General features: G+C 45.5%; 2 protein-coding genes and 1 pseudogene across 2 annotated transcripts; 1 reads left to right on the top strand and 2 right to left on the bottom strand.

Annotated features, from left to right (window-relative positions):
• The first annotated feature begins 40,127 nt into the window (after nucleotides 1-40,127).
• Nucleotides 40,128-40,981, top strand: LOC146201574 (uncharacterized; annotated as a pseudogene).
• Nucleotides 40,982-48,359: 7,378 nt separating this feature from the next.
• LOC146201573 (protein FRA10AC1 homolog) lies at nucleotides 48,360-49,292 on the bottom strand. The gene has a single exon (XM_084587658.1). It carries the CDS (start codon nucleotides 49,290-49,292, stop codon nucleotides 48,360-48,362), a length of 933 nt encoding a protein of 310 aa, XP_084443784.1.
• Nucleotides 49,293-77,786: 28,494 nt separating this feature from the next.
• On the bottom strand, nucleotides 77,787-101,979 carry LOC146201572 (acyl-CoA desaturase-like). Its single transcript, XM_084587656.1, has 4 exons — nucleotides 101,755-101,979; nucleotides 99,319-99,449; nucleotides 80,367-80,572; nucleotides 77,787-78,371 (listed from the first exon to the last, which is right to left on the bottom strand). The coding sequence occupies exons 1-4, from the start codon at nucleotides 101,966-101,968 to the stop codon at nucleotides 77,858-77,860; spliced, it is 1,065 nt and encodes a 354-aa protein (XP_084443782.1). The 5' UTR covers nucleotides 101,969-101,979; the 3' UTR covers nucleotides 77,787-77,857.
• Between the last annotated feature and the right edge of the window lie 42,200 nt (nucleotides 101,980-144,179).

Raw genomic sequence — 144,179 nt, 5'->3', positions numbered from 1 at the left:
CAGTTCCACCTAGCCCCAGTCGCCTAAGAAGCGAGCGCCCCGTAGGAGTCTGCTGGAGCCTGGCTATCTGAGTGTCCAGTTGGGCTCCTTTGATCTCTGCGAAGGTGTTGGGAACGCCAAGAGCTAGCAGTTTTGCGTTGGAGGTGTAGGTGCAGGGCTGTCTTGTAAGGTTTGCGGATGATATCCGCACTTTCCACTTCTCCTTTGTTGAAGCTGAAATACGGGAGGGCGTAGCCCACGCGACTAAGCACCAGGCTCTGAACCAGGCGCAGGGTATCCCCCTCTCGCATGACGCTCCGATTCTGCGACACGCGCGTGATCATTCTGGCGACCTGAGTGGTCGATTGCTTGAGAGGCCGAGCGTATGGCCACATCGCTGGTCCACAGAACGCGTCCGCAAAATCGTGTCCGCAGGAGTTGTGAGTAATTGAGAAGTGGTAAAGGTTAATGAGTGGTGTCACTAGATAGAGAAAGACGTAATGTTGTGTTCGGAAAAGTAATTAGGCCAATATTTTAATTAGGTAATTAAGTAGAAGTAGAAAATATAAACGTAAAGGCAAAAATGGTCTCATATTAGCCAATGGCTTGGCGTCACATTGGAATGTATCAAATACTAAAATAGTTAATTATTTCGAAAGGAGTTAGTCTCGGACGTGCTCCTGCTCGTTCACGTATGCGAATGCCTGAGCGAACGCACGTGCTATTGGATGGCATTTAAAGGCAATCAGGTTTCGTACAGCGCTCTGACAAACATGATACACTGGATAGATCGGGAGTTACTGAACGAATATAAATATTCCATGTATTTGGCACAAAACTAACGCAGTAGCGGCCAAAGAGGAGAAACGAAAGTAACAGCTTCACAAGGCCAGTAGCTAAATCTTTTCACAGCATGTAGATCTCCTCAGGTAATTTCTTATGGCTATGAGATCAATAAGAGATGGAACTAATTTAAATATACATATGTAACTGTTCCCTTCACTGCTTTGCAGCATAATTTTGATGAGCCTGAGTGAAGGAGAGTCCCCGCACCAGTGAAGTATCGCGGGTAGAAGGAAAAGGAAAAAAAAAGACCTCGAAATAAATTATTAGAGCTAATGTCAAAAATGAAATGATCAATAAAAACTCTACAAAAAAAAATGGAATTAGGAAGAGGAAGGCTACCGCCTAGCGTCTCCACATCCATTAAACAGAATTTGAAACGTAAAAAGTAACGGGGAGCGGGGATATATTTCACCTGGCACAAAAAACAAAGGGGCACAGACCGCAGGGCAACATTACATGATCTCCCCCTCCCTCACTTCATACTCTCTTTACATACATACTACTAAAAGAGCGTTCTCTTTTAGCTCTGTGCTTTAATGCGAAAGCATTATTTCGCTATGTTCACAGATTTCTGTCCGCAGACCGCGTCCGCAGACCGCGTCCGCAGAACGCGTCCGCAAAATCGTGTCCGCAGCAGTTGTGAGTAATTGAGAAGTGGTAGAGGTTAATAAGTAGTGTCAATGGATAGAGAGTGACGTAATGTTGTGTTCGAAAAAGTAATTAGGCCAATAAGGTAATTAGGTAAAAGTAAAGGCGAAAATGGCCTCATATTAGCCAATGGCTTGTCGTTACATTCAATTCAATTTTCTTATATCCGTTTAGTACATTCCAGCTTATACATACAGAAGGAGGTCCCAGAGTCAGTGACTGTATCGGGACCTCCGATAAATGACAGATAAAGATTAATATACAAGACAGCAATAATTTACAGTAAGATAAATTAAACGTAGACAATAAATAAGTTCATAATAAAAATAACATTATTTTACATCAAAAAACACACTGAGCAAGCAAGTTAAACACCAAATCAAACAGTAATAAAATATATGCTTAAAAAGCATGACAGTACAGACTTTAAACATGTTAAACCACATAAAAATACATACCACGCAAAGCTGATAACATAGTCATTATTCAGTATCAGTTTTCTGTTGTTAAAAACTGTTTAACTTCGGATGCAAATCTGTTTTTGTTAAGAGATTTGACGATGGATGGTAACGCGTTCCAGACCATGATAGCAGAAAAGTGAAAAGTTTGTTTCCCATAATTTGTCCGTACTCTAGGTAGTAATAAATGTTTGTTTCTTGCGAATCGCGTTTTGTTATCATTTATTAGTGAAATTTGTGGTATAAGTGATACTGGAAGTTCGTCGTTTAGTAACTTGTAGAAGAATGCGCATAGGTTGTATTTAACGAGTTCAGCGACTGCCAGGATTCCATGATTACGAAGTAAATGCTTAGCGCTAGAGTCATTGAAGGTGTAAGTAATTATTCTAAGTGCCCGGTTTTGAATCGTTTGTAGAGAAATTAAATGCGTGTTATAATTGTTTCCCCAGGCTACAATGGCGTAGGTGATGTGGGAATGTATGTATGCATAATACAAAGACATCAGTGTAGAATGTGAAAAGAAAGCTCGTGCTCTGATTAGTATGCGTATGCCATATGCTAGTTTAGTTTTGACGTGGGCAATATGCAGATGAAATTTTAAATGTGAATCTAACTTCACGCCCAAGTAGATGCAGTAATCGCTTGGTGTAATTATATGCTGGCCAATTCGAATACACGGTGATGATGCAATAGTTATCTGGCTTGAGGTGAATAAAAGGAAAGAAGTTTTTGAAGGATTAATCTAAAGCATATTAAGTTCACACCAGTTTGAAATACGAGCAAGGTCCTTGCTAAGGTTACTACTAACTACAGGCGATACGAATTTGTCTGAAGTGAAGATTGTAGTATCATCGGCATATAAGACGCATCTTGAAGAAGTCAGGCGGTTAGGCAGGTGATTGATATAGACAAGCAAAAGAAGTGGGCCTAGTATTGAGCCTTGTGGTACGCCTATATTAGTAGTTTTTTCATCGGAATAAATGCCTGAAATACTTACTAGCTGGCTGCGGTCTTTTAAGAAATTTTTAATCAGTTGCAATGGTGGGCCTGTTATTCCTACCGCTTCTAGTTTCATGAAGAGAATTGAGTGGTTAATAGAATCGAATGCTTTAGTGAGGTCTATAAATACTGCACCAGCGCAGTTTCCTGGGTCTATTTCCTTTTTAAGTTTATCTGTTAAATATAAAATTGCTAGGTCAGTAGAGTAGCCTAGGCGAAATCCATACTGAAAAGAAGAACATTAAATTTATCGATATATTTGGTCAAGCGTTTTTCAATTAACTTTTCAATTACTTTGCTGAAAAAGGGGAGTACACAGATTGGTCTGTAATTTGTTATCAAGGAGCGGTCACCTTTCTTAAACACCGGAGTGATTCTGCCGTGCTTTAGTTCGTGAGAAAATATTCCGGTCTTAAACATGCTATTGATGATATTAGAAAGAACAAGAGATATGGGTTGAGCGATTAGTTTTATACAGCTAGGGTGAACACCATCGAGACCTGCGCTGGTTATTTTTAGAGATGAAATGATGGAAACAACCTCGTCAGGACATGTTGAGAATAAGAAAAATGAATAAGGTGGGTGTTTTGTGCCGAACTCGTAATGGGGTGCTGGAACTCGTAATGGGGTGCTGGCACTGCCAGTGCTGGCACTGGCACTGGCCTAAATATGATGCGAGAAGTAATTACAGAAAGCATCGGCAATTTCTCGAGGGCTAGAATAAACAACATTGTCGTGGATTACAGTCGTTATGAGCACCTGTTGTGCATCTTTATTTAGGAATCAGTTAATTACTTCCCACTTTTTTTTAGTGTTGCTACCACATTCGATAATTCGCTGTTCAATAAAACGTCTTTTAGCATTCTTTAATTGCATGGATAGGCAATTGCAGAATCTTTTGTAGCGAGCGCGAAGCTTGATATTAAACGGTTTTTTCTTTGTCTTTTGTAAAGGTTGTCGCGCGTGCGCATTGCCTTTAGGAGTTTGTCGGTTAGCCATGGGTTTTGGGGTGACGCAATAACTTTCTTGCATTTACGTCTCTGGGAGTTAGCATGAATGAAATATATCAGGAGCGTTAAGAAACACGGAAAGGCTTATTGTGAGTCGTTCGCCGAGATAAGTAAAGACCAATCTGCGTTAGTAACTGCAGCGACGAACTTTTCTTTATCAAGTACAACTTTGGTATACGAGATGGCGCTGTGTCCAGGATGGGAATTGAAGCGCATGAAAACTGGGTAGTGATCAGTAATGTCAATGTTCAGAATGCCGGTGTCTGGTGGAAATGCTAGGTTAGATAGCACGTGGTCAGTTAATCAACCTCCACCACCAATGACACAACGCGTGGGCAGCGTAATTAGGGATTCAAAACCAAAACTTTGAAAACATGTAGCATAATTCACGGTATCAGAGGATCTGGTATCAAGAAGATTATTATTAATATCATCTGTAATTATGATGTTCTTAGTTTCGGAAGTTAAAGTCGTCATGACACGTTCAAGAGCAGTACAGAAGTCTGGAACAGATGAAGATGGGGAGCGATAGATGCAACCAACAATAAAGTTTTTTTTGGTCTGTATTTAGAAAATTGTTGGCAAGTTCCACCCAAACAGATTCACAGTTAGTGACACTGATTTCTAGGTCGTGCCTGCGTTTATATGAGATGTTGGACCCTATATATATAGCTCAACCGTCATGGTTAGTCGACTGCCAATGTGAGTATTCCGATGCATAGGAAGGGAAACAAAACAAATCTTTATCATCGACGTTTAGCCAAGTCTCCGAAACAGCAATTATTGAAAACCGGGTATCCAATGATGAAAAAAGACTGTCAAAGTCATCAAAATGCTTGCGAATGCTACGCGCGGTAAAATGGATTACAGAAGGGGAATGATTTTGAAGAAATCTGTTCAACTCACTTGTCGTAAGATAGGACGCCATTGTTCTTTAGTCGGCAATGCAAACGCTCCAAAAGTGTATCTATATGACTAGCAGGTTAGCGCCAGGTCAGACTCGTCAGAGATGCGATACACATGGCTTCTGGTTGTTTTTCTTGCTTTTATCTGACAGTTGTCCGTCCACAGAAATTTCCAGCTCTTCGCTTTCTTGAGCCACAGTGCTTTTGAGAACAGATCTCTGTTCCGCATGGTTAGGTGGTCAGTCACGAAAAAGGGGCTGTTTTCAGAAGTTGACAAGCCAATATCATGCAAACCAAGCCTAGCTTTTATCGCACCGCTGACGAACTCTGATTTTTTTGAGCGTGAGCAAAACCTAGCGATTATATATTTTTTTGTCACTATCTCTCGTCGCGACTCGGTGGACAATGTCCAGATCAGATGATGCAAGAGGGCATCCAACTTTGTCTGCAATGTTGAGCACGACGGCCACACAGTCTTCGTCCTGTGTGACCGGAATTCCTTTAATTTCAACATTGTTCATCTGAGAATATTGGTCCAACTCAGAAACTTTTCTGGACAACTCACAGTTTTGCGCTTTTAGCTCTTGGTATGAAAATATTGGTACACGTTACTTTGTAGGTGGCTGTTTGCTGATTATAGGGCTATTAACTGCACCAGCGACAAGGATGCACTTATTACAAACCCTAATGGTGTTTGTCTTCATAGCACGATCACACAGATCACATTGAATTCTAATGCTAGATCCAGCTTTAGTTATCCTGCTCTGATTGGAGTAACCATGTCCCAATAGGAGAATGGCAGCTCGGGTCGCCATGTTTCAACGGTTGATTTCGTTCAGGCGTCAATCTCGGATCGCTCCATGGATCAGCGATATTGGTTGAGCTGAAATGGGCAGATTTGACCGCAACCGCGTGTTCCCTTCCCTCTGCGTCGGCTTCTTGTCACGACCGAGCTCCTTCCGGTCGTAACTACGGTGAACCGGGCAATTTGCTTTTATTGCGAAAGCAATACTACGCCAGGTCTAACCGCTCGTCGCTGTGTGCCGTGTCCGTGTCCGTGGTCCCCGAGCCGACGCTGCAACTCGGGTCGCTCCTTTCATATGGGAGGGTGATATCAGAATCAGCCTGCCACAACCGTTTGCATTCTCGTTGCCCCTACGACACGAAGGCACGTCCATATACGGCTTGGTTGAAGTGTGACTTTATATGTGGGCTGGTAGCTTACGCTCTCGCGTCATACTCGTAAAGGTTGAGCTTAAGTGTCCACAATAACGTAGCACCTTCATACTGATAGGGCGTGATAGGAGAATAACGTAGCAGGCAAAAGAAGCTTCCGCCATTGCTTTCACAATTCAGCTAGGGTTAACCAGAGCTAAACAACAATTATTTTTTTTTTGTGCTGCATCTCGAAAATTATTAGGCTCTTAGGCTCAGAATCAACTTAGAGTGCGATGAGGATTCTTGTGACATGGAAAATGAATGCAATGTTCCGGTGTGCGGACGGTGGTTCGGTGCGATGTTCTGACTGCTTGCCAAGAGGCCTAAAATGGTTCACTTCGCCGAGGATGTCGTCAGGCAGTGTTCGGGTGACAAGTTGCATGTCTCAAGTTGGTACTGGTGTGCGGTAAATGCAGTGTTGTTGAACTTTGTGTTAACCTTTTGCTCCGCAGACACTTTCAGTTGTCGCAGCAGGTATAAAGGAGTAATTCAATATTAAATTTTCGGCATATTTAACGTGAGCACCAAATACCCACGGTGGAGTGCTCGCGGAATCTGCGGAAACTAACGCGCTCATTCATTTGGTGAGGCGGCGCCCCATGTTCACGTAACTTTTTTTTTGTGCTTATTTCTTGCGCTCTTTCCTCGCGCTGTTTCTTGTTTAAATGACAGAGTCTTTATCGCCTAAGCACGGAGTTTAAAACTACAGATCTGAGACTCTACGTCTCGTATAGAATGCACTCGCTCTCTGTGCTGTGCGGTGGCCACAAGTGCGCGAACTTTTTTACCAAGACAGTATTCGGATTAGGCGGCTTCTCAGCCGCGCTCTATGTTAAAAACTTTATCCTCTTCTTGTCTGGCGTCCCGCATGCATTTCTCTTGCCGGCTATTGCTGTTATTCCGTTCTTCGATTTCGGAACTTTACTCTCACTCGAATCCCTTCCTTCCTCTTCCTGTGGTAAATTTTTGTCCCTCCATTCTTTATGAAAAAAAAAAAAAAAAAAAACCTGAAGGACAGATTGTCTCGCGGTATCCGCCGCAACGCTTGTGGGTTGAAACAAAAAGTAAACATGCTTCTTGTAAAGAGTGTACCATTCTTGTCATGCCTCCCCTCTTCACGAAAAACTGTTTATATTATGCTTTCAGTTCAGTTCAGTCGTTCAGTCGTGTCCGACTCTTCGTGACCCTATGGACCATGTCACGCCACGCTTTCCGGTCTCTCACTATCTTCCTAACATCACATAACTTCATCTGCAGTGCCTCGAGGATGCCATCTAACCATCACGTTCGCTGCCTACCCCTTCTCCGGCGACCCTCAACCTTTCCCAACATCAAATCTTTCTCCAGCGACTCCTCTCTTCTCATCAGATGACCAAAATAGCTGAGCTTTAACTTCAGAATTTGACCCTCCAATGAGCAGTCAGGGTTTATGGTCGACAATATCGACTGATTTGATCTTCTGGCAGTCCATGGAACTCTCAAGAGTCTTTGCCAGCACCACAATTCAAACGCGTCAATTCTTCGGCGGTCAGCCTTTTTCACAGTCCAACTCTCGCATCCATACATCACAACTGGAAAGACCATAGCACGAGTTATACGGATCTTGGTTGGCAGACTAATGTCTCTGCTCTTTACTAGGCGGTCAAGGCTAACCATTGCTCTCTTTCCCAGAAGCAGGCGTCTCCTAATTTCATGGCTGCAGTCTCCTTCCGAGGTAATCTTGGAGCCCAAGAAGAGGAAATCTGTGACAGCTTCCACTTCTTGTCCATTGATGCTCCAGGACTTGATAGGGCAAGACGCCATGATCTTTGTCTTCTTAATGTTCAGTTTAAGCCCAAACTTCTCACTCTCTTCTTGTACGCGCATCAGAAGTCTCTTGAGTTCCAGTTCACTTTCTGCCATTAAAGTGGTATCATCCGGATATCTAAGGCTGTTGATACGTTTTCCAGCAATCTTCATTCCAGCTGAAGACTCGTCCAGACCGGCCTTCCTCATGATGCATTCTGCATATAGGTTAAATAGGCAGGGCGACAGTATGCAGCCTTGCCTCACTGCTGTCTCAATCGGAAACCAATCAGTAAGACCATGCCCAGTTCTGACTGTGGCCTCTTGTCCTTCATACAGGTTCCTGAGGAGACAGATGAGGTGAATTGAAACTCCCATCTCTTGGAGAGCTTGCCACAATCTGCTGGGATCTACGCAGTCAAACGCTTTCCGCATAATCAATAAAGCAGAAGTAGATGGGTTTCTGGAACTCTCTTGCTTTTTCCACGATCCAGCGAAGGTTGGCAATTTGGTCTCTAGTTCCTCTACCCTTGCGAAACCCAGCTTGCATGTCCGGAAGCTCCCGATCCACATACTGCTGCAGCCTCCTTGGAGGATTTTCAACATCACCTTGCTAGCATGCGAAATAAGCGCGATCGTGCGGTAGTTGGAACAATCTTTGGCACTGCCTTTCTTTGGAATGGGGATGTAAACTGAACTCCTCCAATCCTGTGGCCACTTCAGGGTTGTCCAAATCGTCTGACATAATGTATGCGGAATGTTAACAGCGTCATGGTTGAGGTTTTGAAGCACTCAGCTGGAATGCCATCAATTCCGCTAGCTTTGTTCTTAGCAAGACTGGCTAAGGCCCATTCAACTTCACTCTTCAGGATGCCCGGCTCGAGATCAGTAATCACAACCGTCCTATGTTGGGTTTGCACATTCGGGTCCTTCTTGTACAGTTCTTCTGTGTATTCCTGCCACCTCTTCTTTATCTCTGAGGCTTCAGTGAGGTCCTTGCCTCGTTTGTCCTATATCACGCCCAGCTTAGCACAGAAGCTTCCTTTGATATCTTTGATTGTCTTATACAGAGCTCTTGTGTTCCTTAATTGGCTGTTGTCCTCAACTGCTTGGCACTGTATGTACAGGAAAGCATTCTTATCTCTCCTTGCTATTTTCTGAAAATCCGCATTGAGAACCTTGTATCTTTCTCTTACCCCCATAACGTTTGCCATCCTCCTTTCCTCAGCTATTTGCAAAGCCTCTTCAGATAACCAGTTTGCTTTCTTGCATTTCTTTTGCTTTGGAACTACCTTAGTAGCAACTTGTATTATGTCACGAACATCAGTCCACATCTCTTCGGGCTCTCTGTCTTCTAGATCTAATTCTTGAAATCGATTCCTCACTTCCACAGCATATTCTAATGGAATTTGATCCGGATCATACCTGAAAGGCCTTCTAGTTTTCTGCGTTTTCCTCAATCGAAGCTTAATTTTGGCAACAAGAAGCTGATGATCGGTGCCACAATCGGCCCCAGGCCTTGTTTTTACTGCTTGTATAGCGCTTCTGCATCTCTGCCGGCAAAAAATATAATCGATCTGATTCCTGTACAGACCGTCCGGTGAAGTCCATGTGTACATGCGCCTCTTGTGCTGTTGAAAATGAGTATTCGCTATGGTCAGGTTGTTTTCTTGACAAAACTCTACTAGCCTCTGCCCAGCTTCATTTGGCTCGCCAAGACCGAACTTGCCTATAATTCCGGATATTTCTTCACTCCCGACCTTAGCATTCCAGTCTCCTATGAGAAAAACGACGTCTGATGATGGTGTGCGGTCTAAAAGGCATTGTAGGTCCTTATAAAATCTCTCAACGTCAGCTTCTTCAGCAGTAGTGGTCGGTGCATAGACTCGGATAACTATTTTGAAAGGGTGACCTTGGATCCGAAGTGAAATCATTCGGTCGTTTTTGGGGTTGTACCCTAGCACTGCTTTGCCTATTCTTCTGTTTACTATGAGAGCGACCCCATTCCTTCTCTTGGATTCGTGTCCACAATAAAAGACATAATGGTCGCCGGAGTTAAATTCTCCCATTCTGGTCCACTTGAGCTCGCTGATACCCAAGATATCAATGTTTAATCTGTCCATTTCTCGCTTGACGACATCCAGTTTACCTTGCGTCATAGATCTTACATTCCATGTTGCTATGTGATATATCTCCTTGCAACATCGGACTTTCCGGTCGCTTCCCGACACATCCACAACTGAGCGTCCTTTTGGCTTTAGCCCAGCCGCTTCATTCGTCCTGGAGCTACTAGGAATCGCCCTTTGTTCATCCCCAGTAATATGTGGGACGCCTTCCAACCTGGGGGGCTCATCTTCCGGCGCCATATCTTTTATGGTATTGTGACTGGCCATAGGGTTTTCTTGGCAGGAAATACTGGAGTGGGTTGCCATTACCTTCTCCAGTGAATCACATTTTGTCAGAACTCTCTGCCGTGACCTGTCTATCTTGGGTGGCCCTACACAGCAGAGTTCACGACTTCATCGAGTTTCGCAAGCCCCTCCGCCACGACAAGGCAGTGAGTGATCCATGAAGGGGATATTATGCTTACAAGAATTTTTTTTTATATTATGCTTACAAGGATCGATAAAAAATTGTGTTTAGCCTGGTATAGAAGCACACGAAGAAGGGCTTAGCTTGATTCTATATTAAATGTATAATGGCAAAGACACCGTACATCACGCTAGTGTCTCTTCCTTTCCTGTAAGTTTATCTGTATTTCCTCATTACTTGCTGGTACGTGGGCATTAAAACAAGCAGGAGGAAGGCGGCAAAAGCAGCTTCGACCTAACGGAAAGCTCCGTGCACAGAATTTTGTTAAGAGCAGCTGTCTAGCTCCTCACGGTAGTTCTATACCTATTGCGAGATTTCCTTCCGACATGAAAAACCTGTACAGTGAATTGCGATGTACTTGGTCGCCAGTGTTATAACGTGGTCTTCTTGGGGGCGTGAGCAACACCTTAGCAGAGGTAGTATTTGCATCTGATTCAGGGAGGTGCCGAAACCACGCAGTACAATAGCGCTGCTGGTATCAGTTGAAAGCCGGCCTGAGCGGTCAGCGTTTTGAAAGAGCGGCTATACCCTTACAAAAATGGATATTGAATTTCAGTTACCCACGTAATGTGTTTTTGATGAGTCTTCAACCACTCAAAGGAGATTAAAGATTAGATGTGTTTTAACATCATATCCGCGGCAGACTTTCCTTTGAGATCACACATGAAGTTTTGTGCTTGGAAAACGCAACAGTATTTTTGGGTAGGATCTAATGTGGAAATACATTGACTTTCTCAAATGAGGAAATGTATACATCACTAAGTGAATATATATTATTTCTTTGTTAACTACACACTTTCAGAGCCCTATGCTTTCATTTCTGATTAGCATATGTAGGATGTTGCCTAAGAAACAATTTTTATGTGTTTTAACATGAGATCCGCAACAGACTTTCATTTGAGATTGCGCAAGAAGTTTTGTACTTGGAAAACACAACAGTATTTTTGTATAGGAGCTAATGTGGAAATGCATTGACTTTCTCAAATGAGGGAAATTATACATCACTAAGCGAATGTATATTCTTTACTATGTTTTCATTTCTGTTTAGCATGCACTGTAAAAACAAAAACAACTTTTTGGACATTTGTTTCATTCAAAACACGCTTACACCCGGCGTCTTGGGTGTTTGTGCCATTGCAAATCACTTCTTGCCAAGCGAATGGGTGCTGTGGTTGGACAATATGCTTGAGGGTGTTACGGGCAAGGATATTGTTGTGTACGCGAACCGACGCACTGCCACACCGCCTCCAAGCAAACGGACGCAAGGCCGCTCCATTTCCAATGCCTCCTCGCACCTGCGAGCAGGCCGTTTTGGAGAGGCCTGCGCCGACGACGACGCGCGGACGTAACCCGAGCCGTTCGTTGACTCGGAACTGGACCGTCCTGGGAGCATGTGCGCGACCAGGGCACGAGAAGCAATGCCTTCTTTATAATGCATTATATTTTGCGTGTTTCTTAAGCTTTCGAGCTCCTTCTTGCTCTGCGTATAGATTAGCCGAGCCCTCAGTCATCGCATCGCTTCCCGAAATGTTTAGATACAAATAAGATTTAGTTACCAGTAAAATAGTGTTGGCGCTGCTGTGCTTGCCGGTATTGAAGCTTGGTCGCACTTTTTTTCCTTAAAGGTTCGTGCTACAGCTCCGTGTTCAGCGAAAATTACGCCCAAGGTAGCAACCACCGAAGAGCCAGCGCTGATAAATTTGCCAGCGATGCCAAACTCGACATGTTAAAATGACTCCAGTGGACAAAATAGTGCGCATAGGTATCCAGAACATTAGATGCAAGTTCTAATGGTCAAGAAGTTGTAATTGTTAGAGCAGCCGCAATGGCCTGTACACTTCGAAACATGCTTCGAAACATTAAGTCGCAATCTTATGAATGCAGTCCAGACATAAGAAGCAAATACGGTACCAACGTCACCAGTTCCCGAGTGGCCTAGTGGAAATTCTTTCTTTATCGTACGTTGCAAAACATCCCAGAAATAAACCCCTTCCCAACAATGCAAAAAAACATGGTCTATTGTTTCCGGCTGCTTGCAGATTAAACAGTGCGCCCCCCACGGTAAAAAAAAATCCCTTTCCTCCAAAAACTTCTTTACTGATAATGTTCCGGTGTGTAATTTAAAGAAAAATGTCTTAGCTCCTGGCGACACCTGCATTTTCTTTACTCTCTTCAAGACATCTCTGCCCAGACCTCCACTGTATAAGGTTCTGTACAAGGGTTGTGGCAAAACAATGTCACATAAATCGCGATACAGCTTTTTTCGTTTTACAGTGGACAAATATTCATTAGAAAAACGCACTGAAAGAAATCTTACACTAGCGACGACCTCCCTGTAATAACCAAAAATCCCACCCGTAGCTTCTTCGGTGGAGACAACAAACTCCGGCAGTAGGCGCCGTAGCCTAACTTGGCAGACGGTGCGTAAGAAAGGGTCCGAAGCATCCCGAAAAAACAAAAACCGGTTGACCACCTGCCGTAAAAACAGATGGCCGAGTCCCAAACCGCCGTCTTTTACCCGACGTAACAAATTCGTCCTGCTGCAGCGTTCCCATTTACCTGCCCAAACAAAAACGGCGAAAATCCTGTGTAACTTCTGTACGTTTACGCGCGAACAACTCAAAACTTGCATTGCGAACCAAAGTTTGCTGATAAAAAAAAGATTGCATACAGTAGCTCTGGCAAAAATCGACATGTTGGCGCCTTTCCACTTCTCGGCTCTCTCCCGTAGTTCGGTCATTTGCCCTTTCCAATAATGCTCGCTTTCGCGGTAGGCATCCAGCTCGACGTCCAAGTACTTGGTCGGTGTGTCTGTCCACGTAACATTGGCAAAGCGATCTGGTTTCGACGGCCACTGTCCATGCCGGCATCCGGTATTTAAGCATTGATAATGAAGATGGCGTTCCGTATGATTTAATCATGCTCATGGGCCTCCACTCTATATGGCGCTCCAGAATGGCGGGCTATCACTGCGACAGGGACGCTCGACCCGCTAGAATATACTTTCGAGAAAGTGTGAATTGGTTTATTGCCATACAGAAAGTGGCTGCTGAACCTCCCGAATGGCTCTCAAGGGTAGAGCCTTTGCTGTCGTTGCGGGAGTTTTAATGTACTGAGACGAAGCCAGCCTGACATTGGCTGATGATGACCTTCCAATATGTACTTTGTTTTGTGTTATTCGTGTTGTGTTCTTGTGAAATGGTATGAACCAAAGCCAGGAAATAAATAAAAAAAAAAGTTCCCGAGTGGCCGAGTGGTTAGCGTAGAAAGCTACGGAGTAAGAGGTACCAAGTTCGAATCGCCCCAGAGGTGCAGTTTTTTTTTCACTTCGTTTTCATTTTTTTTATTTTTTAGCTTTTTTTAATGTAGTTGAGGTGCTTCGCTACGTTTTAGCTTTTACTTTTTATCCAAAAGTGAAAGCCATCAGGCGCTCAAAGGTCAACACTCATGAACAACACACATTAGGTACCAACCAGAAACACGGTGGCCAACTTTCTTGTGAAACTTATTAAATATGCATCAAGAAAATGTATAGAAATGTTAATGTGCATGATGAGAAATGTAATTAACATTTAATCAGAAACTCATTAAGCTTTTTTGTAAGGGTACGCTTGCCGTGGCTATGGGGACGCTGAAACGCGTTAATTCGTCTTCGGCTCGCTTTGCGTTTCCCCGTTCACGTGCATATAGTTTATGCTCACTTGATTACTAATCCCTTAATCTCTGCCTAATATTTCACACATCCCTATTAGCACGCGGCACTAGGCCATCACAATATCCAGCTACCAAACGTAAGCGACGACCCGACATAGATATAACACCCCGCATAAAACAAAGCCGTACGAAGGCGCCTGCATGACCGAGGAGTAGCGTGTGCGTAAGTCGGCATCCATGAGTCCTGGAAGGTTAATTTCTATCTCCCCTTCTCCGCCTCGAATGAACAACCTGAATTGGCGCTTCCTCCCAACATTTTGATAGTATGAGGTCTCGCTTTGTCCCACAACCCCCCTCGACGAATCAGCGCTGTCACAGTCATACTCATGATTTTTCGCTGACAACGCCGAAAACGCCGGATTTTCTGCAGAACGCTGCCTTTAACCCTATTGCGATAAAGGCGTACAGAGAATTCTGGGAACACAAAAATCTGGTCCCTCTCAAGAGCATTTTCTGGGCTGCACCGTAAACAAGAAACAACCCAAATTTTAATTTAGCTGGTTGACGTCGTCCCTTAAGGAAAATTATTGGTCTAGCGAAATGCTCCCCAAATGGTATAAAAAAAGAGAACATTTTTTTTTATTTCGCAAACGACGGAGGAGGGTGCAAAATAACATTTCGCACCGTCCACACCGCCACTATAGCGCCTCGTCTCTTATTGTCCTGTCCTGTCCTGTCCTGTCCTGTCCTGTCATGTCCTGCCATGTCCTGTCTTCTCGCTGTAGTTGCAAGGCGTGTTGTCACCATGGTCATGTGTGCGATATTTGGTTGCTCTAACCGCAATGATACCCGTGAGCGGAAACAACCAACGAATAAACCCTTCTTTTCAGTACTTAAGGTCGTGGAGCATCACTGCGAGCGCACGAAGGAGCTGAGCACGAAGCGACGCGCGTTGTGGCTGGCGCGCAATATAACTTCGACAGTGAGAACCGCAACCTGCGAGTTAGATGCGCGCACTTCATTAGGATTAAATAATAAGTTTCGAGTGTTGACAACGCAATAATTGCGAAACAGTGAAATGCCTGCTTTGTAACTCAATTTAGTTTTTTGCATTCTGAGGGAAACCGGCCAAGTTGTTCGGTGAGACTGACCCCGACTGCGGCATCGTCGCTTCTCCTGGGGTACAGTGCCAAACATACAGATTCGGCGCAACATCAGCTCAACGAGAAACGACGCGCCGAGAAGCGGCAAGCCGACGCCGAAAAACGGCGTGCAGAAGCCGACGCGGCGGTGACAGCGATCGAGCCGTATGCCGATGAGCCCTTGTCGCCGCACCCGGTTGAAGAGAAGGAACCTGACGAAAGCCATACAACTGCGAGTCTTAAAATGAGTATGCACTCGAAAATGCGGGCATTTCGAAGCAGGAGACGAAAAGGAGCCAGCCACAACGCGGAGAAAACGACTGCTTCGTGAATTCAGGCCGCGCGCGCGTCGGACAACCGGCAAGCGGTTCGCAAGCATGGCGGCAGCAGTAGATGACCCGCGAAGGTGACGTCACGTGCAAGCTATCTATAGGGAAACCGTGCGACGTCTTCAGCCTGCCGCCGGAAGAACAGATGTCGCGTCAATTGATTTGCAACCTCTAAATAAAACAATAACAGACAGAAATTTTTCTGAGAAATTTCATAAGCGAAAAGAATGTTTTTTAATAAGGGAGTAATTACTCGTTGACATTCACCCAAGTGCAGCCATACTTCAGTGAGCAATTATGAGTGGATGCCAATGAGTAATTACTCCCTTATTAAAAATCTACTCCTCCTTGGGGGTCTTCCCTAAATATTTAATAAGAATGTTTTATATTGCACACTAAGTATTATTGGACAGGTGGCACTATTCTCTGCTTTAAGACTTTCAGCATTTTCCTGCCAGAATAGTAAGAATAATCTAGGATTAGGGTGTTCCGTACTTGTTTCATTCCCTACCAATGACGCCGAAAAAGAATGCATGAAAAGAACAACAGAGTTTTCACTGCTTAATACCACAAAGAATCGTAATGAGAGATCTGATCTGGAATTTCTTGCTATTTTAATGAAAGAATATATTCGTCTAGGAAAGTAACTTAAAGCAGCTGATGACTAATGGCATAAGAAAGCCTCGTATGTCATCACGAAAAACTTTCGCTGAGGTTACATTCCGAAAAAGACAAAGACATGAAGAGCGGCTCTCGCGGTGACGTTTCACGATGTCACAAAGTCTGTATGAGCAGGACACGACAAATATTCCAATTTTTACGAGGAAAGGTCGTTTTGTCTCTCTCGTGTTGCGTGCGCAGCACTATCCAGTTTTCCTTCTTCGCCTCAGCTCCTGATAAACGGATCGAATAGCGGTCTTGTATTCAGAGAGTTTTGTGAACGGTTTAGCCGCTCTCCTACCAATAATTACGCTAACACCAGCAAAAAGCGACGGAAGTGTAGAGGCGCCGAATCGATGTCTGAATGCTCATCTACATGAAGGTGGCACACAGACTGTCAGAAACACACGTCAGACCCCCCCCCCCCCCCCCCCCCCCCATTCCAACATTCCACTGCACTCCCCTTTAAAAAGCCATCAACGTGACGTCAAAGAGGAGAGCTGTGTTTATGCACCTGGAGTGTCGATTGTGGCAATTGTGACGGTTCATTCCGTGTCGTAATCAAGCAGGCGGAAACATTTTCAAAAATATGTAGTTGGCCTAATTGGTGATGCAAGAACAGGAAACAACGTATAGAAACAGTACAAGGAAGTGCGTGGCATCTAACCTTCCCTCTCATGTCTCTACGCGCTCTTCTTCGTAACATTTTCCGATTTCCTTCAGATCTAGAGGAGTAGAAATCAAAGTGATTTTGGTTTTCGGCAACTAACTTTCTTTGCTTTTTGCTGTTATGCAGTATGATATTTATTATCGCGTCCTCTATACCTACCAACCACTGTATCGAGCCTGCCCTCTGGAATGCTTATGACTAAATCGTGATGCTAGTTGGTACGCGACACCTGGGCTGTAGAGACGCCTTAGTGAAGGGCTCCAGATAAATTGCGACCACCTGGGGTGCTTCATGAGGTAGGTACCTAGTGAATTTGGTGCATATTCTTAACTAAAGATAGTGTTTTCACGGTATAGGTATAATTCTATTTTTTCTTCGTGTGTGCTGGTTCGCTTACATGCAGTGAATCTTCGAAGGCATGAAATCGTGAAGCGATCTGACGGGCTTCTGATCTAGAAGCCCGTCAGGAACAGTCCACGTTCGAGTAAGTCCAGAGCACGCACCGATAGCGATGTCACTGGCGACAGCGCACAGAAGCTTCTTCTTCGTCTTCGAATGAACATCTTCCTCTTTACAAGGGTCCCCGGGGAGAAGAGGAGCCACCCTGGCGACATAGGGAGCAGGCAAAATGGCAGGGTCGTAATATTGTTTAAGGCGCTGGACGTGGACAGTTTCGCGACCGCGTCGACGGAGATCAGGTGAGGGCTTCAGCGGTTCCACAATGTAATTGACAGGAAAAATGCGCGCCAGGACATGCGCCGTGATAATTCAAAATAAATTTCGAAAATAGTCCGGGAGTCCCTGATGTAATCCAGAGTCATATATGACTGCCAGAAGAGAATTGCGGTGTCGTCTGATGGTTGTCGCAGCGGGATTTTTGGTGGAACTGGGTTTCAGTTGTGAGAGGCCAGGCAATTTGGTGGCACTCCTCTGAATGTCGGGCAGCTTCAGAAGAAGCGGTATACTCAGATGCGTCTGGTTGGTACGGAAGAATGGAATCTAGTCGAGCAGAGAGGTGACGGCCGTAAAGAAGATAGAATGGAGACAAATCGGTAGTTGACTGTGTAGCAGTATTGTATGCGTACGTCATATATGGGAGGAGGAGACCCAGTCAGAGTGGTCGGAGGAGACGTACACAGAAAGCCTGTCACCAAGGGTACGATTGAAGCGTTCGATCAGTCCGTTAGTCTGCGGATGATAGGCGGTAGAGGTTCGATGAGGTATGTGGCACTTGTTCAGTGGATCTTTAACAACGTCAGATAAAAAGACGCGTCCTCTGTCACTGAGTAGTTCACGAGGTGCGCCGTGGCGTAGGACGAATCGCCGCAAAATTAATTATGCTCCGTCTGACGCTGTGGAAGATGGAAGGGCATCGATTTCTGGATATCTCGTCAGGTGGTCAACCGCGACGATGGCCCAACGGTTTCCAGCGGCAGTGAACGGGAGCGGGCCGTATAAATCAATACCGACGCGATCAAAGGGGCGTGATGGGCAAGGTAACGGCTGCAACTCGCCAGCAGAAATATGACTAGGGGACTTGCGACGTTGACAGACTAGGCATGAGCGAACGTATTTGAGGACAAAGTTGTTCATGCCCCTCCAATAGTATTGCAAGCGTAGGCGATGGTATGTATTGAACACTCCCGCATGGCCGCATTGTGGGTCAGCGTGAAAGCAGTCGCAGACTTGCGAGCTTAGGTGGCGGGGAATGACTAGCAAACATTTGCGGCCATCAGGACTGTAGTTGCGGCGATGAAAAAGGTTGTCGCGAATGACGAAGTGCGATGCTTGGCGGCGAAGCGCACGCGATGGAGAAGCAGCCGATGGATCGGAGAGGAGCTCGATAAGAGAAGCGACACAGGGGTCTCTCCGCTGCTAGAAGGCATGTCACTGATATGAAGTGACGTTGCCGAGGCATCCAAGGTGGAAAGGCTGGCGACGTCAGTTGGAAGGGGCAGCGAGAAAGGGCATCGGCGTCTTGATGCTTGCGGCCAGAGCGGTAGACTACGTTTACATCAAATTCCTGTAAACGAAGAGCCCATCTAGTATGACGGCCGGATGGGTCTTTCATGGAGGAAAGCCGGCACAGCGCATGGTGATCGATCACAACTTCAAAGGGGCGACCATAAAGGTAAGGGGGGAATTTGGTCAGAGCCCAAACTATTGCCAAACACTCTCTTTCAGTGACCGAGTAATTTGACTCCACCTTCGTGAGCGTTCGAATTGCATAGGCGACGACATATTCAAAAAATCCAGACTTCCGCTGAGCGAGTACAGCGCTGAGACCGACACCACTGGCGTCGGTGTGTACCTCAGTAGGGGCCGTCGGGTCGAAGTGACGCAGGACGGGTGGTGTCGTGAGGATGCCGCGTAACGTATTGAAGGCATCATCGCATGACGGTGACCAGAGCGAAAAGTCGGAACTGCCTGACAGAAGCTGCGTCAAAGGGGCAGTAAAAGAGGCGAAGTTTCGAATGAACCGACGAAAGTAGGAGCACAAGCCTAGGAAGCTGCGAATGTCTTTGATAGATCTCGGCTTGGGAAAGGCAGCGCGACAGCACGAAGTTTGACCGGGTCAGGAGACACCCCTTCCTTGGTGACAACGTGGCCTAAAATGTTCAGTTGACGAGTGGCAAAACGACCCATCTTTAAGTTGGGCTGCAATCCGGAATCAGAAAGGCAGGTCAAAACGTGCTTCAGGCGGTAGAGATGAGGGTCGAAGTCAAGAGAAAAGACGACGATGTCGTCGAGATTGCAGAGGCAGGTCTTCCATTTCAGTCCACGCAAAATGGTGTCCATCATTCTCTCAAATATCGCAGGAGCATTGCAAAGACCGGAAGGCATAACAGTAAATTCATACAGGCCGTCTGGAGTAACAAAAGCGGTTTTAGAGTGGTCGGTCGCTTTCATCGGGACCTGCCAGTATCCGGAACGCAAATCTAGGGAGGAAAAGAATTCAGCCCCTTGCAAGCAGTCCAGTGCGTCGTCTATGCGCAGAAGAGGATAGACGTCTTTCTTTGTAATCTTATTAAGTCGGCGGTAATCTACACAGAAGCGGATGGAACCATCCTTCTTTTTAACGAGCACAATAGGCGAGGCCCAAGGGCTGTTTGAGGGCTGAATGACGCCGTTCTGGAGCATCTGGTCTACTTGTTCTTCAATAGCCTGGCTGTTGCAGAGACATGGTAGGGCCGCTGTCGCAGTGGTGCGTGGTCTCCAGTGTCGATTCGATGAGTGGCAGTTGAACTTTGGCCCAAGGAATTTTGATGAGAGTCGAAGGAGGAGCCGAACTGTTGAGGGAGGGCAAGAAGTTGTGCTCGCTGAAGCTCAGGAAGACTGGCGTCGACGCCGTGGCGGAACAGGTCTGTGGAAGAGGGAGGTGATACAGAAAGTGGAGGGCTGAGTGCAGCCATGGCGAGGCGCGGCGCGCCGTCAGTCTCTTCATGGAGAAGAGATGCGATTGGTTGTAGGCTTCCGAGAGATTCACCGTGGCGCAAAGCAGTGGGGTAGATAAACGGGTTAGAGAGCCAGAGCGTAGAGGAGCCAGCGAAAATAGTGAGTAAAGCATAGGTTAACGGAAGGCACTTTCGGCGCAGAAATGTATGTGATGGCGTGAAGAGGACAGTTTCATCGCACACAGAGTTACAAGTGATATTTACGAGCAGTGACGAAGAAGGGGGAAAGTCGATGTCTTCGGCGACGAGGGCTTTAGCGAATAGACTAGAAGAGCGTTGTCTGACACGGGCTCGCGCAGCGCAGAAAACCCGAATTCAGCGCTTGCACAATCGATTACAGCGGCATGATGCGACAATAAATCCCATTCTAAAATTACAGCTTGTAAGAAACTTGGCAGCACGACGAACTCTATTATATAAAGGCGATTCTTCATCACTACTCGAGCGGTGCACGCTGCTAAAGGCTTGATTTGCTGAGCGCTGGCCGTTCGCAATGAAAGTCCTGCATTTGGCGTCTTCACTTTCTTTAAAGAGCTACAAAGGTTTGCGTTCATTACCAAAACCGCAGCATCAGTGTCAATTAGGGCCATGACAGAACATCTTCGACGAAAACTTCACTGAGATTGGCTGGCGATAGATGAGGACTTGGAAAGTTCGACGGGGTCGCAGTTCTCGCCTCAGGAACTGCGGCCTCTAGTTTTCCTCACTTGAAGCAATCGGTCGACGTCGCATCGGAGAGATAGGGCTGCGTCGCGGCGACGGTGAACGACGGTCGGAGTTGGCTGAGCGGTCTGGTTAGAAATGACGGCTTGCTGGAGGCTAAGTAGGCGCGGAATACTGAGGCGTCGAAGACCAGTACCCAGAACCTTGGGTAGGTGGTGGTGATACCGGGAGACGGTTTCGACAATAGCGGGGAATATGCCCAGCCAGCCCGAAAATGTAGCAAATTGGCCGATTGTCTTTCGTGCGCCAGGGATTGCGTGGTCTTGGAGCCGGTCGAAAATAGGGTGCTGGCGCTTGCACAGGCACTGACGGTAGAGTGTAAGTTGGCGGCCGAGGTCGTGCAACCATTACGGCGTGCAACCATTCTGACTTACGGCGTCGCCGTAAGTCAGAGGAGCAGCAGCGACAACTGATGGCGGATGTGAAGTAGAAGCGCCTCAGCAACCTGCTCCTGGATATAGCCTGCCGCAATGCCGGGACCAAATGGCGTTGCTGTTCTTGAGTGCTAGGAAGCAGGGAAAGTTGACGCGCCACCTCTTCACGAATAAATGCTTTAATTTGCTGCAATCAAGGATGGGTTGTCGGCTGCAGGCGTCAGTCCGGCAAGCGATTCAACCTATGCTTGGAGCTGACGCGTCAACACCCTCTGTTTGCGCGCCTCCTTGAAGCTCTGGCAGAGCATGAAGACTTCATTGACGGTACGCAAGTCGCACGCTGATAACATCTGGAAGGTGTCATCGTCAATGCCTATCAAGACGTGTTTGATTTTTGTAGCCTCTGACATATTCCCGTCCAATGGCATGTACAGGTCGACGATTTCTTCGATATAGCTTGTAAAGCTTTCGCCGACCTGCTGCATCCGTTCACGCAAGCGCTGCTCGGCGCGCAATTTCCTGACAGCCGGACGACCAAAAACTTCGGCGAGCGTTGTTTTAAATGAAGCCCACGTGCGGATGTCGCTTTCATGATTACGGTACCACAAGTTTGCCATGCCCGTGAGATAAAATATGACGTTGTTCGATTTAGTTTTGTCGTCCCATTTATTGTAGAGGCTCACCCGTTCGTAAGAAATGAGCCAGTCTTCGAAATCATGCTCATCGGTACCGCTGAAGATAGACGGGTCCCGCTGGCGAAGGGAGCCGGCGCCTGCATGCCTTGATGTTGGACGTCGTCTGGCATGGCAGGTGCAGGAACATTGCGGCTGCGGAGCTCCGGGACCGGTGTTTCTAACCCGCGACTCCACCAAATGTAGGATGGGGGTTTATTAGAGAAACATGGTGATCTATAGAAGCCCATTAGAAACAGTCCACGTACGAGTAGGTCCAGAGCACACACCGATAGCGATGTCACTGTCACATACATACATACATACATACATACATACATACATACATACATACATACATACATACATACATACATACATACATACATACATACATACATACATACATACATACATATATATATATATATATATATATATATATATATATATATATATATATATATATATATATATATATATTGTGAGCCTTCTGTGGACCTTCTTTCATTTGTACATGCCATCATCATCTTCTTTCATTTGTACATACCATCATCATCGTCCCGCGGCGCCGGCTCTGGCGCGTGCCTGGGTTGGTGACCGGATTAAAACGCTGGACAAGGCTTCGCTGTCCTTGCCGCCACGACCTCGCCGTCTTGACCTAGCCTTCTTCCACAAGTGGTGGAGGTGAGAATTGATCCCCTTGCTGTTTTGTGCCCTGCCTCTCGCTGGAGCTACGTTCCGGTCGCTGTTTACCGCCTGCCACCATCGTTATGTCTACCGAGAGCACCCAAGAATCGGCAGGACCCTCTACCTCGGCTGCACCACCCCCTCCGACTATGCCCGCACGACAACGCGACCCGCCGCTGTTCGCTGGTCGTCGCGACGAAGACGTCGATGACTGGCTGGACACCTATGAACGCTGCAGTAACTACAACCGGTGGGACGACGCTCTAAAATTTCTGAACGTTTCTTTCTACCTCACTGAGGTCGCCAGAACCTGGTTTATTAACCGCGAACCCCACACCACTAACTGGACAACATTCAAGCAGCAGTTCCGCCAATATTTCGCCGACCCAGCAGTTCGCACTGAGGTCGCGAAGAACAAGCTCGCCTCTCGCCTCCAAGGTCCCGATGAGTCGTACGCGTCTTACATAGAGGCCATACTTGCACTCTGCCGGCGTGTTACTCCCACCATGCCGGAACCTGAACGCGTACACCACATCTTAAAAGGAATTAATTCTGTGGCTTATAATACCCTGATTGCCCAGAATCCTTCTACTGTTGACGCCATTATTGCGACCTGCCAACGCATCGACCAGCTGCAGTCCTCCCGATTGCAGCCCAGCATTGCTACAGGCCCGACCTATGCTGACCTGGATCTACGGGCACTGATTCGAGCCATCATCCGGGAGGAGCTCCAAGCCCTCAAGCCTGTCTGTCGACACGGGTGCGATCATTCTTCCGTACCTTCTAATGACGCCGGTCTACGCAACATCATTAAAGATGAGCTGGCAACAATCACGCGACCTATGCCGTCCGACCCTCCTGCACCCCGCCAAGCATCGACTTACGCGCACGTCGCAGCATCACCCCCTCCTTTTGTTCCGCCGCCCCAACTGGCATCGCCCTACAACCACATCAACGCCGTGACGACGGCTCAGCCTACGCCACACTATTACGCACCCTGGCGCCCCTCTCGCCCAGTGTGCTACTACTGTGGAATACGAGGACATATATCCCGCTTCTGCCGTCGCCGTATTCAGAACGAGCGGCGTGGTTATGACGCATTCGAAAGTGACGTACCCTCATATTATCAGCGACGACCTCCTATGTCCAGCCCACCTCGAAGATCATCTCCACCTCCAGAATCCTCGTCTGAGCCTCGTGGAACCCATGCGTCCCGACGTCGGTCCCTATCCCCATACCGCCGCTCAGTTTCCCCTCTCCGACCCGCAACAACTCTCCCTGTCCGCCATCCGGAAAACTAAGCGTTGCAGTTTCCGGAGGTCAAACTGCAGTCTGCGAACTTACCAAAAGTCCTCCAGATCGCCCGTATAATGTGATTTCTGTTTTCTCTGAAGGATTACCGGTAGAAGCATTAATTGATACAGGGGCTGCAATTTCTGTCATTCACGCTGATTTGTGCTACCGTTTGCGAAAAGTTACGACACCATATGATGGGCCTGAACTCCGTGGAGCCAATGACGTCCCTTTGCGCCCTTTAGCAAAGTGCACCGTACGAGTTGTTATTGACGGCGTCCGCCATCATGTGCAGTTTGCTGTGCTCTCTCCATGTGCGCATCTGATAATTTTTGGATGGGATTTTTTGTCAACCGCTTCGGCATTAATTTCTTGTGGCGACCGTGTTATCCATATGACAGAAAGCGATTTTTCATCTGAAGTTTCTGAACATCATCCCCTCGTTGCCGTCACTGATACTGTTCTGCCTCCTCAGTGCGAAAAACTGCTTACCGTTGTTTCTGACCACATCGCTGACGGGGACGTACTCATCGCACCATCTTATCGTCATCTTGAACGCGGTATCGCCTTCCCGTCTAGTCTTGTGAGGTTCTGCAACGGCTCAGCGACAGTAGCGGCCACTAACACTTCACGTGAATCCCTCGTGCTCCGAAAAGGAACTTCTCTCCCCTGCAAGGTGGATGTTCAACCTTTGTCCTTGATGGTGCTCACCGCCCCTCAGCCTCAGCACCGTGTTTCGACAGACGTCTCTTTTTCTGTTCTCACAAAGACTATTAATCCTAACCTCACGCCGAACCAACGCCAAGAACTGCTGACATTGCTTCGACAACACCAAGCCATTTTTGATGCCACTTCCCCACCACTGGGACGGACTAGTGTTGCGCACCATCGCATCATTACTGAAGGTAACTCTATCGTTCGCCGGCGGCCTTATCGGGTTTCCCTCTCTGAACGAAAGGTAATTGAAGAAAATGTAAATGACATGCTCCATCGCAATATTATTCGTCCCTCGACAAGTCCATGGTCCTCCCCAGTAGTGTTAGTTAAAAAAAAGGACGGCTCGGTACGCTTTTGTGTTGATTACCGCGCACTCAACAAAATTACCCGCAAAGATGTATACCCAATGCCAAGAATTGATGACGCCCTTGACTCTCTCCAAGGCGCCCAATATTTCTCGACTTTGGACCTCCGCTCGGGTTATTGGCAAATACCTATGCACGAGGGCGATAAAGAAAAAACCGCTTTCGCAACTCCCGATGGCCTTTACGAATTTAATGTTATGCCTTTCGGACTTTGTAACGCACCAGCGACATTTGAAAGGATGATCGATACTGTGCTTCGTGGCCTAAAATGGAGAACCTGTTTATGCTACTTGGATGACATTGTCATCTTTTCGTCAACTTTTAACGACCATCTCACGCGCCTGAATGAGGTCCTCACGTGTCTCGCTTCAGCGGGCCTTCAGCTCAACACCAAGAAGTGCCACTTTGCACAGAAGGAAATTAAAATATTGGGACATCTAGTCAGCCATGACGGCATTCGTCCAGACCCTGAAAAAATTATCGCGGTCTTGAAATTTGCTCGTCCACAACGGACTACAGAATTGCGCAGTTTTCTCGGCCTGGCGTCTTATTTCCGGCGTTTTATAAAGCATTTTGCAAGTATTGCTGCTCCCCTCCATCAACTACTTAAAGCACGCAGCCCTTTCGTGTGGACTGAACAGTGCGAAGCTGCTTTTAATAACCTGAAGCACGCCCTCACATCAGACCCTGTTCTTGGCCACTTCAGTGACAGCGCTCCAACCATCCTGCACACTGATGCCAGTGGTATCGGTCTTGGCGCTGTACTTCTGCAGCGCGATGCAACTTCGCGTGAGAAAGTGATTGCCTTCGCCAGTCGGACTATGACTCCAGCTGAGAAAAACTACACTATTACAGAACAGGAGTGCCTTGCCGTCGTCTGGGCTGTCCAAAAGTTTCGCCCTTACCTATACGGTCGGCACTTCACAGTTGTGACCGATCACCATGCTCTTTGCTGGTTGTCTTCGCTCAAAAATTTGACAGGCCGACTTGGCCGTTGGATTCTACGCCTGCAAGAATACGATTTTGACGTCATTTATAAATCGGGTCGCCAACACCAAGACGCCGACGCTCTTTCTCGCTGTCCACTTTCGGAATCGGCTTGCTGTTTTTCTTCCCAATGCATTTCCACCTATGACCACAGCCGACCATCTCTTTCCCCGACGTATATCACAACAGTTTCATTTGACGACGCAGAGAACAAACACACTCTCCGCTCACAGCAATTAGTCGATGCCTACTGCCGTCCCATCATCGATCGCCTTATTGGCGCTTCGGACCCACCCAATGCTCGGCTTCGCCGACAACTTCGCAATTTCAAGCTCGAAGATGGCATCCTACTCCGCTTCGTGTATTGCACTGATGGAACTCGCTGGATACCAGTCGTGCCGCATGTGCTTCGTCAACGAATACTGGCGGCTCTCCACGATGACGCTACTGCAGGTCACCTTGGTATTGACAAAACCTACGACCGCGTGAAAAAACGATTCTTTTGGCCTGGCCTATCTTCCAGCGTTGCCAAATACGTCGCATCCTGCCCTCTATGCCAACGTCGCAAACGGCCGACTTCTTCACCCGCTGGCCTTCTACAACCCGTTCCCTGTCCCGCCACGCCATTCGACGTAGTCGGCATCGATTTATATGGTCCCCTACCTCTCTCCGATGGGGGTAACCATTGGATTATAACAGCTGTCGACCACCTTACACGCTATGCTGAGACAGCACCTGTACCGACAGGTTCCGCTCAAGAAGTAGCAAATTTCTTTTTGCAATCAATTGTATTGCGTCATGGCGCTCCTCGGGTGCTCCTAAGTGACCGCGGGACGGCATTCTTATCGACAGTCGTTGCCGAAGTTCTTTACGCGTCATCCACCCTTCACAAGACAACCTCGAGCTACCATCCCCAGACTAACGGGCTGACTGAGCGATTTCACCGCACCTTATCGGATATGATCTCCATGTATATCACACCGGATCATCGAAATTGGGACACTATTCTACCATTCGTCACTTTCGCCTATAACACAGCAGTACAACGGACTACCGGTTATTCTCCATTTTTCCTCGTTTATGGCCGTCCTCCCACTACAATTCTCGACGCTTCCTTCTTCTCTACGCCCGACTACTCCACATCGGTACCTACCCAGTTCTTATCTCGTGTGGCCAGATGCCGTCATCTTGCCCGCCTCAACACAGCAGCGTGCCAGGAAGACCGCAAGAGCCGCTACGATTCTACGCATCGCGTGGTCTCTTATCGTCCCGGTGACGAAGTACTGCTTTATACTCCACTGCGCACCCCTGGCCTTAGTGACAAATTCCACCACCGCTACCTTGGTCCCTACAAGATCATCAGCCAAACTTCTCCAGTTAACTACAAAGTCGCGCCTGTTGATCCCCCAGCCGATCGACGCCACCGTGGAACTGAAATTGTCCATGTCTCTCGCTTGAAACCGTTTGTGCGCCGCGGTACATCGGTTAGTTAGGAGCGGCCAGGCATGCCGCTTCCGACCCCCCGGGCAGATTGTGTGAGCCTTCTGTGGACCTTCTTTCATTTGTACATGCCATCATCATCTTCTTTCATTTGTACATACCATCATCATCGTCCCGCGGCGCCGGCTCTGGCGCGTGCCTGGGTTGGTGACCGGATTAAAACGCTGGACAAGGCTTCGCTGTCCTTGCCGCCACGACCTCGCCGTCTTGACCTAGCCTTCTTCCACAATATATATATATATATATATATATATATATATATGGTTATAGGTAAAACAAGATGGCTACGTCGAAAGGTACTTAATTACTAGCGTTTCGGGTGGGGGCTCGGCCTTCGTCAGATTAAAATAATACGTTTTTGGAAGAAGGCCTTTAAGCCAGTTTCTATCATTTAATGTCATGACTCGAAAAAGAACACATACACTTGGCTGTGTGGATACAATCAGAAATGATAGCGAAGATACCTAAGGAAAACATCGAAAGGTAGTAAATCCGAACACTCATGACAAAAGCCGAATAGTTTGCGTGGCAAAAAAGGCAGCGCACCTGGGCTTTCGTTTAGCCTTGCCAAAATTGTATCAAATTTGTAAATAAGATATGACTCGCGGGTTTCGCTATCATTACGCGTCCTAAAACCTCACTGTAAAATGATAACTCATTTTGTCGAATGAGTGGCCGGGATTGCTGCCGTGTTTGGAAAGCGGAAGGTAGGGGAGAGAAGTGGGCTGGAGCCTTATGGTTGTTGAAGCGCAATCGGAAGAAAGTTTTAGTTTGTCCTATGTATTGATTATTGCACACGGAGCACTTCATTTGATAGATTGCGTTTGAAGTGTATCAGCAGAAAGTACCATTAGTCTTTATCTGATACTTAGGAGCGGTGCGAGTAGCTTTTACTGAGGTGGTCACATGTGTACAGATTTTGCATCCTGGATTATTACGCGGGCGACACCCTTCCGAGATGTGTGAAATTTAGAAGTTAGCATATGTCACGTAAATATTTTGATTGCCTATGGACTACCCTCGGCGGGTCTGAGAATATCAGTTTAAGGTATTCGCTTTGTCCGAGGATGTTATGATGCTTACGAATAATGCCAGTCACGTTAGGAATAGAAGCTGAATGTGTCTGTTTCAGGTTTGTTTGCCGGGAAGGGATGTGTCCAAGATTGCTCTTCGGTCAAGCTGATCCGCACGTTCAAACGCGTCGTCGATTAGGGAAGCGGGCCCTTTTGTTCCATTAATGCCTCTTTGAGGGCCCATGCAGTTACGGTTAACATCATACTGCTCGGAGCAGAGAAGTTTGTAGCGGAGTGTTTGGCCGTGGGGAATTCTCGTCTTGCAGTGCTTTACGTGGCTGCTATGGAAGTGAAGGTACCGGTGTCTGTCTGTGGGTTTCATGGAAAGTGTCGTAACTAGCTTACCATCTTGTAACAGAACAGTCACGTCCAGAAAGGTAATACGAAGAGCTGAGTAAGCGTGATCAGTTGATATTGAATGGCGTACTTTATTAAAAGCATCAATGAAATAAAGTAGTTAAGCCTCACCATGATCTCGTATTAAGAATATGTTGTCTATATAGCGCGCATAATAAAAAGGCTTGAGTGAGCGACCGGACAAGAAAATGGTTTCTGATACGGCAGAGCTACCATTAATATGCTAGAAGCGGTGTTAGGGTTCCCGTTGCGTTTCCTATCGCACCCTAACATATCTCACAGGGGCTACCTGAGTCGCGGAAGTCGAAGGTTTGACGGAATCCCGTTTGGTCGGGGACAAGCTGGAAGAATACATGAAGGCGGCAGAACACCAATTAAAAAAAAAAAAAAAGAAAACGAATATGTACTGACGTTTCGGCTCCTGCACGGCAGCCTTGTTCACTTAACAGGACTGACGGCACTCTTCTTAACGCGTACGCCCATTGCCTAAGGCACATTTTCCAGCTTAAATAGCATGTTTTTTTCCCCTGTCTGTGTTTCTTAGTGAAAAAAAAACAAAAAAAAAAACACTCGTGTGGAAGCCGAAATGTCAGTAAATTAATTTTTTAGGGGTCGGCGTTCTGCCTCTCCATCAGCTACCTGAGTCGCAGCGACAGCTCCTGCCATGTAGTCTCGTAAGGTCATACATCCTATCGACCAATCAGCGCCAGACCATCTCATATGCCAACTACCACCCGGCCAACTTGTCTTCCCAAACGTGGACATATATGCTTGCTGCACTGCTGTCATGTACCTTTCCACCCATGAAGCCACCACCGGCTGGCTCGATCATGGCACGGCCAGCACCGGTTAACTCGCCTCCTTTACCCGCTTAGTCTACCCGAAAGCGCGCCAAGCTCGTTCGACCGCACGTGTAAAGCGTAGTTCCTAATCTTCTGCTTTCCTCTTCACATGTGCGTAGGAGGTTTTAGCACGAGCGTGTTCTGTTTCCAACCTTACGCGCGTTATGTCATCCAAATTTCTATTCCTTTCCTCCTTGGGTATCGCGGCTGCAACGCAAAAAGGCTCTGCTTCAGCCGATGTGAGACCAAGACGAAAAAGAAAATGGTGTGGCGTATGTCTCCGCTTCCTTTCCACGCGTTATCGGACGCTGTGAGCGCTCACGCCTTTCGACCTACGTGCGGGCACGCTGAAAGACAGGACAGCCTCCCTGTTTATGCTCCGAACGTTTCGTCTCAGTAAACCATTAGACCCATCACTAATCACGTGCCCTCCCGGGAGCCTGTACGCAGTCGCCGGAGACGGAAGCTAACGCAAAAGCCGCTATAAAAGACACAACGGAGTGGCATGCGTTGCACCGGAAGATCCCTCGCTCTTCGAGGCTTCCTAGCCTAAACCTCTAAACACGGACCACTGCACGGAATCGGTGCTAGACGTCTGCTCGCCATCTACATGAAGGAGACAGAGATACTGTTCTGCATAGAAAGGAAGTGCCGGACGTCGACAGAAAACGCAGCCCATTATGAACAACTGAAGCAAACGTGACTCAATACTTTCCTGGCCAGCGACCGAACCAGTGTTAGTACGAGGTTTGGGGCGAAAAATGGCGTTTGATAAAACGATCAAGAAGAAGAAATAGATCATTGGGCAGTTTTGCACGTGCCGAGCATCGAAAATCAACAGGCCCTCCGGTGTCAACCATGAATCGTAATCGAGGACTATCACTTGTAAGGGCTCCTGAGCCCAGCTGCTGCACGTGACGTGTCGCCCGGGCGATGCCTATCGGCTGCCTTTATTGCCGCTCTCGACACCTCAAGGCTCCTGAGCATTTCGTTCCACATTTACCTAAATAGCTTTCACAAAACCGATCATACAGCTAAAGTGCAAGCGGCTAGAGTCCGTGCGCATTATATGCGAGACGAAAAGAGCTGCAGGAAAGCTTCGAGCGCCATTCACCTTTCAGTTTGTTTATTCAAGCCCTTGCATTCAGGTCCCTAAGTTAAGAACAAAATGTCACGAGTTAACTATATGCCACGAAAGCGCACCACGGGAAGGAACCTATTGAAAACGAAGGCGAAAATGCGAGAGTTCAGCGAGTGGTCTAAATAGGACACCTGAGCAAAGGTTACGAAAAACAAGTGAAGGCCTTATATTATGCTGTTTACGCAATTAGTGAGGCGCACATGAACAAGGCAAAGAGGTGCATGACAGGAGCACGAAGCAAGCGGACGACACAACAAACTCTGATTTTCAACAAAGTTTATTTTGATAAACTCATAGCCCCATATATCATATGTGGGTATGAGTTTATATATCATATGAGTTTATATATCATATATCATATGTCGATATGAGTTTCATATCATCCATATCAAGTGCCACGGGCACGTCACTTCGGCCCTACGCGTTACACACGCTATACACTGTGACAAAGGCTGCGTGTCAATTTAGAGGCTTCCTGTTCTTCCCTTCGCCCTTCTTCATTTATTCTTTGCGATACAAAATAAGCTTTCCTTTTGTTCCAGTAAGCGTTCACCCCAGCGGCAGCAATTTTGTGGTTCATGTAACGTAACGAAAAGCAGCAGGCTTATCTATTCGGCTCATCGTCGCCTGCTTCGACTTGCGTGGTGTGCCACAAAATTACATCCATAGCTTCGCGTGAATAGCACCTATAAAGTAGGCCCTCATCTATTTGTCGTTTTATTTATTAGTATTGTCACTTATGAACTCAAAAGCCAACGTCCAGGCAAGCCGTATACTTGTTTGTGCTTTGCCACGACCTATGGTGCAGAATCCGGACGCTTTATCGGATGCGTCGCTCAGAAGATCTCCGAAATGGGCATAAGTCCCCTGTCGGGCTTCAAGTGCTCCTGCTTCTGTGTATATCTAAAATGGGCAAAAGTCCCTTGTCTGTCATCACGCGTTCCCGCTTCTGTGTATGCTACAGTCTACAAGGAACAATTTGTGTAATCTTTAACTCGTGTACAGACAGCAGCCCCACGCCCCCACGCTAATCTACTGACCAATACCCTCACAATCTCGATACTGCGTAGGGGTAGAGGTAATCAACGCTTGTTTGTGATAAAACAGCGTGGAACAACGAGACAAGAGAGTCTCTTCTCCCGTTGTTCCGCGCTTTTCGGTTACAAATGAATACACTGCCCAAGCCTGGATAATTAAAAATCTCGAATGGCCGCTCCCTGCGAAGACTGATGTGTTTTACGCATTGTTCTTAAGGCAGCTCAATGCACAAAAAAAAAAAAAAAAAGAAATAGCAGTGCGAATAGAACTACCTTCTGTAATACGATGCAGCGTCATTGCTCTCTGGTTAGGAACTCGTGACCCTGCTCTCGCCGTCGCGAAGTAATATAAGATAATATTAATATGAATTAAATAACTAACTAAAATGCCAAAATACGAGTATTGAGCACGACATATAATGGAGATCTTACGAAAATAAACACCGTTGTGCCTGTTGCCATTAAAAAAATAAATATTAAACTTTCCACTTTAACTAGCAGGCTATTCGACCTATTTTTTTTTATCTGCATAAAACTTTAACAAGCCTTCCCGCTTTTCCAGTTTCTTTCTTTTTTTTTTTTTTTGCTTTTACCACTTTTTTATGTGCAAGGAAGATGGTCGGGAACGACGTGTACCAATAAACTGTGTTAACTTATGGGCAAGACGTGAAGAAACTACTGCAGTAACAGCGTCCGCAGAACTTCTGAGTAGCTGGCGAATTTTCTGCAAAAGATGCGAAATCTTAAATAAGTGTAAGGCTAAGACCACCCTAATTTCAAGACAAGACCTTAAGTATTTGCAATCCGTGGTACAACAGGAACCCAGCCTGTGGGCGATAAGCGCGTAACTGTACAGGACAGTGCACCGGTGACCAGCGCTCTCGCATCGGAGAACAACGTTCGAAAGCACCAGAGGCTATCGCCTCTATGTTACCGGACGTACTTCAAGCGGATTGGGAAATCATTTAGATGCCCTGCGCTACAGCGATCGGTCTGTTATCGCAGGAGCCCATCAGACGACTACAAGACAGCATCTCGTAATCTGTCCTTGCAGAGTAATTGGAAAGAAGTGGACTACTTAGAATTTTCTTCCTCAAAGGCACGCACTCTGCATGTGAAGATGGTCTTCCTTCAGACCTCTTTCTTCTTTCGCCTTCCGTCCTTTCCGTGTTGCCCATTTCCTTGTCACTTTTAACCACTCTGGAGATGTCGCGAGAAGCATGGCAGACTAGCTGCATTTGTGAGGAAACTGAGAAGGTCTCTTAAAGTGTCAGGTATTGTAACAGACGGGTTTATTGTGAATTTTACGGGACTCCCAAATGTCGTAATTAGTTAATTCCAGGTGCAGCACTACCTAAGCTTAGTGCAATCATGTTAAAAAAAAAACAGCTTCCCTTGCTGTGTTTCACAGTTGCGATGGCTGTAATGTTTTTTTTTTAATTTTATTTTTTTTTCCTATTCGTGCCTATATTTTTCTTGTTGACTTGCGGGGAACAAATGCATTTGATACTTGCGTATCACAGCTAACGAAAGAATTTGGGGAAGAGAAATGGGCATATTAGTCGAATCTGAGTGACAGGGGCATTTGAGGTATTGAAAAAAAAAATATATATTTTGTCTAAGCGCTATCAGAGTTCCGCACAAGGTTTAGACTACGTACTAGAAGAGCTATCTAACGATGCAAATGCATTGTAAAAGGAGTAGCAAAAAAGCAAAGCTGGTTGTTTTTATTTGAAAAAAAAAAAAGAAAAAGCATATGAGCGAAGTTAGGCTGAAAAGTATTTTTTCTTAATTTTCACAACAAATTTGGCCCTTGTAACGCTGATGCACCACAGCTTCATCGGTGCCTTGATTCTATAAAACAAAATTCTTTAGACATTCCTCATCGTCCGTTCTGAACTTACTGCCACCGACCGTCTCTTTGTCGAATATGGGGTATCATCTAAGCGCTGTGCCACCCGATTACGGTAAGCTCACAAGACACTGAAGATTTACCCCGCAATTGACGAGGTGTGAATGACCGCGCATTAGCGAGCTGCAATTGCAACTGCATTGCGTCGCTGCATGTTCGATGTCGCAAGGCCTAGTTTCTTTCGCATTGGAGCTCCGGTGGAGGGAGCTTTGAAAACTCTCACTAGAATGTCATAGCGTGCCAAAATAGGGCAACTTCGGACTGTACTCTGTGTTCCCTTAAGTGTTATTCGAAATAACTTCAAGCTTTCAACTCGTTATCTGGATAACTGAATAAGCAGGCCCGAATCCACATTTAAATTCAGGTTGCCGCACAAATGGGAAAGTTAGAATCTGGGTTCTACTTTTGTCAGAAAACTGAATTCACAGGGTCTCGGCTTGTCAAAGTCGCGAATAAAAAAAAGTGGCCCTTACAAGAGTGCGTATAAGATAAACGAGCTCTCGAAGGTTTGCAGTGGCCGAGGATTTCATCGCTAACCTTGGAGAGAAAATTACTTCCCAAGCTAGGTGGCTGGGCTACAGGAAACTATCGCAGCAATTTACGACGCGATCGACCGAGGGAAAAAGCTTGACTTCGAAAAAATTATTAATATTTAATCTCTATACCTTGAATTCTCATATTTCCCACCTCGTCTCACTGTATTCTCTAATCGTAATGTTCTCACTGGCTTGAGTTCTCACGCCAATGATAAATAGTGGGCTCCTTGCTTTCGTTAGTGGCTGCCGCGGCAATATTTTCTGAGCAGTCAAAACCGTCACATTGCGAAGCTTCACTCGCAATTTTGCTCGCTTTCGGGGGCAGCGTGACTGCTTTGAAGACTTGCTTTCCCGCGGCATATTGGTCCATTGCACGATGCGACAGCAATAGAGCGCACATTCTATTGTAATGTTGTAATAAAGCTTGTACGACGTCACACTTACCGCGCTTAGCCCATAGTCATTAAAGATATGCAAGACAATATATTTCATTTGGTGTAAGAAAAAGCCTCCAGTGCCGGCCCCTACGAAATAGGTCGGAAACTAGAAGAGCATCTCAATGCAACATCAATCTCTGGACGCATTAAATCACCGAAAAAATCACTCCCTATCGGTGGCCAAGGCTCAAAATGGCTAGCAATCAAATAATTCATCTTTCCCATTTCAACTGACTTTTTATTGCGGTACTTCCACTGTATAAGACCAAATAATAACTCTTATGTGGTGGCAGTAATGAACAAGTATAGGTCGCTTTGCTTCTTCAAAGGTCAAAATAGGTCACTATATTTTGCCTCTTATGTATAACAACCCACGAATCGTTCGGAAAAAAACCCATCCCATCAGATCAAAGCCTACTTGACATCTTTACCCATCGCTCAGCTGTTATTCTCCGAATTTGTTAGGTCGTATATGCGCTCGAGTTCGTTCTTCGATACACTGCAGAATAACGAAATGCCCCTCGTCTATATGCAAACTGAACGCGTAAAATTAAACACGACTGAAGCATTTCCAGTAAATATACTAGTAACAGAAACCTGAAGACAGGGATTTGATTCAAAACATTGGGAAATGAATGGTGCCATTGCTCCGGTTTAGCTACAAATGTAGAACAAAACGTTTAGCTAATTGAAAATAATAATAAAAATAGACACTCGGTCGCACTCAGGGAACCTACACTCTGAAATTTTCCGAAAGTAAGCTTTCTATTGCATAATAAAGGTCAGGTGCAAAATGTCGTTTAAGCTCAACATTAAGATTTTTTTTCTTCATTCATCAACACATCGTTTCCAAGCGGCAGCATACAGTCGCGCTTCATGTTATTGTGACTACAGTTCTTCGGAGATGCGCTGAGAGTTCCTGATCAAACTTTAAAGGAAAAATATTCTTTGACGCCATGAAAACGGTACTTGCTAAATGCTACAATACACCTGTTACAACCTCTATATATTGCACATGCACCTTCCAGGCGCAAAGCTGATCATGCCAACATCCAGTAGGACATAAAATCATACGTATGTAAGAGAGCAGACTCGGTAACAGCGATTGTTACCACACAACAGCTAACAGAAACAAAAAGATTGCAACTGAAAGCGTTATTTCTTTTTCCCCTTTTGTAGATCTAAAACGGCGTTACAAATGTTCATTCCAGATAGTTGCTCTGCGTGCTAAGGTATTCCAGTTTTCCCTATCCTGCTCTGCGGGGGCCTAAACTAACCCTCGCTTTATTGACGTCGCTTTGATTACACAATAATAATGAAGGCGCTGGATTATATGGCGATCCTTTCTGCCTACACGCTGTGTAATCTGCATGATAATAAGGATTCGTACATTTGCACAGCACTCCTGCTTCCGCCTTTTCTTTGTTTTTGCTGGTGTTAGTACGATTACAGCTATGATTCTGCCTAAACCGATCGCGAATTCATCCGGAAAAATGACTGCTAATCAATTTGATTGAGGGTTCATGGTGGCATGAATGCGAACTGGCTTACGCTACCCGCAAGCACTTAAGAAACAGAATGGCCTTGGCTTTTGACCCCCCCCCCCCCCCCCCCCTCCGTCTAACATCCAGAGGGCCAATAAGCCCGTCATTATGCATCAAATGCTACGTCTCCTCCTAGTGTGCGGTTGCGTCAACGTGCTCAACAAAGTGAGTAATTAATCCGCAAGAAAAAGCAAAATCCGCTGTGGTGCCTCGGTGCCGACAGTGTTCGGTTTCTGAGACGAAGGTCGCGGGATCAAATTTCGACTACGGGAAGTAAAATTAAATACAAAAATATTGCCAACGATTACGTTACTTCCAAATGTGATATGTGAGCGCAGCTCATCAGCTGTTTCAGCTTTTCGATAGATGGAGGCAAATAATTCGAGCAAGACATGTATGTAAAATTATCGCCAACTTTTTATTTTTTACACATATTCCATACCATGTGAATTCCTATTCCGAGAGTGACAGATACTGAGCCTTTCCTTTCCTCTAAACCACTTAACTAGCTATAATTAAGTTTCGATGGAGGCGAAACAAAGAGGCGTCTGTGTGTTGTGCGATGTCAGTGCACGTTAAAGATCTCCAGGTGGTCGAAATTACTACGGAGCCATCCACTACGACACCCCTTTCACTCTTTGTGCTTTCACTCACATCTTCCTCCCTTCCTTTACTGCCCGGCTGAGGTGCCCACAGAAAAAATGTGACAGACATCGCGCCTTTCCCTTTCTGTGAACCAATTATCATTGTTATTGGCTCAAATTAATTACTTAATTAAACAACATCAACGGTTTTGTCACTTGCACACCTTTCCTTTCCTTGACGCTCTATACAATGGTACCATTGTTTTTTTTTTCTTTTCTTGTTTTTTTTTTTGCTGCGGAGCTCCTTATGAGGGACAACAGCGACGCCGCGAAACGCAGGGACGGGCGGCAAAGAGCTGTCCTCAAAAATTCCAAGAGCACTGTGGAATCTACACGGCATAAATGCGAAAGCCTAAGCGTTGCTGGTACACATGGTGCATCACGTTTGCTCTCATTATTATTATGAACTAAATGCACCGTCGTTACCATATCTAATGTCATCATTGTCATTATCGCTAATTGCAGCGTCATTGTCATCGCTACTATCATCCTCACGGTAGACAAGGATAATTATGACATGCGTTTCACTATCCCGTTCTGTGTGGCTGTGCCTAAGAATGCTCCTTGCTGGAAACAGCGCATCGGCCATTGGCCGAAGTCTTCCGACTTCTGATGATACTACAGACTCGTACAAAGTTGTCCTTCCTCGACAGCCTACCGGCAATGTTGTCCTTAAAGGGCAGCTGCATCACTTTTTAAAAAGAAAGAGTTCGGAATAAAGATATACAGTTTACGACCCCCTGAACACGAATACGACGTTAAATTTAGTCATAAGTGACCGCAAACTACTTTTTAATCAGAAAAACGTGCACCAACGCCGTGGGGCGTTTTGAAAGTGGCGCTCTTGCCTGTGATTGGTCAAGCGCGCCGTGACGTCAATGACGGCGTGCCATTCAGTGGTAGCGGCGGCCCAAGCGATTGTACATGCACGCACGTGCTTTTCTGTGGATGTATGCAGCTGAACATGCAACGATCACGCTGCTCAGGGGAATATGATATTGAGTCGTACTTGTTCGAACCAGCGGCGGCTTCGGAACAAGGTGACACTGGCGGCAGCGGCGACATGACGAGAGAGGAGACAGCGCTAACCTTTTCCCGCATGGGAAATTCACACTGGTACGTACCGCTGCGCTGTACTGCTGTATGCGTCTGAGATCCGCTCTCAATTGAACATATGTGCGTTACTCGTGCCCTAAATCTCCTGCCAGACTCGAACGAAACAGTGTCACGTCAATGCGCTTGATGTGACGATTGTAAACAAATGAACTCATCCAGACGAGCCGTCGCCCCAGTTTTGTTGCGTGAATTTAGTCATTATATGTCAGCAAGAGCAGCAAAAGTCATGCTCTCAGCTTCCGCAACCTCGAGTACGTATACATTTTAATCTGGCGGGATTTAGCAAATTAACGCGGGAGCGCGGTATAGACGAGAAGCCAGGCCGCTACCTTGCTGCGCGCGCGTAATCCCATTTAGAGCACCGGTAAAAATATCGAAACGCTAGGACAGCTGTCGGCAGTCACGCGCTGCCATGTCGCGAGTTCAGCACACTTCATTTAGCTGCGCTTAACATCGCGACTTCGACAACAGACATCATGCTGCCCCGATTTCTTATCTTAATTGGGATAGTTGAATTTCCCAGGAGCTCTCCAAGAACCTGAAAATAAGAAAATGGCCATAAGACATAAACATGACATAACAAACTTAATTTAACAAAGCAGAGGCGAGTTTAAGATGTGCGTTCTCCTTTATATGGCATAGGTTTCTGACTTCTATTTTAAAAAGTTCATACTTGACATGTGCAAGCAGAATCGGATCGCTAAGTGCAAAACGTATAGAGGTCCAAAACTGCTCTTTTAATGAACAAAACTTTTCATGAGCAAATAAGGGCTGCCTTTCCATTCGTCGATTCAGCAGTGTGATGACTCTTTCCGCATCGTACCGATAGCCTAATCATGAAAAAAAAAAAAAGTCCTACTCTCTCACAGTTCTCCAGCCGCGTCAGCGGGCGCCAATGCTGAATAGTTTTACTTTCACATGTGCCTTCATCTGCCCGGCCACCCATCTGCCCCACAGAACAAAAACGAAAACAGAACAGAAGAGCAATATGATGTATTGGACCTCTTACCACGAGCTTTCTTCTTTTTGCGAAAGCAGCTCTTGGCGGCGGAGAGGTGCACTTGTATGCGAAGACAGAAGGCACAGCACCGGTTTTCAATCACGCTGATTTGATCGGTATCCCAAAAGATCGCATCAACGACAAGCTTTGGTGATAGTCACTGTCGCGATTTTGTAGGCGTGAAATCCTTCCTCTTGACCGCGGCAACCCACTGCGCCGATAGCTAGCGCTCCTTAGGGAATTTATGAAACGCGACATCCTCTCGGCCGCCAGTGTTCGTGCAGCCATAGGCTGCGCAGATCCACGGCATGGTCGTTCTTTTCGTGAAGAACGGTGCAAGATGCACTGAAAAAGCTTGCGGTAACGTTCGAAAGAAGAAAACAAGCGCAAGACAAGAAAAAGGTTGCACTGCGTAGCCTACAAGCGACAGGTGATGCAAGGCCTGCTCGGGCAATAGAAGCGGAAGAGAGGTAGACGCCGTCCTTGACGTCGCTACCGCCTGTCGTACACCTGTCGTCTGCTACTGACATCCCCATCTCCAGAGCTGTGCACTGCGGAGAAGCCTGAACGGGGTAGCAACGTTAATCGATGATTACGTCACTATTTCAAAAGCCAAAATATTTCGTATACTTAACATACAAACCCTGCAGATTCGACCCTCAGAAACGCATCAAATTCTAAAACCGGTACAGCTTCCCTTTAATAGCGTGTTTCTGCATGCTGACCTTAAGGGTCGCCCGTACCGAGCTCCCGACTTCCGAGACGCACTCGTACAGATTTTGGACCTCCGGGAAATTTTGTGTATTGGTTAATATCAAATGAGCCACGTGTGGATAGTTACCTGCGAGAGTAGTTCTTCCAAGCAGAAGCTTGTTAACAAAGCAGAGTTTCATGTCAAAGGACTTACTAGGTGCATGGTGTTTGACTCGGATACAAAGAATGTCAAGGTTAAGCTCCTTTGACTTCCCCGCTATATGGAGCACCGGAGGATTGTGGAAGCTTTAAAGCCTTATGGAGCGATTCAGTCTGTGGAGCGCGAAAAGTGGCGGTGCCCAGAGATGGAGCATATGAAAACGGCAAACCGTGAAATCTCTCTCACGCTCAAGACGGAGTGTCAGCAAACACAATTCCTTACACTCTTAATGTTTATGGGATGCGGGCATTAGTTCTTATCCCAGGGAGACCTCCACTGTGTCTCTGATGCAGCCGGGTTGGACATATACGGAGCCAGTGCCGCACGCCCCGATACACCGAGTGCCGGCGCTCTGGGTATACTGTGGAGAACTGTGTCTTGAGTTATGCTGACAGGCTGCGTCACGGCCAGTGGTCACGAGAAGATGACGTGGCGTTAGAACACATCATGGATGTGTCAGAGGTCGTCGATGTGAGTGGTGAGCTAACTCATAAACCTCAAATTGATGGGGACCAGAAGCCTTCTGTACCTCATATTAACACAGAGGAATCTGTAGCGATTTTCCATCTAGAATCCGCGTCTCCAGAACCAAAACTGCCAGACGCGGGCCCGCCTGTGGGTTCCACTCAAAGTGCTGTGCTTGCTGCACAGGAATCACCTGTCATCAAAGGACAACGTCTGGATATGCCTCCTGTGGAGTCAATGGAGACGATACTGCCAGTGAATGCTCGCCAATCCTCCTTCGTCGTTGGGGGGTAGCAGCGAGCCGTGTATGGCGTCGACCTTTGGCGTGTCCAGTTTTCTGTCGGCTGTCGGTGTCGCCGCGAGCGATGCGCTCCACTCGGGTTAGAGGGCCGAGGCCTTGGGTGTCTCAGAGGAGGACATGGACAACACCACACCATTGAAGCGTCCTCCAAATGATGATGAGGTGTGTGTCGATGGTGCTGATCAGAATGCACACTGTCACTGTGTAGAGGTCACGGGAAAGCTGACTTTAAAGAAGAGGGCGATGTCTGCCCGAAAGGCCGCCCATTTGCAGGTGGGCCATCACATTCCAGGGGATGGCGTTTAATAGGACTGGCACCAAAAATGGCGAGCGTCTCAGCATATCAAGTCGCTACCCTTAACGTTAGGGGTATGCGTAATCGTCGGAGGCAACAGAAGTTAAGGCATCTTATAAGGAAATGGAGCGTGTCTGTAGCGGCCATTCAGGAAGCAAAGTTGTTCTCTGATGAAGAGACAGAAGCTGCTCTCGAGCCCTTTTTGCCGGAATATAACATTATTGTTAGCTACTCGGAGGGTGTATGCTATTCTTGGCCAAAACGCTAGAGATGACCGCCATATGTCTTATTGCATAGATAACGAGGGGCGGCTTATATGCTGTGACCTTACAATTTCAGGCGTGAAAGGGTGAATTATTTGTGTCTACGGCTCAGGTGGTCGATATTTTCGGAGTCCTCCACTACGGCGTTTCTCATAGCCTGAGTCGCTTTGGGACGTTAAACCCCACAAGCGAAACCAAACCAAACCAAAGGCTCGTAAAGCAGCGAGATAAAAGGCTTTTCTTTCTGTCATTAGTTGACCATTTGTGCTCGGATCGCAAAATTATATTATTGGGAGATTTAAATTATGTCTGTTATCAGTGTTATATAAGAGATATGACCCTGGTGCTGCATTACTTACCGATTTGGCTTGTGAATATAATTTTGTGGATGTGGGAGAGGAAAAAGGAGACAGTATTCATTTCACTTATTTTCAGTTTTCCTCTATACCCGCCTTGACAGAATTTACGTTTCTCTAGAAACGTTAGCAAGCGTGTTTGGTTACTGATTGCGGCCCACCTTCTTCAGTGACCACTGTATGGTGTCTCTTCAGATAGGGAGGTACAGTCGGCCCATACTTCACCGTCGATGGGAGCTGCGGAATATGAATAGCTGTCATTTTTCTGAGATAAAATCTTTCAGCGTGCTGTACCTACTTGTTTGAAAGACATATGGCCATGTCATGATCTGTCAGTTTTTCAGAAGTGGGACTTGTTAAACAGGAGACCAAAAGCTTCGAAATTGAAGCCTGAGCAAGAATCGCGTTCCTGAAGAGACACCACCATCGTGAGCTTGGGCGCACTCTAACTGAGCTACATGAGCTAGAGAGGGTTAGCCCGGGTGCCTATCTCGAAGAAATTAATTACGTAAAAGCAGAGCTTCAACAATTTGCGACGGAAAGGTACAAGGGAGCCTTGTTAAGATCTAGGTCCCGAAGATATCTTGACGAGCAACCCTCTGGTCGGGCCCTGAGTGACGAAAGAGAGAATGCCCTTGCGAAGGAAATACTGGAAATTCAGTATGGTGATCGCACATACAGCGATGCTCCTGGTATTCTTGTTCCTTTCTTTGACTATTATCAGAAGCTGTTTGGCAGTTGTGTAGATCCAAATCAGGGTTCCGATTACAATTCCTTACTCGAAAACGTTCCAAGACTAGACGATGAGAAGTTGCCATATTGGAGGGACTCATCACTTTGGACGAAATTAAATCAGCCATTTCTGGCCTTCAGAGCCAGAAATCTCCTGGTGCAGATGATATTACTAGCGAATTCTATAAAACATTTTCGCCTTGCCTAGCACCTGCTTTGATGGAAGTTTTTCATACATCTTATGACGTTGGTTTCTTGCCTCCCACTTTCTATTCCGAAGATACTAATTGGTAGAAAACTGTTGAATGATATCGTCCAATTTCCCTCTGTAATGTTGATTAAAATATTTTACCAAGGTTCTTTGTTGCCGTCTGTAGCTGGTCATTATGGACTTAATAGGTTCGCATCAGGTATGTGGTATCAGAGGCGGCAGTATTCAAGCACATATCCATATTGCACGTTCAGTATTGGAGACAGTATCTGATGAGACGGACCAAGTAGCTCTGATTCAAATTGACCAGAAGAAGGTGTTTGATAAAGCTCGGCACGATTTCCTGTTCGCGGTCTTATAGTATGCAAATATTCAGTCTTTGGAAAAGCCGTATGATGGACAGACATGCCGAACCACCAAGATCGTCCAAACCGTGTTTCGTGAGCAGTGTTCTTTGGTGAGAAGTGTATATGCTGCACGCTAAGAACCTTCAAACTGGCTGCCGTACCTAGATGCACGTGTTTGCCTCCCTGAATTTTGATGTTTTCATGGTGCTGAAGTGTTGGGTTATGGATATGGCGGGCTCGTTTTAAGCAGCCCGGTAACTTGAGGTAGTAACAAGTTTGAGTAAGTGAAGTTTTTTTTTTCTCGGAAGTTTTTTCATGCAATAAAGACAAAAAAATCCCGGGTGTGTCGCAGTTGGTTAAAGCGCTCGGCTGGGGCTCCAAGAGATGGAGGTTCGATTCCCAGTCGAGACAGGACGTATGTATTTATTTTGTTTATTTATTTATGGAGCTGATTACGAGGGACAACGCCGACAGCGACGCCGCGAAACGCAGGAACAAGCGCCAAAGATCTGCGCTAAAAAAAAAAAGATAAAAAACCCTCTGATCCTTCAATGTCAAAGCATGTATAAGTAGCACAAAGTGATGGTCGAAATTAATGTGAAACCATCTACAACGGCGTCTATCAAGTTCATGATCAGTTACGGGGCTTTGGACTACCTGCAATGTCATCTAGTGTACAATAACACAAACAATACAGGGAGGGACTAGCGTTGTCGCTTCGCAAGTCCCTCTTCTCTCTCTCCGGGAGTTTCCATCGCTCGTTTAGCTCTCTCAGCTTCATCTTTAATTCAGGCCGGTCCTTCACGGCGAACGATGTCGGCAGGATGAGTAGATTCGGCTTGTAGGCGAGCGTAGTGAACGCTCGCACTAACTTTGTCACCTCGTCCATGGCGTAGCACTACAGAAGCACAGCGTATATATACGCCTTCGCAAGCAAGCGGCTGCTTCACGACTTATATTCCCCGCTGTGGCGCTGCAGCTGAAGAGCACCGCACATGCGCAGCGAGACGCATAGCTAAGTGATGACGTCACGCGCGGTGCTCTGCTGGGACCGGCGATATATACCGGTACGAATGAAGCTTGTCAGGCGTGTGAAGAAGAAGAAGAAGAAGCAGGTGCGCAATGTAGACGCAACGAACCAGCAGTGAACACCACACGTGCGAAGAAAGCGGACGACGAGCAGGCCGCGCGCCGCACGCGGCTGAAGGTCAAACTGGTGCGTATGCGAAACGCGCCTCAGCTAGCCCAGTGAAGCTTTCGCTTCAAGCTTTTGCTTCAAGCTTTTGTTTCAGGCTTTCGTTTGAAAACAACTCGAAGTCACGTAAGTGCTATCCTCTCCCTATCCCCTTTCCTTTCCCGCCGGCCGCCGCTCACGTGCTTCAGATTTTAGATAGCAGTTGCCGCGACCGGCAACACTCTTTTCCTTTTTTTTTTATTTAATAATAAACCACTACCACCACCACCACGCCCATTCTTGTACTGCCCTAACTCCACTCTCAAAATGACTTAAAAGTTCCATAGCTTTTTCAAACAAAATGCCGCATATATCTTGCTGTCAATCAGCTCTGACAGCGCTCTTACCGATCTTAATCCTCAGCAAAGCTTGCTCCTGGGCTTCCTCATCCTCAATAGTATTAGACGCAGTAGTGTGGTTTACGCCTCAATTATTGCTGCAGCTTTCCGCCAGTTTTCATGTGTTGGTGTTATTATAACTATCCGCACTTTCCTCACAAGATTCTCGTACGTAGACAGTATTCTTATTTTTGTGATTTGCTTTGCGGATTTCAAAGAAGAAGTTAGAATTCATTTCGCATTCGATTTCGTTTGATATATGCATAGCTAGGTTACTCATCTAACGTTATGAATAAACAAATAAACAAGAAGGCACGCATAAGCTCCACCTCTAAAGGTATGACTTGAAAGGGTTAATGGCTACCTTTTGCCGTCTCCCCTTAGGGACCATTGTTCGTATTCAATCACTTTTTCATTCGCTTAATAAGTAGTCGCAGTTGTGAGCGAGAAATCACTCTGTCAGGTGGAAGTTATCAGTTTCCATGACCGTGCACTGACTGGTCGTCGGGTTGTGCAACGTCACGAGTCCACGTGACGTGGCTGAGTTTTGCCGGAGTTTCCAACTCGTACTTCGCCTTCTGGATGGAAAGGTGAAATCAGGATCCAGCTTCCCAGGACCCTCGGATTGAAGGGTAGACATGCGGTCCCTAGGCCTCGCTGGCATGTTCGAACGGCTTGATTAAAACGGGGCCGTATCCTATGTCGGGTAGGCTTTCAAATATTATAGGTTAGTGTTGCAGCGGTGGACAGAGAGACGGAGCCAGTTCGAGGGCAAACGGGGAGCTGCGTTATTTTGGCAGGCAAAGGACTATATTTAGGTTGCTTGGCAGATGACGTAAATGAAAAAGAACTAATCCTACTTGACATGCGCCCGTACGGCGTTTAATATCATTTCCAGCTCTCTTTAAAGTTGTAGTCTTTGCACAGGCCTTCGTCGTCACGTAGACCTCCACAAGACAGCTGGGGTACAGAAACTTCGAGCTTATTCGGCAGGCAGCGACGTCGAAAGCACAGGATCAGTGTCACTAGGCTCTGAAGATTCCGGGCTTGGCTGTTCTCCTTGTGGTAAGGCCCGACTATTCTCGCTATCTGGGTTGGACTGAACAGAGTCGAATTATTCAGTCTTTAGAGCCCTGGGCAATACAGGCGCCCGATGGCGAATTTGGTCGAAATGAGGCCGGGCTGGCACCTTTGAAGCGTCAACCATTACCTGCCGAGAGTCCTAGCTCAATGTCTGATGACGCTAGGATAACAGCTCCTTCTCCAGGCAAAGTTGTGTACCCACACGAGATCCCTGCTCTGGAATCAGGGAGTCTTCGTAGAACTCCGAGAAGCAGAAGGCAGATATGCATCCAAACGTGAACAAACGTGGTCTCTGAGCAGCATTTCTGAGGGGGACTTGCCACACGGTAAAGCGATACTACGTCTGTAGCTGAGTAACGTATACGCGCTAGTTTCGTCTGCAGAGAGCTCAGCGCGGAGAGCTTGAAAAGGCCGTCTTTTATGGTGCGAACAGCGCTCTCAGTAAGTCCAGTCGACTGTGGTTACGGTACGCTGCGTAGGTGTATAGTGTTGTCAGCTATGAACTTGGAAAATGGGTGCCTTGCTATTTGCTGCCCAATATCTGGAACGACCGTTTGAAACAAGCTAAAAAGAGCGAAAAGTTCGTGAAGCCGAGCGATTGTGACTTGAGTGTTCGACGGCCGGACAGGGATTGCATTGAACCACTTTGTACGAGAGACAACGATTATCAGCAACATGCATCCATCGATTAGTTCGACATAATCAATGTGAGCCGGGATCACTTTGTTCTCGTTTCTGGGCAACCGATAGACGCCTCTCGAAGTGGCATTGGTTGCGCTAGTTCTACATGAAAGAACGTGCCAGTTTTTCAATCTCGCCTTCCAAGCCCCCAGATCAGAGTTCAAGCAATTCTTTTCACAGCCGAAGCGTCTTGATGAGACTGAAGGAGCACAGTCAGCATGGGACTTCGAACTTTGCGGAGCATGAGAATCCAACGACCTGATTAGAGCAGGCCTTTTGTCCTTGACAGCTTTAGTCGGCTGCAAAAATAAGGTTATGGCACGAAAAATGTCGTTTAGGTCATCCATTGACCGCAAAGTTTCGAGCTCTACGGATGTCTTCATCCGCCATCGTTAATGCCCGTAAGATACTAGCCGGAACGTCAGAGCTGTCAAGGTTGTCAATAGAGAGCGATTGTTCTGGTAAGGATCCCGAGTGACAGGCATCTGAGGTCGGAACGGACAAACGGCTGTGCTCGTCATGCAGCGTTGGCATTTCGTTTCCCGGCCCTACGTTCAATGCGGTACCGATAATTGGCCTAGAAATAAAGCGCATCTCTGAATACGACCGACGCCACTGAAGGCGTCGGCTGATCTCATAAAATTTTCACTAACGATTGATGGTATACGTTACATAAACGTGGCTCGCCTCCTGCCGTCTCTGCCGCTCACGCCGAGCATGGATAACCGTGATCAGTCATAGACACCAGTGCTGTAGTTGATCCTTGCATTACACTTCTGTGGCGCGGGCACATTTCAAGTCGTCACCGGTTAACTGAACAACTTTTCAAAGTACCGAGTTGAGGCGCGCATTTGACAGCTAATGGTGAGCTTACCCTGCGCGGTAGCTTCCACAGACGGCGGCAAAATTGTAGGGAGCAGCATTCTGCATGCAGTGAGCAGTACCAACATCTGTGCTGTACGCCTCGTACTAATGGCTTGCCCGGAGGAACGTTGAGGGACGTTCACGACTCCGAATCGGCCCTGGAGTGCAGCAGCGGGTGGTTTCTCCACTACACTGAGTGGATGCGGAGCGTCGAGTCGAGGCGCGTTTATAAATACAGGCGTGTCTGCGTAAGAGCGGAAATGCCGAAAGTCACTTCACAGGACTGTTTTCACTAATTGAATCGTCATTGTAATTCCTACTATAATCATCACTGTCGCTACTATCATCGTTATCAACTAAATGCGTCGTTATTGTCACCGCTACTGTTAATCATTCTGATCACTGACTACATTGTTGTTGTCATCGCAACTATTGTCCTCAACCTAGAAAATGATAATTACGATCGGTTTTTCACGATCCTGGCGTCGCCTAGTGGTCTTCTGCGCTCGGCTACGGAATGGAATGATAGTGGTTCGATTTCCGGTGGAGGCAGATTATTGAAGCGAAAGCTTCACTACGCCATGTAAAGCCAAGGTTTAAGCTCATATAGTTTTCAGCGCAACGGCACACAGAAAGAGAAAAGAAAAAGGAAAAGGACGAGCACAGCGCTGACTGACAATTGTTTATTTAGCGACGCACACAGCTTAAATGCACTCAGGCCAGCGCAGGCGCACATCGTACAAGGAACAAAGAAAAAAAAAAAAAAACAGAAGAAAAGCATCACACCTTTATCGCAAACACTTTGAAAGGGGCGTCTTTTCTGCGTTATACAAAAGAACTGATGTAGCAAGTGATGCTTAATGCAGATTCCAATCAAGCACAATCACAGGTGAATCGGTGACGTTCACAGGCACGGTAAAAAACACAGCTTAAAAAGAGAGCCATCTATTGCAATTCAGCAAAAGCTTTAAAGGAGCATGTCAGCCATGTAAGAATCGAAATCATCCCCTTCACTCTTCTCTTCGGCAATGCTCGGCTTGCTGCACACAGACCCCTTCCCTTCTTTTGCAGCCTCTTCTTCAGCTGAAAGGGGCTCCTTATTGGATTTTTCCTCACTGGTTTCTTTAACCTGGGACTTCTTTTCCTCAGTAGCGCCACCAAGCTTAGATGATGTTCTCTTCGCCGACGTCTTCGTGACCTCCTTCTTCTGAAGCCTATAGTTGAACTTGAATGAGCACTTTGAGCAGAGCCTTAGTTTCACCGAAGAAATCTTCTTCTCGTCCTCTTCGAAATAGGCGAATTTCACCTCCCACGTACGCAGCCCCGAGCTCTCCTGGCAGCGTTTGTCACCACAAGTGAACTGCCCCTTGCCCGAGATGACCCCTTGCTCATTACGCCATCGCATCGCGATCTTGTTCGCCTTGTAGTAGGTGAGGTCGCAAGTGCAGTACTCATTGAACACCTTATCGTAGTACTGCTTCGCCAGCTTCTTCTCCCAAGTACTTGGTGGTTCCTCTTCGTCAGACTCGTCCAAGTAGAATTGGAGGTTCTCACCAGTGAATTCGAAATCGGTGCGGTCGGGGCTCGTATTGCTCTTCACTTTGGACGTGGCTCCGGGGTAGACTTTCATGAGCTTCTCGTGTCTGGTGTGCGCGTCCAGGGCCAATAAACAGTTGACCACTCGGCGTTTCTCCTCGAAGCTGTATTCTGACACCGCCGCATTCTGGTGGGCCAAAGGTTCGCGCCGTATGGGAGCCGGCTCGACCAGATCTTTCAGGGCACGCTCGTTGACCACTGATTCCGAGTCCGTCTCGAATTTGGAGTCGTACTCGTTGTCCCCATGAGGCTGCGCAAAGTCGATGACGCTGCCAACAACTTCTTCACGTTCGTCCTTCTCCATGTGGAGGAGCTCGGAGCACGGGAAAGAGAGTGCTATTGTCACGGCTTTGCGAAACACGGCAGGCGAGAGCGCACCTGCCAGAGCTGTTACCTGGTTCGGGGCTGAGATGTCCAGTGCACAACGCACAGCACCAGGACGATATCACAGCGCACAGATCCCGGCCAGCGCGAGCGCCACGCACAAAAGCTTCGTTCTCGTCTCTGGCCTTAACCGTAGAATTTATTCATTTATTTATTTATTTCCCGACTGCCGCAAACGAATTTCGGCACTAGTGTACTAGGTACAACGAAATAATGGCTGCTTACATTGACGCAATGGTTTTAGAGATATACTCTGACTGGCTCTTGAAATCATTGACCAAATAACGATGAAATGCATAAAGAGATGGGTGATGTTGAACGCGATGGAGATAATTCATGCGCGGTTATCACACGACGAGTAGTAGTGCTAAAGAGCTCGACCACAGTGCTCATTAACTCTCTGCCGCTTTGTTTCGTGCACCCTGATTATACTAGCTATGTGATGAAGCAAGTGCGCAGGTATCTGGGTAATCACTTTTACTCTCCATTGATTGCCGAGAGCTCAGCCTTCTGTTGCCCCTAACGTCGATGAGAAATTTATTTATTCATATTTTCCAGCAGCGCCAGAAGGCAATATTTCATGGGAGAGGATACGCGAATAATGCTACATGTTTATCTAATAACGGTTTGTCCTTTATGACGTGATCGTTGAGACGCCAGCAAGGACAGATGGCAGAGAACGCTCGAAACTGGCGAAGGAGACCTTATCAAATTTTTGGCTTTCTCTCTTTTTTTTTTTTCTAGGGACACGTTTCGGGATCTCGCACCCCACGGGAAGACGATAAGATTAAAGAAAGGCGTGAAATAGAATTAGTAAGAGAAGGAAGGCAGGGAGTTTAACCAGAGCGTGTTTCTTTTTGCTACCTTGCAATGGGAGAAAGAAAGGAAGAATAGGGGAAGAGAGAAGGTTGAGGGACACTGTTACAGGTTCTCAAGCAAGCATGGTGCTCTCAGGCACCGGAGCAGCGTGTTTATACCAACGCCGATCTGTGACGCGCTAAGAATAATGGGCCGGTGTGCTACTTGGTGCGGGACAGTAGCAATTTTTTTTTCGGGAACATAGAGTGGCGTTACTAAGATGTCTCCGCTTCCTCCTCACCATTATATCGAGGTGCGAACGTAGAGAGTAAAAACTGTAGTAGCGAAGGCGCCAAAGCAGACGATGCCAACAAAGGGTTTCCGTTTTCCGAAATGCCGCTAAAAAATTTCCTAAAGCCGTTGAGCAACCATATATATTTTCAAAACATTTTTTGAATCATTTTTCAAAACAGCTTCTATCCCGAACCGGACACGAACGCTGCCCTTGTCAGTCGGTCGGACGCTCGGTAGGAAACACTTGAGCAAAATTACAGTGGTTGGCAACTAATGAGAGGTGCTCCTATATTCCAGGCCCCTACAGATGCTAATGCCCCTCTTGCCTTTTCTATACTTTCTAGTTGGTCATCCAGACCCGAACTGGCGAGCTCTTCCTTCCACTGCTGCTGCAAGGCAACGCTGACACGTTCTCACGGCTTGGTTAAAGCGGTGCCCTATGTCTACGTCGCGGGGTCCTTCACATAATGTGGTAGCTTACGAATATAAGCTGATGAGTGTGTTTGAGGTATAATATTGGTGGGAATTAAGGTATTAGTATCATTTAGCGAGCGACAAAGTGCGTACACGCGGAGGAGGATTCACAAGGTGAGTTAGTAAACGGGACCCATTAACACTTGCGTCATGCTCTTAAAGGTGAAGATTAAGCGTCTCCGAAATATTTTGGTTTGTTTGGTTTGTGAGGTTAACATGCCAAAGCGACTGAGACTAGGAGAGACACCGTAGTGGAGGGCACCGGAAATTTTGAACACCTTGCTTTTGCTTTTTGCCTTGCTTTTTGCGTCCATCAAAAAGCATCCACCTCGGCTGGGATTCGATCCCGCACCCTTGAGCACAGTAGCCGAGAGCCCTAACCACTGCACCGCCGTGGCGGGTCGAAATATTTGACAGATTTCTCGCTTGAAAAATGTGTTAATGAAAGAAAAAAAGAGGTCGATGAATAAATGAATCACGAAAAAAATTACGATTATTCTTTAAAGCAGGTTAGGAACATGGAAATTTCTAACGAATGAGTATGAAGTTATACTCTGGCGCTTTGGATTTCCTAGGAATGATATTTTTCTATGGAATCAGCCATGGGGGGGGGGGGGGGGGGGGGGGGAGGAGGGGTGAAAGGAACTTTTTCAAGGTTTTGTTTGTATTTGAATCACTTCAAGGGATTAAGTGCAGGATTACGGATTAAGGATAAAGGTTTAATGAACACAGGATGACCCAAATATCGCTCGAAGGCGTCTATAAATATTCTGTAAGGCACTAGTAGTAAGTTGCCCTACGGTTGCCTGAGCAGGTGCCTGAGCAGGTGCCTGAGTCACAGACCCGCAATGTTCGTAACGTTCGTTGTTCGACGCAATGCCACAAATATAGCTCAAAACTAGCAATAACAGCGTCTGTTTTTTGTTTTTTTTTACGTAAATGTATTTTCAGCACATTCGACTCACTATCCAGTAAAACTCTGAAGTCGCAGATAACTGTCAGACAAGAAGTAAAAGTATCGCACCCTTGCACTACGATTGGCTTGATTTCGGCTTTTAGGAGGTACTCCGACGAAATGGCAAGCACTACAAACTTGCACGCACGTGCATCAGTGAATGAAAAGTGCGAGCGAAAGAAATCATGAAAGGAAATGAATAAATAAAATTATAGTTGTTTCTTTTTGCTATGCATAACTAGCCGCTTGATTCACAATAATTTGTGCGGTCAGCTGAGTGCTCTAACGCCGTAGCAATCTTCAGCGCGGCTGAACTTTGGAACTTTGTGTAACCAAAGAATGCATATTACATGCGGTTGATGTTCGATGAACTTCTTGTGAATGTTCCAGTTCTTTTTATTGGAGACTGCACGTTGCATTATAAAAGAGCTCAAATATTCAGCGCGCGCAAATAAGACGCAATAAAAGGCAATAAGCAGCGGAACAACGGGCCCCTGGAAAGCGAAGAAAACTCCACAATCGGGCGAAATTCGAAGGCGGAATCTTCATTCTCTCCAGAGGGAAGAATAGATAAAGAAAGAGTTTAGTAGAAGCAAGCCGACTTCAAGAGCAACCTTCAAGAGCAAGTCCATTACGCGTAGATGTTCTGTAGAGATTATCAATGCATACTTTCCCGTCACCATTCCTGCCAGTCTGAAACCTTGTTTGCTTTTCTGATAAACGTAGAAAATAATACAAAGACAAGGGTGCTTCTGTTTCGTAACTTTTGCGATAAATTTATGACGACTTATGGCTCTAATGGACGTCTGGGGTGTACAGCGCTAATGCTCCGTTCAGGAAGTTTGGCCTCGACTTCTTCTGTGGACCGCTCTAATCTACATCGTATACGGACACGCGATTTCCCTTGTCTAGGTTTATGGGTTCCTCTGGCGCATGTTCGTTACCTTCAAAATTAAATCAGCGATACATGTGTTACGGTAATGGCTTTATGGGGTTTAATGTCCCAAAACAACTTAGGCTATGAGGGACGACGTAGTGGAGAGCTCCGCTTAATTTCATCCAGCTGGGGATCTAACTTGCACTGAGATTGCGCAGTACATGGGCCACGCGCCTTGCATTTTGCCTTCATGGAAACACTGTCGGCACCGTTGTAATCAAATCCGGGTCTCTCGTACAGTTGTCGAGTGCGCTAACCAATGATGGGTTCGGGAACAAAAGCGGCCGCGATGGGCGCCACCACCGATCAGGGGACAGCGAGCAGTCTTAGTAGCCCCAGCGCCGTGTGGCGCGGTTGCACCCAAAACTTGCTTTAGCGCCCGTACTCTTATTCCTACGTTTATAACTTTGCACGATACTGAAGTAGAGGTCCTGTATCCGCTGCAGATGTGTAATCGTAGCGCAGTTTCAGCTTAAATAAAGAAGGCACTGCTTGCTGAGACACAGCTGGCTTCTATTATCAGGCTACTGCTTGCAGATTTATAACACTTATATTCAGGCACATAAACATTGCCGGAAGATGTGCGCGCTCATTAACCTAAAACCAGCATATTGTTACGGAGCGCAGTATCAAGATGACGACGACGTGAGGGTGTGGTGTAGTGAAGAAGACGACGCTCAGGCTAAGTTCGTTCAGCTGGTGTGTGCGCGTCTCACAGTGAACTAGCGTTTACCGCTGTGTACTTTTCCTTAACATTTGGTGGAGGATTACTGGGAGTAAGTAAGTAGCCAAACCTGCATCTCCGTAGTGGCCACCAGATTGGTACCATCACTCTGCCATCCGACGCGACACCAATCTTCAGCGGCACCACCAGCTCTCACCATCGTCATGACGCAGCCTCGTGATCCAGGCACCTTTTTCGCACCGATCACGCCGACGTAGAAGACTGGCTCGCTATGTACGAGTGCGTCAACAAGCAAAACCATTGGAACGCGAACATCATGCTCGCCAACGTCATCATCTGGTGGGTATGGCGCGTCTGGTTTGAGACGCATGAAGACGATATAACATCCTGGGATATGTGCAAGGAGAAGCTTCGAGACCTATTTGGCAAGCCGATCGGACGCAAGCTCGGCGCACAAAAAGACCTCGCATTCCATGGCCAGTCTTCGACGGAACCATACTTGTCGTATATTCAAGATATTCTAGCCCTATGCCATAAAGTGGACAGCGCCATGTCCGAGGCAGACAAGGTGGGCCACATATTAAAGGGAATTGCAGAAGATTTTTACAATCTGCTGCTTTGCAAAAACTGTCCGACGGTCGACTAAGTCATCCACGTTTGCCGGCAGTTTGAACAAGCAGCACATCGCCGTACTCACCGCTTCGACCGCTTGACAAACACAGCTGCTACGTCCTCCTGCGAAGATAGTCCAATACTGCAGCAACCATCTCATCCCTCCAATGTGACCAGAATTGTTCGCCGACAGATACAAGCTATGACGCCCGTTGCGTTCGCTCCTCACCCAGCAGATGCTACTAGCCTTAATCCAATCTGTCGTTCGCCAGAAGTTCGCAAATGTAGGCCTCAACGCGAACGTGGGCTTCAACTCTGGCCAGCCTTCCGCACAGCCCTCATTCCAACCTAACGTTCCAGTCGTAGCTGCTGCGGCTCCTACCACGCCCTTTCCTATGCGATACCGCTACAGCTACCGCAATCCGGACGAATGGCGAACCTCGGATGATCGACCCATCTGCTTCAACTGCTCACGTGTCGGCCACATTTCTCGTCATTGTCGCAGTCATTGGGTTCCGCCATCTCGATCTTGCTACTATTCTGATCGCAGCGCCGACTATGGTCCACACCCAACCTATGTCCGTGATACGCGCTCTCGTGACTTTAACTCACCAGCCCCGCGCATGTCCAGCCGTTCACCGTCTCCTCAGATCCGGCGGTCCCACTCGCCGCAATCTCTCTGTGCATCTTCGCCTCACGTCTCTGGCTCTGATCCGGAAAATTGACCAATGCAGCTCCCGGAGGTGACACTTCATTGACGACCCGGCCCGAAAATCCTCTGCTGACCCTCGCTCATCGCTGCAACCTTCTAGACATCTTTGTGGATGGTGCCCCTGTTACTGCCCTCATTGACACTGGTGCCCAAGTTTCAGTCCTCAGCTCATTCTTTCGCCGCCGTCTCAAAAAGGTTGTTTTACACCGCCGCTTCATCCGCCGGTCGTGTCGCCGATGGAAGCGTCGCTGCCGTTGTGGGACTGTTCACTACGCATGTGAGTATTTCCGGTCGCACTACCCCTGTTCTCTTCACTGTCATCGACCGCTGCCCTCACGACGTGATCCTCGGCACTGACTTCTTAACGGCCCATTCTGCCCTGATTGATTGCTCAACTGGACTTCTTCGCTTAGACCTGCCCTTCTGCTCCGAAAACACCGATGTCAAGCTCCGCCTCCGATCCGCTGAATTTGTTTGACTACCGCCCGAAGCTGCTATTTTTGTTCCACTGGCCCCGTTCCCCGCAGTTCCTGATGGCACATACGTCACCTGCCAAATTACCGATGTTGTTCTCCGCCACAACGTCATACTCCCTCATACCGTCGGGACTGTCACTGCTAACCGCACCTATCTTCAGTTGTTAACTTCAGCCGCTCGACCCAAGTTTTGCCCCATGGAATCGCACTCGCTGATCTGTTTCCTTTGGCAGACGGCGAAGTTGCTGCTCTAACGCCTCAGAATCTGTCGGAGCAGCATATATCGGCTTCTTCCCATTCGAACCTCTTTTCAGGCATGATAGCCGCGGATTTGCCAGATGACCAAGCCAAAGCTCTCTCCAGCCTTTTGCTGTCGTATAGTGATGTATTTGATTTCGGGGACCGACCATTGTGTCAAACATTCGTTGTGACCCATCGCCTCAATACGGGTGACACCAGCCCCATCCTCCGAAGGCCTTATCGTGTCTCCCTTACTGAACGGCATATTATACAGAAAGAAATTGACAACATGCTGTCGCAAAACATTATTAAGCCTTCCTGCAGTTCCTGGGCGTCCCCTGTCATATTAGTCAAAAAGAAACATCGAAGTTGGAGATTTTGTGTCAACTATCGCCACCCTAATCAAATAACAAATAAAGATGCTTATCCTCTTCCGCGAATCGACGACGCGCTTGACTGCTTGCATGGTGACAGCTATTTTTCTTCCATCGACATGCATTCAGGCTACTGGCAAATTGCTGTCGACGAACGGGATCGCGAGAAAACCGCATTTGTCACCCCCGAAGGACTCTATCAATTCAAGATGATGCCATTTGGTCTCTGTAATGCTCCTGCGACATTCGAGCACATTATGGACTCGCTCCTCCGTGGCTTCAAACGGACAACATGTTCGTGCTACTTAGATGACGTCGTCGTTTTCTCTTCCACGTTCGCAACCTACCTTTATCGACTTTTTACTGTTCTGGACGTTTTTCGCCACGCCGGTCTTCAACTGAACGCCAAAAACTGCAGCTTCGACCAGCGCCAAATCAAAGTTCTGGGTCATTTGGTTGATGCGAATGGCGTGCAGCCCGACCCTGACAACGTTCGAGCAGTGCGTGAGTTCCCTACTCCGCGTAGCTCAAGTGACGTGCGAAGCTTCCTTGGCCTTTGCTTCTACTTCCGCCGTTTCATTCAGGACTTCGCAGACATAGCTCGTTCACTTACCTCTCTTCTGCAGAAAAGCGTGCCTTTCACATGGGATTGTGATCAAGCCTATGCCTTTACAATGCTTATTTCTGCCCTCACAACTCCCCCTGTTCTGGCGCACTTAATCCTTCGGCAACTACCGAACTGCGCACCGACGCTAGCGGCCATGGTATTGGTGCCATCTTTGCCCAGTACCAGCATGGTTCCTCCCGCGTCATTGCTTATGCCAGCCGCCTGCTCTCGTCTTCTGAGCGCAATTATTCAATTACAGAGCGGTAATGCCTTGCACTTGTTTGGGCGCTAACAAAATTCCGTCCTTATTTGTTTGGGCGGTCCTTCTGCGTAGTGACAGACCACCATGCTTTGCGTTGGCGGTCCTCACTTAATGACCCCACTGGCTGCTTAGGTCGCTGGGCCTTGCGAATACAAGAGTACGAATTTACCGTGGTATACAAGTCCGCCTACTTACACCAAGACGCTGTCTGCTTATCCCGTCATCCCGTAGATCCTCCCGATTTGTCCGACCATACTGCTGACGACTACGTTTTGCTTATCTCGAATTTCATCAATATTGGCTCCGAAAAGCGTCGTGATCCTGCCCTGCAACCAATTATTAACCAGCGGCGCAATAACCCCGATCCTTCCGCCAGCATGTTTGGGCTCCATAACGAGACATTAAGAAGCAATATGCGTCCAGATGGCGCAGACCTTTTACTGGTCGTTCCGGCTCATCTGCTCTCTAGTGTCCGCGCCCAACTTCACGACATCCCTACAGCAGTACACTTGGGAGTTTCACGCACGTATGACAGTGTGCGACGCAGATTTTTCTAGCTTGGCCTCTACTGCTCTGTTGCCGCTTGTGAGCTGTGTCGGCGCCGTAAGACAGCCTCGCTTCAACCTAGTGAGCCCCTGCAACCAATCCCAGTGCCGACTGAGCCGTTTACTCGTGCGGGCCTCAATTTTCTTGGGCCTTTTCCGACGTCGACTTCGGGAAACAAATGGATTGTTGTGGCGACTGATAATACCACCCGATATGCTGTAACCAGGGCTATTCCCACCAGCTGCGCCTCCGACGTTGCCGACTTTCTTCTGCATGACGTAATCTTGATTCATGGCGCTCCACGTCAACTGCTCACAGATCGTGGCCGCTGTTTCCTTTCTAAAGTGGTTCATGACCTTCTTCGCTCATGCGCTCCTCGTCACCAATTCACCACGGCCTATCATCCGCAAACGAACGGTCTTACTGAGCGCCTTAATCGCACACTGACCGACATGCTATCTATGTATGTGTCTGATCACCATCGTGACTGGGACATCTCCTTACCTTTCGTCACGTTTGCCTATAACTCCTCAGGCCATGATACCGCTGGATACTCTTCCTTTTGTCTACTCTTCGGCCGTGACCCTTTACACCCCTTCGACACCTTGCTGCCCCTTGACGACTCTTCCTGCAGTTACGCTTCGCATGCAATCGCCCGCGTTGATGCCGCCCGCCACATTGCTCGAGAGCGGCTTGGAGCGTCTCAGTGCTCTCAAAAGCGTCGTATGACCTTCATCACTGTGACGTCCACTACCCTCCTGGCTCCCTCGTACTTCTCTGACTCCTGGTCCGCCGTGTGGGGATGTGCGAGAAACTTCTGCCTCGTTACGTGGGCCCTTACTGCGTCTTGCGTCAAGTCACCGATGTGACCTATGAGATCGCCCCTCTACAGCCCAAGTATCCTTTCACAACCCCTCATCCAGAACTCGTGCAAGCCGCCCGTCTGAAACCGTATCATTCAAGTTCTCCTTTGTAGGACGCACTGGGACGGTGCTTCTCCGGCGGGGAGGGGGTGTGGGGGACACTGTTACGGAGTGCAGTATCGAGACGACGACGACGTGCTGGTATGGTGTAGTGAAAGAGACGACACTAAGGCTAAGTTGGGTTCGTTCTGCTGTTGTGTGCGTCTCACAGTGAACTAGCGAAGAGTTGGTCGCGGTAAGGCAAAGGCCTTGTTAGCAGACAGCGTTAATTGGATCCATACTGCGGCAATTGGGCTGCTCACCCGGCTTGCTCGTGCGGTTGCTTGACCAGAAAACATGTTTAGCAGTTCCTCGCTTCATTTTTCAGTACGCTGAGCAGTAGCAAGCGTGGTATTTTACTGGAGGGTTTAATATGTGTCCAGGCGTCTGCGACTGTTGCTCAAACGCGCTAAAATGTCGCACTGGTTGCTGCTGTGCGCGGCATTCACGCGCTGACCATTAGGAAGCGCAGCGCATTCTATCTCGCTCGCAATACTTGTACAGAAGAAATCATTTTAAGTTGCCCATCTTTCGAGTTTATTACTATGCATTTTGGCGGTATAGTTTTATCATTCTGCCAGCATGGTTCCATAGTAAATTAAAAAGGTGTCGCTAACTTCTCCGACCATCGTCGCATTTACTGCACTGCGGTCTTTTACCGTAGCAATGTAAATTATTTTCTAGAATTCAACCATCGCTGCCATCAGTGGTGTACTTGCGCAGAAATAAAAAAAGCGAGCGGCTCATGCCGAACGTACAATGTATTCTCATACTGTCCTGTAGAAGGGAGGGCAGTTCAGAAGTTAGGGAATCAGGTAATGGTTTCCAAAAAAAAAAAACGATTTGCGGGCCGGCATGTGCCCGCAAGGAAACCTACACTCGAAAGCAGGCCAAACATCTCCGGATTCTCCTTATCTTTAAATGCTTACGCTATAACATGCTAGTCAAACTCGTACCACGCAAAGCACACCCCTTACCCCAGCGCACGCAAAGGGGCTTACACAGGCGCCCTCCACAAGGTCCGGAAAGGACGGTGTATGGGTGGACGAGACTTGCGCGGGCACGGGTTTTGCCGCGGCGGTTGTGGACCACACGGGCTTCCCATTAATCTTCACCCCCTTCCACCTACCTCTACTTGAACCAGCTACATCCATTGCCTGTACTGAAGGGGGACACTTTCCGATTCGAAAATCGATTTACTAAATTTCGATACAGGGAAGAATCACGAGCCCCCTACCACGTGTTAGAATCAATTTCTCCTGAACCACCACGCAAAGGGGAGCTGTTTGGGTGTCAGCGCACTCGAGAAATCCTGGTAAGGAGGCCGCCAATGTCCACTCTCGTGGACTAATAAACCTGGTGGTGGCGGACTCGGGCCGAGATGACTCGAGAGAGCGAATGCATACATTCAGCTATTTAACGCAGGATTTTCGAGTCTAGCGGCAGCTGTTATCTTCTACCTTCCCGTCCCTTACAATTCATCATCAAACTCTGTGGCGCTGTCTGCAGACCGGAACCTTAATCCCATCACATTCATTGAGCTCCCACAACACAGCAACCCTAACTCATATATTCTTGCAGTGCCCGCCTGATCCTCCCCCGTCGGGCTTGGAGCTATCCACTTGAGTATTATGCGGGACTCACTGCCCGCGACGGAACCACACCGGCAGACCACCACCACGCGGGCGGCGGACGTGCTGCAACTACACGAACCGTCAACATCTAGTCCAGTGCAGCCGTGCCTGAGCCGGGCTTGGAGCCCACACCAGTCGATGTTAAATGTTCCGTATCTATCTATCTATCTATCTATCTATCTATCTATCTATCTATCTATCTATCTATCTATCTATCTATCTATCTATCTATCTATCTATCTATCTATCTATCTATCTATCTATCTATCTATCTATCTATCTATCTATCTATCTATCTATCTATCTATCTATCTATCTATCTATCTATCTATCTATCTATCTATCTATCTATCTATCTATCTATCTATCTATCTATCTATCTATCTATCTATCTATCTATCTATCTATCTATCTATCTATCTATCTATCTATCTATCTATCTATCTATCTATCTATCTATCTATCTATCTATCTATCTATCTATCTATCTATCTATCTATCTATCTATCTATCTATCTATCTATCTATCTATCTATCTATCTATCTATCTATCTATCTATCTATCTATCTATCTATCTATCTATCTATCTATCTATCTATCTATCTATCTATCTATCTATCTATCTATCTATCTATCTATCTATCTATCTATCTATCTATCTATCTATCTATCTATCTATCTATCTATCTATCTATCTATCTATCTATCTATCTATCTATCTATCTATCTATCTATCTATCTATCTATCTATCTATCTATCTATCTATCTATCTATCTATCTATCTATCTATCTATCTATCTATCTATCTATCTATCTATCTATCTATCTATCTATCTATCTATCTATCTATCTATCTATCTATCTATCTATCTATCTATCTATCTATCTATCTATCTATCTATCTATCTATCTATCTATCTATCTATCTATCTATCTATCTATCTATCTATCTATCTATCTATCTATCTATCTATCTATCTATCTATCTATCTATCTATCTACCTACCTACCTACCTACCTACCTACCTACCTACCTACCTACCTACCTACCTACCTACCTACCTACCTACATACCCACCTACCTACCTACCTACCTACCTACCTACCTACCTACCTACCTACCTACCTACCTACCTACCTACCTACCTACCTACCTACCCACCTACCTACCTACCTACCTACCTACCTACCTACCTACCTACCTACCTACCTACCTACCTACCTACCTACCTACCCACCTACCTACCTACCTACCTCGCTTCTCTTTCTTACTGTGTAGCTATCTTCTTCCCCTCATCCTAGCCTGGATTAGTTGTGCGAAAGTCATTGAGGCATCTGTAATGAGGTTTAATAGTTTCACAATGTATTCTACGATGTTCATAGTTACTCTGCACAGAATGATGACATCATACGTGTACTGTGAACTCAGAAAACTGCTTCGAAATGCTTTGGTTCCATGCCTTCCTATGGGCGCTAGGCCTTGTTTTCACCTCAGTTGGTCTCGCCTGGCGACAGCAGCGCTACCGCATCTTGCTTAGGTCACAGATCGGTGTAGGACTGTAGGAGGAGATGAAATATTAACCAAAAAGTGTTTTTGCAGTGCCGATTGGTGCCGATGTTATTGCGCCGAACTAGACGCAAATTATTTTCCAGTGCCTCTGTTTTCTGCTGTGTCTGGCAATGTGATCCTTTAAAATATAGCACTTCAAAGTTCTCGAAGTTAACAATGGACACAAGAAATAATAGAAGGATTCACGCTGCATCGGATAACTGGTATCAGCTGTGTCAGTATAGTATTTCTCCCAGTAGCGGCTAAAATAAATAGCACCGGGAAACTCACGGCCGTAAAGAAAACGAAGAAAAAAATTATTCTCGTGACAATCAAAGCAATAAAACGGAAGTGACTGCGAGTACGATTTCAGCCAGAAATTTCTACTGAATGTCGGCACAATTGACACAGCCATAACAACCGGGTGAACCTGCTCCCACTAAACACTTCGAAGATTTGATATGGGTGGAGCGACAAACTATTTCTCGGGATTCGGATTGCTAAACAGCCGTTGCCCGAAGACATGAGACGTATAAGGCATATTAGACAGCAAAGTACTGCTCCCTCATTCCGGTTGCAGCGAAACCACACTTCAATTTGTGCAGCGGGATGACCATTTGGTTATCCCGCTGCTCAAATTGAAATTGCACAATGAAAACAAAATACAGGGTATGTCAAAATTTAATGACTGAAAAAAAATATTTTGGAGCTTGAGTCATCGTAGGAGTGCAATGAAACCGAATTAGAAACAGCTTTGCTGCTGTATATTTTTGTTTTAGCAGACTACGTGCTTTTGCATTTTTGGCACATAAAACGCATTGTGCCCAAATAGCCCAAATAGTTTGGGCTGGCTTTCTTGATTCGGCGTAAATTCTGCCTTTATTCAGGGCCGGATTATCCAGGGTTCAAAGGGTTCAAATGAACCGGACCCACCGTTCTCAGGGGCCCCCTGAGAGCCGAAAAAGAATGGCGAACTTCGATGTCTGATAAAAAAAAAAGTAATATTATCATCTTTCTGATTTCCCGTGGTTAAAATTAAATCTTAGGTATTGCAATGTCGCATGCTCCAAAAGGTGTGTGTCGAATCGTGCGCTTATTCCCAAAGCCAGCCTCATGTTTCGCCAGTCAAAATACACAACTTCGTACGCGTCCAAAAGGATGTAAAAATACAAAATAGTCTTAGGTGGTTCTAACTGGTTTCATTTGGTTTGAGCTGGTCCCAGCTGGTACTCAAGTGCCAATAATTGGTTTCAGCTGCCTACCAACTGGAATTCAGTTAGTCTCACTAGGTTGCCAAGTGTAATCAACGATACTAGTTGGCTTTCAATCGGGAGCCAGCTCATACTAGCTGCAAAACAACTAACATCTGTCATTACTATTATCGAGGTCATTTGTCAGTTCTATAAATGTGAGCGTAAGCAGGGAAAGCTGTGGCAAAATGATAAATTATTAGTTAGAGGTTATGAAGTCCCAAGCTGACAGCCGCCTCAGTATTTTTTAGCTGCTGTGATAAGAGACGCGAGATTATCAGTCGGCCCAACGTTCAAGATTTCACCAAGAAACTCTCCAAACAAAAGGCTCAAAAACGCTTATGGAAATGTAAACATTTATTCACTTGCTTAAAAGTGGAATGAAATAACAAGACACGTTATGTGAATACACGCCCCATTTAAAATTTGAATTCCTGTAAAATATTTAAGCTTATATTTTGTTCATTGCGTAAACATTTATCTTGCTGTAAAAAATAGGAGGACGCTAAAGCTGTGATAGCGCGGCTTATGTCTTTACCCTATTTTAAAGGAAAATTATGTGCGCGAATGAGATTCGGTATGGGGAGGCGACGAAGAGGTACAACTGACGTTGTTCTATAATACACCTATAAGCGGAGCTTACGTGTCCATCCTATTTCCAATTCCCACCGCATTTTTTCCGACCGCGGCCTACAGCTGCGGTGGCTTCTCGATGGAGTGAGCTGCATACGCTATCTCGTAAAATGTATTTTTTTTTTGTGTGTGAATCGAACGCAAAAAAGATGTGCGATACAGGCGAAAGGACTTCCTTCTATTTTAGAACTGGCAGTAATATGCAAAATTTAAATATACTAGCTTTGTAAATGGGGACAATCTGTTTAAATGTAAATATATATTACTGATTATTGGAGCGTGTTAAGGCTTTATTTTGGGTCAGTTCATTAGCTATCTCATTTTATACAGGCGCGATCATCTAAAAATGTTTAGCTCCCAGCATTAGGAGAGCGTTTGGAGCAATAAGAAATTATATGCTGTACTTTACGTCACTGTAGAGAACATAATATCGCAGTCTCCGGAGAAACAGTGCCCGCGAACTTAAAACTTCGTATCGCTAAATGAACTCACGAAACTATTGTACGATTGGCATTATACTTACGGTAAGAATTTGTGAAGAGCTTATGAACAAGACCCACCTCTACTTCGTCTGTGTACACACGCAGCTAATCGTCCTGCGCTAACGAATCAGCCAAGAAAATGACCATTATAGAAATTTATTTTTCATGAGGGCGCATCCTGACTTTTGAGGGAGGGTGTGGGTGTTTTGTCATTTTCTAGAATAGCTCAGTCAAGATGCTGGTCTGTCCATGCGCTCAACGAGAAAGTATATGCTCTGGCGATGTTCATAAACAGACAGCATGCAGATTTGATCTTCGAGTAAATATAGGCTGTTCTTTGTAGGAAATTGTAAAGTACGCCAAGTTTCAAACCTGACAACATGATTGGCGAAGTAGGGGCTGTCGGGGGGTGGGAGATTATAGGGGCACTCCTAATTTTTTTGAACCGGGCCATCATTATTGGTAATCTGGCCCTGACATTATTTGAACTTGACATGTTACGTCACTTTGTGATGTGATCATCCCGACCATGCTGTGAAGAAATTTTCGAACATCGTCGATCAATCAGACATCACCGGGGTTTTTGTTCATGTGGACTTTAATGTTGTCGCATTAAAGGGATGTATAAATGTAGACGACGTTACGGGACAGAACGAACGAAAGCAAACAAAAAAAGCAAGGAAGAAAAAAATGAGAGCGGTTCAACGCTGCTGAACCGAATGTGAAGCGAAAGCTTTGGCTGTGGGCAATCGAACGTTGCATCGAACACAACGAGCTTTCCGTTGAACACATCAAAGTTCACCGACGTTCTATGCAGAACCCACTTTCGTGCCCTGCCAATGCGATACTGGCAGGCGCTTGCCCGCTCCACTTAGCTCTCCGCGGCGGCGCTCGCATGCGGAGTGCGGTAGGGAACCTTGATGCAAACGCGTTTGCACCGTGGCTTCCTAGAGTGCGGATACTGCCCTTCTTTCCGCGTCGGCGCCCGCATTTGCTGGGATGCCGCTACCCTCCTACTCCTCCTCTTTGCAGTGACTACCAAGTATCTGACGAGTCACTTGGTGACCCACGTGACACAACTGGCCAGAGCGAGTGGTTGGATTGATGGTCGCCTCTGCGGCGAAGGTGACTGTGAAGCGCACAGCTGTGGTGGCTATGCGTCTCCAATTAGAGGTAATTTCCAAGCCTGAATTGACATTCAGTTCTGCAAGCGAAAAGTTCAGCTTCATTCCAAAAGTGTTCTCCACATGAGTATGCCACATGCCCCGCCTCGGTGGCTCAGGAGATAACAGGCTCTACTACTGAATCGGAGTACCCAGGTTCGAACCTGACCACCGGCTGCTGTTTCGATGGAGGCGAAACGGGGAGCCGTGCATGTGCTGTGCGATGTCAGCCAGGCGGTCGAGTTTACTCTGCAGCCTTCTACTACGACACCTCTAACTCTTTTTCTTGTTTCACTCCCGCCTTCCTCCCTTCCCTTAGGGCGCGATTGAGGTGTGCATGAAGAAAGTGGGACAGATACTGCGCCTTTCCTTCCTAGAAACCATTCCGTTAGAGGGCATTTCACAGCGCAGAGCTGAATGCCAAATCAGGCTTGGAAAGGACATCTAATGGAATGGTTTACAAGAAAGAAAGGCGAAGTATGTCACACTTTCTCCGTGGGCACCTAAACTGTGATGTAAAGGTTGTTTCCAAGAATGACTTGATTTTCAAATGACCTATGACGGAATGGTTTCTAGTAAGATAAGGCGCAGTATATGTCACACTTTCTTCGTGAACACCTTAATCACGCCGTATAGGTTATTTCCAAGCGTTATCATGACCTTCAGCTCTTCATGCGAGAAGTTAAGCTTCGTTTCGAAAGTTACAGAGAGCGTTTAAAAGTTATGGAATGAGCTTGTGCGCTCACCATAAGACTGTACTTCTTATTTAGTTGTTTTTTACTTATTTCACATGGAATACTCACGTTTTGTAATGGGCGTGTCCCAGACGGCAAACCAGGGGTAAGGCGCGAACTTTGTGACATACTCCTATCCTCAATTCATGCACATTTCCCTCTCTCACACACATAAACCCACCTCTGCCCTCCTTTTTCCTCACCCTAAAAAGTTTTTTTGAACCAATCCTCCCTCACCCTTACCTCACCGAGTGAGGTTTTCATGAGGTGAGGCTGAGATACTGTTATGAACGCTTGCTTTCGGGAGGGTGCTTACGTCTGGCAACCCCTGCTCGTCCAATAGGTACAAGCTTTGCCATATATACCTGGGGTGAAATGCTTAAATATAAGTCTTTGACCCAACCTTCAGTAGACCAACGTTCTTGTGTCGCGGTGCACTTCAGCCACAGGAGAACAGCACTTGTGCTATTGAAACTAACACACGACACACATCACCATCATCATCATTATCATCATCCCCGTCACCATCTTCTCTGCTTTTCAATTGCGTGTCTCTCAAAGACTACCAGCGCAACACCAGTATCAGAATAACTGTCAGCTTTGCTGTATACGAAGAGTAAGGCGTCATATTTGCGATTGATTATTCATCCACCGCTGCAACAGGGAAGTTCAACTTTTGCTGCCGGACGCAGCATCAATTACATTGTGGTGCCTAGCTGCCAGTAGCATTTACTCCGCTCTCTAACTTACCGGAAGCAGGTCTTCACAGATTTGTTTTGCAGTCTGGCTACACAAAAACGACAAGCATGTGAACTGTAATATACCGAAGGGTTTTATTTGTGGTTTGTGTCATTCTTTTCGTTGATGACTACCACTGTTCGCTTAACGAGGTCAGTCAGTCCTGTATAAAGTGTATGGTACTAATCAGATAATCAACAACTTATAAAAGCCAGCAATACTCGATGGGTTATTTCAGTACGCGCTTTCGCAAAAGCACATTTTTAACCACCAAGTAGGACAATTAGCCTTGATGTTGTTTATTGATTGTACTTTCAGCAGGATGGAGGCAAAATATTTCCTTTGCTCCCTCCTTGAGTACAGCATCATGAGATCGGTATCAAGATTTCTTGCGCGCGCGCATTTGCTATATATGCAGACAGTCGTCAGCTCTGGGATGCCGACTTGGAAAACCTCCCATTCTGTCTGTTCTTCAAGGTTAAGCAGTAAAAAGAAGCGAAGAACGCAACCTTCTGGAACCTTCTAGGAATCGCACCATTTCTTATTACTGTTCTGCCGAAATCCTTGTCCTATTTTCAGCCTTCCCAGAGAGGGCTGCTCCAATGCCAGACGCATCATGTCATACAGCTCCAATGATAGGGAGAGCGGCGATCTGACCTGGCAGCGGCATCCCAGGCTAGGAACGTTAAGGACGCGAATTTTGTTTACTCAAACGCTATCGCTGCCGCAAGAGATGAAAGAAGTAATCTGTAACCCTTAATAATAGATAATGGGAAACAAATGCAGAGAGAGAAGAGTGTTTTTAGTTTTCCGCGAGTTCCCCACGAGACCCCGAACTCAGTCGTCCCAAAGGCAATTACTGTTCCGTATACGTGCGTCAAAGGCATGTTTCTTGGGGAAATATTGATCTGACCTCTCTGAGAGCCCAGTAAACGCACAACGCCTTGTCGCTCTCACAAGGCACCGCACGGAAGCATCGTGCCAAATAAGCGCCGCAGCAAGCGGTCAAACAGACTCGTTTGTAATCGGGAAATCGTGGTCTTCTATCGCGAACGGTAAATTTGGCTACGATTCGGTCGCTGTAACTTCCCCAGCCGGGGAAGGTTACTTGCATAACCAAAGGGCGGCCTAGATAGTGTCGGCTCGGGCCGCCGTGCCAAATGCGTGATTGTCATCTACTGCATTTCAATGTCACTAGTGTCTACGGCTGACAAGTTAAGCGAGCGTGTTGCAACCTCTGGGTCGAGGTCAGCCGCTTCATTGTGGGCGCGGTTCCGTACGAGAACGATTTGGTCTTTCTGGCTGAATGAAATCGTGTAAAAAACAGGGAGTCTGAGACTGTCGCCATTTCTAGAGGTATACGTCTTGTCAGACAAGCGATATGAAGGCTAGATGCCTTTGCAAAATAATTGTGAAAGCGCCAGTAGGGGCCTATAGTGACGTAACGCCCTCTGAGCTGTCTTGCATCCCGTTTGGCACGGAGCTGCGGACTTCACGGAGCCCGTCGAAACGAGCTCCAGCGCATGAGGCGCGCGAGGTTCTTCTCAAATTTTGTTTGGCAGTGGCAGTAGATCGGTGCTAGTCGCGTGGAGATGACTAGTTGCTAGCAGGACATCAGCCCACGCCTACTGACATTTTGCATGTTTTTGTTTTACTTCTTCGGTATTTATAATGACTAAATTTTACGGTATAGCTATATTTTCTCTTTTCTATGTCCTTTTATTGCGCGGCTGCGTGCAGGGTACAAAGAACATGTGAGTGCGCAAATAGGCGGCTGGCTTGGTTATACAGGTGAGCTAACAAGAAGAGGCAGGAAGGCAAGAAGGTATCTGAGAAGCCATCTGTGGGGACTTCTAATGCAAGCTCTCTAAAGAAAAAAGTAAAGAATAGGGTAACCTATTGCAGTTCAGCCCACTTATAACGACCGCTTATTACGAGCGAGGGTGGAGCTACTGTCAAAGTATATCTATGGACTATGGCATTGCATCATAGATAAAACGAGCAATAGTGGCTTCACTACTTCGTTATAACGAACGGGAGACCCGAAGACTCGCCTCCGCAGTTGAAAGACGAAAAACATCTCCCCACGTCCTTCCTGCCCCTCAGGGAAAGTGTGGACCTTCCGATAAAAAAAAGTTATATGGCCTGTCGGTGCGTGCGTGTACTTTAATTGGTCGGATAAATCTTCTAATTTGGAAGCAAAAGAGTGATAAGCGCGAGATAGGGGCAGCATTGAAAAGAAAACGGCTACACACGGCCGGTATCAACTGCCGTCAAAGATATTTGACTACTGAATACTAGTCGCGAAGTACGCCTTGCTGGCCAAGTATGTAAAGGATGTGAGTGACTGACTGAGTCGGACATCCACTGCGTGCTTTCTTAAGGAGGCAGAACATCGGCAGAAGACGCATTACATCCTGCATTGCTGCTTGTCATCGAGAGTCGAAGAGGTGAATGATGATCTACCAACAGATGACGAGGACGCCTGAAGTGATATCACTATCATAGTGTTCGTAAAGGGGCTGGTCGCAGGAAAGTCTTGGCCGGGTGTATATGATCATCATAAAGACCTTGTGAAAATCGCTGAGAATGTCTGCTTTAAAGAAACGAAAGTGGCATTTTAAAGAAATAGATGCCCATGTTGTCGAACTTTGCTTTTTTTTTTTTGTTGAAATAGCATGAGTCCGCCTAATAGGACCTTCGGATACCACGAAAGACACCTTTTTAACCGTCAAGTTCGTAATAAATGGCCTCGACTGTATGTCATATTGCATAAAGGAATGCCCAAAGACATTTCATACAGTATAATGACACAGGCGTAGCACAAATTAAAGTGAGTTCAAACTCCTTAGATGATGCAGTCCCTGTGCTATACTCCAGTTCACAAGCCGTTTATAGTACTATGCAAGATAAGGGCGATTTGGGCTAAGCAGCATGACCCGCACGACATGATTCTTTTTTACCTCATTCCTTCAGCACAGTCACCGACAGCAGCTTAGGAGACTAATCGTGGAATAAGCGAGCTCCTGATTGACACAGGTAGCCCTTACCTTTCACATGTGGGAGGGAGGAGTTCTCACTTCACCCCCCCCCCCCCCCCTTCTACATTTCGCTTGCTGTTGATTCGTTTGTAGTCGCCAACGCGTCGCTAGAGCAACTATTATTACGAAGTCATCCCAACCTACCCTAGCCACAAGAACGAAAAGAAAATAAACTCTATACGTAAACACTTGCATATCAGGTTCCCTTCGTGCTAAATAGCCAAGGAACACTGTGTTGATTTCTCTACCCTTACACAGAGACAAATGCCCCCAAGTAAATATAATGCTCGCGGAGGAATGCTGCGCCTTACTGATTTTTTATAAGTGTACATACTGCTTCTTTCCCAAAAAGGTTCCTTGTAGAATAGTCTGCTTTCTGTTCGTGATATCTTACTATATGTAACAGTTGGATACAAATCAAGTCTCAAGTAACCTTCAAAAAGAATTCCGACATGACAGCAAATAGTCCACTGTTAAAGCTTTCCTTGTTATCGAAATAAAATGCCAATCATGACACTAAATTATAAGCTCAAGAATTTCTGTTCCCCTCCCTTACATGTTTGGTACAGTCAGACATGAAAAACTGACTTCATATATTTTTGAGTGAAGTTATACAGAAAGCCGTGTACCATGGTACATGGTTACTAACTGCTGCCTTTTTTATATGTTGCTAACTACCAGATAACGCATAATACGAACCGTCTTTGCAGCTTGCGGCACGTAATAGTCCTTCGAGGTCATTTGTAGCCTTGCTTTCACACAAAACTTATAAATGATGGCTTATTAATCAGGTATTTTCTTAATTTAATAACAGGTAAGTGGCCAAGTCTTTTAAATTTTGCCTACATAGAGGCTAAGTGCTCGGCTATCTGACTTAAATAGGAGGTCAAATAGCTATCATAGCAATTTGACACTTTAAGGGTAGGGTTCTCGAAGAGAACTTGTGGAAGCAATATCTCCAAGCAGAAAACTTGCTAGACCGGGTCACTCTAAGAGTTCTTAGTAGAGAAGACATACACTGTGTAAATTAAGAAAGTGCAAGTATGATCCTCCGAGAATGCCTGGATTTTCATGTTACAAGACCTTGAGGTTTTAAGTTAACATTACCTTACCCGCCCGGGAATTTTCTCTACGAGTCCGTCTTACGCATTTCCTGTGGAATGAGAGCGGGCAGGTACTTTCACTCAGATATGACATAGTTGGCTTCACATGTAAAGCTGTACCTACAAGCCTGCAGTGTGTTCTTAACTTGCAAACTGCATACTGCGTTGGATTCCTTTAGTGCCACGTGCACGGACGTTTGCAACGTCCGTATATTCTCCGAAACTAACAACGCCTACGGCGCTGCGCCGGCCATACGTCTTCAGAAAAACGCGAATCCTGATCTGCTTCGATGTTGGATGACCGCGATAGCTGTACGATTAAAACTTTCATTGCGTCTAAATAACGCACGTTTTGAGTGTGTCTTTCTCATTTAAGACGCGCCCTTGAAAAAACCCACTAGGAAGCATCGCAGGCAGATTTTTGTTTCCCCCCAATCGCCCCAAATTGCAGCCAGGAGAGTGCGCACAAACAGCTGCCAAGAGACCCATGCATCGTAATCTGATCAGCCACCGAGCGAAAGCATCCTTAGTGAGCCGATGCTTTTGCACTGCCAAGAAAGACCTCTTTGCTCTTTTGACCTCTAACTTTCACGTTCGGTGCCCACGCCGGGGAAAGCATAGGCGTTCTCTGAGCAGCTGGTCCGTACTGCAGATCTTCCGATAGATAAGGGTCAGTGCAAGTCTACAGTAGCGCGCGGCTTCCTATCGCGCAGGGATAGAGGGATAAACGAGTCATGACGTGATAGGAAGATTAGGAGTTTTGCGTCCCCGTGTTGCTGGCGATGCTTCTCGCAGTGATGGAGAACTCTGCGCAGTGCACTTCCCGCACAGTGGAAGGGCACATCCATGTTTACCGCCGGAGACGCTCGGAATTGCAGCATGCCGCGTAGCGTACGCGAGGTTAGCGAGTGATTGCGTCTCACGAGGTCTTCGACGGGAAAAGTCTTATTTACGTTACGCAAGCGGGGTAATGTATAGTGAAAAAAGCTCCGTGATTATCCCAGTCGCCAAAATCCTGCATTGTGCAAAATTTGCCCCGCCAGGGTGGTGCAGTGGCAAGACGCCAGACTACTGTCCGGAATACCCGGGTTCGAACTCGACCTCGGCGGCTGCGTTTTGATGGAGGCGAAACGAAGAGGTGTCCGTGTGCTGTGCGATATCAGCGCACGTTAAAGATCCCCAGGTGGTCGAAATTACTCCGTAGCCCTCCACTACGGCTCCTCTTTCTCTCTTTCCACTTTAACTCCCACCTTCCTCTCTTCCCTTACGGCGCGGTTCAGGTGTCCACAGACACAAGTGTGACGGATACTGCGTCTTTCCCTTCCTGTGAACCAATTATTATTTATTATTATTTCTGCAAGCGAAGCTCCGAAGGATATTGGACGCGGCATCCTCTGCGTGCTAGCCATAAAATATCCGGCCATCCGCTGCAAGCTACGGAAGACACAACATTTGGCAATTGCGCTTCTTAGGCACGCTAACACAAATTGGTGGTAACGTCGATGAAAATGATAGTTATGTTTGTTAACATCCCAGGGAATGATGCGCGCAAAAGGAAAGACGGCACGGGCACAGCATTGAATTGAGTTTTATTCATTTGCAGCGCGCTTTTATATGCACTGATTGGTTCTTGGTTCTTTACGATACGACAGCCGCGACTGTAAGCTACAAATGCAAGGCCGCCTATATTGCACTATCGCGGAAATGAAAGAAAACTGCGTTGTAACTGGCTGCAGAGGTGTGTATGTATTTTTTACCGCTCAAAAGCCTACGGTAAGTGCCAACCAGCCAAACTACGAGCTATGCATCTAGCGTCTTAGCATGCATATTGCCGCTATATTTGGTTCTATATTTGGTTCTTCTCAAGTAGAGCACCCGCAGGAACGAATTGCAAATTGGCACCACTGAACACCAGTGAAAAAAGATCTAAAAGAGGCACTCGATAGAACCTGAGGGTCTGACGCAACTTCACATTGCACGTTCCGGTCTTCTGGATTTTACTTTTTTACCATTATAGTCCTGCTGCCTAAAAAATCTGTCCAACCGATCGTCTGAAACCTCGGTCGACAGGGGGAAAAAGGGAAAAGAGGCACTCGATAGAACCTGAGGGTCTGACGCAACTTCACATTGCACGTTCCGGTCTTCTGGATTTTACTTTTTACCATTATAATCCTGCTGCCTAAAAAATCTATCCAGCCGATCGTCTGAAACCTCGGTTGGCAGGGGGAAAAAGGGAAAAAATCCCGGTTTTCTTTATCCAGAAATAGGAGAGAGAGGGCAAGCGAGATAGGAAATATAAAGGAATGGGGGGAGACGGCTAGAGGCTGAGTGAGAGCGGAGAAGGGACACTTAAACACAGGGGAAAGACGCAAAGAGAATGCGACTAATGCTAACGTATTTCTGCTGAATGAGTGGCATTGATCGTTGGAGGGAACGGAGAAAGAGCGCTGAACGTCCGAGTGGTCATCTGGATTTCCTTGTCGACATGTCGGCCACGAAACTCCGCAGAGATATTTGCTTACTTATTGCAATACCTTTGAGGTCCAGGGGGCGTTACAGAAGGTAGTGAAAAAGTAAACACGTAAAATGAAAATACAGCAATGAAAAACTGTAAATTGACTAAAAATACAATCCAGTGAAGTAACAATATAGATTTTTTTTTATCGCATACATAGTTTTTGGCGGCATCTTAAAGTAAACTGTTGCCATCGATATCACAAAGCGGGCTGACGATTGCACTTACGGACCTCCTTTGGAATAAAAGAATTAAAATATTCCTTGGTCTAATAGTGCGGAATGACCTTATGGGTATTATCAGTGCGTCGAGGTACAAATGATGGCTCAGAAAGCTTACATTTCAGTTGCCAATTATGATGACAAATTTGTTGAAAATTTATCATGTGGGAACGTTTTCTACTTAAGAAAAAACTAGAAAAGCTGAAAGCACATTTTATTCCAGTGATGTTGAGAGTGCGGTATAAAAAGGGTGCTACGATTCTGCCCCGACAATTGGTTATTAGAGGTCTCAAAGCGCCGGTCCCGTGCAGAGAATGCGCATTGTAATTTGTATCGCACTACGTTTGAAGATAAAGATAGAACCACAGAAACGTTACGTCGCAAGTGTCCAAGCATATACGGCAAGCGTTGTTAACGACATAATCGTCATTAACAGAAAACCTTAGCTGTTTCACGAACTACTTAATACTGATACGTTGTTACACAAACAAGTACGGAGCCTGATGTATAGCACGCACTGCGATTTTAATTAGCAGACCACTGGGAAGCGTGCATAACCTTACATTTGTAAGTATTCGGTTTCATGAACCAGGTGTCACATTAAATAGAGGCCTTGTTTATGTCACAATGAAGTATAGATGAGTGCGACTTAAAAGTTACTGTTCAATAGATAACGCAGTCTTCTACAAGCTTGATGGCGTAGCTGATACAGCTGGGTAGATGACAAATAGAAAATGAGAATAATGCTCCCTTACCGAGCCTTGTGGCACGCCGAAGGTAAACAAAGCTCGTTAAAGAATTAGAATTATCAGCAGTAGCGAAAAAAGTTCTGCCATATTAAAAATTCCGGATGCATAAAAAATATTGCAGTCAATGCTTAGTCTGCTGAGCTTTAAACAATTAAATTGGTGATTAACGAATACAAATGTTTTCTTAAAGCCTTAGAGTGTGTAGTCAATAAAAGGGCCATCCTTTAAAGCAATTAAATAAGTAGTCGCTGAAAGAAATGAATTGTTTCATCGATAATAATGATTTTGCTGAATCCATGCATTAACGAAGACAAATGTTTTTTAAAATCTTAGAGTATGTAGTCAATAAAAGGGCCCCCCTTTAAAGCAATGAAATAAGTAGTCGCTGAAAGAAATGAATTGTTTCATCGATAATAATGATTTTGCTGAATCCATGGTAATGTGAAAAAGAAATGAATTATTTTTTGAATTTAATGTAATTAAGAATGATTTATTTTTTGAATTTATATGTAATTCAAAATTTATTTCGAAATTTAGGATATGTGAAATTATTTTGCACCGGACACTGTATAATGTGTAATTAAGTACAGAATGACCATCACCGGACTTAAAACATTGGTGTTAACTTCCTTAAAACGCCTAGTTCACGAGCAGGATTGAGAAATAGTGAAAACGGGATGGTGAACAGGACAATAATGGCAGAAACTGTATCCTTGTATGGATTTTTATTAAATTTCGAATGTGTTCAATAAAACAATGAGTTTATAGACTCGGTAAGAACAAAAACAAGTTTGTTTTTTTTTGACGAAGGAAAAGTTATGGGGGCAGATAGGTCCTGTAAGGCTGCGGTGTTCATTTTATAACAGCTTTGGTGCGCCCGTCGAAGAAAACGACGCAGATGAAAAAATAGAGAAGCCCTTGGAGAGGCACAGAGCGTGGACCATGGATTTCCGAAAATTCTAATGCGTTCTGGAGCACCGAGGGAGGGGAGGCACCGTCGCCCGGGGTACGAAATTTACACGCTCTCTCTCTCTCTCGCTCGACTTTGTTCAGCGTGTCAGCTGGTGGAGCTGCGCATAATTTTGAGCCAGTCTTTGCTACTGGAAGTATAAATGCGTATCCCGTTTCCATGTACTTTTCTATATTGTTTGTCGTTAGAGCTATGTAAATTTAGAGAAAGTTCTTTACACAGTCCTGTAAGAGTTCCTGCAAGATTTGCTACATTTCATTTCGTGCGCAAGGCAAGTAGTTAGCCCGGTCGCGCTATGCACTTCCCCGTACCTATATGCTGCATATTCTATCGCATCGCTTAGACAGTGGAAAATAAAAGAATGCTTTGTAGAGAAAAAAAAAAATGCTTTGAGATGCACTGTATCGGCTGGGATGTGCGCTGTAGCGACAAAAAATGAGATGACTACAGTAGGAGCATGTCATATTTTTAGTATCTAGTTTTCCAACGATAGCTAGTCTCATGCCATTTCCTTCGTCTGCCCGCTTGGTTCGTGAATCTCAGCCCCTGTATTAATTCCTTTCAGCTACAGAAGGCCATATATAGTAAAAAGGATCCATATATAGCAGAGCTAGCTCTTACAAAAGTATTTGACTTCATGGTACTATCTCCTATCTCCCAGGCTCTTAAACACCTCATAGCATGCCTCAAAATAAGACTCTGGGAGTAGATCTAGACCCGCCGCGGTGGCTCAGGGTTCAGGTGTCCGCCGAGAAGTGTTACAGATACGGCGTCTTCTTTTGCGCAAAGAACACATTTCTCCAAGAACATTACCCGTAATGGAGTTTGCACTATACGATTCTGAACCCTTATTCGCGATAAAATGCGAGGGTAGCACCATTACAAAATCGAAATGTAAATAGCCACTAATATTTAGCCATGCCTTTTTCCCGACCAGGTGAAATGGCGTCGAACTATGGATAAAAATGTGTGGTCCGTAATTACTAATGTGCAATCGATCTTTTGGTTACAGGCAGAAGGCCATTTTATTTAGTGAGTTTATAAAGTTATTGATTTTAAGTAGTAAAACTAATCGAGTAAAAATACATAAGGCTGGTAAATACACTGAACACTACGGCACAGTGTGCTAGCAATCCCTGCTTTAGCAAAATTTGAAGGAGCATGCGATAAAGTTAGCGCTGGCGAGCCCTCGTGGCTGTCTTGCCGCGAGCCGTCTTTTGGACCTAACTTATTCTTGCTGCCAAAATACGCGAACGCCCGGGCAGCTCACTGTCGTATTAATGTAGAAGGAGTCAATGCAGTTTAGTGCGCACATATAACCTTTAACGTTGCGTCTCACTCACGAAGTTAATAAATGAGACGCCAGTGTGATGGCCACCATTTACGCATACTAAAATGCTTCTGTGTATATATTCTTTCGCAGTGAGCCGTTATTGACATCCCCAATACAATCCTGTAGTTTCTTAAGTGTTGCCATATTATTTCGCCTCGGAGCGTTCCTAAACATTCAAGACAAGAAGCGGAATGACAAGAAGGTTTAAATAGGAAGCTTTTTATTGTGTATGTTTTACAAAACATGACTATATACAGAAAACTTTATGAGAGGGAGACAGTGGAAATAAACAAGAGCCCGTATGGCTCGCAGCACTTGCTGTGTCCAAACTATTCATGTTTGGGAAATCTTTCCGAAAATTCAGTACAAGGTCTCCGAGAGAAAGGTTTGTTATAACTACAGGCTATGGTAAATTGTCCGCAGCTAAACCTGTGGCTAGAGTATATCACTTGAAAACTTTCTTTCGTCTGAAATGTGAGCACTTTTATCGTGGTGAAAGTAACAAAAAATTATAGACTTTGTCATCAATTGTGAGGAATGAACGAAACAAAGCTGTGTACACTCGCACATGTTGTAAAGCGTCATCTTTTTAGCGTGTAAAAATCGCTAACATGCACTTCGTGGCAGAAATAATGATTAAAAGTAAAACTTTCTGGGGGCAGACGCTGTTAGGGTGTCCTTTTGCTTTAATTTTGCATGCGGTTGCTCTGAATAGTACTTCTTGGGCAAATCCGTCTCACATATCTGTCTCTTTGTCCAGCAAAAATGATGTTGCATATACGTGCCCGTGTTGGCACCTTCTCTTCACCAAAGTTTCGGTCCTTTGAAACGACCGGCTGGCTGTTGGCTACTTTCTGTCTGCAGTTCTTTTTAGGCAACAGGTGCACGAACAGTAGGCCTATATTACGAAATCACAAAGAAAAGGCCACTAGACATCCAAAGGACAGCACCGTTTCGGGCGAAGCTATGCGGGCACTGTTAAAAGCATACCAAAAGAACAAAGAAACGTGCGCTTAATTGGCAGGACTGACTCCATTAGTGTCAATCCTGTCCATTGTGTGCATATACGTGCGTATGTTCTTTCGTGCTGCTTTTGAAGTGCACAGTCTACCAAAACTAAACTTCTGCTGCGGCGAAAATACAAGAAAACGAAAATGAAACCCGAAGTATTTTCACGTCACTGCTCCAGCATCTGTGGTGCTTCTTGTATGTCGTGCGCTTGTACTGCAGAGAAGAGCCGTTGTTGAATAGCGCTGATATTACAAATACAACATGGCATCAACGAGTCATTCACACAGTGATACTTTATGCCCGTACGAAGGCATAGCACAAGACACATTTGTCCGTGGGTTCGTGGCAGTACTATAGTCCCATAGGCCGCACAGCAGTGCAGCCGCCTAACTAGATTTTATTTTTTCTGGTGATTGCGTTCCTTCACCCCTGGCTCGTGCTCGTCACTGCCGGCGTGGTTGTTGTCACATTGTTTTCTGTTGCCGCCGCAACCATCTTGCGGAACCTTCTGGGAAGGCGTGTTCCATCTCCAGTCCTTAGCTTTCGCGCTAAGACGGCCTCCCTAGAGACGGTCTTCAGGTCGTATGCCTGGCCCAGCTTGGCCATGATGTCAATGAACATTGTGCTCATGTTAAGCCGCCAGCCCAGCTCGCTGGTCGAGTAGTCCCAAGGGAAGGTGTGGTGGAAGTTGTGGAATCCCTCACCGACAGCGAAGAAGGACACCCAGGGTGTCTCCGTGGGAGAGATGCTCTTGTCGTACGGCTTCGTGCCCCAAAGGTGGGCGAAACTATTCACTGACCAGGTGAAGTTGAGCGACAGGATGAGGCGCAGCATGGTGACGGTGCAGAAGGCGTTCCAGTATGACTCACCCCAGAGCCATGCCGGAAGCACAGTGGGGAGAAAGAAGGAGAAGAACATCACCAGGCGCATGTAGTACCTGCACAGTGAGAAACCAGAGCCGCGATGGGCGTGTGTGGATAAACGTGAGTAGCGCTTCGACGGGGGCCAGTTTATTTCTCTATACGAAAAAAGAGCTAGAAATTGCGCAAAACTGGATGCCAACTGTGAAGAAACCAAAATCGTAAGACAAAGCGGTCGTCTTGTGTTATGGGATTCTCAGTTGGCTTTGCGAATTTGGCACCGCTTAAGGGCTTCGAAAGCGAGCGGTGCTCAGATAATATTATTAGGCTTGCATTAGTTGGGGTTATGCTTAACGCGAATATTTTTGTGTTTTTAACATTTTTTAGACCTCTTTTTGGTTTGTTTAAGATTGGAATACTGAAAAAAAAAAAAAAATCAGCCCGCGACTAAGGCCCAATAGGTAAATAGGAAAGTTCTCTCGTTAACGCAGTAGATTTATATATCGCTCTCCATTAAGTTTAGCCGATAGAAACGCAATACAAAGCCCAAATAAACAAATGAATCTCTTCATTCATTTAGCACATTTTGATTGGGAAGCTGGTATTAATCAGCAGAATTCACTGCAGTTGAAGCAAAAGGGCTGGTAGCGTTCAGGGCGCGCGCCACATGGTAGCTTCCATAAAGACGCAATTAACTTTTTTTTTGTTTGTGGTAATCAGTTCCGAAGGTTCGCGCGTTGTTTGGATAATTACAAGCTTTATGCTGCCCTTTCATATCTGAATGTAATGGTAACAATTTTAAAATCAGTCTTCGACTGCGCACCTTGAGATTGCTTTGACAAATTAGTCGGCATTGCTGTTATGCGCGGAAAGTCCTGCCTTACTGTGCTGGCTGCTGCTTCTTGACTCATTGCATATTTTTGTATAGTAATGGACGCGTGCCTTTAAGAACTCTTTTATTCTGTGAAGGCTATATGACTGGACATTCTTGAACAGAATAGTACAGTGAGAAGTTGCGTGTAAACAAAAACTGACATCAAAGAGCGGCGCAACCACTAAAAGAAAAGCAAATGAAAGCAGCTGAATTGCGAGTCTGGGTTTTGTGTTTACAAGGCTGGCTTTTAAATTAGCTTCTCTTACGTGTACTAAGAACGGCGCGTCTCCCGTCAACCGCTTTCTCTGTAGCCCATTTTCACCATTGCAAACCAAACAACCTTGGCACAGAGGAAGACGCCATATCACCTACTCACCTACGCTCGTCCTTTTCCTGCTCTTTTGATCGCAAGCTGTTATCATCTCGTCTTGAAAAGGCGCCGCAAATGCCCAAACTCAAGTGCGGGCCTCTAAAATAGAACCTTCGGTTAATGCAAAGTTCTGGAACTTTCTATCTTGCCGAGCTTTTTTAATGAGCCCCTTTCCCGTACTCATTCAAGTAAGCGAGAAGGAAAGACGGGCTACTCAGATTTATCATTCAGCAGAAATTTCGTGCGCAAAAATGAGGGCACGTTGTTCGGCTTAGTCATGTTCTTAATCCCTCACAGTGACGATGAGGCACGGTTGGCCCACCCGAACTGAGTGTTGTGTGATTTCTATAGATGCAAGAAGTGCCATGTCGACGACATTTTTGACGTAACTATAGGCACTGGCAGGGAGTCAACAAGAATGTTTGCCGCGACGTGCCCGCTCGCTATTATACACCTGCATGCAAATGAACATCTCGCAGCTAAAGCTGCAATGTCGCTTGTCGATAATTTTCAATAAATGATAAAACATTTTCTTTAACCTTCTTCAAGTGTCGTCGGTTGAAGCGCGAATAATTCTTTGCTTGCTGACGCCATATATTTATTTGAAATACCATACTTTTGGCCTTGCCGTAATTTCTTTATGCATCCTTTTTTTTTTATTTACTCGATTGCTGCATGCTCAGAGCTACATAAGGAAAAGAAAGAACTTTTATGAAATCACCTTCAATTTACAAGCTCAGTTGAGACATATGCACCGAAATTATACATATCAGCAGGAAGGGTGCAAGAAAAACCACAATAATCATTCATTGAGATTTAGACGCTTACTGCTTCTGGAATCTGGCCACCGGGTCAGCCAAGATGTCGCTGCAGTCAATGTGCTTGCCCTTCTCGGTCACATCCGGATGCTTGCGGCACATGAGCCAGCCAACGTGCGCGAAGAAGAAGCCGCGGTTCACGTTGTGCGGGTCAGCGTCGGTCTCAGAATACTTGTGGTGGACACGGTGGTCACGCACCCACTCGTAAAGGTCATTCTGCGAAAAAGTGGAGGAGAAGGGACGGGTAAGAATTTTTTTAAGTGAAAACCATCGCGGCCATAGCGGTTACAGCTCTTGACCATATTACCAGAGTACTGCCGCTGTGGTCTGGTATGGAGCTGCTGAACACATTAAAGGTTAGGCTGCGCAATCAGGCACATAAATATCTCTGAAATCCGAAGCAACATTCCACTCCGTCGTTCGGCTGAATGAGCTCCGAACGTGACATGTGGAGGTCAGGAGTTTGGTCCCCCACTGAGGTAGCGCGTTGCATTTCCCACTATTTCACTTTCTGCCAAATGATCTATTAGCTTTAACAAATGGCTGAATTGCTTTCTATCCTTTAATAAACGAATAAAATAGTCTCCTCCTTTCAAATATTCTTGGCTGACTTCATGCTTAGCACTAATGCGTTGTTCCCTTCCCCAACACCTAACGACTGATTCAATAATGCAGGTCTCTGATCTTGATGTCTTGAATTCATAGGTTGCGTAATAAGGTGTTTTATAAATTATCTTTTTTTTTTTGCTTTTCACTGCATCTTCGGTATTCTAATAAACTGCTAAAGTAACGCCACTCCAAATTAGAGTAGTTGATTTCTTAGGCCTTGCCTTGGCATGTGGTTACCCTTGCTGAAACATTTAGCAACAGGTCCGTAAAATGGTGGCGCCGAGCTTATGTGCTGCTGATATTCGACACAGCGGTGCCGCTTCCGGTTGCAGCCACGTAAAAGATACAAGGTTCTCACTAATAGTAATCACGTTGGTTTGTTATTCACCTTTTTTTTTTTTTTTTTTTTTTTGAGAAATTTCGCTCAAGCACATTAATGCTAGGTTTAACTCATGTCTGTATTCCCCCTTTCATCAATATAGTCTTTAGGCAGATGTGGCCAGCCCAGATAAGCGGCACTGTTTGTGGCAAAACTGCGTCTCATTTAAAGGAGACACCCCGTTAGCAGATATTTTTAATTCTACAGAATGCACACTTCGCAGTTTCAGACAAGTTGGAGGACTTAGAGTTTGGCGGTGTACACTAGTAACATGGTGCAGCCATGCAAAAGACTTCTACAAGATATTGAAGAAGTGTGCGTGCAATCTGGATTTTCATAGTCGGGTGCTAATTGCTGCGCCAGCGCTTGTGCGTTAATAAAGCCATTTCAGCAGGCCAGTCTACCGGCAAATATGGAAGAATTGCGCACACATGACTTGTTCACATAGAAACGTTTATGGTTGCTAATTGCGATAGTATTAACGCTTCTACTAAGGTCATGCTATTTGCTCCACCCCTCCCCCACTCTTTTTTTTTCTCCTTCGAAAATTAATTACTTGCCGGCCAGACCAGGCAAGTGCTCTAGAACATGTTTTGCTGAAGTATTCACTATATGAGACAACATTCAGAGCAGGAAGCTCTTTCTTTCTTGCGCGCACGAACTCTTTCTTCGGTTGGAAAGGACGCGTTTTGTGGAAGATTCCGCTTGTGTTTTCCCCTGCTTTGCACAGGTTGTGCGCCTGGCTTGCACCACGACCGTCTTTTCTGTTGCACCACCAAGAACACCCAAGTCTTCCTGTTGATCGTTAGTAAAGTGCGACGGCGTCATAGTTTGCTCTAACTTCCTCTACAGCTGCAAAATCGCGCAAACGGCAGCCAGGGAGAAGAAGAACTTGACTCGTGCTGTCAACATTTGTAACCGCATGTTCGAGGTGCATGCGACTTCCTTTTGTCGTACTATCATTGCGTCGCATTGCCGCTCCAAATAAGGGCCGTCCTTGAAGTGCGCGGTTTACTCGACAGACTCTATCGGGCATGCATCGTGAAGGAAACATCTGCGTTCGTTTTTTAAATGCGTGATCACAAGTTTTTCTTAAAGTTAGGTTCAAGTGCTTGATATTTCATTAAAAAATTTTTTCGTTAGGCTACATATCTGGCGACTATTAAACTGTGCACAAGCGTTTTAAGTCGGCGTTTTAATTAGCGCATGCAGAACATGTGAATGATGACGCACAACCGGTGTGCGATACTAGGCTGTTACTAACGAACCCCCACAGTCGACAACAGAGCGAAGCTAAGGAATAGAGATTCAAAAGTACCGTATCTAATATATATCTTTTTCTATTTCCAGAGACTTGGTGCAAAAAGAAACAACAAGAAGCACAAGGACCAAATTGCGATCTCTACAAACGCATAGTATGTGAAAATGTTTGGCTTTGTGTCGTACCGTGCATGGTTCGAATAAAAAAAAAAAAGCACTTTGAAAGATCCGTTGCGTATGTGAGATTGTGTTTGCTACCAGCAGCCGAATCTCCAGTAAACATTTTATGCAACCTCACAGCTACCCGTCGTGGTGGTTCAGTGGCTTTGGCATTCGGCTGCCGATCGTAATGTGGATCCAGTCTCGGCCATGGCGGACGTGTTTCTGTGCAAACGAAGGGCAAAAATGGACGAGCGTAGTGTGATGTCAGCGTACAGCAAATAACAGCAGGTGGGCAAAATTAATTAACAACGCGTCACTATATGCCGTACCAACTAGCTCATGTCAAACACGTCGCACCAACCCCTCTTAAAGTAACGTGACGGAGGAAGAGGACTCAAAAGGAAACAGACATGGAATGACTGTTATTTCGCACAACCTAAGAAAAGCGCTATTTCGCAATTAAGTTTTTATCGTAAGAGCACGGAGTATATTGCTACAGAAGAAAAGGTGGTGTCATAAGGTGGCAGTATAGCCCCACCATGTAAAAAAAAAAAAAAACGCAGAGAGAAAAAAAAAAAAGGCAGGCAAAAAGAAAGAACCCTAAAAAGAGCGCTTTAACTAGGGAGAAATGCATGCTGGTTAAGAAGACTCAAGATACGATGTCAAGGAAACACAGCCCTCACTATCAAGAAAGAACGGGACGGAAACTAGTTTCATGTGCTATCTAGATACGTCAGTTCCTTCGCAGACAAGACAGTCTATAGTTTACTTACGCAAATGTTTGCGCCTTGATATGCAAACAGCCTTGATGATTTCGCGTGAAGGTTGAGCCTAGTGGGTTGCTAAACTGCCTGTTTGTTCGAAAAAAGGCCTACATTCCTTACTTTTGCGGCATCGGTCAAACAAACGGGATGGCTTTGACCCTGAAAATGAAATTTCGTGTTCTATCGTACTTAAAAATGGTTGTAGCATCCGTTCAGGACAAAGAGGCCTTTCAGCAGACCACAAGCATGAACCTAACACGAAATTATGGAAAGTTTGATATCTCAAAGCAGGAAAAATATTGTATAGGTTAACATCAATTATGCTGATTCCAAAGAAAATGGCATATTTATACAGCACTTCATAATTTTTTTCCGGTTCTTCCTTGATTGTAAGTCCCAATTTCTTTTGATAACGTGTCTTGTGTGTTGTTATTCAGCGTTTCTCGCTAGTTGAAGCGTCTGCCCTGGAATTTTTTAGTGTTGTTGTTCTTCACGTTTGTTTTAATGTTATTTTTCAACAGGCTAGTTTCTATTTTTGATGCTCTTTCAATAAATATTTAGTTGCGAAATAGTTAGTGTTCGTGTCGTGCCTTCCTTCGTCCTGTCACCCTCTCCTTGGTGCTATTTTCCTCGTGAATCGGATTCGGCTTGCCCAGATTTACACATTACCGGTCAAAGCTGTTTAGATTGGACGGAACTGCATGAAGCGAAATGATTTTGTGCTGTATTTTCTATCTATAAAGCTGAGTATTCGACATTCCTTGCAGTAAAGCTGTAGAATGTGCCAGTGAGATGGGAAGGAAGCACGAGTGAAATATTTTGTTTAAAACGTTTAATTCGCGACCAGACCGTACTTCTGGAAGTGGAAAGAATTGTTTATGGAAAACTTTGTTTCCTGATCAGTGAGATTGCCAGAGGACTAAGTGTTCTACTGCTGCTAGGAGCGATGTCACTGATTCAGCTCAGATGACCACGCTGCGATGGTCACGAAATTCAGGAACACCAAAGTAGTCAGATTTCGACTTGCGCAGAAACTCTGTGGTTTTGTTTAGTTTTGTAGGATTCAAAGCCCCAAAGCGTCTAAGGCTATAACGAACGCCGTGGTGGAGGGCTCCGAAAATTTTGAGCAGCTGGAGTTGCTCAACGTGCACTGGCGTCGCACAGTGAACTGACGCCTGCGATCGCCTCCATCGAAACGCGGCAAGAATTGAACCCACGTACCCGGTATCAACAGTCGAACGCCCTAACCACTGAGCCACTGTGGCGACAACTATGTCCCAAACAACCGACTAAACTAAATTGAAAATAAATATTAATTGGACTCCACACGTTGCGCCCCTCCACCATGCTTCGTGAAAAAAAGCATTGTGCGTTTCTAAAAAGTGAGTAAATCACGTAGCTGTGTACATCTTCTACGCAGCCATAAGGTTGCACTGGGATAAATATCGATTGCTATCTTTGTAGCTTAGCGGGTTATTTTGCGACAGCAGCAAATCACCCTGGTTCAATATGCTATTCCAGTATGGGCATGGGTTCCGGCTGCTCTGAGAATTTTGAACAAAATTGGTTCCAATGGGAGTAGTCAATACCCCAAGAGCTGACACAGCAATCTGTGCCGCGTTCGAATAAAACTAAGGACAAACCTAAAGCTTCTCCTCTCTACATTAGGGTTTCGTAATGCGTGGCTGGCTGTGCGGAATTTTAAGGTATAAATTATGGCTGTAAGTCTCAGAGCCAGACGCGATATGAAGGTCCGGAAATTCGCTTTGGCCATCCTGCAGTTGTGTTCCCCTGGCCAATTTCACGTCATCGAAAGGGTATCCTTATATTTTGTCAACGGAGAAGGAAAGGGATTTTTTCACATTGACTACAACGTTTGTTATGGATACATGGAACCTTCAGGTTCAGGCTTAACTTCGGCTTCGGTTAGGCCACAGGCGGACGACGAGGAATATTCTAGACTTTTTTTTATTTGCGAACGGTATTTTGATACAAACACAGAAGGCTGCGGAGGACGGAGTCCAATCTCACTAGTATACTCTGGATGTCAGCACAGTTTTAAATGCATTTTTTTTTTCATAATTTGTGACAATGGTCGCTGATAAAGAAGTGAACTTAATTTCACGTGCTAAAAGAAAAGGATTTCTTAACTGATAATTTATCGAGCTTTTTCGCCACACTACCGCTTTGAGAGCAAAGCTTTGGTCATGAAGCGTTGGATGAGGTGTCTTTCCACGCCATCACATAATTGGGACCTGTAGTGAAAGCACTTGCACTCTTTCGTACACGCCCACATATGCGACGACGTAATGCGTTTCAACGCCAAAACTGAAACATTAAACGTCAATGTTTCCGTCTTCCCGCGAAATTAGGAGCCGCCAGAAAGAGGACAGCTCGTGAAGGCTGTGGACATAGTCTGGACATCCAGGCACAAAATAACAAAAATATATTGGTACACTTGGAAATGATTCCCTCCTTTTTGACGTCATGGAGAAGCACAGAGCAGTAGACGGGCCACGCGTCCAAGGAGCATGGCCGTGAAACCGAAGAAGCTCAATTACCAAACCTAGGACGCCAAAGTATAGCTCTTCCTTCCTTCCAAACAAATCAACCGCAACAACATAGCCAGCTTCGCACGCTTGAAGTGTACTCACGGAACACATCTAAAGGAAAACGAAAACATGACAGGCTTCTAGAAGAATCTGCCCCTTCCTGAGCACATGGTGACAACCGGGACGTGTGCTCCCTGGCCCCCGAGCGCGCTTCGTGCGTGATCTGTCGCAATATCAGCGGCATTGTCTAATGTTGGCTTTGTGCGCGCGCTGCAATCACCCAGAGCGCTGCCCGTCACGCGGGAGTGACCGGCGCTGGTAATTTGAAAGTCAAACCTGTCAGACGTCCTTGTAGGTTGCGGTAGAGGCTAAGCGGACTGGAGCGAGCAAGAAGCGCCAAAGAGTGCGAGCTGAGCCCAAAACGCTAGGGGCCGATTCTGCTGCATGAAAGCTCGGGGATGAGATACGATGTGAAAGCAATAACCCACGACAAGGTGCGACGCAGATGCCTCCCGCGAAATGAAGGGATAATTGACGCACGCGCTCCAAACGCAGATGCCGGAAGCCAGGATCGAGAAACCCCGTAACAGTCTTCCGCTGTAATGATACAACTCGAGCAAGGCACACTTAAGCATTTCATGTTGCGCTCTGCTATTGTACTTGCTTTGCACGAAAAAGAAAATGCGCCTGAATAGATTATCTTTGAAATTAGCCGAATCCACCTGAAAAGGAACTGAGAATAAAGCGAACGCTTATTATCCGCCGAAACCATAGCGCTGTTCAAGCCGTTATGTGATATGCATTACGTGTAAGTCAGGGCAACTCTTAAGCCACTACGTACTGAGAAAACTTGCAAATAATTTGATTAATATGAAGATGTAAACTTTCTAATTGGCTCCTTTCAATACGAAACTATAAATCCTGAACCTGTTTCGTTCCGAAAACTTCATTCTCGCAGCGATAATTAAAGCCCTGTCTATAAAAACTAGGCTCAAATTGATTATATGAAGTAAGCAGAAAAGGGATTAAAAAATACAATGTTCGCAACCAGAACCACATGCGGTGCTTCACCGACATAGTCAATTAAAGAAATGTGAATAGCAAGCCTCTGTCACAAGCGAAGATGTGATATTCCTCTTTTTTTTTTTTCACATGTTCCAACCTCCGCAACCGGCAAGTAAGCTAGGTGCTGTGTATGGGAGCTTTAATTTATTAATGCGAAAGCATTACTTCGCTATGTACACAGATTTCATTCTGCAGACCGCGTCCGCGCACCGCGTCCGTAGACCGCGTTCGCAGAACGTGTGTGCAAAATTGTGTCCGCAGTAGTTGTACGTAATTGAAAAGCGATAGAGCTTAATGAATGGGTCAATCGATAGAGGCTAACGTAATGTTGTGTCCGAAAAAATAATGAGTCCAATAAGTTAATTATTTATTTAATTATGGGCAGAACACGCAAAATTGTGTCCGAAGCAGTTGTGAATAATTGAGAAGTGGTAGAGGTTAATGAGTGGTGTCAGTCGATAGAGGGTGACGTAATGTTGCATACGAAAAAATAATTTGGCCAATAAGTTAATTAGGAAATTAATTAGAGGCAGAAAATGTAAAAGAAAGGCGAAAATGGTCTCATTAGCTAATGGCTTGGCGTCATATTTGAATGTATCAAATACTAAAATAGTTCATTAAATCAGTCAGTTAAGGTGACATTAAGGATTTGACGTCCCGAAACCTGAAGTCGAGCTAAAAAAAGGGCATAGGAAGGAAATGGTGCGCAATTTCAAAGTACCAAAGACTAAAGTAGTTAATTAAGGCAGTCAGTTACGGCAACGTGAAGGATGTGACATCACGCAGCCGGAAGTAGTTCCTAAAAAGGGCATATTGGCCTAATTATTTTTTCGGATACAGCATTACGTCACCCTCTATCGACTGACACCACTCATTAACCTCTACCACTTCTCAATTATTCACAACTGCTTCGGACACAATTTTGCGTGTTCTGCCCATAATTAAATAAATAATTAACTTATTGGCCTAATTATTTTTGCGGACACAACATTACGTCAGCCTCTATCAATTGACGCCACTCATTAACCTCTATCGCTTTTCAATTACGTACAACTACTGCGAACACGATTTTGCACACACGTTCTGCGGACGTGGTCTAAGGACGCGGTGCGCGGACGCGGTCTGCAGGAAAGGATTGGCACGTAATTTGAAAGTACTAAAGACTAAAATGGGTAAACAAGAAGTGAATTAATATGGCGTCAAAGAAGTGACGTCATGCAACCAAAAAAAAAGGCCCAAAAAGGGCATAGAAAGGGATTGGCGCGCAATGTGAAGGTACCAAAGACTAAAATGGGTTAACAAGGAGTGAATTAAGCAACTAGAAGGAACCAGAAGCAACCAACAGTATCCGTGCTTTTGCATTACTAGAATGTAGATTCTGCAGTGCTCTTTAATGTTTTACATTTCAATGTAGCGTCCTAAATAATTGATTTGTATCGGAATGGTACACGCCAACAGTACACTCGACTGCATCACAGCTCTTCCCAGGTGGATATTCCTCGATGCGTGGGTCATTTCTTCAGTAATAAATTATTTAGGAAGCCGATACAGACCATCCGAACTGAATCCTTTAAAATTCAGTGTAGCAGAGACGCACTCTTGCTTCCTCGGTGACGGGGCTAATGATTTTGTTGGGAAGGCGAAAGCCTTTAATGGCTCATTACTCGCCAGCGTGTCCGTCCGTGCGTGCGTCCGCGAGAAGTGTCGCACTACTTCGTGAGATTCCGCGGGATACCGCGGGATTTCACTTGTCAGTCATCATGATGACGTCTCAGAAAAAAAAAAATCCTGTCTCCATCTCGAATCAAACCTCCATCCCCCGGATACCCAGCCGAGCGCTTTAACCAACTGCGCCATGCCCGGGATCGTGAAACGCACATCACAATTCTCCTTGTCTACTTTGAGGATGATAGCAACGGGATTCCGAGAGCGAAAGATACTGTGTCTTTCCTTTCCTGTGAACCAATCATAGAACATCGGTGAATTTTGATGCGCTCAACGGAACGTTGGCTGCGTTTGACAAGGGGTGCGCGATGTACCGTGTAAGCAGCAACCATTGGCTTTCGCATTCCTGCACTTCAGATTCTTCAGTGCTCTAGAAATTTTCATCGTCGTCTTCTGGCTTCACATATTCCGCCGATTTTTTCATGCCCTTAACAGTCGACCGTAATGTAGAGTTATAGAAGGAATAAATGAAACAAGCGCGAAACAATGCAAGCCTTAAGACTCAAGCTGACATGAGATGCTCCCACGAATGAATTTGCCTCGTTCCGATTCGCACGCCAGGAGCATCTGGTACATTTCACGATTTCACATAAAACGTGTGGGTAGGTATCCTAAGCGTTACGAGGGAACTTTTGCTACAGCTGCATTTTCAAAGGAAAGATAGGTGTAAAAGCTTGCCACTACAGTAAATGTTTCGGTTGATGGATTTGGCTTATTTCGTGAAAAATTTTTTTTTTGTAAACTATAGCGTTTTAGCTTTTTATTTTTTCGCGTTCTTTTAATTCATTTGTTTATTAACATCACATACAGGAAGTCGTTTAGCTTTTACAGAGTAGGGTCGACCGCAACATCTTCGACTCCATTCAAGTCGTCCGTCCTGCACCTTTCGTTCAAGTGTTCAGTTTTTTTTTACGGCATGCAGTTTGTTGTTTGCTTCATTGTCCCGTGAAGCTTGCCATTTTATTCTCAGTTCTGTTTGTACATATTTTTTGGCATCCCAATACGGTATACATTTTTTCTGAATTTCTACATTGCAGGCAGCTGCAGCAATTGCATCGGCTCTCTCATTGCCTCTGATCCCTATGTGGCTTGGTATCCAGCAGAACTTTATTTCCTGCCCCCGTGTTTCTGCTGCTATTATGGTATGACCAGAACTCGAGGAATCGAAGTCATGTAACCATCAGAAGCGCTTATTTGAAGTAATTGTGTGTCACCTCCGTATCGGACATGCCCATCTGAAGCACAACTTCATTCTTAGGAAAAAAGAAAGGCCGATCTCTGAAGAATGCGGAGAAGAAGTCACTATAAACCACATTTTATTCTCCTGCATAAAGTTCGAGAAACTGAGGGAAAAATATTTTACACACTTTTACAGAGAGCAAATTCCATTTCACCTCGCCTTGCTCCTCGGAGAGAATGCAATTGTCGATACATTCAGTGTTTTTAAGTTCCTAGTAGATGCAATTGTGCTCCTAAACAAGTTGTAATGTCCTTGATATTTGTAGTTTGTATTCCTAACATAAACACAATACATCTCGTGTTTGGCGCATGATAGCCTTAATTACTTATGCGCCATTAAACCCAACCCAACACAACACAACAACACAATGTTCAGTTTTTTTTTTATTTTTCTGTGCAAATGCTATATTTGTCCGGTTAAACTGGTGGCTTATGAGGTCAATATAGGCACAACACTGCACTGTATTTTAATTATTAAGCTCTAACTCGCATGGGTTTCGGAGCTATAAAATTATTACGATATCTTTGCACCAAGCATTTTGAAAAGTTGAACATAAGCGAGACCTTTGATGTACACTATCTTTATCCCCAGGAGAGAATGATGAGGCGGGGCCTAATAATGAGATCAAGGTCATTCGGCGACACCCACCAAACTCGGGAATCGCATCCCGGAGAGTAGAGCTCCCGTTCTAAAAGAAAGAAATAATGATTCAGGAAAAGAATCAGGAGCACTACTACTCGTGACCACCCGGAGCTAAAGCCGCATTTAGTGTATTTTTTCATGCGCTGCAGGAAGCACGTGTACGTGGCAAAAAAACAACAACAATGCAAACGAAGTTCCAGTTTTGCACAGCTGTGAGCCTTGTGCAACCGAGCGGCGTTGTCCTGGTACACTGGTTTGTGCGCCGATGACGTTTTTTTACTGGCTGTCGCGTTACTTTCTACAAGGGTAAGAAATCATCAAAATATTTGACTGAAAAACAGGACACAATTTGTATTTTTAAGATGGTGACCTTCGTGCAGGCGGTGTTGGCCTAATCCTCGTTATCGACAGCGTGGCATCGTATGGCCAACGGACTACCTGGTTGACGCACGAGTTTTGAGATTCGTTATTCCTCATTTTGTGCTTGTATTGCTGCGTGCTTAAGTACCCACATTCAGCAATCAGCATTGCACTGCCCATAATGAATTGGCTGTCCAAAATGTTTATTTCTATCAGGGAACTTCGACATTTCTACCATTGCATGGGTCAATGACTCGCTCCGTTTAGTTCACTCTTTTAACGTGTGAAGTTTATAAAATTATCCAGCTGCCCTGCAATTGGGCCGAAATTCTGCCCTATGTGCTCCAATGTCAGACGTCATTCTTACAAATGATGCGGGCCTAGTATTTCCTACCGCTCGTAACAGCAACGATCATTATTCTTTACTTTACTTCATTGTTCAAAGAGCAGCTTCCATTAAGAAAAATACTTAAATTATAAAGGAATCATAGTAACTCTAGTTTAGTTTGTGTAAGCAGAGGGTAAGAATTTTTTGATGATTTTATAGATAACTCTTCTATCCCTGTTAACAAAAACTGCGTAAACTTTCTAACAAAAAACATTGCTTTGTTTAACGAATGTCTTGCTATATTGACGCTAATTTGGCAAAATTACGGGCTTTTCGGTGCGCAAAATCTGCTAATAGCGCGGCGTAATGGCACGTTTGCTCAGTGTGTACACTGAATGGAGTAACTCCTTCACAAAACAAGAGAGAGTTCTTCCCCCCCCCCCCCCCCCCCCAGTTTACATTAATTTCTTCACAAACTCTCGTAAATTTTAGGTTATAAGCAACATATAGGAAAAATATATAGGCGCTTTTTCTGTATTAGACTTCATATAAACTCTTTTTTTTTTTCTTGTCCTTTTGAAACGGGGCGCTCATTGCTCTCGACGCCGCCGGAAAGCCCACTTTTTTTGGCCTCGGGGTCAGGTTGATGCGTTCGTTAAAACATGGTGCTGCACTGTAGACGGGTTTTCATTTTACCTGACAAGCAGTGTCGCAGCCATAATATATATTTTGACGCCTTTGTTCGTGATATGAAATGTTCGCAATTAAGCGCGGTCTGTATATGTGGCCTGGACTGTGTGTAATATACCTGTGCGCGCGTGTGTGTGCGTGTGCGTGCGTGTGTGTGTGTGTGTGTGTGTGTGTGTGTGTGTGTGTGTGTGTGTGTGTGTGTGTGTGTGTGTGTGTGTGTGTGTGTGTGTGTGTGTGTGTGTGTGTGTGTGTGTGTGTGTGTGTGTGTGTGTGTGTGTGTGTGTGTGTGTGTGTGTGTGTGTGTGTGTGTGTGTGTGTGTGTGTGTGTGTGTGTGTGTGTGTGTGTGTGTGTGTGTGTGTGTGTGTGTGTGTGTGTGTGTGTGTGTGTGTGTGTGTGTGTGTGTGTGTGTGTGTGTGTGTGTGTGTGTGTGTGTGTGTGTGTGTGTGTGTGTGTGTGTGTGTGTGTGTGTGTGTGTGTGTGTGTGTGTGTGTGTGTGTGTGTGTGTGTGTGTGTGTGTGTGTGTGTGTGTGTGTGTGTGTGTGTGTGTGTGTGTGTGTGTGTGTGTGTGTGTGTGTGTGTGTGTGTGTGTGTGTGTGTGTGTGTGTGTGTGTGTGTGTGTGTGTGTGTGTGTGTGTGTGTGTGTGTGTGTGTGTGTGTGTGTGTGTGTGTGTGTGTGTGTGTGTGTGTGTGTGTGTGTGTGTGTGTGTGTGTGTGTGTGTGTGTGTGTGTGTGTGTGTGTGTGTGTGTGTGTGTGTGTGTGTGTGTGTGTGTGTGTGTGTGTGTGTGTGTGTGTGTGTGTGTGTGTGTGTGTGTGTGTGTGTGTGTGTGTGTGTGTGTGTGTGTGTGTGTGTGTGTGTGTGTGTGTGTGTGTGTGTGTGTGTGTGTGTGTGTGTGTGTGTGTGTGTGTGTGTGTGTGTGTGTGTGTGTGTGTGTGTGTGTGTGTGTGTGTGTGTGTGTGTGTGTGTGTGTGTGTGTGTGTGTGTGTGTGTGTGTGTGTGTGTGTGTGTGTGTGTGTGTGTGTGTGTGTGTGTGTGTGTGTGTGTGTGTGTGTGTGTGTGTGTGTGTGTGTGTTTAGGATAAGTGCCAGCCCCGCTTCACCCCCGTGGCTTTCTTTTCTTGCGCAGCGCACAGGAAAGTCGAGTCCCGCAAGTGAAAAAACAACAAAAACGTCAAATAAAAACGCGAGGTAGCCGTTGTCAAAAGGCTCAGGGCGTGCCCCGTCTCACTCATCTCGCCTTCAAACGTGTCACCTCTTTCGTAATAACCCACATCAGTGTCGGACCACGTTTGGTGCAAATTGACGAAAGGCGTGAGGTGAGGCGACACTTGGGAAAGCCAGCACATTCCTGCTTTCCAAAGTTATTTCATATTCCCGCACAGCTGCTAAAGTAGTTGTGGATCGCACTTTCCTGCAATGTAGTTAGTTCCTTCCTTCTCGGAAAGGTAGGTTCGACTCCCCCTGTGAAGCATTAGCAGGGGGCAAATGGGGGAGAGCAGTAAATGCCGAAATCATCACCGGCAGCGTTTCTCCCATCGGCTGGCTTGGAGTAAGATAGCGACCTTGGTTCGGGCTCCTGCTTTGCTGCCTGTAAACAACCTGATTTACGAGTGGCGTTGCCGATGTTCTTTTGTCAGGCGCTTACTTATCGTCGCAAATGCGCAATCTCGGCCCATCGTGCCACTCCGAGTGAGGTGTTCTCGACGGAAATATGTCTACAGGGCGCGTTCATCTGTTGCGTCAACGCGTTAATCATAGTCGTTCCTCTACTACTGAAGAAAATCAAGGTGGTAGACGAAATTATGTAGATTTGTATGCGTGTTTCGGGTACCAAAATTCAAGATGCCAGTCAACTTCTTCTTTTTTTTTTTTTTCACATTATGAAGTATGAAGTCTAAATGAAAGCACTGGGGAGGCCACTACGTGAGTTAGGACAAAGTTGCGCGTTCAAAGAAATTAAGATGTGCGTACGGTATATACCATGTGTACGCGGTAGTAGTAAAGAATTCTGCCGAAACAAATGCGCACTGGAGTTTTTTTTTTTTTATTCCTGAGAGCAGAGACAAAAAAGACGAAGCAAAAATTTTGTTCTGATGTGCAAATTTGCGACAATGAAATTGTCGTTGGAAGTGAATTGAATCAAGGAAACCTCGAATCAGAATTGGCTCGGAAATGCTTAATTAAGGCCTTTATGCTTGCGCCTGTGATTTATGTATCCCACATACCTAGAAGCGCCCAGCGTACAGAAACACATTGTTTCGTATTACGCGCACGCGCCTTTAGTGCAAACGAATAATCCATAGGTTTGTTCGGTGGACACAATACAAAATAAAATAAAAAGCTGCTCGGCGTGCTCGGCAGCGACATCGACATTGCAAATTTTGTGCCTGCCACTACCTTCCTTCTCTGCCTTCATAGAAAATAAAAGTTATGTTCTCTATCCGTGTCTTTATCTTTGGAGGCCTCTCGGCATCTCAGACCTACATTGCAGAAAAGAGAAGCTATACAAGTGGAAACACTGCTATGGAACCTAAAGCGGCGCGACTGCTCTGCACATTCTGGTGCGCCTCTTCTGGAAGAAGGAACTGATTTTATTGCGGAGGCGTGTAAAGGCTTGTAGCTTGGAAACGAGTGTCTTTTGTTCGCATTCGCGACATCAAAAAATTCTGAACAATTGCGTTTTGAAACCATCTGTCACGGTGGTTAGCATAGATTATGAGGAGATAGAGGCAAGCTGGAGATGGTATACTTAGAAGCATATGAAGTGCATAGGCTTACTGGAATTAACAGATTGGGGAATCAACTAGTTGGATAGAACAGGGCTTGAAGTCTTCATGGAAACGAGTAGCGACAATTCAGCTAATGACATTGGCTCGCTGCATGTCAAATGCTGATCCGTTTTCTTGTTTTGAGTTTGCCTGTTGTGTAATTAAATGAGTCAGATATGAAAATTATTCGCATGAAATTCCTTCCCGGCTAGTTGAAATTTAATGCTAATCACTGGGCAAAATGGGGTAAGATACTGGCGGGCGTCGTGGCGAAGGAACTTGGTTCCTTGAATCTCCGCCAAACTATGCCATTTCAAGCACAGAAGTTGGTTTTCGTGCTTGATTGTGAATCCTTCAAAGTTAAACAAGATCTAGGTCTTTATAAGCATGTTTACATACGAAGAAAAGAAACATTGAACAAGACAGGAAGACTAACTTAATACCGGTTATAATTGCAATCTGGCCAGCTGCAAGACTGTGCGTGTCCCTCTATGCTCCACTCTCCATTTATTCCTTTCCTCATTTGTTAGGTTCAAAAATGTTTAAGTTCTTTCAGTGTAACGACCACGCTTCTTAGGACTGCCGCCTCACCGGGCAGTATTGTAGCAGCCGCCCAGACGAAGCAGAGCTGTCGTTCTCCGTGTACGAAAGGCAGTGTAACAGTTAACAAGTATCAACCTTTCAACATTGGAAGTTTGTTTAAAAAAAAAATTAGATTGTCAAAGGCAGCCAGCATTTCTTAATGACATATCTATTAGAAAAGCGCCTTCTGCGCTCTGCAAGAAGTGTTCGAAATTGATTTATAATTTTTTACAGCACTATATAGCTCATCTCAATCTACCGCGATGGCTGCGTTCGAGTGCTGGCTATTGACAAGGCACACCCACGTCGAGGCAGTCGCAGTCGCTATCCAGACTATACGCGAGCATTTATAGCTTTCCGTTGTGTCATTGGTAAACGGGCTTCGTTTCAATAATAATAAAAAGAAAACGTTCCGAATAAAAAGATTTGTTTAGAAATATTGCGATTTTGTCATTCGTTTCAGAAATTACACACGAAGCGCTGAAAGGTAATGAACCACGTTAAGGCATCTAGACAGGTACAATGAGTGAGACGTACCCATGCTGCCTTCACACAACCGTCAATAATATACTGCTTAAATTTCTTCGGGGTAACGTGGTTTACCCTTCTGCCGTTTTTTTTTTACTTTACTCACATAGCATATGGGACGTCATAGTATGAAATGCTTGTGAAATCCAACAGCCCCCCCCCCCCCTCCCCCCCGTTCCCGCTTTTCTTTAAAAAATAGTTGGCACTATTGCAGCCTTAAGCATACGAATAGCCTCGCACTGACCTAATAATGTGCCAAGGCAAGTTTCAAATACGGGGTTTTAACGTACACGTCTTGTAGCGGCATGATGCCATCCTTTTGACGTCGCGTACGATGACTCAGCTGATTTGGCGGAGCGGGATCTACAGGTAAATCTTTACTGACATAAGCGGCCACGTAAGATTTATTCGTAAGCGCTGCAAGGAATTAGTTACTTGTAATCTGTTGCTCATTCCTGTAAAATTGTTGTAACTGAAGTTCATTACTGAAATGATAACGTTAGGAGTATTTTAGTTACTGTTTCTCGTAGCCAATTACTCGATATAACTACTTTTTTTTAAAACCAAGTTCTGTTTGATGGTGTAACTTTCAGATATTTAACCTGGTGGCAAACGCTTGCGCTAGCGGGGAAGTTTCGTTTTTGGTGGAGCGACAATGTACCGGCATGCTATAGGAAACATCCTGCGCGATCATGTTTGGGCTCTCACCGGTCGCCGCCGATTCCCGCGGCAGCTCTCATCTTAAGAAACAATACGCGTGCGCTCTGTAGGGACACTCTGCAAAGTCAGAGGGCACCGCAAATGACATCCCACTATGCCCAGCTCGGCAGTCTGCACACAGCGTATGAAGGTGGGGATATAACTTAAGACGGCTCGTAGAGCAAGGATTCCATTGTAATCAAGACAACTATTTGGATGTTTGCGTACGAGCTAGTGCGCAAGGTGTTCGTAGCCAGAGTGTTCAGTTTGACTTGGTAATCGCTTGGCGAGGAAGAATAGAAAAAATGAGTGATAACATCAAAAAAAAAAAAATGACGCCTCTGAAGAATTTAACAACGCAGCACAAAATATCGCCGTCCGGGCAAATTTGTGGCTTGTGAAATAAAAGTGGAAATGAGAGCAACGCAGTAGTAATATATGATTTTTCGGTAATTCTCTTATTTTTCAAGGCCTGAAGTTGACAACTGCGATCAGTTGCACTCCACGTGGAGTAATATTGCAAATAAAATCGGCTACTTATTTTCTGCAACTTGTTCAAGACTGCGCAGAGTGCATCTGCACCGGCCAAGGTACAGCCAATGTTGATGCTTCAGTTAGCTAACATACCCTAATCCGCATTAGTTGGCCGCTCTGGGTCGCACTATATTTTTGTTTAGTGTTTTATTCGGCAAATACCTTTGACGCCACATTATTTTGTGCTTGCTCTACACGTACAGCAGTGTACCATTAGAGAGCATTAACATAGCGAAAACATACAGGGGTAGATGGGTACCGGACCAGCGAGAGACCAGCTGTGCAAACGCGATAGTAGATTGGCGCCCACGCTTGATATTGCAGATGCGGTGCAGGCAGTCGGCTGGTTTGGTATACGTTTACATTGGTACGCCTTCGCTATGCTAAATATTTCATTGAACTTCCTCATATTGCATGAGTCACAGTTCCATTATGTATTGCCTCGATGCGCTAAGGATGATGGGCCAGCGCTTGCGTGACTCCAAAAGGAGTTCCATTACGTCGATGCTAAAGGAAGAAGCCGCGGGTGCCGCTAGAATTCCCTTCGATCGTGTCGCTGCTGGGCGTAATTTGTTTGTGGATCTTTACGGGAAGCTAAAGAACTAGCCTTTGGTTACTTATTTTTTGCGGAGAAAAACAGCTATACCTAATGACTTGCTCGTCCTGGTAAGTATGTTTCTTATCTGCTAGCCCCCAAATATCAACAGCGGAAAGAGTACCGAATATCATGTGACGCTTCCCTCAAAACTGCATGTTTAGGCTGTCTTCACGTGGCAGATTATTGGCTTGCATCTTAACTCTTGAACATCGTTAATTGCAATTAAAGCGGGTCACATGTGCTTAACAAGACCGAATGGACACTTGATAAACGCATTTTAAAGGTTTTTCCTTCTTTTCATTCCATAACCAGCGAATAATGTGCTGTATGCAGCTAGATCAGAGATGAACATATTCTGAGGCTAAAATCAGCGTTAACAGAGACGAATCAGAGAGAGGGACACGACGCTGACTAACAACCATGTTTCATTGCACGTTCGTCTGTTAAATATCTCTCGTTCATGCAAAAAAGAAGAAAATAAAAAGAGAAAAAAGAGGGGGGAGGGGGGGCATGGTTGGTTAGTCAGCGTCGTGTCCCTCTCTCCGCTTCGTCTCTGTTAGCGCTGTTTTTAGCCTCAGATCATGCACCAACCAGCCCAAATTTTCACCCTTTTGATGACCCTATTGTTCTTAGTTTTACCCATCGCATTTTTCGATTTGTATGCCCTCTTAGCTGCAGAAAATTGAACAGTCTTTCCTACCCTTACGGCTGAACAAGTTCGTTTCTGCGAGGCGTGTCGCATTTTTCTTCGCATTTCAGTGTAATTACCCGTCATTCTTTGTGCAACGTGATGCTTACCTGACCTCCACTTTTAATGATCCAGCTATCTTTGATAATGCAGCCAGTACTCGGAGTATGCTGCATAGTGCCCTCTGCGTTGGGCGTTCTTTTTTTTCTTGTTTTATTCGGTGACATTGTGATGTTTGCAGCTTTGTGGTGTTCTATTCAGTGTGGACACAGCAGCCGCGCTTGCATGTTTATGCAGCTTTTTTCTTTTTTTGCTTGATGGCTAAAAGTTATTTTTGTTCAGCAAGAACCGAGTGGCATCTTTCTCTGAATGGGTGTGCCGGCCATGAATGATGGCCTACAGACTTCCCACGCTGCTTATGCAGGCCTTGTCACTATGCCAGCTTCGCAGTTTAACACTCGTAAAAAAAGAGAGATGTCTTCAAGCCGTTAATGTCCCCACTCGCCCTCCGGCAGCGCTGTTTCGAAAGAAAGGTACGCCCTCGTAATACATGTGAGAAGCTAGATTACCGCCTTCTTAGCCGCGATCGTTTGCAGCTGTATAATATGCAAGATAAAAAGAGGAATGCAGCCAGTGACCGCGGGGCTAACAGGATTAGACGAGGAAGAAATACGTGGGGTGGAAGGTTATGAAATAGAAATTATCATCTTTGCGAAGTACTGCGCGCGAGTTCGGTTTGAATGTTGTGCGAATGAATCGGAAGAAAGTAGGTCGCAAGCGGGCACCTTACCTGTGCCGCCACGCAGTTGAAGATCATGAGAAAAATCCTGAGCGGCATCTTCGCCTTGTACGCTCTGTGGCACCACAGACGGTGCGCTCCGGCCGTGACACTGATGCCAGAAAAGATGAGGATGATGTTCCCTGCGAAAAAAAGAAAGAAACAGCAGACCAAGATATGAGCAGAATGGCTATCGTTGTTTATTTGAGTGTCGCCGCCTATTCAAGCCGGTGGCTCTTGGCATTAATATGAATGCACGTTTATGTCCTGCATAAAGATCCACGCTGTGTACATTGGGGAGAGATTTTTCCGTGCCCAACTTGTGCACAGCGACCGTGTGGAGTTTGAGCAAGGCTCCACTGTTGCAGGTGGAACGAATTCTTGGCACTGAAAACATTAAAATGAACAGTCCAAGCCGTTCCGTATAAATCAAGCGTCAAACGTCATTTACGCCTACCACGGGGAAGTATTCATTCCTACCATCTCTGCGCACTAGAAAGCGCTCTCTAATGAGCGCATGGCTTTCCTTGCTATTAATCGTTGTTACTTCACCGCGAGGTAATTTGTACATATTCCGATGCTTTGAAAGAGCCCAGTTTTCCGGGATGGTGTGCCTAATTGGTCTGAATTGCAGGCGAAGGTGAGGAGGGGATTTTAAGATCATACTGTCTGTTGGGCAGGAGGCAGTATTATCATGTGTGAAGGTAAATTAGTTGCTCATTACATTTAATCCATCTTTGTAGTTTGCTGGACCACCTTTGGGAGCAAAGTAGCAGAGGCGCTGGTTCTTTCTTTTTTTCTCTCGACCCCGTTGACCTCATCGTTTTTTCAGGTATGCCCCGTCTCAGGCTAATCTAAAATGTTGAATGATGTCTTACAGTGAGATGACATCCGCCATTTTCGTAAATGGGGTGCAGCATTTGTTGAACGTTAGTGGTAATTATTTTGTTGGAGAGAAAATAACCGCAGGGTGAGTTCGTGATGGCAGATGTACATACTATTTTCTCTCTCGTGTTTTGACTGCCCCGCTGTTCGTTCGTTAAAGGTCTCAAAGTGACATCCTGTAAAAAGTTATGTTTTTCCATATGAATATGAGAAAGATAGCAATACACTTACAATTTCAGTTAGTAAGGCCTCCTTTACCTGCGACGGAAGCTTGCTTCATATATCGTTTTAGCGAATTTACGTCTCTTTAGACAGCCCTTGCATGCTAAGGTTCCCCTAACATACCATAATTGGGCGGTCTAGTCGACACAGCTAGGGTCTAATAGAACATTTAGATGCAGCAGTAACAAAAAAAGTGTCGTCTTATATTTTACAGATGACATTTGGTTGTTAATTTTTGCGTGTGGTTAGCGCTAAGTTAGATAAACATTAGTGTAAGGTGGGCGCAGGTGACGCAAGGCAGCTGTTCACAGATTTGAAAATACTTGCCTTGTGGCCGCCTAAACCTAAGTAATAATGTTGACGAAAACTATAACTTAAAAATATTGCTTTTTCTTTCCAATTGACGGCTTTGGAGAGGTGGGTAAAGTGAAAGGTGGAAACAATGCCCATAATTGAAAACATTTTTTCTGTTTGGTATAACTTTTATTTAGTAAATTTATTGAAGCTTAAATTATTCGCACATACCGATTCGAGCTTCATCATCAATGTCTATCTGCTAATATGTGATTAGCGACTTCGAACAACAACTTCCCAATTTTTTGGTGGGCATGATGTCATAGTGCACTTCAGGGTTAAAGAGAGACGACTTTTCATACAGCAGTACTTGCCGGAAGGAACTCAATAAGCCGCGTGTTGAACCTTCGTTTGCGAAAGGACGTTACCGTTTATACACATTCCTTTACATGGGGACCAAATGCGCTAAATGATCTTAGCTTTGTTGGAAGGAACCGAGTGTATAACCACATCGCCACGCTGAATCGCCCTGAATTATTCCACCTTGCTGAGCATCACCATAGCACAAGCGCGCACTCGTTTAGAAGGTTGCGTTATTTTTGCTTGACCGCATAAGAACAGACAATGATAGAGAACTTGATTCTGTCTGTCAGTAAAATGAAGGCGTACGCGCGTGACCCAAGCGCTCGCAAGTCACGCGTACGTCGGCAAAGCATCTTAAACGAGTTTCGTCACAGATGCGTTCCTGGGCTAGCAAGAAAAACGCAAAGCATAACAAGCGCCGATAGTCACAAGCTGGGGATCTAAGCTAGTCGTCATTTCCGTTCTTCGTCTGTCTTGTGAATTTTTGGAATGGGGAGGTTTGTCTAAGATGAGCTTTACCGAATAGTCACGAACCCAGCCTCGCTCCCTTCAGTCTATCCTTCTGTGATCGATCGACTCGTAGGCCGTGCCATGATTCGTGTCATTCGTTATCAAATCATACTTCAGCTGCATCATGTAGAGATGGTCGCCTGCGAAACGTCTTGAGGAAGGATGAATGCTTACCAAAGACGTGCGTTTGCCACTTGCTGTAGTACATCTCATATATGCCATAAATGCCGATTACATGGATGAGCGAGATCTTGAACACGTTCCACCAGACCATCTCGATCTTGTACTTCTTGGGCGCTTCTGCATGGTTCGTTTCGGCTACCAGAGCTGTTGTCTTTGCAGGCGCAGTCGTGTGCCGCTCGACCAGCGTTTCCGTCTGAGGAGCCATGATGCGGTCGCAGAGAGCTGAAAAAAAAATACAGAATAAAAAAAAAACCGACTTATTTTTCAGCACTGCGGCGCCTACGGTTTAATGACAAAATAACGGGCTACATTAAGAGGCCCCACCGTTGTAAAAATTAGGCTATTTTGAGTAACCTTGAATGGCTTGGCTTTAAGAGGTGAAACGAAATTCACGAACTGCCACCTTAGAAGTTGCTGCACGTAGTGTCGCTTCCAACATATTTTTGTTGTTTTTTCATAATGCATCAGCTGGAAGTCAGCACTTGGAGCACGAACGCTAGGGGTGCAATTGTAGCAGCACTAACCCGGACAGACGTTGTCAGTGCGAATCGAGGATGTCTTTGCGAGTTGCAGCGGTTAGACACAAAGCGGCTGAGTCGAGCTGCCTCATGACGTTTCGCGTATAAGTGTCTAATAGCCTTGAAGAGCTATTCTGCCTCAATATTATGGCTTACTCTCATTTAGCTGCTTTCACAGTTTCACTCAACAGTGGCCGCTGGTATGGTTGCTGTACTCGATGGACAGGCAGAATTCACTGGTTATCATATTTACAAGCATTAAGGCTTCGACGAAAACGAGGAAAAATTCACAACTTACAGCTATTCCACACCTTAGCCTTCAAAAAAGATAGCAAGCAACACGGCCTTGTTTTATGCGTGCTACGTCGAAAGTTTCCTAGGATATCAGGAAGTTGATAAAACTGGTGCGAGTATTCGTAGGCGAAGTATGTTGGCATGCACTCGCCGCCACTGTAAATTGTTTGATCTCGCCGTATCTGAGCAAAAATGTGAACTATGTGGCACGGCCTAGTAGAAGGCGCTGAGTGTATTTCGACCATGTGATTTTTTTTTTTCTTTTAGTCTGCCCCGAAATCTCTGTGTCCAGGCGTTCGCATGGAATAGGGCCGCTGACAGCTTCAAGGTCGTGATATCGGGCTCAGCTACCATTAAAAGTAAAAATTTAGCCGAGCCCTTGGTCCTCGAGCAGTGTGCAGGAACATATGCTATTTTTAATGCTACGAAAACGTACGGGGACCGCATTTCAGAGTTGCCCTTGTGTGATATTTGCGAAAAGGAGTTCCATCCAAAAGTAACAACATCGATTCAGGGACAAGCGACAGAGAATAACACAGAGCATCGGGCTATGTGAATTTATGGAGCTAGTTTTCGTCGCTGAAGAAGCTTCCGTAAATTTCACGCAGAGAAGAAATATATTGTGGCATCAATGTTACGATGATGTGTACACGAAATGTACTGCGAGAGATGAGGTCGTTGATAAACACATGCGTCATGGAGTCGCGAGAACGTTTCCTGATAATGGGAATGGCGATGGTAAAGACTAGATTGATTCTTATCAAAGGCCCCGCAACAAATGTGAAATAATTACTAGAATACGAAAGAGACCGTAGTTTTGCCCTTTCAAGAAATCTAAAATGGAAACAAGGTGGAAAGGGGGGAGGAAGCCTAACGCGGATGTGCGTCGTGGAAAGTATATGCAAAGGTGGCTCTGCTCTTAATCAAGTAGTTGTAAAGGCATACTATAAGGTTCGCACTTTAACAACTCCACTGCGGCCGCCATCGTAGGGTTATAAAAACGTAGCGGGTGGAAATCTGCAGCGCGTAAACGCTCAGCGTATCCACCCTTGCTACTTCCGCTACTTGGAGGTCAAGTTGTTTGTATTCACTATCAGCAGGCTCTAAAGCTGTTTATTAGGCCATGGTGCGTCGAACTGTATGTGCTAAATGTGACAAAGCGTAGTGAACTGACCAGCATTGGCAGCTGGATGAACTGCTGTACACCACACAGATCGTCGTACGTTAAACAACAACGATTAACTCGGCAAACAGCATCTGCGCAAAGCTCCTTGAGGAGAAGCCGAATGAGGTTTGAACGGCCTTGACCGACTGACAGCGAGCTTCCCCGAAGAAACGCTGAATACGTCAAACATTGCGCTTCGCTGCTCCTCAGCCTTGGACCCAGTAGCCTCATGCTCCCTTAGTGCAACTGCATACCACCGTCTGCGGACGTGCGCAAAGCGACATTTGCGAGAGCCTTAAAAGCGTGACATAGTGCATGTTCCTGCATCTTAATAGCTGGCTTTCTCATTATCGACCTTTAATTGTCTTTTACCTCGACATAACTCCTGCGCTTCTTCGCATGCGACAGATGAATGTTCTTCGTTCATTCTTCCGTGAACAAGTTCCACTGAGCTGTATGAAGATGGCATGTCGTTGCTCAAATAATTGTTCTATACGACTGCACGCACAGTATATGAAATTCATCACTGCAGGAAAACTCGCATCCGTTCTGAGCGCTCAAGCAGGTACTAGCAACCATTCGAGTTACTGGCCAAAATGTATGCGAGGGTCGCGAAATGACGAAAACGGCATGGCGTAACCGTCGCGTTTCACTCGGGAGAACAGCTTTGGTCAGCCACGAAATAAACTACCATGACGTGACGCACGTGAAAGTGAGCAAGACAACGAAAAAGTCAAAGGCAGAGAACCCTTGTGAGACAGTCATTAAGCCGCCCAGAACTGTAGTTGCGTCTCTCAGAAACGCTTGATGATCCAAGGTAGCCTTCATGCTGAAATTGGACATTGACGTTTTCAGAAAATGTTTCTTAAGCCATCTCATAAAGCACAAATTAAAAATCTGTGCCACGTTCGCCATTATGCGTATGCGTAGACACCATATATTGCGGTTAGGCCTAAAAACCTAGAAACGCAGTTGTGTCGATTCTTACAAAAGAATACCGAAGAAGGCCAGCCTATATGTGCGTGTGAGGCGTAAGAAAAAACTATACTTGTGCTATACGACCTTAGTGCCGGCAAGTAGCTTTTCGATGGCTGTCCACTGCTGACAGCTTAACAATTGCAAAACACAGCGAGCTCTAGTTCATATGAAGAATTTCGTGCAAATTACTACCTTCCATTATTATTTAAGTCTCAGACAAAACGTTCATTCGAACATAGATGGCAACACACATTTCATAGGGACTAAAAGTGCATGCCTAGAGTAAGAGATAACAAGCAGCGGTAAAAATAGTTCTATGCATTAATTTCTCCTGCCACTCACTCCTGACCAACAGTATGCGGATCGTGTTAGTACTGGCCTGTTTTCCCAGCTGAATGCCTATATGGTGAGTTAAGTGGACTGAAGTCGAGTGTAATTCTCCGCTGCCGAATTCCAGGTTGCTTACGGACGGCTCCTGCACTACACGTAACTTTACTCCCTGCCTTATATACCATAGTTTTCGAAAATTGACAACCAGACAGGAAAGCTTGTAAACGCTGGAGAGGAACGCGGTTGTCGACTTCTCACATTTCTAAAACAATCCTCCCTTTCGAGGCTTATCGAAGAGGCTTAAAGTCTCATGTCATCAACCGTGCAAACGTTGGTCATTACGGTTGTTTTGCTTTCGTCAATTATGTTTTGTGCGTCAGTTCTGCACTCGCTTCGCTGATCACGAAGACCTTCTTTGTACCGAAGGAAGCGTACGTCAGTCATCTGAGGAACGGCAGCTCGGCACGTGGGCACTTTGTCTGACCAGATTTGCCTCCAGCCGTGTCAGAATGCTAAAAGAATGCACAGGGTTGTGGCTGGAGTACGGGAAAGAGGCAAGATGTACAAAGCAGCTCCTTACTGGTGGGGCAGTGCGCGAGAAGTTTGTGCGCACTGGCTCTGCTCGGTCAACGCAGGTGCACTCTTAGACATACCTCAATTTCCGCACCTAAGTGCGAAGGAAAAAATTCCAGGACTGGGACTAAGTTTTCTTAAAACCGGAAATGGCGAAAGCCATTTCACAGGACTGTTTTCACTAACTGCAGCATCATTGTCAGCCCTACTAACGTAATCATCACTATTGCTACTATCATCATTATCAACTAAACGCACCGTCATTGTAATCGCTATTACAATCAATATCATTATCACTAGTCGCATCGTCATTACTGTCGCTACTATCATCATTATCAGTATCACTATCTGCATAATCAATGCCACAGCTACAATAATCATCAGGCTAGACTAGGATAATTACGATGGGTTTCTGACGAGCCCGACGAGGCATAGTGGTTTGCGTGCTCGGCTGGAGGTCAGTGGCTTGGTTTCCGTTGGATACAATGTTTTTTCCTTAGTTCGGTTAACGATCGAATCGCGGCGCGCCGTGACTGCATGCCGATGAAAGTCACGAGAAAGCAAACAGATTTAGAATCGGCTTAAATATGTCCGCCTCTCAAAGCATGGCAGCCACCCCAGCCCATGTGTGGGAACCTCTGCCGTTTATGCTTATAACGCCTAAGGGGCTGAAAATAAAAATTTGTCTTTACGTCGGGTTTTTAATTACGTTTATTTTTACTACCTGCTTACGCTTAGCATGCCAAAAAAGTTAAAGGTACTATATGCAATGACATAAAAATTCGGTTCACAGTCTACTACTTCGCCAGCAGTCACTGTGCGGTTTTTGTCCTATTTCAGTGGCATTGGCCCTTCGATATAGTCCCGCAAGAAAGCCACAGACCAATCGAGGCTGATGAAAAATGCATGTTCGAGGCGCAGTTATCGTGTTTCTCGCGGTGCGTGGATAGCACTTCTGTCACGTTTAGAGGAACATTTATCCTACGTTAGGTTTGTTATCGCTAAAAAGGATCTATTTGCTAACCGAGAACGCCAGCTTGTCAGACTAGCTTGGCGTGGTGTTTAGTGTCGGCCTGGTTTTAAAAAGATGTTTCCAAAAAGGTCCATGACATTGTACAGTGAACTATTGATTCTTAATTAAAAAATGATGAATTTTTTGGCAACAGTAGCAGTAATCATTGATGCGGTCAGAGGCTAATGATTTAGTCAGGTTGTCTCGAGGGATAGGCTCCTTTAGCCGTATTATAAAGTCGTGTATAGAAACTATTTACTGGGGAGAGAGTATTACTACTTCTGTGGATACAAAGTGAGAGTATTGCGATTGCGTGAACCTTTTTTAACCGTCGAGTTCATGTTTCTTATGGCTGTTTATGTGTTCTACGTAATCTTCGTTTCTCTTTGCGATGTCTTCAGACGTTTTCAACGCGAAACTTTTATAATTTTTTGGTCTCAATGTATTTGATGTTGTCGCTTTATAATTTGCGTGCTGGTAGCTGTAACTGCTTTTCGGAGGGGATTGTTCAAGGTTTCGGGCCTTCTGCATTCCGAATACCTCAAAAAGAGCCCACTATAGACATCTTGCTTAAATGGAAAATATCGCTTAACTATACAAACGCGTGTATGTAGGCACTTGAAGAAGTCATATTTCCAGGACGAACGAAATATTGTCTGCAATTTCCATTATATATATATATATATATATATATATATATATATATATATATATATATATATATATATATATATATATATATATATATATATTTCATTCCGGTCCTCTGGGAATAGCTAACACCTTTCAGATGCATTTTTTACATGCTTTTCGATTGACCAGGAATATTTGTGTACCCGGAAAGGTCAGTTCAAGCCGACGCATTTTCAGTTAGTAACTGCTCCTAACTTCATCATTTGAAACGCTGCCAAGAAATCAGATATGTCGCCTTTTCTGTGCTGTCGCTGTCACACGACACTGTTTTAAAGCAGTCAGTCGTCTAGCCTAGCTGAAAGTGCGATATGATGAAAAAAATGCTGTTAGAACCTTTTAACGAAAGCACTACGTCCCTTTTATGAAACTGTAGTTGCCGCAATGCTTCACCAGACCATTCAGACAAAAAAGAAAAGGCCGATTAGGTGCCATTTCCTTGGGCGTCATGGGGCCAAGTATAGCCTTTTGTTTTAGTAAGAAGGGACAGAGCTCGATAATATTAGTTGAAGAAAAATTACTGACCATACCCAGAATTTCTGGACAAGAGCAACTTTCAGCTGGAAGTTAATCATGAGCGCAGGTTTTACGCACATTTCAGAATTTCACTATAACAATCAATATATCCGCGGATCTCCCATCGGGAGGCCAGTGTATAGTTTCTCGCTATTAACTTCCTTGCAGTCGTCAAAGACGCTGCCCATTCATTTTCAATTTCAGCTTTGACTATACTAGATGCGGGCGAAGAACAAATTGTAAAACAAGAATATAACTGCGCGTCGCAAGTTTGAACCATTTCCATAAATATTTTCATAACAGCATCTTACAAAATTCTACAGTTGCATTACGATTAAAACTGATGTCCGAAAAAGTTGAACATGATTGCCGACGAAACAGAGTACTCTGTCTCACGCAGTGCCGGACGTACAACGCTGAAAACATTGCCTTACAGGGGAAAGTGACTTGAAAGAAAAAGTTAAGAGATTGAGAGACAAATGTTACAGCTGGCTCTCTCTTTCTCTCTCTCTTTGCATGGCGGAGCATCTGCCGCAACTGCAAGATTTCTTCAAAGGTTGATAAAGTGTTATTACAACAAGCTCTTGAGGAAACAGCGAGGCTACATCGTTTTCCTTTGTTGAGAATCCACTATAAAGACTAATTTAGCTGATACAGCATCACTGCTGGCCGAAAGAGCATCATGGATGCCTGCCTTTAGCTAATCAAGTACTACTGGCACAAAATCTAAGTTAAGAGTATTCATAAAGCAGGCGACAATATGACACTGACTTCAGTCTAAAGAGTTTATTGCTTTGCAGTAAACTTTTTGCTGTTTTTATGACAGATCTTATGACGCAGTCTCGGATAGCCCAGGCCTCGTACGTAGCAGTCCCTAAATTATAACGTAGTTTCGCGAATCTAAGTATCCCCGATTCTAAGCACCCCCCCCCCCCCCCTATTTTCAGAAAAAAAAAATATTAAAAAAAAAGTATACATGCGAATCTAAGCACAAACTTTTTTTCTTCAAGGACGGGCGCGTATCCAAGGCCGCCAAGCACGCTTGCTGTTGTCGAACCAGAGCCGTCAGAGTCCCGAGGTGGCGCGGAGTTCGTGGCATGATCTCCGACTTCATGCGTTGCTGTGCTCCTACACTTATATGGCAGATGGTGGCACGAAACGCCCAAAAACAAGTCGAAATCGATCCTGATAGCTATATCAGCTGGCTATAATGTGGGCCTGGTGTCGGCTACGCTCGGAAGATTCCACGAGTATCGCAGGCGGGCGTTCCCTGATTAAGAGCCAGTTGTTTAAGAGCCGTAAAAACGTTAGTCAGAACACGTTTGTAGAGGGCTGCCTACAGATTCAACTTTAAGCGAACTTTGATCGCTTTTGCCAAAGATGTTTACCAAGTTTGTACGCCAAATAAAATGTCATTTCTTGCGCTTGTCTAGTCGATATATCACCGCGAGAAGAGGGAAGAAAGGGGTGGGGTGGGGGTCGTTCACTTTAGATTCTTCAAATCTTATCACCCCAGCCCTTTCCACCCCTTCACTTCGGTCATCGCAATCGCGATAAAAGAGGTGGTTAGATTCGAGCAGATACGGTATATGGAAACGGAGAGGTTGAAACTAATTGGATGCACCATGACAAATAAGCATTAAACATAGAACGAATGTGCGTGCGGTAAAGAATTAACTCGCACAACCTCCTCATGCCTGAGAGCCAGGGATGCAATTCATGCAAAAAACCTAATGCTTGGACAGCAGTTTTTGCGACAAGGTGTTGGATATGTGAACCCCACTGCCAGATACTTGCGACGCTTGAATTGCGGAAGGTAATTTTGATGATAGGTCAAAACATCACTCGAAAACATTAAGAGACGCTAGCTTCGCAGGAAGGCATAGAAATTAGTAGAGAAAGCGAATGTTAATCTGATGCAGCTTCCCATTGGGGGGTATACGAGCATCGGTTGTGTGAGAAGCAGCCAAAGTACGGGGTTCCTGCTGATATCGATTCCCAATGGTAGTCTCGACAAGGAACTCGCATACACTATACATAAGATAAACCGGCCAAGCAAACTTTCATTTCCAAGGGCCCGGGGCGACCGGTGCGCGTTCATAAGAAATGCTCTGTAAATTTCGCAGCACTTCTCCTCCGCTGCTAATGCTTCCCGCGCCGTATAAATGCTCCGCGCATGACTTGCGGCGCGCATCCGCGGTGGTCGCGCGCTGTACGTGAGCTGCCCACACGTCACGGTGGCACGCACCGGCGCATCTGCCGTCGAGCCGCCTGATGCCATCAGGCAGACCGCTGCTACCTCTCGAGAGGAAAAACGGTGCACGCGAGCCATGTTTAATTAGCGCAAGGACGCGACGTTCCGCTGCACAGGCCGGCCGACGCAGAGCACCACGGCTTACTAGCGCAAAATAGGCAAAATATGAAGACGTATGGCTATAACTTGTCTCGAACGTGGGAAGAGAAGGGGCACGGGGGTTCTCTTTTTGTCCGCCTTTGGAGCATGGCGGCTGTATTTTGGCTTCGTGCGTCCTTCGCTTAACGATCGCCACAATCGAGGGGATGCGTTCCGCAGCGCTGCTTTCGGGCGTCGCGCGGCTCGGAACCCGGAGCACAGTGCGCGCTGCCGCAGCCACGCACCAGGAGTCTTGCCTTGAGATGCGCGAGAGTTGTACCCGACATGCACACACATGTTGCCAGTGATAAAGAAAAAGAGGATGGGGGACGATCGGTAGGAAGATGAAGATGTGCTGCCACTTGCGGAATGTTCTGCCTGCAGCTTTGTTCATGTATACGCTAGGCAGGCGTGTCCACAGTCATAAAGGAAACGAAGCTTCGCTGTTCCCCTGTTGTTAACTGAATTTCGAAACCTTTGCTAAGAGACGAATGCTGTCGGCACGTATTAGGAAACATATTTTTTTCCGGAAAGCATTGGAAGCACTGTTGACCTTTTCGACTTTCGTTTTACCCAATTGTCCGGGTACTAATTCGCATATTTTAAGAAGGGGTGTTCCCTACGACCATATGAGAGAATTACCTATCGTCCCCAAGCTTCGGGGAAGTGTGTGGTCGTTTGGTTTTCCTTGTCAGCTTTATTTACATGCTTGCTCTCTTATTCTTATCCTTTGATTATATTACGTTCACATGAGGACGCACTTGCCCGATGATTCTCGGCCACTCACCGGAGGTTTGGTCATCTCGTCCAAAGCTAGTCACGATGAGGGATGCATCAGCTTTATGCTTTCCTTGTGACGGCCATCGGTCAACTATACTGCTCCTAATTTAGGCGAGACAGCGTAAAATACATTGTGACGCGCACTCACTGCTGCCTTAATATCTCTCCCTTAGTCTGGAACCATTAAGGCTGCTGATCAAACCCGTAGCTTCTTTCAGTGTATCACTGCCTGCCATTAACTGATGCAGCTCCGTCAAATTGTTAGACGCGCCTTTGAGTCTTTTTCATAGCGCATTTAAGTCTGCGTTATCACTTTGCCCGTTTAAAGCCCAGACATTTCCGGTAATTCAGTTTCGAGTTACTGTACAAGGTAACAGCGTCAGTGAGCAGCGGCTGCTGAAGTGTTCCCCTTTACAGCTAACTGCTTCGTATTACACGTTCTGAGTTCAACGTTCTGAGTTCAACGTTCTGAGTTCTGAGTTCGTATTCAACGTTTCGACAGACAGTTCACAACAATCAGGAAGTTGCGTTTCTGTGTCTTACTTGTTTATTGGAGGTTGCAGGTCAGAGCAGTTCTTGATATTTGTGGCCCTTGAGTACTTACAACAGTACTGCTTTGTGGTTCATCGATGGCTTGTTCGCGCAATACTTCTATTGATCATGATGTTTCTACTGAATTTCAAATACTTTTTTTTTTTTTTACGAAGTGTTGTATAGGAGGGCGTACACTTTTGTGTATTTCATCACAGCAGTGTTAATAACTCGAGTGCGACATACAGGAAGTAGACCAAACAGGTTGTGTCTACTTCCTTGTCCCGTCTCTTGCGCTGTTTTCTTCTACCATGATCAGTCACCAACTCGCCCAGCAACACACTTTGATCGAGTGCGGCATACTGTCAAAAATACGTTCTAAAAATCCCAAGTCTTCCTTGTTTCACTGGTTTAAGATCAATTACTTCATGAAATGTGCTGCACAAACAGACAGTAAGCTGTTGGGGTGCTTAGGGTCGTTTAACAAACTAAAGGTGAGACCAAAGTCAAGCCTTGTTTGGGTGAGGGTATGTGTTTTTTTTTTTTTTTTTTGCAGCTTTTGGCGTGATTCCAACTTGACCAGCAGAGGTTCATTCGTACCTGGAATTTTTAGGCGGCTTCCAAGCGGCCCCCAATGTCCATTTGAATATGTCGACTTTTAATCTTAACAGTGTGCTTTTTCAACAGCGATAATTATGTAGGGAGTTTCTGTGATGTAAGCGGCTTTACTATCGGCTTAGCTGTGGGCGCAGCATCGTATGCCGTCACAGGAGAGAGAGAGAAAATAGAATAGAAAGGCAGGGAGGTTAACTAATAACTAGGCGATACCCAGTTGGCTTCCCTACACTTCGGGAGGGGAACAAACGGAGAAAAACGGAGAAAAAGGAAAGAAATAACGTCAAGGAAAGGAGGCCTGTCACATGTGCAGACATCTAGAGTAAAAAGGGGAAGAGACCGTACAGTTAAAATCTTGAACTCAACCCCGAGTCCTTTAAGAACATAAGAAGCGCCTTCACTGCTTTCCTTTCTGAGGAAGGTGTCGTCCAAAGACCCAGAATCTTAGCTTGTGTAAGAGGGAGAGAGTCTAAGCAGTGGAATGTAGCAGCCAGGAAGGAACGCTCGCGCTCAATTTGAGGGCAGTCACAAAGTACGTGCGCAATCGTGCACAGGAGATTTTCAGATTCACTCGCTAGCCGATAACGATGTTGTACAAGTACGAACGACCCATAAGAGGGGAGAGCTGGGCCAGTTGGTACATATTGGTAAAAATCGAAACCAGCGGAAATACGCAGACAGAAAGAGAGGCACACAACACAGCAGCGTTCTGTTGTGTGCCTCTCTCTCTGTCTGCGTCTTTCCGCTGGTTTCAATTTTGACACGTAAGAGCCATGTGAGGTGGGAATATATGTACAGGCGCTGTGTGTATCGTCGGCTGGTCACATGAGCCAGTGGGCTTAGGAGAAGCGCTTTCTGGGGCGGGCAGTGTAACTCAACTGTTATTGTCCGTTCACCACCGTTGGGAGTGGGAAAAAGACGCGGCGCTTATTTACCCAGTAAACAACAAAAATCAGGGCATTGAGTGAAACGCGTGCATTGCAGAGCGTCGGTGCGTATACCAATCTTTTACATCGGGAACTTCTTTCCCTCACCATGAATGAATGGCGAAGGCCCTACATGGCCACCGCTACAATCCATCTCCTTGTTGTTTTGACCGCTGTAAATTTCTTCAATTGAAATATGTGTAGTACAAGCGCTGTTCTTTTATTGGTCAAGTGTCCTATACGTATGGACGCTTAACCGATATTTCCAGTGGTGTCAGTATTACTTCAAGACAGTGGAAAAGGACAAATAACAAAATGCACAAAAACACCTACAAGTTATAATTGAAATTCATAGTATTTAAGCACACTTCAAACCGTCTTCAACGTTATCTTCCCCGCGCCTTTTTGTTCTTTTTCTCATCTTTTGTGAGCTTAGTAGGCCACCTTCGCTCTTCACTCGAGCGAACAAAGTGCAATTCATATGGCGTCAGAAAGTGGTCGGTCACTTGGTTAGGTTGCCAGTCTCAGTGAGACCAAACCAGGCCGACGAGGTTAACGTTTTTATTCCGTCTTTTTATCTTCGGCACTTTGCCAATAGCTCAGCGTCGGCCCAGAAACAAGGGCTAGTTCGACCTGGTTCAAAATGGAGACTCGTTAGCGGGTAACTGCAGATTATTGAACGAGCATTCCTGCTCCAGTGTGTGCAGGTCAGTGCCAGATCCCCTCAGATGTACGCTGCCTTCAGATGTTTGAAAGGGGAGTTTTCTGTGAAGCAAGATCACAACGTGGCTAGTTCCGAAAAGAGAAAATAACAGCCGCTTAAAATTACGCCATAATCTGGAGAAATGTCATGTAGCTCATTACGATTGGCTGGTGTTGATAGTCTGAATTATCTGGAGGGGGAATGGAGGGCGTTTGGTCAAAAGGACCGCGGAAGGCAGCCTCACAGCTAGCAAATCTGATTGTTACTTTTTTTTTTTTATGGCACTGTGCTCTTTTTAGAAATTAGCCGTAAAGTTTGATGTACCTTCCTATGTTGTAGCCTTTATTTTTCTATTTTTTCAATCAGATTCTCCTAGTGAGAACTAGGCAGATTCATTGCGCCATTTCATTTTGCCATCGTTGTACGATGGGCCACAGTCGTAAGAGCGAAATGGTTTCCGGGCCTTCCCATATAAATAATTTAGTTGACCAGACAAACGTTACTGCCATTTACAACATGAGGTGTTATTTTCTCATCGCTTGTAGATTCCGTCACAAATTCTGACGAAAAATGAATTTTGAAGTTATGTGCGGTATTTTGTGTTTATATGAGAATAAAAGACAGCATGTGCTCTAATTCACATTTAGGCTTCCTGACAATTTGAACTATTCAGTGTTTGTCGCATTCATCCTCTTGATGAGGAGGCATTTTCTCGGCAAGAGTAAACTTTTTGAGGGATGGGGTGATGTTCCCACCCAGTTCTTACGCGTTTTTATCACACCGTTTGTAGACACGTGCACTGATGTCACATTTTTCCGCTGAATTCTTGGCTAAATCACAGCAGATAGCTGAGCTCTAGGAGAGTGTGTAAAAACGATCCGTCTGCTACTTTCCATCTGCTGATTAGTTGGCAGTACATTTCGAACGAAAAATACCGCGCGGCATTCGAGTAGTTGATATAAAACTCCAGCTACTTCCTCCCTGTTAGCAACTATCGACTGCGGCACTGTTACTCTACGGGCGCGGTGTTAACTTTGTGCAAGATTACTTGCGCGTGAACGGCCCTCCATTTGTAGAAGGTTTCGTCACCTAAAGTGCAAGATTTTCACCTTTACTGCACGCCAACCTTAATCTTTTCACGCAAACGTTGAGAGTCTCGGAAAGCACCGAGACAACATAGTTTTCTTCCCCTTCCCTATCTCTAGGGCTCTACGTGAAACTTTCTTTAACCGCTTCAGTGCCGGCGATTCGCCACTCGTTAGGATAGGAAGCATGCTTCATCTTTCAGGAACGCTTATTCCAACAACGACGGTTGTGCACATGAAGCAAAAGCGTGCAGTGGATGGGAATGGGATGTTCCAAGCTCCAGTGCGCCCGTGAATTTACCCTCGACACGTGTGGATGCTGCCTGGCTCCAAGGGTCCTTCCACTGAGCGGAAAGATGAACCAACTGATTCCGAGTAAGAGTGGGGCAGAAGAGCTTCGGTCAGGACGTAATTCATATGTCCAAGCCGAAGCTTACATGTCCCAGTACTTCCTTGTGGAGGCTGGGTCAGGGTGAACAAAAACAGTGGACGCGCGATTAATTTTCTTACCGGAGCTGGCGTTCGACTATCAAAAAGGCTCATCCCTTTTATTAGCAATTCTCAAAAACTTATTATGAATTAATATACTTAGAATGCATTAGGCGTAGACTTCGCAAGCGCAAGCATGTGACGACTGAATGGGAAGAGTTTATAGCGAGGAAATTGCACGTTGCTAAAGAACAAAGAGTCGTCCTCTAACTGTAATGAGCCGGAAGTCAGGGGCTGGGCCTGTGACATTTGTAATGGCAGCACGAGTGGCCCGTATTGCCCTAGTCTTGTAACTACAAGACATTCACCCATAACTAGAACCTCTTAGTGATAGTTACCTTTGTGGTGCACTCTTTCTACTCGGGTGGTCTACTCTTTCTACTCTGGAGGAGAGCAACGAAGGGATAGCTGCTATTGACTACGAACCCATCCGCCCACGGAAGGGCTCGCAGTGGCAGCAGCCGCTTCAACTCGCTTTCCCAGCGTTTCTTGCAAGGAGGCCGCCCGCGTGAACGGGCGCACGCTAGTTCAGCGACGCGCTCACACACGCAAGGAGCGTGGTCAGAGAACGGGGTCAAGGAAGGGGCCGACCATCAACAACTGGCAGCATGAGAAAGGAGGTGGGGCCGATTCGCGAGGCTCAAGGACGCTGGGCTCGGGATTGTCCGTTTTGCAACTGACTCGGTAACCCACTTTCACCTGCCCGGCTAAACAGCGCACGCACCATCCCGCCCGCCCTCCTGCAGCCTCCGCGTCGGCTGTCTAAAGATTAGTGGCGCTTGTCATCGGGTCGATTGCATTGCGCCCTTCCGGGCGTATTATATAACGCGATGCCGGCCCTTTCCTTCCTTGCAGATGCAGCTTCCTATGCCACAAATTCCGCCCTGCTACGGTGCCCTAGTGAAGTCACTCGCTTTGTCGACCTTGAGCACATTCTCGTCCACCGGGGATGACACGTGTTTTACACTTCTGCTAGATGGTCAAAACTCGATTCCTGCCGTCTCTTTCCCAACGTGACATCTGGTGCCGCGACATTTATAATTGCGTGTGGTGATCACGTTTACCTCAGAAGTCTCTGTGGAAGATGTAAGCACACGCAGCGACATCGTCAGACATATAGGCAGTAGAATTGTCTGCGATCAAATATGACGTTGTGAAGAACCTATCTTTCTTGGGGGCTTGATGATAACGTCGATGGTTCAGTTCGTAAGTTTTACAGGCAATTACGCCAACGGATTGTTCTCATGAACAATGGTGAGGGCACCTGCGTGTTACTGCGCTGAAAGCGCCCTTTTAAAGCGAAATCGTTAAAGGCCCGTCGGTGTCGTGGGTGAAGAAGCTAGAATCACGAGCGTGCCTGTGGCAGGTGGTACTCGGCTCGGCAGGTGGCACAGGTCGCTGACAGGTGGGCGCGTTGTCGTGACTTCACAAGTCCCCATGACACTTGCCGAAATAACAGGAAGCGGGAACTCGAGCAGTTGCTGTGAGATGGCAGAGTGAGATAGAGATAGAATCGATAGAAAGGTTCGACACCTTCGCATGAATTCCGAGTCAGTCAGGCTACCCATAAAGGCGACGGAAGGACACTCGCATGGGTTGTATCTATGTAGATTTCCTTTTCACCCAATGTAGTATCTCGCGATTGTATATCAGTGGGTATGTGGGAGATAATAGTGGTTAAGACTGAAAGGTGAGTAATCAAATCAGTAGCAAAATGAATGTGAGCGAACAAGGATCTGTAAGGGGAGTCACAAACGGGAGCCATTTAGGCTGTCTCGTCATGCCCTTAAAGTTGGAGCTTACGTGTTCCTCGAATTTGTTTGTTCTCTGACCATATCGAGAAAAAGCACAGCATTCGATTTTTCCGTACTACATGAGGCAAATCAAACCGGTAATGCAGAAAGCAAGCTAAATATAAATGTGTTCAAAGGAGGCAAGACAGCCTCTAAGGTAATCCCCAGGAAGCAAAGCGAATGCAATTGAACGCGGAGAATTGCCTTGAAATCTGAAGGATGCCGCAAGGACCTTCAGGGGATCGTACGTTCTTCTCTCGCTGGCAGTGAGTAAACATATTGCTGCTCTTGCGCAAATGGATAGTGTTTTCGTCAGAGATGCTCAGTGATGACGCAAGACGCGGTGTCAGCTATGCAGCAGGACTAGAGGGCGACAAAAGCGCGAGGGAGTATGTTTTCCGAAGCTGGATAAACAAATGTCGCCTGCAGCTGCGACCATTCAACAGCTCATTTTCGACATTCAGAGGCGGGTGAGTTCATGTAAACGGATAACAAAGCTTAACTTATGCGATAAAACCTAAAATGAGATCATATGCGTCGTCGGTGCAGACAGCCAGCAAGCAGCGGTGACAGCGCCAAGCATGCGAAGCACGGTGCGCTTAAAGGGGCTGCGAGCGGCAACACTAGACGGGAGAGTGAGAGAAAGCTCTTTCGTATAGAATGTCTGAAAGAAGTAAGCTGAGGTTGAACTTTATTTCTTTCAGAGACCAAAAAAGAAACTGCGCCAAAAGGGGATAATGCCTGACCAAGCTACCGTTCCCCAGCACAGTATAAAGCAGTGCGCAAGATTAAAATTAAAAGGTAAGAAAGATGTCTGTCAAACACAGTATAGTTACTGGAAACACAATACACAGAAAATAAATTACGTATAATAATAATAATAATAATAAAAAAATAATAATAATTGGTTCACAGGAAAGAAAAGGCGCGGTGTCTGTCACACTTATACCCTGGACACCTGGACTGCGCCGTAAGGGAAGAGAGGAAGGTGGGAGTGAAAGTGGAAAGAGCGAGAAAGAGGAGTCTTAGTGGAGGGCTACGGAGTAATTTCGACTATTTGGGGATCTTAAACGTGCGCTGACACCGCACAGCACTCGGACGCCTCTCCGTTTAGCCTCCATCGAAACAAAGCTGCCGGCGGTCGGGATCAAACCCGGGTACTCCGGCCCACTAGTCAGGTGTCTTAACCACTGCACCACCGCGGCGGGGCAAATTACATGTATACACAGACAGTAAGCCATGCACTCAAGACAAGCTACTTCCTTAAATAAAATATGCTTGAGCAATAAAACCTTCGTCTCCCCACTTTGCGATATGGACATTTTAAAAGGGAAAGAATTGGAGTTTGGCTGCATGCCCTTTGCGGAGGGGCATGCTGGCGCTCTCTCTATGGCGCTTAAGCGGCAGGAAAAAGGTCCAAATTCACACTCTGATGTCACTGGAACTCTTTCAGCTGAACTACAGTCATTAATGGCAAAGACAAATTTTAATCAGGGAACAGTGGAGTCTTTGTGAATTACATTTTTTTTTATAATCATAGTTTTCAACATTGTTTTTCTGCCCCTGAACCTTGGTTTTCATACCAGCTTCCTCTCGCTTCAAGATCCTCTGTCGCCAATATCATCTGAATTGCGCATTTCCTGTCGCTTGGCACGAGCCACCAGACATCAAATCGAGAGGGTCTTGGTGGCCCCTTCGGCCGAATGTGCAATATCCTCAACTGGTTGCGCAATCGACAACACGCCACTGAAGTGCCACGTGTCCGAGTAAATGTTGGGAGTGTAATGTCTTACGCATTACACCTGCTGTTGGCTACTAGATGACAGTTTATTTTGCTTTCTTTTAGGGTCGTCCGTTGTCCATATGTAATGTTGCATCGTCCGAGGCCAATGATCATAAAGCTGCGCAAACGTAATGAACACAGATAATGGATGTTTTTCGAGAAGAAAAGCAAGATGCAGTGAGGCGCAGAAAGCACCTTGACTATGCGGACTGCTCATCAATCGGCCTCCGTCACGCTTAAAGCGGGAAACGCGTGCTCCGGTAGAAAAGCTGGCACAAGTCGGTGGACTCTGCTTTCCCTTGTCGCTGTGCTGCTCCCTAATGAAAGTTCTAAGCAAAACAATGTTGGAACCAACCAAGGCCTCCGCAACCATCCTGTGCTATCTTCGTGCATCAGAAATTTCCTTTCATAAGGGTGATGTTTTTTGTGGCATTATCTTGTCGTTTGTTAAATGACCTTTGTTCTTTTACAACGTGCATTTTACTCGACCGCGGTAGCCTGACATGCAGCGTGATGGGACGGGGCACATCGGCAAAAATAACCCACATCTCCGGTCTGAGTTCACGTCATAGATAGCTGCGCAATTGAGGCGGAAGACCTTCGACGGACGGCGGCCCTAATTGAAGTATGCGAGTCTCTTGTTTGCAACTTGCGCTGTTTTTCCAGGCTGAGCATCACTTGACACTGTGGGATTTCCGCGATTAAGTGACGTCATTTCCTTTTGGTTAAATATCCTAAACTACTAAAGGAACCACCTGGCTATGTTCTTAGTTTGATCCTTCCTTATTTTTAACCAGGCATGTGCACCGTTGACTCAGTGACACTTATGATGGTTAATACGAACCAGTGGGACCGAAAACATTAAGAAATAAATTCATCTCATGCCGGGATTCGTGTCATTCATGGAACATTGTGAACTCCTAAAATTTTCTAAAATACTTTCCAGAACTCTTCAGCAGTTGTTAGAGGGCCCCTGAAACGGTACTTGGGGGAATATTCTAATACAAGAAATCCATAGAAGAGGCCTTTGTGTGTATTAGAGTCAAAATTAAAAGCATTGCGTTTAAAAGCCTATGATTTACTAATAATTTTTGTAATTTGCACCTGGCTAGTGGCGACCGCACGCAACCGATTACAGCGTCACACTCAGGCGCGCGAACCTCCCCGATGAAGTCAACGAAGATTGCGGGGTGCGTCCACTCATTGGACGCTCCCAAATGCAGCGGGTGGCAAAGGGCGCGATGGGGCGCCGTCACCACTTGTTCTTATCATTTCTTCTTGCACGCTGGTGTGCGCTCAGCTTTTCCTTCCTCCATGGCGCTGAGTTAAGGAGGGAGAGAAGAAGCGCCATTTTCTATCGCCCCTATGTTCGCTGCTAATGAACGTAGCTTAAAAAATTTTTATTACTTGCGGAGAGGACTGTTGGGATACCTATTGCTCGTGCGTGCTTCTCAGTTTTAGTAAATAGGTTTAATGGACCCTTCAGTGCAATCGACGCCGCCGCTTGCAATAAAAATCTGCTTACTTCCAAGAGCAATCTCTGATGGCACGAAGTGAGGAACGTACACAACGCAGACTTATTTGCATACGAAAAACTAATGTAGAGAGTTTACTGGCCGTCTCTTCATGGTGTCAGCACCCACATGAGTTCATGCCTACATGAAGGCTACAAATGTAGGCAGTGCATTTTTTTTTTTCGATTATCACTATTGCATTATTTTTTCTAACCATCAGAGTAGCACTGCGAAGGGATATCCTGTCTCCTGCCGCGTTTCCTACTCACGCTGTGTTGAGGTTGTCGAGCTTGGCTATAACTCTTGTTTATCCACTTTCTTTCTTTCTTTCTTTCTTTCTTTCTTTCTTTCTTTCTTTCTTTCTTTCTTTCTTTCTTTCTTTCTTTCTTTCTTTCTTTCTTTCTTTCTTCCTTTCTTTCTTTCTTTCTTTCTTTCTTTCTTTCTCTCTCTCTCTCTCTTTCTCTTTTTTTTTTTTCGACTCGCTTGACCCGATAGCCACGCCGTGCCGTTCACTTCCAATCCGCGGAAAACGAATGGTGGCGCTTGACCAATGGTGTCCTACTAGGTGGCGGCATCTTACGTAACTCTTTCTAGTACTGTCGGGGCGTGCCTGGCCTCTTTCGTCGAGACACCAACCTTGCACTATGCGGGAACGTCATATAAGAAGAAAATGAATGGATCTATGGTTTCTAGGCGTTGCTGTGTGGCATATTCGCCAGAAACATGCTAAATTTCTCAACATCATCAAATACACAAACGCCTTCGTGTCTGGCAAATAAAAAAAGAGAGAGACGGCATTTAATGTCCATGTTATTATGGAACGCCTGCTCAACGAACTTTCAAATGCCTGATTTTGACGCTCGCTAGATTTGAACCACATTGCCGATCAACAAAAATGAAAAAGGGGACTCACCTTTGGTGCTGACGGGCCTTAAATGTCCCAATCTATTATTGCCTCTTAAAAGAGAAATTGAACGTTGGTTGCTTAATTCTAGTTCTTATTCATTTACAAACTGACCCCTATCATGTATGTCATTTTTTCTTGCTGTACAGCCAACCTGCATAGAACTCGCAGACGTATTCCTCTTAGTTCTAATGCGGAACCATTACTGCCTCATACTGCAGAAGCCGTTGTCGTGTACAAAAATGGTTCAAAAAAAAAAAAAACAAGAGCATGCTTCTGGCTGTGGTGTTTGGCCGCTGACATGGATTGCAATCTCGGGCATGTCTGTTTGCCCCGTCCTTCTCACGATCGGGTATCTGTCTGGCAAGGAGTATTTGCAAGGTGATATGACAGGGCGCTGATTAGTCGTTTGTGTGATATCGCGCAACCACATATCATGGACCAACTGTCAAGAGCTGTCAGTTCGTCCATGACATGGGACTCGAACCCACAGGAGCCCTTGGATCCTGTGTTAGGCGCGCTACTACTATGGCCCTGCAAGAACGTTCGTACTGTTTTTGTCTAAAGCGCGGCTTCATAGTTATGTCGCTCCCTCCATCATTGGCAGCATACAACGCGGTCCCAAGCGTGGCAGGCGCCATGGTCGACAGCGGCCGTGGCAGCAACTTCGAATGACACAAAATGCTATCACTGCTCTGGTGTACGGTGCCACAACGTATGTGAGAGGACACGCATAGTCACAAATGCTAAAACGTAACGTTCTATGTAACCACGACTCCGATTCATAATATACATTCGCAACGTAGCATTACTCAGGACTTTAGAAGAAACCTACTGTAAGGTGCAGAGTTTCTGCAGACATTGCGCATATAGCAATGACTCTTATTCGTTACAATGCTTTCGCAGTCTCACACATCGGCGTTTTTAAGCTTGTCTGTTGATTTATTTTCAAATTAAAATTTGTAAACTATGAAAAAAAAAAACTATGTTCACAAAATGATGGCCATCGATCTAAAAAATGTTTTTATCGTCGGGCCTATTATTTTTAAAATTAAGCATATTCCGGTTTAACGGCGAGACGAAGGAAGGCATAACAGAGTTCCCGAATAAGCATGTGCATTAATGATGTTTTATGATTTACACATGGTGACGAGCTGAAATAAAGGGCTTAATTTAGCGCAGCAAGCTGTTCCGATTTTCAAATTATTGCGATGAAAATAAAATGCGCTATTTGAAACATCGGGATACTTTGCCCATTTCCATCGATATCGGAAGAGGAAAGCTATGTAGAAATTTTAATTTCTTTTCAGTCAAATCCTTCGGCAATGGATTGAGGGCAGTGCTCTCTACGATTCCTCAAGCTTTGTCACAGGTGGTTTCCACTAGCGTCTCCACAAAGGCACCTAACCCCGTCTACGTGGGCAAGAAGCGGAAGGTATATACGAGAAAAATAAACGCTATCCCCGCTGACAGCGAGGAAGGGCAATCTGTTTCCCAATAGCCATATATGCTGTCTGCTTTCTGGGCGTCTCTTCCCGCATCTTTCTATGGGCAAGGTAGTGAGCCATTTAGGTGTTCATGAGGCTTGGCTATTACAGCCCTATAACAGCCCCCGGCCCCTTCTCAAGCCCCCGGAGTCAGGCCGCGATTCCTGGGAAGGGAAGGAATTCACCTTTTGTGGCTTCCATGTTCCGCAGTTAAGCTATTGTGAGCCGTCGTCGTACTGCGGATGCTTGCTCTGCATTTGGCACCTTCGTTGACATTTATTGTTTAACCTTCTGTGTTTGTGGCCGAAAAATACAAACAAAAGAAGCAGGTAAGAAATAGTCCATGTTATCTCGATCAAACCACGTTTGCTCAGCCTTCTGTCGGTGCACTCTACTTTCTATAGTTAAACTTCGGACACCGACCAAAAAAAATAAAAAAAATATGTGAGTGCTGACCACAAAAAAAAAAAAAAAGAAGTCCCTGGAAACAACGTCCCCGGAGTAAACATCCCCTGAAAAAGGTCCCTACTTGCGAAGTAGGAAAAAATGTCCCCAAGCAGGGACTGCGTTTGCCATGGAGAGCTACAATGATGTATACTAAAGCGCATCCACCTGTCGGCTTGGGAGTGACCGAACATCAAACTGATGCGGGGCGTTAATAATAAAAAAAAAAGAATACAGCGGTAACATAGTTACAGCGCCTCTTCTTCGCTTTAATTGTGGGGGAATGCGAGCTGACCCCCTGCTTTATTGGACCGGAAAATTCGATCGATGCGCTAGGGTGACAGTGGTCAACGACCGGTTTAACCTTGGTCTGCCTGTACAGCATCTCTATCATCAGCCGGAGGTGCAGCAAGGATTCTACATTATGATAAAAGATAGTACATCATCATTAGAGGAAGGGTTGAACTTCGTCCCCCGGAAGGGCTTCGAGGAAGTTCTAGAGAAGAACTGTTTTGGGCGATTCCCCAAAACTATCACGCTTCGAGCCGCTTGTACCTTTCTCAGTGGGTAATATTACCTAGCTGATTAGACCTGTAATATGACTGCTGAACCAGCTACGGAGCTCGGAACCACGGAACGTACAGAGTCAGGTGCCTCTTTCACCGTGCTTTTTTTCAGTGCATGTAAACCTATCAAGTGCACAGAGGACCGAGGTCCCAAATGATTAAATTTATCTGAAACCAAAGAAAGAACGGAATACAAGAAAGAACGGAATACATTGTCATTTGTAGCGGTAGGAATTTCGGAGGAATTCATTCTTAGGCTTCACTTTTGCCTTGAGGGCGTTTCTTCCTAGTGGCCCTCAATGGGAAGGGGGGGGGGGGGTGCTTTTCTTTCGGGGGGGCTGTGTCTTCCGGGGGCCTGGTTACCTACACCCGTACCATGCATTTCTTTTTCCATTCGGGGTGTCCAGTCGTTTCAGAATTTTGTGCGCTACCTATTTTTTTTGTAGGCGCCAGAATGTTTGTATTATCCTGTTTTATTGTTTTTACTTCTTTCTGTATTGTTTCTTTGGGCGGAAAGTTATGAAGAAATAGTACGTTACATACCGTTACAGTAATGCTTTATTCGGCCGATATTATCACCGAGATGTACTCGAAACCAAGGGATCGTATTTTATACAATTTATCCATTTCCGTTTTCATTTGGCGCGATTTCAGCGTGACGGCAGTAATACATTAATACAGCAAGCGGCGAGTCACAGAAATCACAAGGTAGCAAGTAGCCATGTCAGGAATAGCCGACTGATCGCTTACCCCCAGCGACTTAAAATTCTTTCAAAAATTGGGGATGGTGATCTCTCCCCAACAACAACAACAACAACAACAACAAAAAGAAAACTTGAAAAATTTACATATTTTTTTTTTTTTATATTTGCGTCTAGCATGGCATGATAAAGTATAGACTTAACTTTAATCCCGGGTGTTATCTTGCTTAAATATACCCTGTTGTAAAGCAAGCGCTAAATGTTGCACACAACTGCAGCTAGGTCCGCGCCATTGCGTAGGCGTCGTCTAGTAGTCGAACTGCGACGTCTTATACGGCGCTGCACATCACGGCACAAAGGTTTAGCGACCTCCGGTTCCGTATCGCTTGCGAACAATCAAGATATTTTATCGATGTTATCTCTTATCTCGATTGGTGTTTTTCTGGGTGATCATCTTTTGGCCATGGAGTCTCGAAAATTGGTGAGAGTGGCTGAACCAAACAATTTCTTTCTCTATTTCTTTCTTTCTTTCTTTCTTTCTTTCTTTCTTTCTTTCTTTCTTTCTTTCTTTCTTTCTTTCTTTCTTTCTTTCTTTCTTTCTTTCTTTCTTTCTTTCTTTCTTTCTTTCTTTCTTTCTTTCTTTCTTTCTTTCTTTCTTTCTTTCTTTCTTTTTCTTTCTTTCTTTCTTTCTTTCTTTCTTTCTTTCTTTCTTTCTTTCTTTCTTTCTTTCTTTCTTTCTTTCTTTCTTTTGCAGTCGCGACGTTCGGCGGGGTATCTTTCTGAAATCAGCGGCTTGCGGTTTACATGACCCTGGATATTAAGGTAGTCGCCCGCACCGGCTAACCGATAGCTGCCGTATAACAAGCTTTTCTCTGTCACACATTCGTTGTACATACATGTGCGCCTACCGAAGTCACAGGTGGGCTGGAAGGGCATCATTCAAGTACGACTGAAAGGGAACACATAAAAGTACAAAGTAGAATGCACAGAAGAAAACTATTTGCAGATACCAAAAATACTCTAATTCGTTTTCAAATACTCGAAGAAAATGGGGTTTCTGGAAGTCTGTTTAGTGTTGAAGGAATATATTACTCCTCGACCACATCTTGTGCAAGCGCTCGGTACGACATAACGATCGCGATGGAGTAACACTCGTGCGGGGTGGTAATCAGAACAATTATCTCTTGTACCTACGTGTGCTACTACAATTGTCTGGGTAAATAATAAAATACAATTTGGTATTTGTCTAACAACAAGAACATCAGCATGGTTGTCTATATGGGGACCATAGAGATAGGCTGCCAGTGGTAGGGATCCGGTCGTCAATGAGCTAAGGGTCTGGTCTCTTCTATGATCGCTTGAAATGCACGGGCACTTCACCAGTGCCAGAGGACTAAATAGAACCTTAATAGAAAATGGATTTAATTGGTCCTCATAAATTACAGCCCCAGTGTTGACCATGGCCCGAAAACGATTTTTCAAAGTTGCATGACTTCCACTAGATACCGGTTGCAAATAACAAAGGTGCGCCACTTGTGTGCAGTATTCCATTACATTGAATTTCATCTTATTTGGCCAAGACCACATATATAAACATTACAGCGGGAAGCGGGGCAAAATGGGCAAAATCATAAAAAGCATGAAATAAACCCCGGGGTTGAATCCTACCGCGGCGGCAGCGTTTTGATGACGGCGTAAGACAAGACACACAGTTAGTGCGCGAGTGATCTACTACAGCGTCCCTCAGAGCCTGAGCCGCTTTGGGACGTTTAACCCACTAAACTATAAACTAAACGAACAAAATGTAAGCAGAAATGTAATGCTGATCTAAGACACGAAAACAGAAATAAGTAAGCATGAAAATCATGAAACTAAACAAAATGCAGGTCGAAAGTGTATTGCTTTCTGGAAAGTAGTTCTAGCAAAAAGAAACAGAAAGCATGAAATCAAAGGACATAAACAGAAATGCGATGGTAAGCTCAAGCAGGTTTGTACAGAAAAGGCGACATATTAAAGAGTGAACAAGAATTAAGATCTGTATCTGACACGGCATTTTGCTGCAGGCGTTTCCAGTCAGTCGATTCGCTAGAAATGAAATGATACAAGAAAGAGTTTCTGGTACAAATTACAGATAGTATAATGAGACTTTGAGAGAGGGCGCCCCTCCCGCACCCCTGCTGCATTGCGAGAAAGAGTAATTATCACCAAAAAAATTAAAAAAACATAACGGTAGATTACCGAAAAAGTTTGTTGAAATTGTAAAGGTGGAATGGGGTTGGGGAGAGTGGGAATAAAATGGAAGAAGCAGAAAAGGATGCGTCTCGCCCTCAGCGCTCCCAAGGGCATACATTGGGGCATATCTATCCCCTTTTCTTTATTTTTATGTTTTTCTTATTATTTGATCGCCACCTTCCAACTTCTTCGTCAATTTTCGTTTTTGACCTCTTCTTTGATTTTAGTTAGATGATAGTTTTCTTCTGTCTTCGTCAGCTGCTAAGCATGAGTTCGTATTTGTCTGCTTTATTTCTAGTTGTGTGTGTGTGTTTAGTCATTGCTTGTTTTGACTCCCTAGAATCATGCTCAGGCCATTGTTTTGCAGCCACCCTACTCATATGTATTTTGTAATGCGCGTTTCACGATTTCGCTTATTATTGGTAATTATTCCCTTATGATTTCAAGCTTTTCATTTTTTCCTTTTAGGTGAAGGCCTAATATTTTAACCAGTTCTGGCATGTTTTCTTTTGGTAGAACACAATATTTAATATAGGGATCTAAATCTATGGTGTCTTGGCCAAATTTTCATTGTCAGCTTTAAGGATGTTAAGCCAAGTCAAGGTAAAAAAAGAAATTTTCCCACGGCGCTGTGAGATTTTGTCGTGTAGTGTCGTGTGGGGATGTAAGCTGGAATATGATTTATATATTCTGTTCATTGGGACGTCTACCTTTGTTATACTTCTTGCCACATTGAGCCATATTTTGTAAGTAATGCTTGCTTTAGCTTCTTTTGTGCGTTGTTTCGATATACATAGCTATCTGTATTTCCTTTGCGGACTTGCTTTTCCGCCCTTCATCTTCTTTTTCGTTTCCAGAGATTCCAGTGTGGTTCTTTATACATATTACTGTTATGTTGTAGCTAATGTGCTATTGTGTTTACATTGACTGGTAGCAAATAAAATACTCATACCTGCATGCTTGTGCCACCGTATGTGACAGGAGCATAGCAGTCCCGCCATTTAGAGGGCGCCCTTCTGATTGAGCCAGGTTGTCCTTGCACTTTGTGGCGCTGCAACCATCTTTGAAAAGTAGAATAGGCATTTCCGGCTATTAGTTTATGGGGTTTAACGTCCCAAAGTGACTCAGCCACCTGGGGTTTTTTGACGTGCACTGACATCGCACAGCACACGGGCGCCTTGCTTTTCGCCTCGATCGAAAAGCGGCCGCTGAGGCCGGAATTCGATCCCGCATCCTTGGGGCGCAGTGGTCGAGCGCCGTAACCACTGCACCAGCATGGCGGGTTTAACTTCCGGATATCATTTCAAATGCTATCCATGAGAAAAGTAGTAAAATAACGATGGGTACTTGTTTTCCGAAGACACTGTGGCAAAACGTTAACAAAAATGGCAACGCCACTTTTGAGAATTTGGTGAGACTTCGTGCAGTGACTTGATTACGGATGCCAGCCGAATGTCGCTAAAATGTTCACGTCTGAAAATTGCAGGTGAATGTATATAAGCTTCATTTAAATCAGGCATTGGGCTGCAGCAAACGTATTACCTAAAGGAGGAATTCCACCTTAATTATGCTCTCCCAACGCTTGCCATTTGACATACACATCGTCACCACGACCCTTTTATCATCTTGAAAAAAAGACTAGCGAATGATTTCTTAAAACCCATCGCATCGAGCTCTAAAAGTGACTACATCATAAGCCGACATTTTCAAAATGGACGAACAGCGTTCGTAGCCAGAGACGTAGAGAGAGGTGCAATCATTTACTGACGCATCTACTGTTTTTCTTTTTCCGCACTCATGTTTACGCTAAGTGGCACATTCAGAATGTTTCTCTCTCTCTCTCTCTTTTTTTTCTCGTCTTACTCCACGTCGAACCTTCTCCACTCTTATCCATCCCCGTCCATCACGGCAGGAGAGAACACCTGTTTTATGCCGGTGCTTCGCGCGTCTTCGATTCCGGGAGCTCCCTCCCGCCTGACGCAAACCCGCTGCAGGGATTCACGCAGCTGAAGACAATCATTAGTTGGCATTCATATTTAAGCGACATGACTGCTTCTTCCTGATTGCCCGGTTAAAGACCAGCGTATGGATACTCTCTTTTGGAGGGGCCGTATAGCAAAATATACTTATTAAGTCATTGGCTGTACTCTTGGCCACACACTACGACGCATCATAGGCTTCACCGGTTCACAAATTTCTACTTCGGGAAGCCTTGACTCATCTTGGACAGACCGCATGTTCGCAGATTACAAAAAGGCTCTCTATCTCTCTCACACCCCGCCAGGGTGGCGCAGTGGCTACGGAGCTCGACTACTGTTCCCAAGAATGCGGGATCGAATCCCGGCCTCGGCGGCCGCTTTTCGATGGAGACAAAAGCAAGGCGCCCGTGTGCTGTGCGATGTCAGTGCACGTTAAAGAACCCCAGGTGGTCGAAATTTCCGGAGTCCTCCACTACTTGCTTCTCTCATAGCTTGAGTCGCTTTGGGACGTTAAACCCCACAAGCCATCTATCTCTCTCAGCCGCTGATCCGCCCGCAACAGGGCAACAGGGATAGAAAAACCAATGCAATGGGTTAAATTCTAGTCGCTTTTTCTACCAATTGCTTTCTCCACTACCTGGCGCACAAGACGTCTGCAAGTACATCGAAGTCACACCCCTAAAATGCATTGTCGCTATTGCAGAATTCCATTGCAACCCTTTGTCCCCCCCCCCAAGAAGAAAAAATGTGTCACTCAGCAAATTATCTATTTATTGCGCTGATAAAAAAAAAAAAGGCAGGTGAAAAATGGGACGGCAATGAACCTCCCATAATTTGAATTTCGGATTGTTCACTATGTACCTAATATGTATTTATCTCCAAGAGATAAATCTGTGCTGCCTGTGCGGATTGATTTTACTCCAAGGCGGACATTACGCACGCGATAGAGTTTAATGATTAGGTAATTAACTAAAATAATAAATCAGGCTTTTGTTTTTTAAGTTTTAGGGCCAATATATATTGAGATAATGAAGGCTGAAAACTGTAAAGGTAAGCTCTATCTTTAAGTTTTTCTAAACGGCAGTGTGGTTCCAATTATCGAAGGTCAGAAATAAGCATTTGAAAGCTATTTGAGTTGGCTTTTCGGCCATGCACTTAAATAAGATTTCGTCGGCCGCAATCTCTACGCCTCAAATACAAACGTCTTTCGTGTATTTGTAACTACTGGAGAAGCTAACATTGTTTCGACGTACCTACCACACGCCACAAAGTCATTATATAATTATGCAAATGCGAGAAAGCCAGCTCAACGAGCTTTCAAATGCATATTTTTGACTTTCGACATTCCTATCCACACTGCTTACTTGAGAAAGCTTAAAAACGGCGCTCAGCTTTGATGTCGGCGGTCTTCAATTTCACTATATAATGCTTTCCCTAAAATCAAAAATAAGAAAGTTTGTTAGCTGTTTGTAGTTAATTATTCGTATAACCATTAAACTCGATCATATACGTATATGTCTACCGTGCCGTGAAATTCGCCTGCTCAGATGGCACAGAAGTATCTCTCGCCCTTTTGAAAATGCAAGTTTGAAAGCAATTCAAAAACAAACAAACATGTATTTAAGTCGTAAAATGAGGAGAGAGACTGCACAGTTCTTGTAGACACTGAGCTTATTGCTGAGATGATGGCGGTCACGAGCTGCATTTAGAGAGAAATAAGCTCTTAGATCCAAGCAGTTATTTTTGAGGGGCTTGAGAGTAAGCTGTCTTCCATTTTTGGCAGAGTATAACATTAAGCTTTAGCCACAGCTCCAGTACATTGTTGTGGCAAAGGTCATAAAGGTAGTGTTGATTCTAATTCATAATGAATATGTACTATGAATACTAATCCGTAAGTCTCATCCCATCTCAGCTTCAGGAGCTGAGTAATTCGGGCATGCGCGCATCTTGCACATAGATATGATAACGCTGGCTCCTCTCTATCACCTGAACCCCAGAAAAAGGGAGAGAGGAAAAATATAAAGGTATAAAGTAGAAATATGCGCAGAACGAAAAAAAAAATAGTTAACAGAAAGGAACTGCGCTCTTTCTGGTATGCGCTGCGAAATGTAAGGGCAATTGCAGAAGCTGCGGCAGTCAAAAAGGAGCTCGAAGACGACGTTGCGAGATGCCAAAGACATTTGGCGAGTTTCGCAACTTCTGCCTCTTGTCCCTTCATAATCTAAAGGACGCCCTGACGAATCTTGTAGCTAGGACGAACGCCTTTATTTTTATTTTTTTTTTCTAATTGCACCTTTTTAAAGGATCTCTGCAGCGTGCAGCTTCCTATAGAAGTAGAGAGCGTTTAGAAGTAGCTTGCCATTTTCTGTTACTCTTCGAACTTCCGGTTTCCTTGTTTTGCTCTTTTACGATGCCGTAATTGTTTCAGAACAGACGATCAGTAGCAGCCTTATGTAATATAAACATACGGAGAGAGATGAGGTGTCCGCTGACTGGAAAACAAGCGCCTACGTCAGGTTATTTCTTTCGTTTTGAGCAGTATCGCACATGTCGTGAACTTTTGTGAATCCGAAGACCTCCGGCGCTGCATGGTTATAGACAAAAAAACAATACACACACAAGAGAATTGAACCAGGACGTTAACACAGATGATGCGCTCGCTACCAACTGACAGTTTTTTGGGGTACGAAGAAGAAGAAAGCTTCACACAAAAAGTGGGGTTGCGACATGAAGAAAAAGTAAACAAAAGATTCAGAAAAAATGTTTTTCTTTTTTTTTGTCTATAACCATGCAGCGCCGGAGGTCTTCAGGTCTTCGGAGTCGTATAGCCAACTAGCCCGCTCGCAAGTACTACTGACCATACTTTTGTGAAGTGGTGCCAGGTGGCGTTGTTTGTAAGAGGATTAATTGCTAGTCATCGACACAAGGAAGCAATCCTTTGTCACTGCAGCTGAGCTTTATTCAGCAGAAAGCGCACAAATGCAGGTGTCGATAACAACGCAGTAAGAAAACGGAAAAACACTGCTAACAATAACACACTTGACATTAGAGCATGAATGAACCCGGAAACATCGCGTACTCGTGAATGAAAACGAGCGTCAAAAACCACTTGCGCAATGTTTTCATCGCTGCAGTTACAAGCAGCGTCGATTTCAAAGATGCACGACAGCCATTGAGAGTTCTTTTCTAGGAATCGCCATGACAGGCTTACGCGGGAAACCCGGCGTCCGAACGTCGTACGCGCACGGTTAATACATTGTAAACCTCCGATAATAATTCCTCGTTAGGTAGAGGGTGCTTTCTAGGTTCAGTGTCTACTCTGAGCGAAGGAAAACAAAAATACGCGGCCGTCGCCGCTTGTGTTCAGGCAGGAAAATCACGCATCATTGGCCTGCTAGTTCTTGCAATTTGTATCGTGAATTGCCGGGTATAATATATTTGACATCATTGAAGAGGCGCACTTAGGGATCGAATTCGATGAATTACTGGTTGCCATTTCCACGAAGAAAAACAAAATCCTACCTACAGGAGTTAAGGCCCAAATAAATGTACCGAGAAGACAACGTCGATACCGGCGACTGGCTTCCTGGCAATTGGGAACTTCTTCTCAATTGACAGGAAGGTTCGTTCTAGTTGCAAACAACTGTAGGGTGCCACTCGTTTCTACATTGCTCTAAAGCCCTTCCTACGTCGTGCATTTTGTAGCGAAAGCTGCACTGGCCGCGATGCAGCGATTTCGCCGTGGCACCGATTTCCACTGTGGTTGGTTGCACGGCTCTTAGCGCCGCTGCCTGGCAACCATCGCAGCTGGCGGACGCCGCTAGACGATGGATGGATGGATGGATGGAATATAGGAGCGTCCCCTTTGAAACGGGGTGGTAGCAGTAGCTATCATGCTCATTTTTCTCCCTATATCTTAATTATTGTTTTATATTGGTTAACTATACCAGCATTTTGTTTATTTAATTTTTTATTTCTACATTACTAACCTTATGTCACTTCTCTGGTTTTAAGCCACCAATCTTCCAGTCGTGTTTTGCTAGTTTCCACCGCCGGTTTATTCACCCGGCCACTGGTATCTCTAAACCCCAGAGCTTCAAGAACAGTGACTTCTCCTGTATCAACTTGCGGATGGATACCATTACATTCGAGTATAATATGGTCAATTGTTCCACTGGAGATACCACATAAAGCACAGGCGTCATCTTTATTGTTAAATTTCTTTTTGTAGCTGCGTGTTCTAAGGCACCCTGATCTAGCTTCGGAAAGTAGGGCACTGCTTCTTGAGTTATCAAAGGAAGCTTCCTTCCTGATCTGCATTTTCCACTTTTGGTATAATTCTACACACTGTTTCTTTTGCATCGAATTTATCCAATTTTTACCTTCTGTGTTTTTCACCTGTTGCTTAATGCTCTTTATTTCTCCGTCCTTGTGACTAGCATACTTACTAGTTAGTTTCCTAGTTATTGTCCTCCATTGTGAGTCAACGCTTTTTAAATACAGGTATTTAAATACTTTAGCTGCCCATCTGTTACTGTCCAATTTCCTCAGGCGTTCCTCATACAATATTTTACTCTGAGCTTCCCGTACTTCGAAAGATGCCCAGCCCATATCTCCCTGTACCGCCTCATTTGTGGTTTTGCCGTGAGCACCTAGTGCTAATCTTAAAACGGCTCTCTGATTTATTTCTAATGTCGACTGTACCTCTGATTTTAGGCACAAAACCGCATTTCCGAAAGTAAGTCCGGGCACCACAATTCTTTCCCCAATACACCTCAAAACCTCATACCTGTTGTATCCCCACAATGCCCTATGCTTCATTATCCCGGCATTCCTTTGCGCTTTGGCCTTAAGTGATTGCTCATGCTTTCCAATGTATGCCAATCCTTCGATTACCCATACCCTAGATATTTATATTCTGCTACTCTGGGTATTTCATGGCCTTGCATTTTAAGACCCTGTTCAGTTGAGCCGCTGAAAGTCATCAGACCCGACTTAACTGCGCTAAAACTGAAGCCTAGAGCGTCCCCTTCGTCTCCGCAATACTTAACTAGAGTTTGCAATTCTTCCAGACTCTGAGCTAGCAGCCCAATATCGTCTGCATACATCAAACCGGGGAGGCGCTGCTCTACCACCTTTCCACCTAATCTATATGACAGGTTAAAACCTAGGTTACTGTCTTGTATCCTCCGTTCCAGGTTTATCATATAAAGCATGAACAGCCGCGATGATACAGGACAGCCTTAGAGAAGACAGAGGAGACGCCGGCTTGACGTCAGACCGCTGAGCCGGTCTCCTCATGAAAAATAAAAACAAAAAACAAAAAAAAACACACACACACACACACACAAAAAAAAAAAGCCGTCTCCATCGTGATAGAGCCTCCATTCCTCGGATCTCCTGTAGATCGCTTTACCAACTGCGCCACGTCCGGGATCGTGAAGAGCGCATCTTAAGAATAAGAATAAGAATAATGTTTATTTAACATCTTGAGGACGTTAAATTTAATTCTCTTTCCCTAGTGGGAGGATGATAGTAGTGATTATATAGTTAGCGGGGTAAGATGTGTTGTCGGCCTAGTTGGTAACGTATATTGGGAACGTATATTACGTATATAAAAATATACGTTCCTCCTTCCTTCCAATAAACAGTTGGCAGTTAGCGCTCGTCCTGTACCTTGTCTTGTGTGTGTTTTTTCGCGCTACTATAAGATGTCTGAAGTTAGCGGGGCATTTACTAGTACTAATTAGTCATTAATCATGACTAAAGCGTGATGACAGAGATGACTGTGACGTCATCACATGGTGAGTCAACGGCCGGTGACGTCATCTGACATACTTGTTTCTATGGGCACTTGAACCGCACCGTAAGGGAAGGAAGGAAGGTGGGAGTGAAAAAAGAGAGAAAGAGGTGCCGTAGTGGAGGGCTTCGGACCACCGCGCAACAGACGTTTTTGCCTCAGCACACTTTAGTGGTCCAAAGCGCGCCTTAGAATTTCTTCGAGATAAACTTTTGAAATGACATCCCATTTCCTCTTCCGTATGTTCTGAACGGGAAAATCATGATTTGCGCATCAAGGTTTTAGAATACAAACGCAGACGTGCCCGCTTGTGTATGGGCTAGAATAAATTCGCCGTAGAACTATTCTCTCTCATCCTTACTCCGTGTTTCCGCAAACGTAGCAACTTCTACGCTTTTGGCGCTGACACGCGACTTGTGGGCGTGCAGTATTTCGAAGGCATCGCATATTACGCAATGCTTTCCGGCAGCAAGAAACCACATTGCGTCAAGTTCAAACTTCTCTGGTCTTAACCTGTCGCCCACAAGTGTTTTGATAAGTACCTGTTACAATACAGTGGTAGTCTGACGGTTTACTGTCTTCGTCATCTGATGTATGGATCGCACTGACGTAACCGTAACATAGGAATAAGACCTTCTCTTGAAAAGAGCTTTGTGAGACATTTGCTTCGCTGCACCCACCTCCAGCGTTGCAGGCAAAACCAGTCTTGACAGTACGCTAAATTGCGCTGCTAACCATGACCTTTCCTCCGAGTAATGAACAAATGCAAATAGGCCGTCAACTGCGGAGTCTGTGGCAATTCCCGGTTGGTCTCTCGCATAATTCTCTATTCTTGCGCAGCCTTAATGTGATAAATTACGAACACACCGTTTAATTATCCATTAGATGCCATGGCATGGTACAATTCGCAGTCAAACTATGAACAAGAAACGGCACCGTCGTTACGCAAAGGCGAAGTTTTGCTGAACTTTGCCGCCATGCACTCCACCTAGATACCTAGATTAAAGCATCATTTGCAACTTAGGCCCGCCAAAGAATATTTCAAACAGCTCTCGCGTTGCAGAGTACTGTGGCACACAAAGTCGGCATAATTATTGCATAAAATATCTAGGTGCCAAGACGTACAACAGGGTGCAACGCACCACCGCTCACCCACTTCTTCAATGCATCCATTCGTTGTTAGGCAGTGTCTTAGAGTGAGTAAGCATGCTAGCACTCCGCACTTGTGCGATTATCTTGATTTGAAACTGAATGGAGGCCCAAGAAGAGATGACCGGGTCTATAGAATCCAGCAGGAAGCGTTGGTGCGGAGCATTTCGACGATAAGAAATTGTTCTTGCTTTAAAAGTATGCATTATCTGCAGCTTGCTGTTCATTTTGAACGTCCTTGATTAAAAGGACATCGTATAACATTCTCTGTCACCTCTACGGGAGGAATGCTGTCACTTATGGGCTGATAAAGTTTCGAGCACCCGTTGTATGCAGGAAACTTGCTACGTTCAATACACCGCAAATTGAAACCATTATAGGCGCGATGGGCGTGAGAGGCCGCTTTTTCGTACCCATCCGGGGGCAACCGGCGGCAAGTAATCAAGCCGTGGCTTTCAGGGTCCGATTAGTTCATTCCCATTATGGCTTAACCCAGAAGGGCCGACCCGGAAACTCGGAAAGTGTTAGCAGCCACTCGCCGTCGTGAAATCACCAGAAAACAAAACCGAGGCTGAGAACAAAAGTCAGGCCGCGATGCCCAGTGAAACTACAAGTTGAAAGCACGCTGAGCACCTTCCGGTTTTCCCCTTTGATGACCGCGGTCTTGGCATGCGGAGCCATGGGACGAACTCTTTGGCGAAACGGAAAGGCACGATGCTCACCGCGAATTTCCCCAGCTTAGAAACGACGCGCGAGAAGAGGGAGAACGGCGGTGAATGATTACTATAAACATGAAAATAAAACTGAGTGAGTCAGAGAAGGGGCGGAGGGACAGAGGGGCACAGAGATCGCACATTGCAACGAGTTGCGGAACTCGAGTACGAGCGGTCACACTGCCCAAGAATCCCTCGCCACTTTTGCCGCGGTCTTCGTGTGTTCGTGCTAAAGAAGCTCGCGCCGCGGCCGCTTGCAGGCATACACGATCGCCCGATTAAGGAGACAGTAAGGAGAGTGTGCGTGGCTGGCCGAAACAACAGCGTATTTCTTGGCGCGGCGTCTGTCTCTTCGACGGAAGAAGAAAAAAAGAAACACGGCTGAGAACTTAGCGTTCGCGAAACTGTTTACGCGACGTCTCCTCGCAAAGGACGAAAGTGTACGAGCGGCCACAGCGACGCGATATAACGTGCGGAGAGGGCAAGCGCGTGGGAAAAGACACGCGGAGGCTGGGCGCTTGCGCTCTTGTAGGATTTCTGGGTATAAGCGACGATGCTTGTTACATCGTGGATAAAACATCGGCACGCGTAATGAGTGGTTTTCACCCGTGGGTGAAGCGACGCCACCAAAAAGATGACGTTGAGGGAAATTGTGAAGCGTAATATGGTTGCTTGAGAACGTCCCTGCTTGTTATTAATGTACGATGTGATTTCCCGGAACACGAGCAGCTGGCTGTAGTCTTGGGCGGGATGTTTGTCCCCATGATAGGAAACGACACAAATGATTCCGAGAAGAACAGAAGCATTGTTTTGACGAAGCTTTGTGAGAAAAAAAGGGCACAGGGACCCAAAACAGGAACGTAAGCATTGGGAAATTTAAGCTGAGCTAAAGTAGTAGTAGTAGTAGTAGTAGTAGTAGTAGTAGTAGTAGTAGTAGTAGTAGTAGTAGTAGTAGTATATGGTTATTTATTATTATATATCCAAAAGGAAGGAAAAGATGTTTGCCAGCCTTGGTATCCGCTATCTGATATCTGAAGCGCGCCTGAACGGGGGCGGCGGAAATAAAGGGATAGTAAGGAAGCGGTAGAGGAAATCAAAGAGGTGAGCGACAGAAAGAAAGGATAGGGCAGATAAAAATAAAAATAAAGAGAGATATATGCACTTTGGTACAATACACAGTAGGTTGTTTGAGGCGCGCCCGGAAATGTATTAGGTCACTACTAAAACATATGCATGGCAGCGTAACGAATGGATGTCAGCATGTCTAGGCAAACTTCTGTACCCTGATATAATATTTTTGTTCGCGACAATGAACTTGATCTGAGCTATACAGTGACGTACGTACAGATGTTTGATTAAAAACAAAAAAAAAAAACAAACAAGTAATATTGAGCATTACAGTATCATCAGAAGCTTGGCTTTGACCCCATGCTACCGCCGTATGATTTTGCTTTTCTACCTGAATATAGAATTGCACCAACTATCGAGAATTCACGCGTACTACTGTTCAGTATCATCGTCATTTGTGGCACCAGAGTTACGGAATTAAACGACGACAACAAAGGCTAAGACTGCATCAGCTACTTCTTTTTTTTTTCTTTTCTGAACGTCGTTTCAGTACTCCATATATTCACTGAAAAACATATAACTGATATGATATCAATGCTGAGGTCGTCGCAAAGTACTCGTAGGAGTAGGATTAGCTTACTGAATCTGCCGGCAGTTGCTACACAGTAGCGACACTTACACATTAACTAAGGCCCATAATTGAGGCACATATCTGTGACTCGGCAAATTGCGCCGCCCTACGCACAATCACCAGCAACATTAACCAGCTTCTGCCACCATCCCGAATACAAACACAAGCCCAGAAGGGACTTTAAACGAAGGCAGGAAGCCTCCTTCCTGCATGACAGACCCGACGAGCCGCCATCGCAACGCCGTCCGCTTTATGTTTACGGTGGGATGCTTGTGTGAACCTTTCTTTAGTCATTTATTTGTGACATTTGACATGTATCAGTTCTGCACAAGTTGCGCTTCGTTATAAGTCATGCATTGTCACAACCAACCCCACATTTCTGGCTTTCGCCACACCGGCAATAGTGCCAACTGGTGCAAGGTGCGCCAAAAAAGAAAGAAAGAAAGAAAGAAAGAAAGAAAGAAAGAAAGAAAGAAAGAAAGAAAGAAAGAAAGAAAGAAAGAAAGAAAGAAAGAAAGAAAGAAAGAAAGAAAGAAAGAAAGAAAGAAAATGGCATCACTCCAGGAGCGATGTGTGGTAGAGAAGTGGGATTATTTATTTATTATTTTGTTAGGAAACCGCTCAGCAGACGGACTCTCCATAACAAAAACGAAGTCAAGGGTAAAGGGAATTCCCAGCTTCGAAGTACGTTGCGGTACGTCACCCCGTTGTTGAATCAGGCATTAGGTGACCGGCTACAGCGTTTAGCGCTTTAACAGTTACCAATGAACACAAGTATGGCGGTGGCCAAACCTTAAGGAAATCCCTAAGCTCTCCGTTCAAGAAGAGGTCGGCAGAGTCCGGTAAGCTGGGCGGTTCAGACGAAAAGAATCTTCCGTCACCTCCTTGCGCGTCTCACTTGTGCTCTCGGGAGAAACCAAACGCTTTTTCCGTAACCAAGAGCCAAACTCCGTGGAGTTCCTTCCATGTAGTTTGAGTTCGAAATGCCCATGTATATCTCTCTATCTTCTTACACCCCTCCCCATTCTTATGAACCAAGAGCTACCCACTGTGCTGTTGGTTTGCATATACTATCGGGGCCCAGACACCATAGAAGGGGTGACAAACAGGTGATCATGCAATTGCGAGCTTGCTCCTTTTTACGATCCAGGCGGGAGAATGAGGTGTCCTAGCTGGTGTCATGGATGAATCGGGGCGGTGAACTGTGGTGTACACGTCACTCAAAGCAAAATGCGTATTTTCTGAACAGCAGCCCGCCGAGAAGTTCTCATTCTGCTTTCCACAGAAAGCGGCGATGCTCCCGGAGACGTTGTGAGCATTCAGAGCGCTATTGTGAACTTTGAGTGTTTCGATGCTGAAATAATCTCTCACAGTTGCCACTTTTCTGCACGCCTTCTACAAGACATTCCATTTTGACGATGCTCTCATGACTGTCTGGCGGAAAATAACTGATTTGAGGAGTTTTTTTTTTTTTTAGCTGTATTTTGCCGAAGCTTCTGCCGGACCAGTCTGCACATTTTCTTAATATGCGAATACAAACGAAAAATGTAACTGTTGTTCCTCAGTTCATGCAAGCATACGTTAAGGTATTCAAGCCCGATGGAAAGTGCAAAGCCACATGCAGCGTTGAAATTACTTCACAGACAGATTGTGTGGAATGCATGGGCTTTAATAAAATAAACTAAAGGAGAGTTTCGATTCCCTGTATGCTCAGGAAGCCTTGGATCTTATTCCCGGGTTGCTCTGGTAATCATTCCGCAGACACGCAGGTATGTACTACAGTATATGAACTCGATCCAGTATCGCGGAAAACATTCCCACATAACGAAAGTTATATTGAGAGAATGGCCAGTTTTTTTTCTTTTTGTTAGTTTACCTACACAGGGTTTAAACCGCGGTGCAAACAAGCTGTAGAACAGTCGGAGTCGAAAGTATATCTGACCCTCACTTAAAGTTTCGAACCGAGCAGCACGCATGCGGACGCCACATGAAGAGGCACTCTTGATGTCGAGACCAGTCCAGTGTTTGAAGGGAGGGTAAGCTACTTTGAACTCCGATCGCGCATACCCCAGCAACCTTATCATTATTACACTTAACATATTCGATTTTAGGTTGTGAAACCCATGCCTATTCATACGTTCAGCGAGTATATACTTATATCCAGTTATTTACTTTCTTGGCCTTCAGTGCATATCCTTTTCGGTGGGGATTGTTGGATAAGTTAATCCTTTGCTGTGCTTACAGGGCAAAACGACCCTATTGAAGGTTATTTGAAGTGATTGTGCTACATGCCAACACCTCCGTTCTGTTGTTGAAACAACTCGCCTATCTCATCTGCGTTTCATTCGGAAAGAAATAGCCGATAAAGGCCTAACAAAGCCTCTTAACTAGATTTAAACGCGTTCCTACTTATACACTCGCAGTAATTACGCCACAACGTGAAATAAGACGTGAAATTGTTGCTCACGTGCGAGTCGCATTTCAGCAACTTGCGTTAGAATAAAAAATAAACCCAAATGTATGCATTTCACGTTTGGCGACTCCCGAAAATGCGCGAACAAGCGTCGTTGCGATATGCTTAGGGACGTATTTACTTATACAGAAACACTTTGCATTTTCAGACCTGTCAGTCGTAGACTACTCGCAGTACTGTGAAACTGGATCTCGCTCACACACTGGCTTACCTTGCTTTACAGTGTACTACGTGGATGTTGTCATCCTTTTTTTCCCACGTACACATTAGCATACAGTGATTAACCATCTCTTTGTGCACATGACCACTCGACATAAATATAAAGCCCCGCTTAACAAGCTACGTCAACGTGCCTTACATGACCCATGAGTAGGATGTCTGACTGGGGATCCAAACCTCCTGGTGGGTTCGATTGCCAGCTGACCCTTTCATCTCAAAGTGGTTGTCTGAGTTGGAACCGCCCACGTGCCGCTGCGTACAATATTTGCTTAGGTATAGAGGAGTTACTCCTAATTGTCATGTCGGAACGATAACGTATCATTTCTATCGTAAATTGTTTCGATGACATTTTTGAGTGCTGAGCAAAGCCATGACACTTTCATTCAGTAATATTGCATATCGGCATTTCATGGTCAAGTACAACTACTTTTTGGGTGAGGGAGGAGAAAATGATATAATAAAGTGGAAGGGGAATAATCGCGAAATTTGTTCAATATAGCAACCCGCACTGCACGGCTTAGAAGGGGTGCAAAATTTGGCATCCTGACGGCTCATATGAAGAGTTTTCGTGTGTTTCATTGCGGTTTTGAAGAACGAAATGTACATTGCAGTGTTTCTAAGAACCTTTATAGCCTTCGCGCGATCCTCAAGAGCCAGCATCTTTCAAAGAGCATACATCGTGACTAGCTACCGGGATTGAAAATGACCAATTCCAACCTCTGTTGGCAGCTTTCTGTTCCACGGACTCTGAGATCGAAAGGTCTCATTAATTTATTTTAATTTATGAATTTAATAATTCATTGATTTATGCGAATTTTGAGCCGCTCGTAGGAGATCTGCGTTAGCACCCCTGGCGTTCCCAACAACATAATCGATGCGCATTACATACCTGCGGCGTATTAATGCACAACATATTCAGCTCAGACCTAGTTTTGTTCGTGGCAGTGCATATCATTCATGACAGCTCAAAATCACGCTGAACATGCCGGTTCAATAGGATTCAGCGGCCATGCTGAATAAAACGAAAATCTCCAACGTCTTAATTTCCTTTGAGCCGAATCAATAAACTATTGCACAGCAGCAAGGCGAGAACATACACGACGACAGCTAGAAGTGAAAAAAGAAGGTGCCAAAAAGACCAGGGCTCTCTGGTCTTTCTCCATGTGTCCTCCAATATGCCTCACAGAATAGTCAAATCAGCCGCGCTTCTGACTTGAAAAGTCCGCCGTAATAAAAACTGTGCAGGTACCCATCTCGCACAAACTTTCGGGCAAATATATAATAAATGTTCCGACCTCCTCGGTTTAGCGCGCAGCCATTTAAGAGCAAGCATTGAAAAATGCTACTGCGCATATTTAAATATACGAAGGTAAAAGTTAGCGGCCGGGCATAACGAAAATGGGGACTGATTCATATGTTTTGCATGGGTCTGAGGCACATCTGAACTACGCGATTGTGATTTTATGCAAGGCTGTTGAATAATATCTACCGAGATTCTTCGGACGTGAGACGCAATCTCGATTCTGAGGCGTTTTTGCATTTCGCCTGCGCTTACTCATCCACTCCCCGTTTGCTACCGAAATCGCGCATATCACATAGAAGGCGTGTGAAAAGCTTATGGGGAAAAAAATTGACGTCTTTAGACAGCGACACTCAACAAAGAAATGCGGCTGAGTACGCTGCTCGAGTTCCAAGTTTTGCAGCTAAGCTTGAACTCAAAAGTTCAAGCTTAGATGCGCGCAGTAAACGCATCGTAACCAAGTGGAATTCCGCTTCGCGCAGAGCGGTGCATACAGGAAGCTGAACGGGTGTCCCCCTACCTTGGCGCAGGTCGTCGACTCAAGCTTCCGTAAAGCCAAGGCTGCGCGCGTTCAGCCTTCCAGCGGATGTTGTGCTGACGGGGGTGTCCGGAAGAGCCTTGAGACTGAGCCTTCGGATCAAGGCACGACTGCTGGAGACCCCGGCTACGCCTGCGACCACACTGTTAAAGTCTGCGGCGATTCGCCAGGTGCAAGTCAAATCAGGTGACCCACCCCTTCTCCCCTCTCGGCACTCTCACAGCAGTTGAGCGAGAAAACTGAGAAATTGCGTAATACTAGCAGCTTACAGTGGCCAGGATGTGATGACGTCATCAATTTGGTGAGCTTCAAGCCAGTGACGACAACCTCTCTCTGTCTCACAATCACACTTTCCCGACACCCCTTCCTCCTCGTACTCCTCACCCTCAGAGACCATGTGTCAACATTCGTGTAAGGAGAACTAGGTCAACACTGAACCGGTACAAACGGCAGCACTCATAGTTAAAAAAAAAAAAAAATGTCAGAGAATAAAACGTAGCTGGCAAATTGGAGGGGGGGTGAGGCCTTATATCCATCGTGGCGTTAGGGACACGGTGTTGGCGAACCGGTGCGTTCCAGATCCAGTCTCGGCGTTGTAAAAAAAAAAAAAAAAAATAAGAAAAGGAGAGAGAAATACGTACGGCATCGGCTCAAAAGTGCTAGCCAAATGCGCGACCGACAATGAAGCCATGTGAAGCGTGAAGGTCCTATGAGACAATCATAACGGTTAGGTCCTCGCGAATTTAGCGCCTCACAAACTCTGCATGTAGTATCTTCATATTGAAAGAACAAAACATTTTTCTAATGAGGTCAAAGTGAAAGTCCCGGATCACCATCTTCGTCTGTATGTTTGCACCGAAGGAAAGAAGAGAGCAAAACAAAATGAAAGCGAGAGAAAGAAGCCGCGGAGGAAGCATCACAAATGGACAGGGCTCACTGCGGCAGAAGAACGGCGAAGAGCGGCGGCTTCCGCTGGACGTCCGGGGACTTGCTCTAGCGCGCGTGGCGAGATGTGACTATGCACCGGCGGATCGGAAGCCGCAGCCTCGCGAAAGGAGCGGCGAGAGCGAACGCGTGCTCGCGGTCGCTGGCGACCCGCTGCCCTACAAAGCACCCGCTCGGGCTCGCGCCTGCCCCCGCCGCCGTAAACGGGCCCGGCCGCCGCCTCACCCTCATCGGGCTCGGTTTGCATTTTTCCGTCACTGCCTGCGCTTTTCCGGATGCCACTGTCGTTCGCCGGGGGACCGACCACCAAGGCACCCTAACGAAGAGAGACTCGCTGCCAGCGGATTAAGAAGAGTGCCACGAGCGGCATTAAATGAGAACGCTGTATGAATATGCAGTCATTGTGATGTGCGCTTCGATGGCGAGCACGCCTACACTGCTATTTGGGCGCAGGTGTGCCACCCAGAGAAAGTGTCCTTTAAGTTTCGCTAGCGAACGCGTTGGCGTGCGCTTCCGCGGGACGTGCCGTCGCTGGGCTGTAGAAAGAGCTGCTGCTAGCGTCGTCAGGACGTATACCGCT

Source organism: Amblyomma maculatum, chromosome 1 (genome assembly GCF_055883805.1).
Source record: "Amblyomma maculatum isolate TAMU_Amacu chromosome 1, ASM5588380v1, whole genome shotgun sequence".
NCBI lineage: Eukaryota > Metazoa > Arthropoda > Arachnida > Ixodida > Ixodidae > Amblyomma > Amblyomma maculatum.
Note: the sequence above shows the minus strand (reverse complement) of the source record. Positions and strands in the feature narration are given on the sequence as shown.

Excerpts from the sequence above, each read along its gene's own strand:
- LOC146201573 (XM_084587658.1), bottom strand. The coding sequence starts at position 49,292 with ATGGAGAAGGACGAACGTGAAGAAGTTGTTGGCAGCGTCATCGACTTT.
- LOC146201572 (XM_084587656.1), bottom strand. The coding sequence starts at position 101,968 with ATGGCTCCTCAGACGGAAACGCTGGTCGAGCGGCACACGACTGCGCCT. Across the intron at positions 99,450-101,754 it reads GTGGCAAACGCACGTCTTTG|GGAACATCATCCTCATCTTT; the intron begins GTAAGCATTCAT and ends TTTTTTTCGCAG. Across the intron at positions 78,372-80,366 it reads GTGGCCAGATTCCAGAAGCA|GTACTACATGCGCCTGGTGA; the intron begins GTAAGCGTCTAA and ends CTCACTGTGCAG.